This window comes from Dicentrarchus labrax, unplaced genomic scaffold (genome assembly GCF_905237075.1).
Source record: "Dicentrarchus labrax unplaced genomic scaffold, dlabrax2021, whole genome shotgun sequence".
NCBI classification, from domain to species: domain Eukaryota; kingdom Metazoa; phylum Chordata; class Actinopteri; family Moronidae; genus Dicentrarchus; species Dicentrarchus labrax.
In genome coordinates this window covers 10,873,179-11,015,775 of record NW_026136712.1, presented here as the reverse complement: position 1 = coordinate 11,015,775, position 142,597 = coordinate 10,873,179, and the positions used below count along the sequence as shown (strand labels likewise).

Sequence of the window (142,597 nt, the reverse complement as noted above, 5' to 3'; positions counted from 1 at the left end):
AGAAGCACCTTTCTGTATTTTTGGCACATGTGTGACAGTCGTCTGCACTACACCTCCCTGGAGTAGCGTGCTCTCCGCCTGTGAATTGCCACTCCTATGCTGAACAACAGCGCCACTGCCAGGAGACCCACAGCCACTGCAAGAGCTGTTACGACACCTGTGGGAGACGAGCAATCCTGTTTAGGTACATACGAATGTGGAACAATTGGAAGATTTCCACAAGCCTTGATATTTTTAAATCAGACCGTCTGTGGTGATAATCCCCACACTGGTCCCCAAAGTGAATACAGGAACAAACATATTGCAGTGAAACCTCAACGATGCCAAAATATGTGTCGAAATAGTAGCAAATAGAAATCAATACATATATATATTATATATAAAACATCTGATTCTTCACCTGTGCTTGACCATTTTGTCCTGAACCCGCACTCTGCCTCCCAGTCCTCTGCCACCACATCCCGCACAAGCTCAGTGAACACGGGCAAAGGGCACGGGTTCAACCCATTGCATCCTGGCACAGGGTTGGGGTAAAGGTCGCGCCAGGAGTCATTGTGGTAATACAACTCCAGAGAATATGAACTGGGGATTTATTAGGATTAACACAATGAGATGACACACAGTTGTGGTAAATGAATTTGTATCATGTGCTAATTTGGCCATTGCAGTCCTGGATGGCTGCCAGATTTCCATCGAATTGAAGAGGAAAACAGGAATGTACTTGAATGGTTGAATGCAGTTACTAAAAATGCGCTCGCGTTTTGGCCATCTGACCTAGATAGTGTAATTAAACATGCAAAGAGTATAGTGCGTGAAGTGACGTTGAGAGGACGTCATTACCCATCATACTCCTGGTAGAACTCAAAGAGCTGACAGGCGGAGTAAGGAGGAAGAAGGCCGTTGTACACGTTCAGAGCCGCCTGGAGGGTGATGAGTGTGGAGTCATGCTGGAATGAGGAACAAACATCACAGCAAATCATATACAAGGAGGTGAGGAGATGTGAAACAGCAGTTTTGCACAATAGATTACAAATGTGTGTATGTGCCCAAATGTTGAACTTACAGCTGAGTACATAATGAATTTGAGAGTGCTCCCTTGCTCCACAGCCCTGGAGAAATTCCTCAGGATGGCATTCAGTAGGACCCCTGTTAAATTAACACATCAGTGTCAACAGTGCAAATGAAATTTTCCCAGACACCAACACAATCCGTTTGACCTTATTGAGTATCTTGTCTCAGCGCTGTAATCATCTTTGTCCCATTAGCTCATATGTGCTAATATGCTTTTGGGAAACCCGACCCAGCACTTTACACTGAGGCATAAACAAAGCCTCTGCCAGCAGTCACAACATTAGATACACTGAGCTTTTTCACTCTAATAACATTTTTCTCTGAACAGTGCTTTAAATGAATTGCCTCTAATGTGAATCCTCACCTCCCGAGAGCCTGGCCTTCTCTTTTCGCTTGTGACTGAGGATGCTGTACATGACCTCAAATGAAGCTACTTTCCTCAGGGTGTCCAGAACATCTTGGGTGGCCCAGCGTGGGAGAGTCAAGTTATGGATCCTCTGCACAAGAAAATAACATTCATTACCCCGCATCACACCAATAATCACATTATACAACACATGAATTGCAACAAAAGAGGTTTAAATGGCTGTATTTCATCGTTTCTATTATCCCGGATATTTTTAGCTCCGGTCTGAGATAACAGATGCTCATTTTGCAAGTGTGAATGAGCGTATTCAACCTGGCCTAGAATCCACCCTTCTCATAATGGTTTAATTATCATTTCAATATGTTTTCCTATTCATGTCTTACTGTATGTATAAAAATAATTTCCCCACGCTCCAGCCCCCCTCACCATGTCTCTGCAGATGTCCTGAAGAAAACAGATCTCTTCTCATCTCCCTCACTGCACTGCAGCTAGTGTTTTTAATTGAGGCATTTGTAAACTGGACAATACAGGTAGTGTACAGGCTACATTGTGTTTATGTGTATGTCCATGTGGTTGCTTGGAAATATCAAAAATACCTGACAGGTTAGAGTGTCGTAGACCCTCCATATTTTTTTCCCAACCAGTTTGGAGACGGGGTAGCCAGTGTGGTTGGAAAGACCCTCCACAAAGTACTGCAAGAAAAGAGTTAGAGCATTACATTCAACCAGTGGTGGGAGAAATATTCGGGTCCTTTACTCATGTACAAGTATCAGCACAATAAATCAAAAAATAATCATACTGTACAGAATGAGCTAAATGAACGTAAATGAAAAAATGCACTTTACTAATACTAATGCATCAATGCACAAATACTGTAGCATTTTAGTGTTGAAGATGGTCCAAGGTGGAGCTAGCTTTAACTACTTTTTAAACAGTTTGGTAGTTTAGTCCAGTGGTTCCCAACCTGGGGGTTGTACCCTTGCAAAGGATACAAACATAAATACAGCATAAATCTGTGGGGTCATATGAGGTTTAATGGGGTAATGAAGAGGAAAAATTCTGCAACAAAAATTTGTATTCATATTTTGGACTTTAATTTATGCTTTTTTTTTTTAAATACTGTATACTTTTACCCATGTGAGATGTTTAGAGGAAAAATCTCTCTTAAAGGTCCAGTGTATAACATTAAGGAGAATCTATTAGCAGAAATCAATTATAATGTAGGTACATTTTAGTCTACAGCACTCTTTTTTGTAAGGGATCATAAACCAAGAAGGTTAAAAACCACTAGTTTCATATTTAATTAAGCATAAGCGTATGATCTTTTATGTAAATGTATAGTTTCATGGCTGTCATATAAATATAGAGGACTAAAATGTACTTGGGTATAGGTGTACCAGAACATGGAAAATATCTAAAAATGTTACTTCTAATTGTTCATTAGTTACTTATTAATTACTTCAACAAATCATTCTCAGTGTTACTATTCAATGAAAATTAACACTTAATTGAATTTTTGGTTTTGTTTTTACATATCCACCAATAAAATAACTCCTCATTGGTTTCAGTTTTCAGAACTCAAAATTTCAGACATTATTTGGTAAGTTTATGGATTAGAATTGATACTGATTCAGGGATTGTTGTGAATTCAATCTTTGGTCAGACAACAGTGAAAAATGGCACCATTTTGGTTCTTGTGTCCAACTTGCAGGTACTGTGTATCCAGCAGAGGGTGTTAAAATTCAGTGCAAGAGGCCCTGTCCTCATCTCAAACACCACCTTAATAGGCAGCACATGGGACTCAGTTTAATTAAAACATTTTCATTGTAATTCTTAATCTAATTCAATCCAACCGTTAATTAGTGTCTCTGAGAATGTGAGAGAAATTGCACTGTGCAGCTTTTTCTAGGCACTGGAGTCACCGTGCCTGAGAAAATCACTGAGAGGACATGATGTCTACAGCATAACTAACACGTCCACTGGAGGTGCTAATAACGTTGGCACCAGCAACTGTGAAGTATATATTTCACTCTGCGCTGAAATGTGCATTTCACAGTATTTGTTAATTTACAAATCAAGGCATAGATAAGTAGAAAAGAAACAACAGAGGTGAGGAAGAGTATTATTCACAGCTATTTTGATTATATAATTCTAATGATAAAAAATAACATAGTTACAAACAAGTTTTTAGTGGTTAACAGCCACATGACTCATGGCATGGAAAAGTGATGTTTAACACAAATTGAGTTGTGAGTAGAACGTTCACGTCATTGAGCTGATGCTGAGGATGAGTTATACAGAGTATTTAGAAGACTGTCTTCCTCTGTAGTTTTTCTTACCTGGTGAGCCCTGAGGAACCTCTGGTAGGGCTGACTCTCAAAGGTCTCCATCATCAGCGCTCTGAACCTTGGACAGTCTTTGCCTGGAGACTTCAACAGCTTGAGAAATCGAAAACAACAGCACAACATCAGTGGAAATAATGTGCATTTACTGCAGGTACTGCAAGTCTTCTGGGCACAATTATATGTTCATTTCACACTTTAAAACAGTAGGGAATTTCAGCACACCGGGTTCACAGCTGAGGTGAAAACAGACAGCAACATTGGACTACAGAGAGAGACTCAAATTAACTTGTACAAGTTTCTATTCAGCTGTTTATGGCTGCTGTGTGAAAGAAAATATTTATGTGGCTCAGCAGCCCACCTTGTCTTGGGCCCTGGGGATGGTGTGCACTGGAATAGGCCGCCACAGTAACTGGGGCATGATGGGAGCTGGGCGTCTGTTTGGAGGGAACATCCCAGCTAGGCAGGCCTGGGCACTCATCAGAGTGCGGTCGTAGTCAGTGCTCTGCACGTATAACTGTAGGGGACATGATAATAAAATGCATGCATATGTTGGTAAGGCCTGTCACTGATACCACTGTGTACTTCTTCCAAATGGGATGCTCAGAATTAGTTTGCTTTTTATAGAAAGTGGAAATGCACTTGGAAAGTATGTTCATTTGCATTTGCAAATGGAAATGCACATACTAGAATGTTTCTATTTTTATTTAATAAAGATGCAAAATAAATGCACTCGAGAAAGCAGCAGTGTATCATGAGTGAGTTGCGTTTATCCCAAGCCAATTGAGGTATTCCCTTAACATGAAGAGGAGGGGAGTCAGAAGAGATCCAAACAGATGAGAGGGGGGGGAGATCCTTCTCACTGTGATCTCTTCTGACATCAGCCTTCGCTCGTCTATATCTCTGTCACCCTGTGTCAGGTTTTTGCACACAGTAAATCACTCTGATAAGGTTGGATGTTCCTGTGATGCAGAGAATCTTCCCCCCCTTTTTTTTTTTTTTTGTCAAATTAAAACAGACATGGCAGCACAGGGAAAGGTACGGTGCAAGTTGACTGAGACTTGGGCGAGAAATCACCAATGACAGGTACTGAGGAGAGTTGCTATTTTTGTGGTAATTGTGTGTTATTTAAGAGAGGACTGAAGGCAAGGGTGGAGAGGCAGCGGGGAGGGGGTAAGAGAGAGAGAAAGAGAGAAAAAAGGAAGAGTGAGTGTAAAGAAAAACAGAGGCAGGATAAGGAAATAATGACAGTATGCTGAGCATGCAGCCCAGGGGCTCACCGAACCAACATGCATGCTGGGAAATGTACTGTACATGGAGCCCGGGGCCAAGACCCACATGTTACAGCTTATTATAAGGCCATGGCAGTGATATCACCAATATGAGTCAGGCTCATTAACTTAGTGTATGTTGTTACAACCATTACATATGGTGGCTGGCCACACATGAGCTTGATTGCATGTTGGAGCGAGGACACGAGTTACAGCAGCATTAGGTAACACTGCACACAGGCTCAAGTGGGGACATCAGCTAACTCAGACCAGGGGACAAAAGGGGACACATACTTATATGCATATACAAATACACAGACCTCTTTGTTGTCGTAGTCTTCACTGAGAAAGTTTCCATAACGCCTCCTTAGAAACCTGCCCAGCTCAAACTGTTGTTTCATGCCCAGCTGAAAGGAAAATTGCCAGCACAATTAATTTTTTGTCAAATCTTTTGTCAAATCTGACCTTAATCTGACGATTTAACCTTAAATTCAACATATTTACATAAAATAACAAATTCACCCCTTTTACAAGGCCATGAATAATAAGTTAATTCACTGTAAACTGGCTAATTGCCTGAGAACAGAACAATGCCACAGTGGGAAGGAATTTCATTAAAAGTCTACAACAAGCTTTTCTGCCATCTCAAGACTTAAGTCATTTAGAAACTGATTTTATGCAAATTGTACGTGAAATAAACTGTAATTTATAAGCTACTACATTCAGACCTGTATAGAGATACATAAGGATGTCTTCATTGTACTTTTGTTATTTTATATGATGACATTTTTTAGACTGAATGAGTTTAGGGTGTCACCCCAATTCATGCTGGGATAGGCTCAAGTACGGTGGCCCTGAGGTGCACAAAAAAAACACAACAACAAAATAAAAAGTACTGTGTTTTCGCCTTTGTTGTTGTGTTTTCTGTATAATGTTGTGTTTGTGTGTATTGTTGTGTGACATATTTTATATACTATATATACCCACACACCCACCCACACCTCACACACAGTACCTCAGTCAGCTGTCCGAAGCCCTGGGCCCACACTTCCTCCCCATGAGGATCTCTGGGATACGACTCAATTGGCGATCGATCACCATGTCGGAACACCTTAAAAGTCATAACAGATTATGTCACATGGATTCAGATGCCATGCTGCTGTGCCAGCCATGACATTGTGTACTTAAGGGACAAATCCACCCTGAGACATAAGTCAGAAATAGAAACCTGTGATCTTGGACAGTTCAGTATGCATTTGAAACACAGAGGAGTTATTTTGATGATGCCATCCAGACACAAATGCTGGAGCTGCTCCGTCAGTATTATTACTAGAGGACTCACTTTTTGAGCAGTGACATGACACACAGGTTGATTAAATTGGACTATGGACGCATGTGATTCACTCCTGTAAAACCTCAAGAAAAAGCAAACCGAAGTCAAGTCAACAAAGTCATGGTTTGCTTTATATATGTAATACGCATTGTCTTTTGTCATGCAATACACCAATGATTGAACTAAACTTGACTTAAAATTGAGTTACGTATAAACAACAAACTATGGACAGATAACTATGCTATATCTACTTAAAGACTGAATTAAATTAAATTAACATAGATAAGAAAAACACAGCTGAGGCAGTAACCAATAAAAATTGAATTGGTAGAGGCTAGTAAACTCTTACTTTAACAAGAGTAAAAATGTAAACAGACAACAGACATATTATTACAGATTGTAAATAATTTGTAAGAGAGAAAAAAAGAAAAGAAAAGTTGTAATATAAGAGGTCACAGTTTAAATACCTACAAGATAAACAAAAAATAATTAAAAATAATATTGTAGTAAAAAAAAAAATGCTGCAATTGCAGTTTTTATTGTATTATTGAACTATGGTGTGAAAGAAAGATATGCAAAGAGGTTTATGAACAAAGCAGCAGTGTCTGGGAGAGATACGCTTCACACTGTTGGAGTTTAGGCTCAAAGTAATCCTTTGTGACATAAATGTGTAAATATAATAATGCTCACTGAGCAGAAAAATGCAGAGTAATCAGCAACAATGCATAGTAATGTCACTCTTATGTGATCTCAAGTGGCTTCCAGATGATGTTAAAATTCTAGCACTCAACAAATAAATCTTGTCAATGACGTTGTACATAGATTACACTGTTGCAGCTTAACATGAAATCGCAAAACTATGCTTAAATGTCATTATGTACACAGAGTGGGTAGACTTACAGCTACGACAAACTTCAGCACCCGACACTTAGTCAAGCAGATGCAGCAGAGAAGGAATAAGCAGCCAACACTTTTCTGAAACTTCCACATCTTTCTGACTTCCGCTCTGCCTTCTTCACAGAGTTCCCCTGCTTACATGAGGGGAAAAATAGCAAGACATTTGAATTGTTACAGGCTATTAGGAGCAGAATGGGATAAATATTTTTGCTACATTTTAGTCAAGCAAAGGTTATGTAAAATGTGTCTTTCAGATCAGTCATATAACAGAAAATGTATGTGTGTTTATGTTTTTTGTGGTCCAGTCAACTTGATTTAAACATGCATTAAGAATACATGGTATACAGTAAAGTACATGTACAACAAAATATATCTTGTCAAAAAGATTTAGTAGATCATGTCAACTGATAAAATGCACTTACCTCAGCATACTTGTTCACACATTTTGAAGTTAAATGACTTACAGACAGAAGTGGACTGTTGTGCATCCCAAATCTTCAGATTTACATTAAGTGCATGTTGCAGTAAAGGAAGGAGTGCTTTTATAGCCCTCTTACCTGACCTTGTCTCTCTCTCTCTCTCTCTCTCTCTCTCTCTCTCTCTCTCTCTCTCTCTCTCTCTCTCTCTCTCTCTCTCCCTCTCCCCAGGGATTTCTGGTCCCAATCTACTTCTTCGTCGACTGGAGTCCAAATCACTGTCTCTGCCAATTTCCCGCTGTGCAGTGACAAGACCCCCCACCCCCCCACCCTACAGACATATTTGAGTCAGCTTTTGAACTTAAGAATACATGTTTGGCCCCCCCTGTGTGGATAACTGCACTTTAAAGCCCCAGTCATACAGCATATTCTTAAGGACAGTCTGGCTTTAGAATAACAATATGACAAAGAAATGGGCTATGTTAAGACGCACCCACCTGGCTTCTCAAATTGTACTCCTACGTGCATAAACACACACATACACACTTACACACTGGCCCAGGGCCACAAACATTCATTATAACTTGCTATGTCATCCGCCGTGGGTTTGGCCCCAAAATTACATGGCCTGGAGTGTTTTCCCTGACTCGACACACATGTAAGTATCTGTTAGTATCAAAGCAGCTTTATGGGATACAATGGGATTAGTGAGTGTGAAGATTTAGAGCTATACAGCGCTGACATCATATTTGATAAGTGTAAGATAGGATCTATTGTACAAAGTAATACATAGCGCACTATTCACAGAGGTGGCTTGTCAGTGTAACATAAATGTTCTAATTATTACTGTATATTAAAACTTAACTGACACTGATCTGAAATAAAAGAACACACATATCGCCGAACACGTGTATGCACACATTTAACACAATTCAGACATGACAAACTTTGCAGATTATATTCATTATTTCTTTTTATTTAACTTAAAATACTCCCCAACAAATAAACTGTTTTCTTGAGTGATGTTTGGTAAAACTACAATGCCCAGCTGTTTTAGGAAATATTTGAGCCTTTAAAAAAAATATATTTGTGACCAGTTTTTAAAGATTTACATCAGAATGAAATGTGGACCTCAGTACTTGTGTAGATCAGTTTAGTTACTTCCCACCACTATGTAGATCTCCCCTCTCTGCCCATCTGTTTTATTATTTCTCTCTATCTCACAGCAGTGTTCAGTAATCCTCTCACTGTCTAACACACAAACACACACGCACACATACACACACACACACACGTGGTACTGTAGCTGGTACAGGTACGCTTTGAAAAAACATGCACTTGTATAAATGGGTCAGTGAGTCCACCTGTACTTATCTATAGAACAACATATACATACTCAAGGGTCTAAGAGCAGGAAATAAGGGAGATTCACCATATAAGGCCAAGAGGCATACACACACACACACACACACACACACACACACTGGTATATGCCCATGTGCTGCGGAAAACACTATAGTTGATACACACCAGTTCATTGAAGGGTCACTAAGCACACATGCACTGCCTCACAACCCTGCATCTCTCTCTCTCTCTCTCTCTCTCTCTCTCTCTCTCTCTCTCTCTCTCTCTCTCTCTCTCTCTCTTCTGTCACATAAAACACAAACACAAACACAAATACAAACACAAATACACGCACACACACGTACACGCCTTCTTTTCCTACTTCTCTCCCAAGTGGCTGTAGTGTTTTTGTCTTTGTTGAAATAATTGCAGTGATTTTCAAGACCGTTGGCATGGCAACGCAGAGGTTGATGCATGTTGACAGAATCTGTTGCAGGGCGACAGAGAGACTGAAAATGGGAGATAAGAGGTGGGAGGAGAAGTGATGCGTGTGTACGTGTGCGCGTCTGTGAACGCGATGATGGTGATGGTGGGGGGATGGTGGCCTCGTGGAGGGGGGTTCATGTGTTTCAATCCATATGATGAATGGAGATGAGCAGTATGGGACATCTCAGCCTGATAGAACAAGGCCCAAGATCAGCAAAGAACAGTTATGAGTGTATTGTGTGAGCGGAGGATAGAGAGAGAGAGAGAGACAGAGAGAGAGAGAGAGAGAGAGAGAGAGAGAGAGAAAGAGAGGGAGAGAGGGAGGAAAGCGGGGTGCTATTTTAGTCTGGGCGTTGTCATGGAAACTGCAGCCTCACTACAAATGGAGACATCCAGAACACATGGATCGTCAAACAAATGGCGTGCGTAGGGCCCAGCGTGAAGCTACGCCATGGCTGTGCGACACCGTGCCATCTCAGTCGAACCTACCCCCACCCACCCACACTGGCACCCACCCTAGATAACCGTGGCGTCTTCTTCATCACAGACACTGAATATCAATGGGGGAGTAGCTTTTAGGGAGTGGAGGGTGGAGGAGGGGGACAAGGGGCTAAGTGACAGGCAATGGTGTCCATTCAGGCAGTGAGTCAGAGCCACTAGCTCTCTGTCTTTTAATTAACAGTCTTTTCCACACCTCCTTCCCTCCTCTCCTTTCCTCTCCTCTTGTCTCTTCTTCTGTCTACCCCTTCACTCTCTGTCTGTCTCCCATCCTCTCCCTCTTCCTCTCTGCCTGCCTCTATCTCTTTCTCTCTCACCCCCTCTCTCCCGCGCTCTGAAGGACGGAGGTATTCCCACATTTCTCCGTTGCTATAGCAACACCGCAGCGAGAACAGGAAAGAGAGGATGCAGGCAAGGAGGAGGAGGAGAAGGAGGGGAGGATGGAGACGTGGGGGTAGAGAGGGAGGGGGAGGGGTGTGGAAGCGGCCTAAAGATGAGGGGATGTGTGAACAATGCTAATGCTAATGGTAGCAGCAGCGGCAGAGCAGCCAAGTGTTGGTGAATTCCCCTCTCGTCGCATCATGCTGGGCACAGACTCACATGTCACATCCACATTTGCATAATTGCCAGTGGGAATCTATTTGCTCTGTATGTTGCTATGGCCATTGATATCTTCCACAAAATGATACATGAGAACTGTCTCCGCTCAGCCATTTGACTCTTTTTTTTTTTTCTCCTTTTCTCTGTGACATTGACCAAACTCTGCAGAGCTTGCATCCAATTTCAGCTGTTTCTCGAGCATCATTTAAATATAAAGAAACTGACTCCTACCTGGTGTACACAGGTTGGGGGTGAACTGCTGTGTGCTTATTTTCCATTGATTCAATCAGTGCAAACCAATGCAGATCAAATGAGCCTCTACACAAGAAGATCTATCTATGTTGAATACACACAGAAGCCATGGGAAGACCAGAGCTATTTCATATCGATGTCATCATCCCATTCAATCAGAAGAGAACGCAATCTCATTATCTCTACATATATATCGCAAGACATTAGAACAAAGCAGTGTTGCATCAATTTTCCAACATGTAAAGATTTGTAAGCTCATGTGGCCTGCAGAGGAGACGAGCGCCAACATCCTCCTCTTTCCTCAAAACATGTGTTTGTCTGGTGTGGCATATTGTACAAAACTCAATAGATACATATCAGCGCAGACTGAAATGAATATTCCTTCATACATGCCACATAAGCCGACATGTATAAATGCTTAAGCTGTTTGGTGCTGGGAGTTTGCTGCATGTCAACTGTCTCGCTGTCCTCTCCTCTCAATCAATAACTCATCTCTTGACATCAATATTGTTATCCCCCATGGGACAAAAATGTCCTTCTTTAGGACAAAAGGAGAATACGCAAGATGGGAGGAAGGGGATGGGAGAAATAGAAAGAGGAGTTTGTTCTGCCTTCATATATCGTTGTGTTATCCATGCAAGGAATCTCCATGCCTTTCTTTTTTCTTGGTCAGTGTCCACTGTAATAACCCACGCGTTGATCTCTTCCTGGCTAGAGAGAGCCAAAACAATGTTTACAGACAGAGTGACAGGGCAGGTTTTTGAGACATTTTGTTATATACGACTGGTGTATTGTGAAGCCATATTTTCCCACCTATTGGCAAGGATTTTCTTCTGAATTCAGCCCTGAGCCATCATCTTATACATAATCAAACAGTAGGTCAGTAACACATAGAAAAACTTTTTAGCATAGCATTTACTGTAGCAGATGGTATCCAATAGCCACAGTGACTTAAAGTAGTAGTTTAATATTTTGGGAAATGATTTGCTTTCTTGCCGAGAGTTAGATGAGAAGATTGATACCTCTCTCATGCCTGCATTGTAAATATGAAGCTACATCCAGCAGCCGGTTAGCTTAGCTTAGCATTAAAACTGGAAATGGTGGGAAATAGCTATTCTCTGTCTGAAGTTACCAAAATACACCTAGAAATGTGTTTAATCCGTACAAAAATTGAAATACAACAGGTTGTGTTTATAAAGAGGGGTTATGTTCTGGACTATTTCACAGTTGGGACCAGTAACTTATTAGAGTCTCCCTGTGAGGTTTGGCTTTTACACTGCGAGACACTCTTTTTGGTAAAAATGTATGTAACGTGTTACTCAGTGAACTTTAGAGGTGCGGCAGGTGGATTTTGTAGCCTTTGGACAGAGCCAGGCTTTCCCCTGTTTGAGCTATGTATATATATATGAAGCTAACGGCTGCTGCCTATAGCTTCATATTTACTGTACAGGCATCAACTTTTGGCATCTCACTTTTGGCAAGGAAGCAAATTACTATACTTTCCCAAAATGATGAACTATTCCTTTAACAGAGTGAATATTACTGGAGCATCAACAGGGTAAGTAAAAGTTACTGCATAATTCAGAGTGCCATAAAAAAGCAAAAATGGTCCCAACATTAACCAAGCAAAGTAATAACATTATCCCTATCTGCAGTTATGGTAAATCAATACTCAAGTAAGTGTATCTAATAACAACATCAGCACAGTGCCTGAAAAGTGTGTTTGTGTGTGGGAGTGCATGCACTGGGGAACAATTTGTTACATACCTTCCTCCAGTAATTACATGGGAAGTGTCTGTTCATAATGTATGCTGAAAACAAAGTATTCATAGTAATTATTTTAAATTCCATCTTCCACCATAAGCCCACAGAATAATGAGCATTATTCTTAAAATATTTATAGACAAAGTCCTTTCTTTTATGTTATTTCTGGTGACATATAATATGATTAGGGAGCATTATAAAGTAGTCCATTCTGTGCTGTTTTTTGAGATTTTCATTTTCATTAATTTGACTAATTTGACCAAAATTTTTCACATTTTGATTCGTTTTTTCTTGTCATTTTAATACATACTTGAATATATAAAATTGTTAGCTCTTGTGCATTAGAAAAAAAATGTCACATACCATGTGAAAACCTGACATAATTCATCAACAATACAAGCCCATAGCATTTACAGCAGACACTCCACATGCATTTCAGCAGCATTTAGTGTAAGGATAAACAAACAGATCTTTTTTTTTACGGATGACGTGCCTTGTTGGTCAGGTTGAGTGTTTTATCCCCAGAAGAGGGGAAGAACTGTCTGGTCTTACAAGGGCTCCTGAGTGCTTGTGAAGTACACAAGATGCATGTCTACTAATATAACCTCTGTATAGTGTGTGTGTGTGTGTGTGTGTGTGTGTGTGTGTGTGTGTGTGTGTGTGTGTGTGTGTGTGTGTGTGTGTGTGTGTGTTTGTGTGTATCGTAATTATTAGATCTTTGGGTGAGGAAGGAAAGAATATTCCTAAGTCAAAGGATCTGCTGTATGGCTCTTTATGATAAAGGAAGACGAGAGGGAATCTAAATATAGACAAACAAAAGCAAAGTATGTTCAGTGCAGTATGAGAAAGCCCCTAATGAAAAGCAGTAGTGAGCACACAATTCACCAATGTAGTTTCATGTAATAACAGTCAAAAACTGAATCATTAAACAAAGGCCAGACTTTAAATCAAAAGGATTCTTGTTCCTTTTACAAATTAAGTCCAACTGGGTCACTGTCATCTTTTCCTTGAATTTCCGATAATACTTGGATTCTCAGTTCGAGCTAAGCCTGCTAACAGTTCGGTGTAGTCCGTTCTCATATATAGAATTCCTAAATAGGCCACAGAATCTGTACTCAGTTTTTTTGCTATAACTGCAGCCCACACAGCCATATCGAACACATCATGCTCGTGAACACATGTGTTGTTTCGCTGCAGCCTTTAAAGTGTGAAGAAAGAAAAAGCTTTCACATTTTCATGGCTCCTCGATCAGCGAAGATGCATCCCACAGACTCTGACACCTCTGCTTCACAATGGAGTTTATGTTGTGTCAGGTTCCCCACAGACTCTGCAGTCTATCTGTGGGCCAGGGGAGCTGGGGAATCCCTGGAGAAACACACAGCTGGGAGGTTATTGGATTTGAAGGGAAAAGACAGCATTGGGAAAAGGACAGGATAGTGTAGGCACACTGGAGAGAATGACTGCACCATAAGCGTGCAAAGGGAGACATTCATGTACAGTACAAGGAGAATATTATACTTTCCAAACAGAAAACAGGTTTTTGTCTTTTCTTTTTAATACTCTATACAGTTTTGAATTACATGGGGATTTCATGTTGATAAACATACCTACTATGGATATGGTTGCAGTACGCTACAAGAGCTCATACTGTCATTTTAAAATTCCACCTTTTCTAATTCAAAATGACCCTACTCCATCACATTATATTCATGCCAAGATCACAGAATACTCTAAATGTATTTGAATTTGAGCATTTCTCTTTCATCTTTAGTGCATATTAATGTACTCTTTTCTGCTGCGTACACACTCTTTGCTTCATATGAACATTACCCTTTTTAAACACAGCAAGGAAAAGACAATTTCATAGTTTCCTCTATGCATTCATTATATGTTTGCTCACTATCAACACAAGCTGAGAAACAGCAATAAGCTGCAAAACACAGATATTATTAATCTGCCTAAAAATTTGTCACCTCAAGGTGCTACAGAACATTTGGTTTGATATCTTTTCCATGCTTTGGGTTACAGTCTTCAGAAAATACTACAATGTAACCATAATATACTGTAGCTGTCTTTTCCGCTGCTATTTCAGTGTACAGGCCTTTAAACATTACGTCCAAGGAGTCTCATGGGGACTGAGATCTCTAGAGACCAGAGTAGAAGCCAAGTACAATTACATTCAAGAAAATTTCTTTGCATAGTGCCCCCTAAGACATTTCATATACAATCTCTCTGCCCAAACATTTTATCCAAAGATATAATTCAAATTCACTGTCATGGTTCATAGCTGATGCATTTGTTATTACATGAATCCCTTGAGGTTGTTGTTTCGTAATGTGGGTTGGACTTGTACTGCTCAGTGGACATCTGTGATAGTCTTTACAGTTTCACCTCACCTCGGGGTTCAAAGTAAGTTTAAAAATATCAAATATGGAGCGTGCAGATTAACTGAACCGAATACAACACAGTGAAGCAAAGGAATTAAGTCCAATTCTGTCAACCCTTTCAAGATAAGAACTACTGATAATGATGTATTGATGAAGCCATGTGCCTTGCACATTCTCAGCCAGTGTTAAAATAAGTTAATCCACTGCACCTGGAGATGTAAGCAATTCAACCCAAATGCACTGAGTTGCTTTTACACCTGTCTTGCATAGAAAATGTCTAACTATTCACTAAAAGGAACCAATTTGTTTGTTTTCCTTTTAACTATTTGTCAGATTTGCAAATTAACAACATGTGCTGATAATAAAAAATGGCAATGCGGGTTAATGTACAATTACGCTAATGTAACATGATGGACCATTTGATTTATTATGGCGGTCGCTATGCTGTAGTGATTACAGGGCATAATAGTGTTATGTTGAATTTGTTAGATTAATATGACTGTACTTCTACTGCCGTCCCTCTTAATCAATTTGTTATTAGGATTTCAATCAGCAAAGATTAATAGATCCGTAAAATTCATTCCTAAAAAAATCTTTAAGCCCACCTCTAGCATTATGATACAATTCTGTATTGTTCTTTAATAAAGTTAATCATTTTTTTACAGTTCAAGAAATCAGTTTTATGTCTTTACAATATCTGCTAAATATTCAACTGTCTGACAGTTCTCTTAGATTTTCAGGGACCTTTATATAACAAACTACCAGCTATTACAATGTAATTGCGCACATTCCAGGTGTAGGATGCCATTGTGTCCAACCATTACCTTAATTTGAAAGCATGTTTCCTGTCTTCTAAATAAAGTGTGAGGAAAAATGAAGTAACAAAATACAGTGTAAACACAATTATTGTTTAGAGTTTTTTTCATTTTGTTTTATAAAATTTCACGCAATAACTTATTTGAAACATCATCATGTTAAACTTGTTAACTCATTTCTCATTTAGTTAGTTGTGGTGCTCTGCAGGATGAAATTACAACAAAGAATGAAAGTGGTATATGTTTCTAAAAGCAGAATAACTTCTTACAGCAGGCGTAAAATTGAAGTCACAGAAGTAGCAAACAGTGAAATAATATACCTCTCAGTCATTGTATGACAGTCATTGAAGTGCAAGTACAGCACATGTTGATCTTGCTATAATTGAAGAAATACACTCTTCTGCCACACTGTGTACCTGGATGAACGCGTGAAAAGAATTACATTTAATGACGATACATGAAGACCCAAATTGATAATACCACATACTGAGATACAACCAACAACTGGAAAGGAAAAAAGGAAAAACAAAACAAACAAAACAAAACACAAAATGACATTTTTTTCAATTATTATTTTGTATTAAAGAGATCTACTTTTTTCTAGAGCTTAACACTGTTATCTCTCTCTTTAAAAAGCTTTCAAAACAGATTCCAGGATATTTTTATGTTGTTTTATCAAACAAAACTGCTTACCTTTAAAGGACCAAAAGGTCAGTCCATTTTCTTGTCTTGCAATTTGGTGTCTCAGATATAATAATCCATTTCATTAAGGAGTTTTGCTTCCAACAAACCAAGAAATGTCATCTGGGCTGAAGCATCCATTGTGACCAACGGATGGTGCAGAGGATATACATATGCCAGTACTCCATCTGTCACCCAACTGCATCAATCCACTCCCATATAATACAGTGAGGTACAATTGCCCAATATGCACATATTCAGATTCCAGTCTCAAGCTTGTGATCTTCATTAAAAAGGGTCATACAGTATGTTTGTTAACATTACTGCTGTAGAATGAGCCCCCTTTTAAATTGCATCAAGTTCTATATGTACAATGGCAGCCACTATACTAAGATGCAACAAAGCCCTTTTGCATTTCCTCCAAATGTTAATAATAATGATGATAACTCTGCATGTTACGGATGTTCAGAGGTATGAAAGGAACATTTCTGTGCTGATTAGGTGAGTCACCATCACGATAAAACACTGCTACAGTAGTGTTCAGGTAAGAAGATTTGTTCCATGGTTATCATGCAGGAATGTACCCTACACACAGCACACAAGGAGGTATCTAGTATGCTCTTTGAAATCTGACGGCAGAGCCACCAAATGTAGCACATCAAGGGAGCAGCCATATGTTGTGTCTTTAGCCTTCATTTATATTCTATTTGTGTCTCTCTGGGGCTACAGTTGAACCCTGCCCACAAGATCTGTCTGTGGGTACGCAACACATTTACATTTACTATGGTTTTGAATGAGATTCACGACCAAAGCCACTAACACCAAGTTGAGAAAATACATAGCTGCAATTTAGACAACCTGAGTTGTTAGATCAATCCGTTTACATGTGGCAATGTAGGTTTAACTAGACATATTTTAAAAGACGGCTTAGATGTTTAGCATTAAACAGGATAAACGTGGTGTGCATTGATGTAGAAGATGTTCCTTTCATGGATTAACCTCTGACAGTACAATCTGGGTGGGTTTTGTCTGATATAATCATTCATATTATCATCACCATTATTATTATTCCTGTTTTCCTTTTCTTCCAATAAGTGTGGCCTCGTTGCTGATAAGAAAAACCATCATCACTCACATAAAACAGCTCCTATATATATATATGCAACAAAAGAAAAAAAACATCAAAATCACATACAGAGCTGCATTACAGTCAAAATCCTTGTTGATATGATTTTGTTGATAATACTATCTCAGGTACATTTATCTGGAATAACTGGTTGCATGTCCAGTTTGTGCTCAATTGCAACAAACATTTTAGGTTCCTGCTTGATAAATATAGTCTGTTATCTAAAAAAGATAATTTATTCAGTATGTTCCTTTCCTCAAACCTTCTTCCCATTTCAAAGCCATTTCCAAGGTAGCATGAGAAAATCGCCATGGGAGAAGCATAGTCAGGGATAATTTCAGACAAAAGTGCCTTGGTAAAGAATAAGATGATCTCATTCTGTTAAAAACACTCATTTAGAAAAACCAGTAGCGTCTGTAGGAATCTCACAATCTCCTATAGATGGAGAGTGACTGAGACCTTGTCTGACATGTTAATAGAGCAGATGGCACCTATCATTAACAGAATGACTAATGGCTAAACCACAAACCATACATTCAATCCTGGTTTAGCACAGAGGCCTGCATAATGTCTCACTCTTTACTTATGTGGTTGCCATATTGACCAGCCACAACCCAATATATGATTGATTTATTTCACACGTAATGATACATGGCTAGACAACTGTACACATTATATCAAACTAACAAAAATAAAGAAATACATAGTCGAAACGCAAGAAGCGTAAATGGCATTTAACATATGAAAGTTACACTGTAAAAATGTGGATCTTACAATTGTCATACAACCAGACATTATTATTATTAATATACTGTACATTTCCATTCATTCCAATCATCCTAATATGGATGTTTAATCCCTTCTTGAATGCTGTTGCACTTAGATGTCTAATCATCTGTGTGACAGCATTTTATGGCATGATTATGGTAATCATGAGCAAGGAGGTCATATCAAATTCCTGTCTAAAAGCAAATATCTGGCTACTGATCTGATCAAATAACACATTGTCAACACTTTATTTTACCCATACAGGTCTTTGCATCGGATTACCTTTCCTTGTTTGTGGAACATCGTTTTACCATTATTTGATGCTGGCATTTAAGTATCAGAATTGTCAATTCAAATACCAAGTAGCTGGCTTTTACAAAATACATAATACACTCTCAGAACACAAAAGTTTGTAATGATTATTACTGAAGCAACAGAAAAAGTTTGTCAAACAGAGATCTGCATTTACTGTTCTACAACCTAAATGGACTTTATGTCACAAAGCCAATTCAAAGATTCACAATGAGTGTTGCAATTGAGCCCTTATGTTTCTGAGAAGTAGCCAAACTTAAAACATGTATCATAACCAACTTCCATTATCACCGCCCCTGATTATTCACAAAGAAACAAACTATACCAGCTTATACATCCACCCCAAAATATCTCTGCATCGGAGTCTGCAATGATACATATTTAAATGAAAATATATTTATATAATTTGTGGATTTTTCACAGTAGTTTGTACTGCACTGTACCTTTTTGTCCATCTATTTATGCCTACATAATTGTCACCTTGAGGGAGTCTATTGAGTCACTCGAAAGTGTGGCTTGTGTTTTGTGTGGAAGAAAAATGTCTCTTGGATTTTGTTCTGTAATGTCTCCGATCTTCAGTGTGGTGAGTGCTATGCATGTCTTTCATCTCTGCTGGCCAACAACGATTTGGGGACTGATTACTCTGAAAGGCTAGTTTTTCCCTATGAGAACACAGCTTGTAGAAACTGCAAAAAACATTTGCTTTGGCACAGATTTACATTGTAGCAATGTCCATTCCTTGATCTCCATGGCCATGATCGTTACTACAAACACAAGTGGCCCATTGTGGTAATCCTTGGCTCAGTACACTGTCACGGATAAGTCTATGTGTTTGTGTATTGCCGTGTCAGTCTATCCTCTCTCCTGGTGTAATGTCAATGCACTCTAGTGTCTAATCATTCCGCGCATAAACCCAACATCAATCCCCTCTCTGTCTCTGACTCTTGCTCACTCTCTCTCTTTACTCTCACTTTTGTTTTTAGATCTGAGTCTCTTGGACGTTTTCCTTCGAGCTCCCCTTGAAAAGAAGAGGCTCCATTTGGGGATTGTGGTTTTGGCCCATGAAACCCTTGATCGATCCATGTAAGCCCATGGTAGGCATGGGGAGAGACATCGGCAACGGTGGGGACATAGAACTGGGGTTGTTGTTGGTGCCATTGCCTGATGAGGAGAGCAAATTAGATGTAGAGATTGGGACCGTGGTACAGGAGATGGGGATATCCTGAATTTGCTGGTTCTTGTTATTGAGGATCCCTCCTGGCCCCATCCCTTCGCTGCCAATACTAAGACCCATCACGTTGTTGTTGAAATGATGTGTCTTGTAGTAATGGTTGAGAGTATCCGTACGGCCAATATTGGGAAGGTTGACTATTTCTGGATGATGTATCCTTAGGGTTCCTTCTCCACCACTGCCAGAATTCATTGTTGAACCACCTGAGATGCCACTCCCGGCCCCGGCTCCGATCTCATCTTCTACATTGACAATTTCAATGGCTCTGGCAGGGCCGTGGTGCTTGTGTAGCTGGTGCTGCTTCCGGAGCTTATAGAAGACCACCAGCATTACAGCTGCCATAAAGGTAATGGCCACAAAGCAACCAATGATGATCTTAGTTGTTTTCATTACATCATCCAGGCCTGGAATGTTAGTTACATCCATTATGGACACAGTCACTGAGTTTTCAGTAGCTCTATTGGCTCGTGGAGACAGTGAGGAAAGAGAGGAGAGAGAAGGCGGTATAGTGATGCCAGGTCGGCCCTCTAACACCCCTCTTTGAACAGTAGGATTAGGAAAATCTATGAAGGTCTCGTTAACATACTGTCTTGCTGAGTTCTCCTCATCTCCTCTTACTGTCTCTACTGTTTCAACAGTGACAGTGGTGAAATAGCTGTAGCTGTTGCTGGGGTCTGAAGCAGACACATTGAGCACGGCGGTTGCAGTGGTGTTTCCAGCGGAGTTGGTTACCATGCAAGTGTACTGCCCAGTGTCTTGCACGGTCACATTTGTGAAGTTCAGCGTTCCGTCATGAAGCACTGAGATCCTAACTCGGTATGATCCGTGGGTCATCAGAGTGCCATTTGGAGTGAACCAATTCACAGAGGTCATCGAGGTTCCAGTACGACATTTCAGCTCAGCAGCCATGCCTTCGGTGACATTGAGGTCAGTGGGTGGCTCAACAATAACTGGGGCATAGCAGGTGAAGTGACTCTGGTCTAGTTCCCCAATGTACTTTCCCTTTAGACCTGGGGGCGCATGGCAGCGAGCACAACATGTGGTGTTGCTGGGAACTGTTTCTTTCAGCCACCAGCTGAGCCACAGAACATCACAGTTGCACACCCAAGGGTTGTGGTTGAGGTGTACCCTCTCCAGCTGGTGCAGAGGTGTGAAGAGGTCATGGGGCAGAGAATGCAGGGAATTGTGGGAGAGGTTGAGCTCCTCCAAGTTTTTGAGGTCATCAAAAGCATTGCGTTCAATAACTGATACCCTGGAGTGCATTAGCCACAGCTTGCGAAGTGACACTAAGCCCTGGAAAGATCCAGGCCTGACTATTCCAAGCTGGTTTCCTGACAGCTCCAACTCCTCTAGTCGTACCAGTGGGGTGAGGTTAGGGATGTCCTTCAAGCCGCACATGCCAAGATTCAAGAAGCGTAAGTTGACTAGACCTTCAAAGGCAGCCTCTGAGATGAAATCCAGCTTCCTGAGTTCCCCTAGATCGAGACGGCGCAAAGAGGGAACACGGTGAAAGGCAAATGCCGGCAGTGTCTCGATGGGGTTGTTTCGTAGCCATAGTTCCCTTAGCTTGCTGAGGTACTCAAAGGCTTGTGACGGCACCACTGTGAGACGGTTGTCAAAAAGCTCCAGTGTGTTGAGGTTAGGAAGGCCATTGAAAGCTCCCACCTCAATTTGCCGGATGTGGTTCTTGGAGAGCTGGAGGATTTCCAAATGCCGCAGGTGCTTAAATGTGTCAGACTTGATCACCTGGTGTGGAAACAAAAACATGGAGGCATGTTGTAACAACATCAGAATTACTGCTGTCAAAATATATCAATTCAGTCTGAATGTATGGTCTCGTTGTAGATGAAGCCATATTTACCTGAATTGTGTTCTCTTGTAGATTGAGGTATCTTGTGTTCTCTGAAATACTGTCTGGGACTTGATCTAAACTCTTCCTTGTACAGATGACACGGCTCGCCTGATTGGAGCAGGTACAGAGGGTGGGACAGGGGGATGCTGCCTCTGTCAGCTGAGGTCCATGGTTGTGAAACCACAACAAAAGCTGGACCAACCAGAGGAGGGGGGAAGGGGTACAGGGGCTGGTCACCATGACAACACGCATGGCAACTGAGTCATGACCCACCCCTATTGCTATGATATTGATAAGTCACCTCCAAACAAGGTAATTTAAGTGCTTATCTTGATATTCATACTGTTTGCTCTTATTCTGTTTTTTTCTCCTTCAAGCAGTCACAGTAAAATTTGAAAGGATAAAGTGTAATGTTATGTTAAACACTTTATCATTAATAAGTTCTTATTTTACTTTGCTCATGCTTCTTTGACTTGCAAACACCTTGTTCTTTTTAACATGTCATTTTAGGTAACCCTGTATTTTTTGTTCCCATGACAATTATTAGGAATGAAATTTGGGAGGAGATTAGCTCTTGAAAGTGTTGTCTCTGTAGAGGCTGTTGCTTCTCACTGTAGGGAGAAGAGAGAAAAGGAGAGAGAGGAAGGAGGTCAAGTAAGTGCACAGTGCAGTAGCTTTAAGATATTAGCCTACCACATACGACATGCATGTATATCCAGGTCTGAATTTACATCTCAAAATATTACAATGTCCTGTATGAAAAGCTGGGTCAAGCTTTCATTTCTAAAGAGGTGGCTCTCAAATTGTGGCCTGTAGTGTCACTGGTGAGTCAGCTGCCATTTTCTTCATAGGTTGAACTTAACATCTGGGTCATGGTCTGAAATGGCCACAAAATTCTTAAACCTCAAGCTGGGTCACAAGTGCTGCACCAGACCCAGTAAGATGACAGTCGCATCATCAACTTTATGGTACTGGTATGCTCTTCTAGTCAGATAAACATTGAAAGAAGTGCAATCTCACATTTAAAAAAATGCAATTACAAATGCCGGTGGGGCTCATCTAGACCTAAGGTTAATGCAGAGATTCATGCAATCCATCATGAGGCAACAACAGTAATTTAGCAATTAAGATATGAAGAAATGATTATTGACTCCTGAAATTTTACTGCAAATTTTTACTGCAATGTGTACAATAAGCAACGCACAACCATTAAAATTGATTGACTAAAAATGACAACAAGATTGAGAACAAAGGGGGAAAAAAGGATGGTGCAAAATAGTTTTATGGCTTTTGTAAAACATAAATATGTATTTGTGTTTTTGGTGAATTGAGTGTCACACACTTATTGAAACAGAAATGGCTGTAAGCATCAGCAGACTCACTAAATTTAGAAAAGGTCGGGCTGCTTACAATGATTTGACCAAATAGAAAGTGTTCATTGTTTTCTCAAACATGTTATGCACTATGACTAGCAGTCACAAGCCTGTGTTGTCTGTTGAAAACAAATAAGATCTTTGTTACTTGTCACTTTTCTGACCACTGTGTTACATTCAACATATCGATTTTTATATGAGATCATTCTTGGTTACAGCTTCCAAATATGTTTACTCTCTAATAAATGGGTTATTTTTGAAAAGGATCCATGGCGGTCCTTAGCATCGTCTCTCCTATGCAGCGACGATGCATGCGCTCCTAGAAACACGGTTGCCGTAGCAACCTGCTCACTCACCATCTTGTGTTTTTACTGTCCAGTGCCCTATTCCACACACGCTTGATGAACATTTGCTGTTCAGAGCTGATCAGCAGCAGCTTTGTGATGTAAATCAACTCACATTTGACTTAAAACTTAATGTTTATTCCTTCCACAGCCTTTTGTGTTAAACCAGACATAAAAACAACAGTCTTTTACTCAGAAGAAGGGTTTATCTAGAGGAACATGAACTGAATGTTGAAAATCTAGTTTTGTATATGAAAATAAATGTTCACATAAGTACAGGGAAACCTGAGAAAAGCACACAGTTGAACCTTGGCCTTCAATATCACAACAGAGGGAACACATTTGCCATTAATCTTAATACATCTACAAAGTCTGAGGATTAGGTCAACATCAGTCTTTATTAAAAACATAGCTCTGAGAACTCTTAAAGCAGCTATTAAGAAAGCTCATAAGGGAGTGTATGCTAAAAATAGACTTTTTCAGATGCTCTTCACATCCCACAGACTCTCTCTCTCTCACACAAACACACACACACACACACACACACACACACAAATATATATTCACACATCCATATCCACAACCATCCTAACTGCCACAGAGAAATAACACATTACCGTTCCCTAATAAGACAATGTAGAACACAAATGCTAAACCTAAATGTTACTGTACGCAGGCCCTTTGCAGCACTCCTCATTATGGTGTTCTTTACACCGCTGTCCTTCCTTGAAGAACCTCTTTCCCATCCCATCCAGCAGGTGATTATGCATTTCAATAATTTGACTGAGTTGAATCAAAAAGGTTTGAATGCCCCTCCCAGACGTCAGAATCTGATCCAGAATGATGGTCTGATAGTTACAACGATTAGCTCAACAGAAAATGATTCATGAAAGCATCAAAACACATCATTAATATTCAGCTAATCCTTGATAATACCACTGCTCTCAAAACAGAGTTGTTTTTTTATGCAGTGTTTCATACACTGGAACTTTATTATAAAGACTGTAGGGGTGGTGCTTTGCCTTTTTTCTTTTGGATGGGGCTATCTTGAAAATATTAGCAGGTGACTGTGATTTCAACACCATTCCCTAATTTGTCCTGTCACTGCTGCAAATCTTGAAATGTACAAATAAAGAGGTAATGGAGAGGTAAATGTAAGTGAAAGACATTATGATATTTTGAGATCTGATTTATTTCTAACTTGTGTGCCCTTCATTTCATCGAAAGATGCATTCCCCATCAGACAAAAGCCTTTTGCAACCGTCAGCCACAAGTTGTGTTATGTCTTGTTTTTTTTCTCAAAATAACACAGAAGAAGGAATTGAGCTGCATTTTGTCTTTGCACTAGGTGGCAAAAGTCACTTGGGAGAGACAGTAAAAACAATCTATAGCACACAGGGTAAAATTGTATTAAGGGAGAGACCTTGAATCTGCGAGTAGGACGCCTGTTGCCTTGACCTCCCATCTTCAAGTTCTCCACCACGTTAGAGCACAAGAACAGCAGCATACACCCATGATGGTCTTTTTTTTTTTTTTTTTAGAATAGTACACCTTGACTCATCTGAGAGATCCAATTCCTTTCGCCAGTGGCCTTAAATCCTCATCCTTGTGCAAAATTTGTTTTCTTTCGGTTTATGACATGGCGTGTTGTATTTTTTCAAACCAATTTCACTCACAGGTATTTCTCTGTCTTGGTCTTAGCCGTTTTTCCATGTCAAGAGCAGATTGCAACCATGTAGATATTGATTATTCGATCAGGCCCGAGAAAGCGCTCAGTCGTGAAAAGACAAATTAGCTGCAAGCTGCTGACCAATTGCTACAAACCAATCACATCATCGTAAGCGCCTGATTGTATCAATGCCCTGCTCTCCACAACAGAGTCATTAAGGTTTATGAAGAGGCAAAAATCGTGGTGTTTTCAATAAAACACGGAGGCTCTGGGCTGTGGGATGTTTCCTCTATGCCTACACAAGGCCCAATTAGACCTCATGTATTTACAGATGGTCTACATGAACACAAAGCGACACAGGTGCAGCAGGGCCAACATCATCTGCTGTAACTATGACAACACTATATTGATTCAGGACGTGGGAATCAGGGTAGGATGGGACGCATTTCACCAGTATAGTAACAACCATCGCCTTTAGAGTGAGAAAATTGCATGTTGATGCCAAATATTTTCTCAACTTTCATCTGATGACAATTATATTCCCCCATTTATCTGACACCAACTCGTGAAAAAAGCCCACAAAAAATGCATAACTTGATTGTTTCTCCTGCAGTCGCAACCTCTAATCTGCAATCTCTCCTCATCATATAGCCTCTAGCATAATATCTCCTACAATTCAACAGAATGGCCTTATTCATCTATGCAGCTGCGCTCACTACGGCGCACCTTCTCGGGAACGCAATTGAAATTCTGAATAGGCCTAATTCTGCACATGCTGCATTACAAAATGGCTTGCATCCATTCTCTCTTCAGGGTAATGACAACATGACTGCACCCAAAAATAATCCATATAGGCTCAGTAGTTTTTTTGGGGGGGGGGAATAATATGCGAGGACATGTGAAACACACAGGCTTACATAAGGAACCATGTTATTTTTATTTACAAGGACTACCACAGCTTTATTCAACTGACATCGACGTTGACTGTATCTTTTACTGATGTCAATTATTTACTTAAATTATTATGCATCTGTGCAACCTTTGCACGTTTCATGATTCAATCGTTGTCATCTGGTGAGTGATTTCAGCATCCATGCAGATTAGGTAACAAATGCAATAATTACGCCGGCCATTTCAGCCCCTTTCTACCTGTACAACCAATATACACGTACCTTAATGTTTCGGCGGCTGCGGCGTAAGGTCGATGTTTTCTCTCCCCTCGTTCCTTTCTCCCGATCGTCAGTTTTCCAACCTCTCTATCTATCTCTCCTTTTTCTCTTCCCTAAATTGATTCGCTTGTTTCCACGGCTGTGAGCTGGCTCTTGTTCTCGTAGGCTATTCCGCAGCGCCAACGCAACGCGGGGGGCTACAGTGATGGCAGGTTAAAGATGAACAGAATCCACACACACACACACACACACACACACACAAACACACACACACACACACGGTGCACGGAGGAAAAAAAAGGATCAGATTAAGGGTCGTTGGAGAAAATGATGTTAGTATTATCACATTTAGGAACGAGGTCTAGGACGAGTGCATCCATGCGCCTTATCATCCTTGGAGAGGAACGCAGGCAGCAAACGCGACGGCGCCCGGTGGGCAGAGCATTTTGCGTCCAGCATAAGCGGCTCTTTACGCACATTCCGTATGTTTCCGTCTGAATCCCACTAAGACAGCATTAGAAGAATAGATGAAGGACCAACTACTTATGGACGTACCTGATGATTAATGGTCTATGACTGAATGTTGCATTATGGTCTGTTTGGTTAGTTTTAGTCTGCAGGTTTGGTTTCACATCACTGGTGCAACATAAGCTAAATGCATGTAATGAGTATGTAGTCATATTTATTAATATGACTCAGCAGCACTGCTTGATGAGCAGGATAAATTGAGTCAATGTGTTTCTCCTCATACTGTGAAATTCTGGTCAGTTTTCAGTGTTTATCACCACAGACACCTGTTTACTGTCTGCAGTAAGAAACATTTCTGCTCCATTGAGTCTTAAAAGAGTTTTGTAGGCCTACTAATGTCCATACCCTTAATGAATGTGCAGTGCTAGCACATGCATTTCAGTAATGGCCAGCTAAGATTAAATCTAGCAGACAAATGAGGTTTGTTTTCTGCAGTCATCGCATATGAGTATTTATTTTTCCTAAAGCAGTTTTCAGTGGTGGCTTTAAAGCTGTACGTAAAAAAGCCACCACTTTTATTATTTGCTTGGAGGGCAAACACTCTGCAGCACCTGTGAGGTTTGTACATTATAAAGCCAAAACCATCAGATATACTTCTCAACCCTGAAAATATGCATATGAAGTATTTTGTGAGCAGGTTTCAGAGTTTAGTATGCTACCACTGGACAGCAGCACGTTTTAATTAGTAAATTGAAAAGAATGTCAGCAAGTTATTAGCCAATAAAGAAAGCTTTAGCAAGTAAAGAGAAGCCAGTCTTTCTCTCTAAGTGGCCTCCCCATATTGATCTTTGTCATGTGTATGTCCACATGTGTCAAGTGCTTTAGCTCCTATCATCATTACCCCCTTCACAAGGTTGGTGGCATTTATTTCAGTTCACAATTTGTGCCGAAGAGAAGCGCCCTTTGTAGCTTTGTATCCACAACCAAAGACTAGTTTGTTGGTAAAAATAAATCTCAGTGCATCTTTGCTCTGTCTCAGCTCACACTAAAGGTCAAAGGACAGAGAAGGCCAGTTATGCTTCAGAAAGACCCCCAAGATATATACACTCTCTCTCCCCCCCTTCTCCATCTCCCTGCCTCACTCCTTCCCTCCCTCTCTGTGAATGCCGTAGTGAGCATTGTTCACGACCACTAGCTTTTGCTGAAAGCTGCACAGCAATGAGGTCTCTGTGCCTTTTGCCTCTCTCTTCCTCTCCCCTCCCCCTCCTCTGCCTCTCTCTCTCTCTCTCCCACCATCTACCGCTCTCTCTCCTTCCCTCTCTTTCTCCCTCTATTTCGCTCCCTCTATTAAATTTCCAGTCACACAGTGGTGCAGAGGATATTCCTCCTTTCCCTCTTTCTCCCTCTTCCCTCATTCCCTATCACTCATGCTGAAATCTTAGCCCACATCCAGTCTCGCAGTCCGACCCTGGCTGCCTTTCAGTGCTTTTTCTGCCACTCTCATCGTCTCCTCTCTCTGTACATCTTTTTGCCTTCCAACCCCCGCGCCATTTAAAACGATTCCACGCCGGCTGCCCATGCCAAACCCACCCTGTGCCTCTGCTCTCCTTCCTTCCCCCTCTTTCCTCTCTATGTCCTCACTGTGTCATTGCACATTGAATCTGATATCCCCCTTATGCATCTATGGTACGCTTGTGTGTGTGTGTGTGTGTGTGTGTGTGTGTGTGTGTGTGTGTGTGTGTGTGGTGTGTGTGTGTGTGCAGGCACCCTTGAGCATGTGTGTGTGTGTGTGGGAGAGATGGAGTGGAGGGAGGGAGAGGGACATGCATTTGTGCACAGTAAATGAACAAACACTCATCGCTGTATTGCTTGTGTCATCAGTACAGGAAGGCTCTTGGAGTAGAAATACAGCGGAGAGAGCTAATCCTACTATCCAGAAGACGAGTGCATGGCATTTCCAATACAACCCAAACCCCATAAACTCTTAATGCTGTGTTAGGAGCCACAGGGGAGGAGAAGGGGAGGGGAGCAGGATTTGGCAGCAACATGCTAGTGCCAAGACATATGTGGCATGCTGATAGCACTAGAGAGGTGCAGCTCACACTGTGAAGAAGCTTTGGAGGGGTGCTGATACACATCCATCACTTCCATCGTTTCAGGATACTAGCTACAGGCCTCACCACTCTGGAAGTGGGCGGTTGAGTAATTGCACACAGTTCAAAGCAAAGATTAAGAATGTGGATAATTTATGTAGCAGTAGCACTGATGTTAGATTTGGGTGAGAAGCATTAGTGATCTGTTTAATGGCCCCAAGCATCCAATTGGGATTGTGAACAAAGTGATATTTTTTGGTGGTTATTTTTAGAAATGTAACTGAAAAAAGTTGGATTGGCGCTCATTGCCATCTGTGCAAGAGAATAAGAGAGATACAAGGGAGAGTTTGGAGTTATTCATGGTGACATCCCTGTGTGTGTGTGTGTGTGTGTGTGTGTGTGTGTGTGTGTGTGTGTGTGTGTGTGTGTGTGTGTGTGTGTTAGAGGGAGAGAAAATAGAGAGAAAAATCCTAGTGTCACAGTATCTTAGCAACTGCCTCCATCTCCTTGGAGACAAGAACTGACATCATTTCCTGTGTGAGAACTCACTTTTGGTTTGTACACAGTGTGTTTGTGCGTATGAGTGTGAGGGCATGTGTGTCTGTTTGTTTGCATGTTGGCGTGTGTCCACGTTCATATGCAGATGTGAGCCTGCAGTATGTTCACCGATGCAAACAGGATGTAGTCTAGTGTTTGAGTCCAGGACTTTTCAATAGTGTCACTCTATTTGGAGTCAACAAAAGACAAAACAAACTAATTCCCTGTAATAAGAATTATACTGGCATGGATTTCAACTTAAAGATACTTTTTATGTTTCTTCTTAGTATTGTTTAAGAAAACAGGATTTTAAATTGAGCTGTTAAATCGTCATATCAAGACCAGGACTGAATTTTCAGTTACAAATGATGTTGTTTTCGAAAGCCATTTTGTCATAGCCTAAAGTCCATAAACATAGTTTGTACCTTGTATTGGAATACGTTTTGCTCATGATGTCACTAATGTCGCAGTCAAGATTCTGAATTTGCAACATAAAGTTTGTCAGTAATGGAGTATTAAGAGTCTGCTGATCATGTAGGCCTGCAGCCTCCGTGCTTCAGTGCAGAGAAAATGTCATCTTCAACTGCCATCTTGTGAGCAGTGGAGTGAAATGCAGTCAGAAATAAACTCTCAGCTGTCACTGTAATTCCATGTTACATTCAACACACTTGTTAGCTTAAATAACCGTCAAACATTTCTTTGTATCGTATTCGACAAACTTAAAACTAGTCATCCCAAATTACAATAATGTCACTATGGCTCATTAATGAGTACATGAATAATATGCTTATCTCATATCTTGTACGTAATCTTGTAATCAGTAATGTATATTTTTCAAATTGGTTCATGAGAATTAAAAAAACAAATCTATAGCCAGTCAGCAGCTTTAACCGTCAGTCACTGTGTCAAACTGCGACCGACCCCTCCCCCAGCTTTTGGTTTTCAGCAGTCCCATCTGGCCACCACTATGAGAAATTTCTGAGGTTCCACTAGTTGAGTGGATGTACTTTGAGTTAACTTAAAGAAATGCTTTGACATTTTGGGAAATTTACTTATTTGCTTTCTCGCTGAGAGCTGGATGAGAAGGTCACAGGTCCCGGTTTGTCTGGGATTGTCCTGGTTTCAAGCTGGGTGTCTCAAGTCCCCACAAATATCTGTGAAACACTAAAATGTTTCACCACAATTAAAATAATTTTTATGATATTATAGTTGTTTTCAGCACTTACATTGATGTTAATCATCTTCTGTCCCACTCATTATTACCTAACCCACTATAAAAACATAAACAAGGCACCACGCATCTGAATTCATCACTGATTTGTCTGTGTCAATCAATCGTTGTCAAATTGGTAGCTAGCCTATGAGTCATAGGGAACGCTTGCGGCTCTTTCTGACAGAACTTGCCATTAGAGGCTTACTCTTTCATAAAGTACCGGACAACAGAAACACTGCTGCACTGTGCTAAACTAAACAAAGTGTCCTCCATCACCCTGATGAAAAGATGATGCATGCCAAAGTGCATACATGTGTGCGTGCATGAACATGCAGTATACTACTTAAGGGTCCCAGGTTTGGGGGATTTGAGAATATGGTCACCCTAGACTGCCAACACTCTCGCATCTGTACGCTAAATTAGAAGCTGTCACCAGTAGAATATTAGCTTAGCTTAGCAGAAAGACCAGTAATAGGGGAAAAAAGAAAACCTTCTATCACCATGAAGTTGCCAGGCAACTCAAGAAAGTCCCTTCACCTGGCCTAGAAATAGTCTGGAACATAGCAACCCATCACACCACAATGTGTTGGTATTTTTCTCCAGTTTTATTATGAATTAAACAAACAAGATCTAATGTGTAACTGTTGAGCTTTGGTTTAACAGAGCCAGGCTAGCTCTTTGCCCCAGTTTCACTTCTTCATTCTATGCTAAGCTAACCAGCTTCTGATTTAAGCCAGAGATATACTTGCTGTTTAACTACGTGTTTGTGTTGTTAAGCAAGTCAGGCATCATGCGCCTGCAAAAACTTAGTTAAAAGTAAGTATATGTCTGGCCTTTGAGTACAGGGGTAAGAGTGATATCAATCTTCTCATCTAACTGTACAAGGAAATTAATAAGTGTATTTCCCAAAATGTCAAACTAGTCCTTAAAGAAACAAGACACTCATGAACTCTTTTGACAGACCTTATCTTGAAACAATGTGACACATGGAGACATGTAAAGTTGCGTGTGTCCAATTATCAAGAGTGCTACTCCAACACAACAGCCCCATACACTGAGATGCTTCACTGACATTCAAAAACTGCTCTCACATAGAAACAGAGATAGCTTCAAATGCATTTGAAGGTAATGATTTTGTTTTGCAGATGCATTGAGCAGGAACTACCAAAAACCCAGAGAGATTGATGACACTATTAAGTGTGGTCAATCTTGTTTTTTACCAACTACAGAAACAGAACAGATTCTATAACCTCAACCTTACACCCTAAAGAAAAAAAGAAGGCAAACTAATTACCAAAGACCAGCTTTAAGAGCAACAATATAGGAAGAACAGCTCTGCTAGGATTACAGTGAATTTACAACAGAGACCACAAAGATAACTGATGACTCCATACAGCCAGAGGGTTACAGAAAGTATATTACAGTGACCACAGCATACACAATGCATCATAATCTCACAATGTATCTCAAGACACCTAAGTATCATGACTGTAAAATGCTAAAGATGCAAAACGACGATAAAATGGCCAAGAAAGGTTTTACAGTACAGACCTTGACAAAAAATCACGGTCAATACATGAAAGAATACAGAGCTTTAACCTAGGAGATTACTATTCCAGGCTCATACGAATCAACAAAGTCAGCAAGAGAAAGATACAGACCATCATACAGATCAGCATACGATTTACAAGATATCCCAGGGGACTCAGTGTCCAACATCGTGCCGAGCTGATGATTTAACAGAATTTGTACACTTCAGCAAAGCATTTTTATTCAAGCACACAACTGCATCATTAAAGTTCCCTCAATCAAATGGAAGAGCAGAGGGAAAGTTAAGGCAGCAAAGTCGCTGCTGCAAAATACAAAGGCAGACCACCACAACACACAATGTTCACATTGTTACTGTGGCATGCAGTTGTTAGTATTTGTGTCACTGTGCCTATGTGTCCAGCCTCACAGAGTTCTGTAGCGTTTAGCACATCTTTTTAAAGATTTTGAAGAGGAATATATTTAATAATTTCGAGTCAACTCACTGTTTTTGTCGCTTTATAGTCGAGCTGTTGTTGTTCCATAACGCAGCAGCCTCTGAACCTGACAAAGAATCCAAACCTTCACATCTTTCACTTTCACTTATTAACATCCGATTTGAAATGATGCCGTTCCCATAATCTGACCAGCAGAAGTATTGCAACATTATTGTAATTTTTTAAGGAGAGGTGTAGTTACTCCTATTAGGCCTATAGTGGTCCTATATATTTAACAGTATAAAATAAATTGGAACTAAAAGTAGCTTTTTAAAATATGCAATTCAGAAATGGTTTATAATATACCAGATTTTTGGATTGTCTTCTCAATAAAAACATATTGTGTTGCGGCACTCATCTCGGCCTCATTCCATTAACCTATACTGAAAAAGGAGGCAATCTAATGGATAACAAATAAGGTTTCTGACTGTAATGTGCTCAGCATTATTATACTGTATGTTTGAGGTTCATATACTACTTAAAGCAGCTCTTTACCTCTGAGATTGTTACATAAAGTCTTTATTTCAAACACAGATGCTAAATGTACTGGTTTTAAGTTTCCATCTATCTGTTCATACTGTCAGCATCCGGACTTCCAGACTGGACTGACTGGCAGCTCAATGATAACATGATCAATGTAACTGCAGGGCCTTGGGCATTGTGCAAAGGTAAGGTGCTACAGAATGACTTCCTGACAACTTCAGTGAGAAGATGTTACTGTAAAGCAAACCTCTAGAAGAAGAAATGAGTCCAGATCACAAAGTATGAGATTACTTTATTCTACAATTCAAAAGCCCACATTCTGATATGCTTATATATTAATTCGAAACTAAACAGTGAAATTACATCCAGGGGAGCAGGAAGCATGTCTCATCAGGACAAGTATATACTGTAACATCAGAGCAGCACATGGTTGTTCGACCATCAGGAAAATGAAAAGAGAGAAATTATGCAATCACATTTATGTACATGCATCAGTAACATAGTTTACATTGAGTTAAAGAGCCATTAGATGAGGATCGTGTGAATGTTAGTTAGTTAGGGTTAAGGTTAGGGTTAGAAAGAGAAATCCTTTTTCCTAAGGTATCCCTTGTGGGGATTTCCTGGGAAAAAGTGTGTAAATGGATGGTAAATGGACCTGTACTTGTATAGCGCCTTTCTAGTCTTCCGACCACTCAAAGCACTTTTACACTACATGGCACATTCACCCCTTCACACACATTCACTCAGTGATGGCAAAGCCCATCAAACAGAAACTAACTCATTCATACACATTCACACACCAATGCATGGCACTGGGATCAATTCAGGGTTCAGTATCTTGGTCAAGGATACTTTGACATGTCGACAGCCGGGGATCAAACCAACAACCTTCCGATTAGGGGACACCCCGCTCTGCCTCTGCGCCACAGCCGCCCAGGTGTATGCTGGCCATTTTGCTGTTGTTTTTATTCTGAGAAAAATACAGTTTGTGCCCTGGTGTGTTTTAATAATTCCCAATGTTTAGACCGTGGGGGAATCTGGTGGTCAGAGTCGTTCTGCTTTTTTGTCCAATTTATGTTGTGTTGTACTCCTGTTATTTCTAATGACCCTACTTATGACCATACTATGGTTAATAAAGTGTGCCACTAGATGTGTGTGTGTGTGTGTGTGTGTGTGTGTGTGTGTGTGTGTGTGTGTGTGTGTGTGTGTCTTTGTGATTTTTAATGTTATATATGTGTTGTGGCAGTCTGGTTTTAATTGTGTTGCCTGTTTCCCCTACGTATGAGATGTCGCAGTGTTTACACTTTATGACATATACGCAGTTGTGTGTGTTGGTCGTTAGGGTCTGTTTAATGGGGTATGTGGTGTTGTTTGTATGGTTTTTAATTGTTTTATTTTGACTAAAGTAATTTGGGTCTTGTTGATGAATTGTGTTTAGTTCTGGGAGTTTACTTTTGACTAGTTAGTCTTATAGGTTTTTGTTCCTCTTGTAGGCCGAGATTATTCTATAATCATGGAGCATGTTTTTGTTTTGTATTTTTTGCGTGAAATTGTTCTTAATGTGTTTGTTTGCTGCTATGCTATATGTCGAGTAGGTGGTGATTAATGGGATGATTTTTCTTCTGTCCTCTGGTTTTATGATGAGGAAGTCCTTCCTGATTTGTCTGAGGAAGGGGTAGGGTTAGTTTTATTTTTCCTCATCTTTAAACAACCTTGAGAAGAGGAAAGCTGCAAAAAAGAAAAGAAAATGTAAGTGTCAAACTGTATAATAACTCTATTGTACAAACAAACATATTGAATGAATATTGAGGTTGGGTATATCATTCTCAAGCAAGAAAGATGACCAGATGAAAATGTGTTTTTCAAATATCCAAAAAAAAGTATTTTAAAATAAAATCACTAAATGTATCATATTTTTTATGTTAAAGTGCTTCATCGCTCAAATAAACATTTACTCCAGCTGGTTTTTTTTTTCTTTTCTTGTTAAAGTGACCAAATGATCATTTGAAGATGGAAATAATCTTTTAACATCCCATTTGAACACACTCAAAGAATAGCATTAAATACTTAAACTTCTAAATATCAGTTACAGACCATTTTTTTATGTATTTTTTTCCTTTATTACCTATTTATTATTTTGTAATATTATTATTATCATTGTTATGTTAACTATTATTATTATTATTATTATTACTATAATTGTTTTTGTTTTTTGTTGTTTAGTTTTCTCTCCAGTCCAATACACACAATCATACACAACACAATGTACTATAATACACTAATTTAATTATCACTATCATTATGATAATTATTATGACCATTTCAGCCTTGTTTGTTTTGCATGTGTACCATAACATGTTCTGCACGTCACCCTGTTTGCCCTTGTGTATTTTATCCCTGTTTAAATCATTATGATGTTTAATTTATGACTAAACTTTATAAAAAATTATATTACACAAATATTTTATTAGTCACTATAATAGATTAAAAGAATTGTTTGGAGTAAATGAAGAAATCATTCTGTGAGCAAGATATTGAAACCTGGGACACTCCCCGGTTGTCCTCCTCGGCTGAAACTGTGCCTCCAAGTCTTACTCTCCCAAAAAAATCCTCTTTATTCTGACCTTAAAACTAAGGCCAGCATAAATAAACATGATCATGTTTCATGGATTAATATTATATGATACAAGAAGGATGTGATTACCTCTTTTCGGACCATCTTTACTGAGTTTTTATTGCGAGTGCAAGACAGAAATCCTTTTGTCTCATGAAATAGACAGTCCACAAGGAGTATGACTGCACGGTTGTTCATCTGTCGGTTGTTTGGTAGAGTGTACTCTTTGTCAAAGGTGTGATGCATCGCCACCACAATCACTCTCTTACATTCTGACGCTTTGATACAGACAGAAAACATAAATCAAAGTTTGCATCTAACAGACAAAACATGATGTAATATTTTTATGTGCTTTGGGGTTTCTGCAGGTTTACCTTCAGCGCTGGATAATGCTGAATTAATATCAGTCTCAAAGCGACTGACAATGGGACAAAAGACGATAGTAGTCACATTTCTTCCTGCCATGGGTGAATCGACTATCTTTACACCTTTTTTGGTGAGCTTTTTAATAAACTGCTTATGACACCCCAAAGTGTTTCCAGCTACAAGTATGTGAGCCTTCGGCATTTTTCCTGAAAAAAACAAAAACAAATAGTACAGTTTTACTAGAGCCCCTTTTAACAATAAGCTTGATACTTTTGATGACTTTTCCCTAATTTTAAGAGCGTATCTAACACAAGTAATATCATGTTTCATCTACAGAAAAGACCTCAGCTGTAACAAAATGACTGATTATTGTTATTCATACACATATAGCAATAGTGTCTGTGAGACCCTAATGGTTGAGGAGTTAAAGCCAATGTCTAAACAAAACTTTTATTGTCTATGTTATCATCACTTTTTTTTCCAATAATCCCCAGTGGCCTAAGGGACTGTTTGGTATTTATCAGAGGGGATGGCTGAGGTATGACTTTGTTTTTTGTTCTGACCCTCCCCAGAGCTACAAATATTTTTCCTTGAGCCTCCCCGAGTCACAGGGAAAAAACATGACCCTCTCTCCACCATAAATAACCACATTTTATTATATTCACACCAAATGATACTACATTCGAGTGGACTGAACTAACACATTGGGTTTTATAGTGCAATAATTTGCTCAAACCTCAGTGGGCAGGGAGCCAAGGATAGGGTAGTAAATGAATACACAGTCTGACATGTTGGACACAGCCTACACAATCAACCCACAGATGACAACAAACTACAAGTGTGCAAGCAGCAATGTGTGGCCTGTCCTTACTACAATAACTAATCACAAACAACAGTATTTCTGAAAAAGGTATAGCCAGCATCTAGAACAGCCTATGAAACAACTTACCAATGATGTTTTTCATCAAAATATATCCACTGTAACCTACATTAAATGTCCAAAAACTCCAACACGTTAATATTTTCACTTGCTTGGCTAGTTAATAGCAGCGAGACAATATCCAGACATGGAAGGTTAGTTATTGAGAGTGAGGAGAAGTTTGTGAGGGAACATGAGGCCACAAGAAACTTCCTCTGCTCTTTCATCTCAGTGCTCCTGCCATACACACACATACAGACAGAGAGAGAGAGAGACTGACATCGGTAATAAGGATGTCATGGAGTTTTCTTTTACACTTTTTGGTTTGTAAAAACAACTAGAATACAGCAGACAGTCGGCAAGCTTTTAAAACTCCTGGGGTTGCGTGCTCAGCGGCCAATACAGTGTGTGTGAGTGGCAGGGCCCCTATTGAGGGGGTAGTAAGGGGTGGAATCAACGACAATACAAACAGGCCACAGTGCTGTGGTGTTGTTGATGTAGGCTGCATACCGTTGAGAATTCCTTGGCGGTGGAGGGGACCAATCTCTGATCTGCAGAAGATACAGACAGGTGAGCAAAGGGAGAGTCTCTTTTCTGCATGGATGTATTAGAAAAAAGGACACCAAGTGTGAGTGAGGGCATCATACCACAAAAGGTGTTTAAACAAAATTTAAACTGAACACAAAATATAACATTTTAAAGTTGTATGTCCCTCCCCTGTTGCCAAAATAAAAAATGTCTCACTCCCCAGTGTTAAAAAATAATTTCATTCCCTTGTTTTGAGCAACCCTCTCCCCTCTCATAAATAACAACAGTCACTAAAAGATTTTAAAGGGGTTTCATATATGCAACAAAACCAATGGTGGAAAGTAACTAAATACACCTACTCAAATGTTATATTATAGCCTACTTAACACCATTTCAGAGGGAAGTATTGGACTGTTCTCTCTACTATTAGTCAACTGACAGATTCACATTTTAAGGGTCTAGGCCTTCTAGTTCTGCAGTAAAATGCCTCCTGTTACTGACATTAATATATCGGCTATGACATTATTAGATTGTGAATGTGTAAGTAAGTACTTATTTGAGTAGATTTTGCTGACAATATCCTGCTGTAAATAAGTTTTTGAATCCAGAAGTTTGAAGGAATTACTTTTTCCGCTTTAGAGTATGGGCCCGGAGATATTTTCAGGCATATAGCCTAGTTTGAAACCATTTGTCCAAGACATGGGATGGAGTTCTGTAGCGTTTAGCACATCTTCTTAAAGATTTTGAAGAGGAATGTATTTAATAAGTTCGCGTCAACTCACTGTTTTTGCAGCTTTATAGTCGAGCTGTTGTTGTTCCGTAACGCAGAAACCTGACAAAGAATCCAAACCTTCACATCTTTCACTTTCACTTATTAACATCCGATTTGAAATGACGCCCTGTTTGTGCATTCCCATAATCTGACCAGCAGGTGTCAGTATTGCAACATTATTGTACATTTTTAAGGAGAGGTGTAGTTACTCCTATTAGGCCTATAGTGGTCCTATGTATTTAACATATGAAGTATAAAATCAATTGGAACTAAAAGTAGCTTTTTAAAATATGCAATTCAGAAATGGAAGGTTTATAATATACCAGATTTTTGGATTGTCTTCTAAATAAAAACATATTGTGATATTGAGACACTCGTCTCTGCCTCATTTCATTAACCTATACTAAAAAGGAGGCAATCTGATGGATAACAAATACGGTGTCTGACTGTAATGTGCTCAGCATTATTATACTGTATGTTGGAGGGTTTGGAATTGACTCATTACAACCATATTCTACCTTTAGCAGCTCTTCACCTCTGAGATTGTTACATAAATTCTTCATTTCAAACACAGATGCTAAATGTACTGGTTTATAGTTTCCTCTATCTGTTCATACTGTCAGCATCTGGACTTCCAGACTGGACTGACTGGAATCTGAGTAGTCTTTTTCTAGCTACATTCATGTTATAACACTGTATTAATTGACATTCCGACACACAAACATGACTGTGATTGCATGAGTGTCACTAAATAAAACAACTCAGTGTGTGTACTGTTTCACAGAGGGGTGTAAACTGTATCCGTTGGAGTGATTCCTCATCCATCTGTAATGCAAGGTTGTCTGGATCATCTGTATCCGTACATGGCGTCTGATCAGAGTCAGGACGAGCTGACGTTTCCCCCTCAGGCTTTTCTTGCCTGTGACAAATGAGCAGTGCTGCTGATGGAGTGGTCAGTGGGCACGCAATGGCCTTTATTCACTGATCTCCAAAAGGGGAGCAACAGTATTAAGAAAAACACACAGCTTTCATAGACACATGGTTTGTTTTTCCATAAAACGTACATCTTGTCCTGTCACATCAGGAGTCCTTGGAGATTACAGGATTCTCAGAAGCACCCCTGGGTGTAAACTTATGCTAAAACCAACCTTCTTTCAACACGAAATAAATAAATCTCAACATGCAGGAAACAATCTATGTTCTCTTTATTTTCTCCACAGAGGACATGTGTCTTTTCCTATATGATTTTCCTGTTTAAAATGACATTGAAAAAATTTGTCCCACTCTGTCATAATATATCAGTCTAAACACTGTATTCCACAATGACCTAAAACAAGACATATGTTCTGTAAATTAAACTAAGGGTAAACCAATTTTAGGTATCAGCATCCTTGATAAAAAACAAGCGGCAGGAACAAGCACACTCAGCAGAGGTGATTATAACATTTAATCACTGGGCCCTATCGCCAAGCTTTGCAGGCTTCTTGCCCCAAGGTTTGATTTACCCGCCCTCTTCCGGAGGAAAAATCTCATTCACTAGACGGATTGCTGAGCAGGCCTCTCCGACCAGCCCCTATAAATCATTCTTTAATCAGAGGCCTCTGAGATTGGGTGCAGACACCCGCGGGAGCACCACTGTGACACCTCAACTCCTCCCAGTGCGTCTCTGCAGTCCTGGGAGTTTTTATCTTCTTCTGTTTCCTCCTCGGGCTTGTCTGCATTTGTATCAGTCATCAGGAAACTAAGAGGGATGACCCGCCCTGCGCTCTCCGCTCACACCAACACCCCGACACTTCTTGGAAGGGAGTGATGCCAAAGAAGACCAGGAACAAAGATTACTGGTTTGAGACTGCAAGAGAATGCAGGGTCAAGGCTGGATTACTAACTGGGCAACATCTCCAGGGCCCCGGAATAACTGGGAGCCCAACAGTGCCATAGTGGTTACAACTGGTTTGTGGTAGTTCAAGTAAAATGTGTTTGGAAATACACACTACTAAGCTCAGTATCAGTTGTCACGATAAGAAGGGTCCTGTGTTCTTCTATCAAGTCATGAGAGGGAATCCAGTGAAAATAATAGTTAGTTGTTGTAACAGTTGTTACGTAGAATACAGACACAACAATCTTTAATCAATTATCAAAATAGTTGCCAATTATTTCATTATTTAATAGTTCTTTAAACGATTTTTGTTTTAGCTGTAGTGAGTATTAACAATGACTCAATTTGTAGTTACTGGAGTATCATAATTGCTATTCTGACATTCAAAGCTTACTTTTGAACCCTTTGAAACATAATTAAGAAATCAATATCACCACAAGGTCTTTTAATATAGCTATTCTGGAGCTTTTGAGCTTTTCATCACATAATCTTCATCAGCAGAGTTGGCCTAGTTGTCACTGAATTATATATGATCAAATTTAAGAACTAAATAAATTAAATATTGTTCTTGAATTTATAATGTACAAATGTATTTTAAGGGCTGATTTTAAGCACTGAGTAATACAGAATCATCTGGCAGCTAGATGATATAGTTATATAAGTTAATACTGGAAATGGACAAACCATGAAATAAAAGATCATTTTAAGTTTTAAGTTTAACATCCATAAACTTGAATAAACAGATAAGAGACAGAAAAAACGCCCAAGAAAGTAAGACAAAAGCTCAAAACATTGGATAACTCAGCTTCCTCTGGATGGAGGATGGGGGTACTGAAAGTATTAAATCATGAATGTGTATGGGTGTGTTCCATCCTGAAGTTGGTGAAATAACCTTCAGATGAAACTGTGACTCTGTTTTGATCATTTGGTGTGGCTTCATCCCTGCCACCTACATCAGCCCCATGCAAACTCATTCAGATTCTATACTGAATCTCATCTTGCTGGGAAAATGTTCACATATGGGGACGCATTCATTATACTGAGCTTGAATGTTTACTATGCAGCAGTTGTGCCAACAGCAAAAAGAAAAAAAAGGTGAAACCAGCATGATGTGAAGTGAGTTAAGTCAGACGAGAGGTCTGAAGACTTTTTTTTATTTTGGGGGGGGGTGCTCTGACGTCACCGTGTAGAAATATTTCCTGTCGCTCAGCCGGTTTGGAGCTGTCAGAGAGCGCACTCCCTCTGCTTTACGCGATGACCATGGAGGCGTCCAGGAGTTTAACAGGAGGATGTTATTCAATTAACGACCTGAGGAGACGGGACGCCGATGGATTTTGTTAATATACTCCGCGGTGAAGTGATGGAAGTGTTCAGCAACTGACGAGGCGCAAAAGTTGTTGGTTTTTCTGCTTTTGGAGACAGTGGACAGTTCGGCCACTTAAGCGACCAGAAACAATCAGAAAGGACGGAACGAAAAAAATAAAAATTAGAAAATCATGCACTGTTCATATCAATGGAGAGATGGCATGCGTGCTCCTCTTCAGTCGACTTCTTCCCTTCTCACATCGGCTCACAAGAACATCCATCTGCTTATTATCCCTTTTCCTTTCATATTTGTGCTACTGTGCTCTGTTCCCTGCCGATACCATCATGCAACACTCAGGTGATCCGACGCCCAGCTGTCAGCGCGTCCTGGCTGATGGAGCCAAAAAGCGCATTCAGAAATCCCTGTCTTGCGTTTTGCCGTTGGATGCGCGACCGAGTAGTGTTGAGGCATCTCGGCTGAAAACCGACCAAAGACCTCCTTCGACTGTCCACAACGTCGGGAACGACACGCCCAGTCCCCCCATGGGCAACTTAAAGTTTGGGAATAAAAAGTTACCAAATGCCATCATAGTTGGGGTGAAAAAAGGAGGAACCAGAGCTGTTCTGGAGTTCATAAGAATTCATCCCGACGTACGAGCGGCTGGCACCGAGACACACTTCTTTGACAGGAACTATGATAGAGGACTGGAGTGGTACAGGTAAGAGCATGTCTCACCTGCACAGGTGAGCGTTGTATCTACCCCAATGGTTGTGTAATCTAACCTTCACATAGATAACCTCCAAATGACACCAGCCTGGTCGGGGTTTGTGCCAAGAAATCAGAGATTGCTGAAGTGATAAATTGTAAGTGTTTCTACATTGTGAAATCTGAATTACACAAGTGACTGTTTTGCAGTTATGTTAGAGGGATGAGTAATGAGCAGCCTTAATTAGTAGAAGAGTAGCCATTTGGCAGGGCTCCTCAAAGACTCCTGGGAGTCTCTGGACATTTAAGGCTGATGGTCAGCTGTGCTTGTATCATACTAAACTGCATCTGCTTGCTGTAGGCCTGTTCTCTCCAGCCTATAACTGTATGATGATGATATAATGTCACCTAAAATGTGCTATACAGTAAACCATATGACTATTTCACTTATATTATTTGGCCAATGGATGTCTAATTTAATCCCAAATTTCTAAAAAAGGAATTCAAAAAGAGTTCAGGCTACTTGTAGTTTTTCATAGTTGCTGTAGTATGTCCTTTTCTCTTCTTCTTCATCTTCTTCTTCTTTTAAATGTCTTCATAAGTATTTCTGTTCTTTGAGAGGGTGCTTCCTGACAAAACATCTATTTAAATTCTGTAGTGATGGAATTGTGTCTCTGAAAAATACAAACAAATAATAAATCTGAGACAAACGGTGGCCTTTGTCTCCTGCCAGCTCTATTAGTACAAGTGCCTCTGAAAAGTATTTTTAACGCTAAATCAGCTGCTTACCGTCAAAAATGTGATTTTGGTCTTGTCCCCTCTGTGTACAATATGTTTTGAGGTAGGTAAACATATCTGGATGTGTTTTCTGCAGTCTCTCCACTCATTTCACGTCTGTATTGCACAAAACGTTGGAGTCCTGACCTCTGTTTACATCGGCAGAACACTGGCCCTCTTTTTTTGATGTACTGTAAAGCAATTATCACATTTCTCATAAAATCCATCCTCTAGAGGCGAACAATGTAAACAGCAGTACGCAGGCCTGCTGTAGCAGGGAGGCCTGTGAGCTGTTGTCTTGTTTGTATATGGCAATTAAGCTAATATCTAAAATAAATGATGATTTATTGATTGTTAAAGTGCCACCTTTAACTAAGTGCAACATACTGAGGGAGTCGCTATATATATACAGTATATTTCAAGAAATATCAGCATCATTATTTAAACTACTTAATTACAGATTTAGACCATAAATATATTCTGGTTTATGAAATATTGTGCGCATATGTACACAAACTGACAACCAGTCACAGACAGATCGATGTCCAAATACATTTCGTGTTAATGATTGGCTGTCATGTAGCCTGCAGGAGGGATGTGTATCAGTGGTATTAAAAAATAATTATAGACTGAAAGTATCTCCACTAATTGGCAGTCTTCAGGCTGAAACCCTTTTATCTCAGAGATGTGTCTTAGAGATGTGATCTAGATGTGAACTCTCGCCTATTACCGTGGGTTTGATTGTCAGCTGTCAAAGCTTTGGAGAAAAGGTCAAATGCCTGACTGTCTGACTTTTGAGGATTGCTTTCAAAACAAACAGGTGCTTCTCAGAAACTCTCTTGTAAATACTCATCAATAAAGGCCAAACTATTGTTTTGAATAATCTCATACTCAACATGCAACGGAGTGTACTGTGCGCGTGTTTTTGATAATATTTAAACAAAAGAATAAATAAAAATGAGGACTGATAAAGACCCCTGAAGTTAACTCGCCAAGCATTGATGCATCAGATGGTGATTTGACGAATGAGAACAAATGAGAAGAAATGTAATAATGTATGAGTGGTGCTACAGGCTATGGCGCAGAGCCAGGTGGGCGTTGGAAAAACAAAATGAAAACAAGTTATTTCACGGGTTGTTTGGGTACAACAAACCTTTCAAGAATGTAAGCACAGAAAATTCATCTGTACCCTTTTAAATTGGCTCTGTCCAATTTTGATGCTCCAGTGTTTTTTGCAGCTGTTTCAATCAACATAATATCATAGCTCTTGTGCCAGCTAAATAACCAGCTAGTTTAGACAGGAAGCACCACTTACTTGTATTTGTTTGTCAAGTAGCTATTCATTGCATCATCCAAATTCTCAATTCTCTGCAATGATGCCTCGTAGCGCTGGTATGAATACAACCTGGGGGCACTAAGATAAATGGGTTGAAAACCACACTTGGACTGAACCAATCTACACCAGGTTTTTCTAGCCTACTTAATAGTCTTGCAGCCTTTTATTTTTACAAAGCTCTTGCCAACAACTAAAAGCCAGTCTGAGATTTCCTCTTCTTGCTCGGTCAGTCTCTTTTTTTCTCTTTCTAGCTTACTCCATCAGGTCTCTTTGTCCATGTCCACAGAGGCTTCTGAGCCATGTAACATTGCCCGCTCATCCAGCTCCGGTTCTGGTACGACACCGGCTCTGCTCCCCATCAGTGTTCCACCCCTGGCCTCACCCTGGGCCTGAAAACCTGTGTAAGGTGTAAATATACCAACACACCCCCGGTGCTTTGAGCTCCCAGCACTGGCATCACAGATTGAGATAACTAGCTTACCAGTAACTTTTTTTTAGCAACTAGTAAACTTTTCTATCCATCAGGAAACTCTGTAAATCACAGCGAGTTGAGGTGAAGCAGCCGGAGGACATGAGAGGGAAAAGCAGAAAACATTTTCTCCATAAATATGATGCAGTTTCACCAAAATCAAAGTTACATAGTGCAAGAACAGCTGTACGGGGCACAGTGGGAATGACAGTGGCACCATTCACCTTATTACAAGTCAGTGTAGCATCAAAATGATAGTCAAGCTGTTTTTCTATTTTAAGGTAGAAAAGTTACATAAAGTTGATTTAAAGCCACCGTGTGAAGGATCATAACATTTATGAAATGGTGACCTGTAGTGGTTGTATACAACCTGGGGACATTGAGATACATTTATTGAAACAATCTTCATCTCTTTTTCCTAAAAGTGAAAACATAAACCACTAGAATCATCTGACAGATGAAGGGAGTTTAATTTACAGGGAGAGCCGCAATGATTAGTCAATTATTTGACTAGTCGATCTACAGAAAATGAATCAACTAATTATTTTGCTTATCAGTTATTTTACAAAATCCAGCTCAATCCAAGTAGCTTTTTGTCCGACTCTTAACATTATAGTATTTTATAACAACCTTGGCACCTATGAAATAAGCATTTTCAACAGTTTTCTGATGTTAAATAGACAAAATGATAAATTGATTAATCAAGAAAATAATTGGCAGAATAATTGATAATTGCAGCCCTTTTTACAGGCTATTTTTAAACTCTGTCTTCAAACTTCAAATGTTTACTACATGAAGGCATAGAGTACCTGTTCAGTCATTTCTTCAAAGACTACAGTGGCCTAGTTTGAGGACCCAGAAGTAACCTAACAGAGTCACTCTGCTATATGTGTTCTGTTTGCATTCGTGGTGATTTATTACTCTTGAACCATGCTGGGTGGATGCACAGGAGAGCTGTCTGCGAGACAAGTTTCCTGTGACAACAGACTACTATGACTTTGCATCAGTGCTCCTATTATCATTTACATGGAGAAACTGGGTTCATGGCCAAACTGGAGCTTCTCAGTTAGTGTGGTTTGGTGTCTTTGAAACTCACTTGTGTAATCCTGCCCTAAATAGACATCTAATACACACTTTTTCCTTTTGACAGTGAGTGAATGCAAGGACATTATGTCCTCTGTGTCTGAATCTGAATCTGTCCTTTGTGATAATTTAGATATTTAAACCGACGAGGAAATAAATAAAAAAAACTCTTAACTAAAAGTAATGTGAATGTAAATGAGAAAGCATTAGCTTACTGGAACTCTTACTTTGTGTTTTCATCTTTCATTCAGAGGTTTAATGCCAAGGACTCTTGAAAGCCAAATCACGATGGAGAAGACACCAAGCTACTTTGTGACAAAGGAGACACCGCACCGGATCTCTGCCATGTCCCGAGATACCAAGCTCATTGTGGTTGTGCGTGACCCCGTCACTCGTGCAATATCAGACTACACTCAGACTTTATCCAAAACTCCTGACCTGCCGACCTTCCAGGAGCTGGCCTTCAGAAACCAGAGCCTGGGCATTGTGGACACGTCGTGGAACGCCATTCGGATCGGCCTATATGTTCTGCACCTTGAAAACTGGCTCCGCTACTTCCCTCTGGCTCAGATCCACTTTGTGAGCGGAGAGCGTCTTATCACAGACCCAGCAGGGGAGTTGGCTCGGGTGCAAGACTTCCTTGGGTTAAAGCGCATTGTGACAGACAAACACTTCTATTTTAACCGCACCAAGGGCTTCCCTTGCCTTAAGAAGCCAGAGAGCAGCGGCTCGCCCCGCTGCCTGGGCAAGTCCAAGGGCAGAACTCATGTGCAGATAGACAGAGATGCTATTGAGCAACTGCGAGACTTCTATAGACCTTACAATGTCAAGTTTTATGAAATGGTGGGTCATGATTTCAAGTGGGAGTAGAGGTTTAAGACATATTTTTAAATGGTACAAGAAAGATTTATGTATTCCACCAATGTTCTTTCACAAATGGTTTGCCTACAGTAATATGTCATCGCTAAGGCGAATAGCTAACTATCAGCAGTCTCCAGACAATTTTCAAGTGAAACAGCAGAAGCAGTATTATTCTTTGAAGTGACACTAATGAACAGAGCAGAATCTAAGATGACATTGCTTTTGCACTTGTAATGATCAGTTACCAGCGAGCATAAGCATCCTGTTTGTTGCTAGATATAGTCATCATTTCAGCTTCAGGATCACCTGATTTCTGTTCCTGTTACTGTGTACCGTATTATTGCTGACTGTATTTCCCATTTGCTGACTAGTTTATTAAAAAAGGGAACATTCCAGGGAAAGGGATTAGTTCCTCTTAAAAACCTGCTTCACTAATCAAGGCAGGGCTTGAAAGCAAGACCTTGGAAAATGTCAGTGAAATCTTCAGGGAGAGCAGAATTAAGCTGCAGCACTGTGGTGGTAAATCTGAAATGTAAAGCCATAACGCAAGTATGAACCACCTAATGTCACGTATTGTTGGTCTCATCAGTTTCTATACACGGTGAAAGGCTTTCTCTCTCATTCTTTCCAGCATGAATCGGATAAGTTAGTATTTGCTGTAACATGCAGCACTTCACTTTGTCTTCTGTGCATTATTTAAAAAATCCATGTTTATATTTTTGTTAAAAAATAATATTTATTCACTGCCTTACCCACAATGCTTGTCCATGAACTTCATTAAATGAAGCAGAAGCACAAATACATTTATGAAATTAATAATTCTGTTTCATCTGAAACCTTGACATTGATAAATTGCATTTTGCAAAAATGCATGTTGAATAACTTTTTTTAAACTCTTTCTTTGCCTTTGCTTGATTCTTATAAAACCACACCAAATGGTCTTTTAACCTGAAAATATGTGACAGAAAATTAGAAAATGGTGGACTCTGTACTATACCTCCCTTTTCATATATAGTTAGTAAAATTGTGGTTTCAACATATTAGACTACTTAGAGTTTTTACCGTTGTCACCCATGTTGCGAGTGAAAAATGAGGTATACTGCATCTGTAAGGTTTGTTGTGTGCCTCAGTGGTGGTAGGTGGATGAGTGGGTATAGGTGTAAGGAATTTCAATCACTTTTCAAAGACAAAGCAGAGAACACCTAGTCGTGGCAGGTTATCAAATAGATGCTGGGACTGCATGTCACATGATTGCAGTGAAAAGTTTGGATTTGCCTACATGGTATGAATACTAAAGCCAGACTGCCTGAGCTTGAGCCAGACACAATACTGTTAAAACAAAGGAAAAACTACTCTGTACTTCATGAGAGTATATATTATATATATTATTGAAGCAGTGTGTAAATGATTAGGCACTAAAATTCCATATCATACAACATCATATTACAGGTTACACTTACACTAAATCTACAAATAAAAGTGTAATTATTTAGTATTCAGGGTACCAAAACCAATACCAATAATAAAAGGGAAGAACGTGGCAGGTTTTAGAATCAGTGGGAATAACTGTGTTTAAGAGGGACTACACTATATGTACTTTATTTTTTAATTACTACAGTACATATTCAATGATTACGGGTTATAGTAATATTACTGGGTAACAAAGCAGAACAAAGTTAATATTTAATTTAAATATTATTATTATATTTTAATTCACATTAGGACATTCATGAAAAAACTTATATTGTTTTTACAAAGATTTTAAATATTAAGTACATGTTAATTATGTATATGTTTTTAACAATGATGAATTTCTGGGGAACAATAATGTAGCTTTGGGAGGAGCTGAATACAGACGTTTCGCTCGCATAAAAACTCTAGTGGGATTTACAGGACATAAAATATAAAGAATAGAGAGATATCCACCAATTTAAAAAAAGGCATGAATTTTGTCTTTGTGACTGTACACATCAGGAGAAAGCATTGACTATACAGTGTTAGTCTGGGGTTTGCAGGCTGTAAGATAAAGTGGTCCCCTTTCAGCACTTGCAATTACAGTGTAGTTACAGATATGGGCTGTAATGAGCTTTCTGTACCTTGTACTTACTCAAAATGTACTGGGTAATTAAAAATATTTACAGTGTAATTTAGTTGTAGGTCCCATCTTGATACAAATGTATTACTTGCTTATTCCCTGTACTTTTTCCCTTGTGCAGGTAGTATTTAATTACTTAGTATACAAAATATTTAAACTGTAATTTTGAGGCGTGTCACAGACTTTACAGTTCCAAAATGAAAACACTGAGCTCACCACACACAACAGTAAGCGATATTAATATACATGTAGATCCTACACAAGAGACAGTGGATATAGACTGTAAGGGTTCACTGAAGTAAAGAGGTATAGAACAGATCAGCAGAGACTTTATCTCTCATTATCACAAATAATGGATGTTGGAGCATTGAATTCTGAGAATCTGTTTAACTAATAATACTCATAAAAAATGATTTTGCTAGTGAAATATGGGACACATCTGTCCTTTCTGTTATCTACATACCTCAGAAGTCTAGTACTTTTATCTGTTTGAATACTACTTTTCACTGACGCTCTACTGAAATGCACATGTAACACAGTATCCTTTGAAGTTTTCTTGGTGTTTGACATAGAAATACAGAAAGTCAAGCTCAAGAAGCCTAAAACCTGTTCTTATTTTTAATCCGCTGTATGTTCAGACTATTTTTCCTCATTCTTTGCCTCTTTAGCAAATGGTCATTGTGCACTGCTAAGAGAAAAATCTTGAAAAGATGCTCCACTGTCTGTTATCCTCTCTCAGCCCAGACATCTGCTTCTCTCTCTCTCTCTCTCTCTCTCTCTCTCTCTCTCTCTCTCTCTCTCTCTCTCTCTCTCTCTCTCTGTCTCTCTCCCTGTCCTACCATTCATTAAACTCATACGACCTCCAGGTTGGGGGCGTAGGCAGTGTCGCTGCACCACCTCTGATGCCCTTCTTGTCATCATGTTCGGCAGCAGCTCATTTCTCTGGCTTACTGAGCACACACAGGTGAGCGTCTATCCAGTTGTCACAGTGAGCCGCAACTCTCTATATGGTACACATGGGTCCTAATTAGGCCTGAGGGCTAGAGAGGAGCAATCCCCTAGAACAAGCATCAGCCAGAGTCTGATTAGACTCTGCGAGTGAACGGCTCTCCAGAGATTGCTTGCAGGTCAAAACTCCCTCTCCCCTCGTCTCTCTCTCTCTCTCTCTCTCACACACACACACACACACACACACACACACACACACACACACACACACACGCTCAGCTTTCTTTTCAAATATGAATTCCCTCTGGAACCAGCCCATGCAAATCATGAAATCCTTTGCATTTTGGAGCACTATGATGTGACCTATTTGCACTCAAGCTAATGAGGTGCTTGTTAAGCTTAATGAGTATTTGTTAAAACTCATACTGAAACTCTTGTTGTTATAAGACATTATGACTAAATGAACCATTTCAAACAAATCACTATACAAGGTTATATTTAATGTGTTGTTGTAATGAAAAGATTGTTCTTATATAATACAGCTAACATCATTTCATCCTTATGGAGCAGCCTGGTAATTATTTAATGCCCAAAATACCTGAAGGAGCTGAAGGCATCAGTTAATGCTTTAGTGTTCTGTTCATGAGCTCCAGTTATTGCTGAGACTAACTAAGACTTCAAGGACAAGAGCAGACACATATTGTTCTTTTTTATCTTTTAATACTCCTTAGAGAGATTTAGAAAGAGGCTTAGACAGCTCTTGATAATAACTTTTGAACATTGTGATGTTATATTGATTAATGCTTAAAGTAGCGATATTGTGGTTGTTTTTTTTTTTACTGAAAGGGTGAAGATCAAAAGAGAAAAGCCCTACTTTTCACCCAAAAATAACTAAATAAAATCAAGCACAGTGGCTTAAACACAGACTGAAAGTGTTTAAATGTCACAGTGATGTTCTTCATGCACATAATGTAGAATCCCTGCTGGTTAATGTAGCTTCAAACATTCACTCTTTTGGATTTTTAATGAGCTTGAAAGTAAGATAGAAGCAGTGGCAAATGATTTTTTCAAAAGGAATCCTTCCCTGAAACGTTAATATTGCAGTCATTTTTACATATAATTGTTAACAATGCTATAACAATTTTGAATGCATGCCTGCAGGAAAATTCATTTTACATGCGTGCTCTATTAAAGCTGCACCAAATTGAAATAGTACACATTCACACAGCATTCCTCGTCCCTTGCTCACAATGTTCACATGAGATAGAATGAGGTTCCTTCGTATCCAAGTGAGACAGCAGCTGACACTGCAGAGGCAGAGATTCAGCAGTGTACCTCGTTCAGTCCTAGTGCTTCAGAATAGTTTAACTTCTGCAGCCGACAGGATGTCCCAGTGGTCGAAATCACCAGTGGCTTAGGAGCCAAATTAAAATGAAGTGCTGACAACTGTGGCACAGTCTGAAGTACGTAATGATACATGTTCTACAACTATTTGCAGACCAATGTTGGAACTGCAGTCTGTAGGGATGACACTTAATAAGCGTGTGCATGTGATGTGCTCTATTAAGCTTATGGAGGAAACCAGGGAAGTGAAGAAGTGAAATGTAATTCTAAATGTTGGCCATGCTACCTATAACAAAGCGGTGCCATTTTCTCGCCGATGGCCAGTCTAAAAGCACCAAAACATTTTTTTTTTTTTTCATTCAGATCTTTGCATCTATGTTACAAATCAACAGCCACTTTCCCACCCCTTTTTAACTCGTCCCCTGCTGAGAGTGAGCGGAAGATGGCAGAGATGTGAGATTTTGATGGGAGTTTGCCCTTTCAAGATTTAGATCTGTGAAATTCTGCAAAGTCCTCCAAATTAGAAACAGTTGTTCAGTGCCATCTCCTTGTTGTAGTATCCATTTGTCAGACGAGTGAGAGTCTGTTTTCTGTGGAGTAGCTAAAGTGAGGTAGAAAGCTGATTAGATTGGAGGAGCAGTCAGACCTCAGCATCTCTCTCACCAGGAGATGTGTTCTAATTAGAGTGCGTGCCTCATGTCTCACTGAGGAGAATAACAAGCCTCATCCCAAGGCTACCTCCAGATGAACCTCACATCCACAGCAAACCAAAACACATCTGATGTATCAGCAACCCCTGGACTCCAGACCACACCTGAGTCGACATGCAGTGCATTAGGATTTTGATGGGGGTTTTATATCACGTGGCAGCGCTCTCTAAGCAGGAAGCCTTGAAAAGCTGGAGCAACAATGAGGGAAACCTGGTAGAGTTGCTCTCCTGATTTTAGTGCCCAAATGATTCTTTCAGGTAGTGAAAACATCTTCAAACCCCAATCATTAGCAAAATGTAAATCAGCAGGGCATCCATTTTTAAGCTACATTTTTACCACTGAGAAGGGTGTCATATGCTCAACATATGGAGCAATCTAAAAGGAGGGACCAAATGAACCTGGATGATGTTCTGAGAGGTGTAATTACAAGATTCAAGCAGAAAAATGATCCTGCATAAGCCTGATTTAGCGTGTGCTATACTAAATTACACATCAGTCTTGGTTTGTTGTGCAAATGCCTTGAAACATCTAAGAGTATGCCGTATGGGAAAGTGTTCGAGGAGGCAGACAAATTTGATTTGAAGGGAAGTTCTGTTTGAAATGCTTCTTTAAAGGTGTCCCTTTTCCTCAAAACCATTTCTGATCATTTCACATTACCACATTAAGCTAATCACATGTAAGGCTTTTTTTCCTGGACACCAACATATAAATAATAACATATGAAAGTACCATTTAGGTGTAGATTCATGAATCTACTAAAATCTTGTTATAGTTTAACTTATTATCAAGGCAATATATGATTATCTTTAGTACTTTTCGAAATAGTCCTGCAGTGTTTTCCTTCCCTCAAATTTAAATTGTATTCCATCAGACAATAAATTCTTTGTTGTGTCCATAAACATCAATGCACACATGCATGCACAACACACATTCATACAGTGGAGGATGGTCCAACCTCCCCGGGCAGCTTGTCTCAGATTGGATGTCAGATGCTGGAGACAGCTGCACTCATCACAGCTTTTATGAATATATTACCTTTTATGTTCATCCAAACACTGATTTATCTTCCTCAGAAAATCAAAGAGAACAGACATTCACTCACCAGTTCTCTGGAAAATTGGAACTTTCAGAAATTGTGCTGTGTGTAAGACAAATATCTGCAGCCAAAATAACTGCAAATCTCTCAGTCGGCGGTAATTCAAACCTCATCTTTGACAGAGTGTGTGTGCAGATGTTTGTGCCTGCATTTTTTTTTTTTTTTTTTAGCAGAGATAGCTTATGAAATATCAAAGTGTGTTATTTGCCTCCATGAAACTCCACAACATCAAAGACTTTTTCCCTCTCCCACAAGAACCCAAGAATCCTCAAGTTTTTTTACCCATGCAGCCTACCCTGTCTTCCGTCTCAACATTGCTCAAAAGGCAAAAGCCTCTAATGATACAAGATACTAGATGGAGAGACTGCTGCCAACAAAATGGGGAGAAAAAAAACCATTTTAGGTGATGATTGACATCCCTGCATCTTTTTATTATTCCTGTGATGTTCGTCCAGACACACTGATGCCAGAAACTGTGGCCTCACACTTTGGCTGATGCAGCAATCTGGTGATATGCGTCTCTCTGCCTGCCAACCACCTGGCTGGAAGAAGCATAATCAACCTCTCAGTCAATCACTCCTCGCACAGCCAATGGTGTAGGATGAGTGTCAGAGGAAGCGAGGCAGACATGCGCTGGCTGTATGTCCAACTTTGACACTTCACACCTTGCTCTCTAGCATCCTGATGAGTCCTCAGTGTTGGCAAGGCCTTGGGATTCCAGCTACAGACTTCTGTGCATTATAGAGAAGAAATGAATGTGCAATGCGTGGGAGGAATGTAACTGCTAGCTGGGTCTCAGACATTTTACAGGTTAAGGTATATCCTCTGCCATCTTAAGCAGAAACAGCACTTAGTTCCCTAAAACGTCAGTGAATGTATTAATCAAAGCAGGAAAATTACACTTAAGCTAAAACCTTATACAATTAAAGCTGGGAGTTGGTACTAGGCTTAGTGGAGGATGCTTGAGATTATATCCTGTATGATGGTTCTGCTGCATAAAAAAAGCTTGTGTGATCCCAAATGACTCCTTAACGGTACTATGAGGATAAATCCTGACAATTCATGGGTCTTGCCTTTGCTACAAGCACAATCTCGTTGGGTGTTAAAGTTCTTTTCAAGGCACCACTCGCTGCTCGGGGGTTATGTAATTCAGCCGTGGTTGTCCCACGTGACACGTCATGTATATTGCATTGCCTAAAAAGCAGTTCTGTCTCCAAATGCACTCAAGGCTTGCTAGATTTTTCATCTCCAATTAAAAGGGAACTAAAGTACTGCATCGCTGGACTCAAGAGAAGAGAAATAATTGACATGCTCATTCCTGAAACAAGTGAATAATTGAATTTGTTTTTCATTCGGTGGAGAAAAAAAAAGGCTCACATTGAGAAAACATTAAGTTATGTGTAGGTTGTTATTTGGTGTGATTCTAAAATTCTCTATTGATGATTAATTGAATAAGGGTTTGTTGGAAATATTTAGAGTCACAGGAGTTTTCTCCAACTCTGAGAATGACAAGAAATAAATAAATGAATGATGATAATAATAATGATAAAACAAAGAGAACCCAAAGGAAGCTATTTATGATAGGTGCCATTTTTTTCCTGTTTCATTTCAGTTTCTCGATGCAAGGTGTTGGTTGCTATTTTAAGGCATATAAGTGGGCAGGGAGGCACATACCATACACTCTAAGGTAACTAGAAATAGCAGCCATCAACTGAACTAGCACTGCTGAGGAAGACAAACAAACCACAATACTGATTTCAGGATGCTTTAATGACTTGCTGCTTTCTGAAACATCAACTCAAGTTGTCTTTAAATGACTAAGATTCTTAGCAGTGTACAATCTATCAATAAAACTGATAAATAAATATTATGATGGAATATCACTGCATCCAATTGCAAATACATGTTTTTTCAGTGCTGAAACAGTATGAATTCACAGTAATTTAAAGCCTATCCATGTAGCTAACTGAGCAGCCACTTTGCCATACAAATAGCTATTATGGAATAATGTCAAATGTTAAAATGTAGCAAACAGCAGCACAAGAAAAGAAGGGTTACACAGTCTACAAACACACTCAATAATGTCTGTTATACATCTAAAGTTGCTAATATTAGTCACCACAGTCAATAGTCATGCAGACCAAGTAAGGCTGTAGCAGCAAAACTCCTGAGTGTGCTGAATAAAGCAAATTAGTGTTTTAATACTTACATATATACTTTCTGAATGTGCTATTTATTCTCTCGCCGTTTTTCTTTAAGATATCAAAAAAATATTGAATGAAACTAGATGAACGGCATCATCTCAACGTATTGTTAGATTCTTTTGCATTTGTTTTAAGAAAAGAAAATCACTATTAAATTACTTAAAAGGCATTTTTGCTGTTAAAGGCACTTGAGAATGCTCTCTTATCTATAAATACCAACATATCTGATATGAAGGGTATTCAACCCAGCTGCTGCCAGCTGCTTTTTAGTTTCCCACTTACCTGCTACCACCTTTTTTGTGAGTCTTCTGTCAAGCTTTTAAATGTCCCAGACTCCTTTGGGTTTTCTGTCTGTGGTGTTCATGGATGTCTTGAATGCGTGTTAAAAGTAAACAAACAATAAAATATCACTGTGTAAAAATACAGTTAATTGGCTGTGTTGCATATACTGCTACCAAAATTTATCATAGAGGTAGTCATTCAACTGCATGGTAATTTTTGGCTCCAGATCAGTGTGTTTATTGCACTAAAGTATATTTTATAAAGACTACTGCCATAGCAAGATTATTATATTATTATTATTATATATTACATAATACAGTATGTTGTGTATTTTAATATAAAATAATGTCATACATCACCACAAACATTGACCTAAAAAAATATACTACAGGGTTAAAGGAACAGTTTGTAGCATAATTATAAGGATTGCAATGTTGCATTTTTATTGAATTGGATTATATTGTACACGTGTTATATTATAGTGGTGTTTATGATATTGTATGGCAACTTTACCCCAGTAGTCAATGCACCAATCCATCCAAACAGCAAAGTGAAAGCTAACCACGAAGATCCTGCTCATCATCTCCTTCTATCCAGGGACAGAGTGGGACTCAAAATGGAGACTTAGCTGCAGTACCAAGGATTGAATTTGGCCACAGGAGATACCAAGATTGGATTGATCAATAAGATTAGATTAGATTGCCTTTCTACAATGCATCAAGCACATTAATGTAGCAAACGCAAAGCGTGTAAACTAATTCAGCATGCTGGATGCATTACGTTCAGGAGTCGAGAAGGGTAATGTCACGGTTTTGTGTGTTAAATCCAGATAAAAGTTGCTGAATTCTCCACTGAGGTCTTGCTAATGATGTTCTCTTGGAACTGATACAATTGGCAAATGATTATTGATTTCAGCGCTAGAGGAGGGTTGGCTCCTTTACAGAATGATCTTGTGCCGGGCTGCAGTCTGTGAGTTTTTTAATTACATTCATACATGCATATTAATTGAACAGCCTCACGTTTTTTCTTTAGAACACAAGACAAAATGTTCATTTCTGACAACTCAGTATTTCTGCTGCATGTGAAGAGAAGCATGTTGCAGCTCCGTCACACCACAGGCAATTTTTAAAATTTCATCACTTCTCAGACTGCACGAGAGGTGAGAAGTGAGCGGGAGAAAATGTAATTCCCCAAACTGATGACTGTTATACAAAATTACAAGAATAGAAAGACAAATAGGCAGCATTAACTCTTAATATGCCCAGCCTTGGGCCAAACTAATAAAACCACAATTGAATCAGCTCTAAATAAATGATGGTGCTGTAGTTTAATAACACATCATCTCCCTCACTGGCAGCATTGGATTTGACGGTACTATATATCTTAATAATCCCACAAGTTCAAACTGAAGGGCATTTCTCAGGGACAAATTCACCAGTGTTGCTTTATTTTTCTAACTCATTATTTTTGTGTCTGGTGAAACTTTTCAGTAAACACTGAGCTCCACCAAGTGGAGAAAACAAGAAATGTCCTGAAATGTATCTGTAGAAAAACTACATGAAAATGAAAATCACTCAAAGCAGCATGTCAACAACATGTCAACTTAATGACATAATTTTATTTTGTTTTTGTTTGTCTTGCATTGCTAAATCAATGCCAACACACACTGTAACCCCCCAAGAAAGATAAACACAGTACATGTCAAAAATTACATTTTATCACAGAATATAAATGGAAAAATAAAAATGTTTGATCATTCTCATGCATTTGTGAAAATAAATCACTCCACGCAGCATTTTGTTAGATGAATACATCCGTTTCATTTTGTCAACACTGAAAAGTTTCCCTTAATGTTGATGTGACATACGTTTTGTCAGTTTATATACTGCATGTGTTGGATGGAATAGCACAGTATCAACACACTGTAGCCACCAGGCACTAAAGATAATCATTTCTTCTTTTCTGCACCATATGAAGTAACTTGTGGTCCGGCTGCTTGGGTTACTGATGATCACTCATCCTTTACTGTGACACTGACATTCAATAAATCTCTAATTCTGATGTATATTATTACAACCATTATTACATTTGTAACTGGTGGGACTTCTGTTACAAAATGAGTTAATGATGCCTTCCAGTGCAATTTCACAGTGAAATCTGTCTTGTCAAGACACCAGTATTGTTGTAGTAGGTTCTTTGAGACAGATTTGATCATACAAGAATTGAACAAAAAACAATATCAAATCGCGCATCATTACTTTTTTGGGATCTTCAGACAAAAGCAGAAGACAGAGTGGTTATAAAGGATAAGTCAAACTGTATATATTTAGAACCAGACAACAAGCCATTAGTTCTTGTATAAAACACAACTGTCTTCCGACCAGTGTCATTTTAATTTTTCAGCTCTCAGGATCTGGTAGAACTATTACAGATGATAAATGAAAGTTATACCCCAACTTCTAAACCGCAGCCATGTTTTCTAGCCAAAGCCATATAAAAAAGTCTTCTGTTAAAGGTTGTAAAGGTTTGAAATTGTGAGAAAAACATGAGACAAATGAATACAATGCAGAAAACATTAATTTGCAAGTTAGTTGATTTACTTTGAGGGAGTGAATGAGCAATACTTATCATTCATACAAAATGTATATTACTTTGAAGAAATGTGCAAACAAAGCTTTAATAAAGGATGCCTTAACATGCTCTCTGATGCTGGCATTTGGAAAAATATACAGTTAGAAATATATACACATCCAAGAGTAGCACGTCTACATACTCAGTGTGGGCATTAGCAAGAATCTGCTTGCATAGTTAAGTGCATGCATAAGCAATTTTTCATGCAACAACTGTCATATACTTCATGAGTGGTGATCTCTTTTCTCAATCTATGTCGGTGTGTTCAGTGTTGATCTACTCTGTAATGCAAGCTAAAAATGTGCACAAGCTGTGATGTCACATGTGAAGGCAGAAGATGGGTTGACTCAAACGTACCATAATGCTCTATGTACATGTATGGTGTTTCAACGAAGGCATCCCAGCTGTCTGTTGAACATGTTGTCTGTGTGCGTAGTGGCTTTTTACATTAACCCTGTGTTCATCTGAGAGGAATGTTTGGAGATGTCTGGCAGTCTGAAGAGGCAGATCCCCATGAGGAACATGGGCACCCGCAGTTAAGTGTCGCCATCGGCAGCTGGAGGGCAAAGGTGGTGACGGGTGGGGGTGGGCGGAGTTGTCTGAGGGGTAACAGGTTATTACAGGTAAATAAAACACAAACATTTAAGAACCATCACAAACCAAAGTCTCCAGACATTTAACACCAACGACACATGCTTCATTCATTCCTGCACTTCTCCTCGGCCTCTCGATGACAGTCTTGATTCTGGCTGCACAAAAATACTTCTTAAAGGCTGTTGCACAATGACTACACCAAGGAGCATAATGTAAACAGCAGTTCAGGTTAAATAGGCTTGAATTGTGTTTTACTTGAAATGACATTTTCAGTGCTTAATAAATATTAAAATTGAATTATAAATTTACCAACACCTGGAATTATACAATTTAGATTAAATACTTTACTTTGATTATCTGAGGCACTGATGTTTGTTGTTGACATATGGCTCTCAATATTGAAGGAGAGCTGTACATAAAGATTTTTGGAAATAATCCAGTGTTTCACTGCATCAGCATGTTAAAAATTGCCAGTAAACTTCCTTTGGCGACTGAGTAGTCCATGTTTGATGTATCTCAAAAGTTCCTTTCCACCATTATATCTGCTTTCCATCTTGTGCAAAGTCACTTTTATTTTCACCTCCTACTGAGATGTACTTCTCTCAACTATGCTACAGACAGAACAAGGCAATAATTTCAATACATGTGCAGTCCATGCTTATTTACAATACATTATAATATTCCTCAAAATCAATGCAATCCATACAAAGTGCTTTGTTAAAATCCATTCCTAAATAACTATTTAACAACGTGGACAGTAATTGTCCAGTATGGCAGCTGGTATTCAGTAACCACTGAAAAGCTACAGGTGCTTTAAAGATGTTGTTAGACACTCAGTCTAGTTAGATGGATAAAACACCTCAGAGCTGCACTAGAGAGATTGTTATCAGGCCTTTAAAATAATGTTACTTGGCCCTCTGGCAAGTTTGTGTAGAGTTGATGGGGATCTTCCTCGACTGCATTGTCTTTTTAGCAGGCTCTTTCTTTGAAGGGTCTTTTGCATTGGCAGAGGACTGGGTGGTTGTTTCTGCTCCAGAAAGCTTGGATTTTGTGGAGGGCAGCAGTGAATGCTTAGCTGCAGCGGACGCCTTAGAGGACTCCTTGTCTTTGGCTGTGGTCACATTAGTCTGGGCCTCTGAGGCCACATTTTGGGCTTTCTTGCTCGCTCCGTGCGGGATTCCTTCTTTAGCTGCATCCCCGCCACCATCCTCTGGACTTCCTTTAGCTTCTCCCACCCCTGCTTTCCCACCATTAACTGACTTACGGGTCTCTTTTGGCTTCAGAGCAGTTTTGAAGAAAGATAAACCTTTCTCCTCTGTCTTACTGTTCCTTTGAGGTCCCCTTGGTGGTGTGGCTGCACTTGCAGAGGAAACACCTACACTCGAAGATCGGAGGCTAGTTATGGAGGAGCTACTGCTTGAGCTTCGGCCCGCAGCCTTGTTCTCTACAGGACGGCCCGGCCTGGCCTCCACTCTACTAGCAGCACTCGACCTGGAGGGAGGACCTCCAGGATTAACCTTCCTCTCTGGGACCACATTGGTCCGTGAGGATTCACGGCTAGTGCTCCTGTCTGCTGCTCTAGTCCTTCCTGAGGCTGAGCTTTTCTCGCCTCCCCCTCTGGGTGACGTCCTCCTCTGAGGGTGTGAGCTTTGTAATCCTGGAGAACCACTCTTTCTCTGCTGGGCAGAGTCAGGATGTAATACCTCTGGGGGTTGGGATGACCCTTTCTTGGAGGGGGTTGCTGTTCTTGAGGAACCGGCCTTGCTAGTTTTAGGTGGTCCTTCGCTTTTGTCCTTGGGGTTTGACGCTGACGCTGACGCTGCACTCTTGGTCTGTGTTCGAGACGGTAACTTGTCCATGGCTGGGGACGCAGGAGACAGAGAGCTGGATGACGTTGAGGAGGTGGCAGCACGCTTCTTGGGACTCCTTTCACTCTCTAACCCAGTCTTCGCTGAGGTCCTTTTAACACCAGCGCCATCTGCAGACCCATTTCTCTCCCGTTTCGGCTCCTTTGCGGCTGCCCCATGTCGAGGACTGACCGGCTCAGCACCAGTGACTACATTGTTGTTATCCCCAGCTTGGATGGAGCTTCTCTGCTCTGCCTGTGCCACGGCCTTCGAGTGAACCTGCTCTATCAGCCTCTTACTGCCTGGATTACTATCCGAAGCTGCAAGGGCCGACTTGACCCCTGACAATTTTTCTGGCTTAGGTGAACCAGGGAAACAGGAGGTTGACAGCTTGCTATCAACCACCTCTCCTATCCTCTCCAGTGTCGGGGAGGAGGAGTGGGATTCCAGGGAGAAGCGCGAGGGAGAGTTGGAACGGAGTTGAAGCTTAGCAGAGTGGGACCAGGATGGTTTAGTACCATTCTCACTGAGCACCAGCGGGCTGGCAATGGAAGATCTTGAGGAGAAAGTTTGTCTCTGCATGCCCCTTACTGCTGGCCGGCTCGATAAGCCTGCACGATAGAAAGATACACATCAATATAAGATTCTTTAAGAAAATATTTATATTTGTCACCTTTTGAAGCATTGAAAAAAAAAAGCCAAGAATGTGTGTCTTTGGATGAGTCTCTCACCATCATCCTCGCTCCGTTCACCAGCAAACTCAGCCGACTCAGAGAGGGAGGCCAATGAGGTACGTCTGGAGGAACCAGATGAGGCTTGGCTAGGTGGACGGCTACCCATCAGCCGACTAATCCAGTGCTCACACAAAGAGGAACTGGTGGATCCTAAAGTCCCAAACAGACAGTGGCTGAACATGCATAATATATTCTACACAGAACATTTAAACATGTACATGAGAGACTGTACGAGCTAATATCAACAAAGATTACCTCCCACAGAACTGTTGGCAGACCAGGATGGAATAGTGGCACGTCTTTGATAAAACAAGATGTAACCAGTCGGCTTGCAGACCTCATCTTCAGATATGGGATGAACATCGCTATCATCAAAGCAATACCACTGTCCATCAATGGAGTTCTTACAGTGAGCTACAAGACACAATGCAATGAAATATTATAAATATCTTAAAGAGCTTTTATGAAAGTAAAAATCTGTTAATACAACAACCCCATTGGTTATTGGCTGTTGGTGCCGGTCTATTACCTGTGTAATGTCCTCCCTGCATGGTCCCATGATGGTTACACACTGCGTACAGGTCATAAAGGTAGTCTTCTGGGTCACGGCCCATCCCATAAGGCCGTCTCCATGGTGACCAGTGGGAGGGGAGACTCCAGCTGCTCTGGCTCCTTTTCACCATATGAGGCGCCATGTCCATGCCTGTGAGCGGGAACTTCACCATGTTCTGCATCTTCATTCGTCGATCCCCATCCTGAGGTTGAAACACATTTAAATCTCTCTCTCTCTCTCTCTCTCTCTCTCTCTCTCTCTCTCTCTCTCTCTCTCTCTCTCTCTCTCTCTCTCTCTCTCTCTCTCTCTCTCTCTCTCTCTCTCTCTCTCTCTCTCTCTCACACACACATATTTTTTGTACTTTTAGGAATCTGAGCATTTCGGCAACTTCATTTCCAAGACTAGCAGTACCTGTCTGAAGCGTTTCAGGTGAAGTATGAGGATGTCCGGCAGGGTCCACAGACTGAGCTTGATGCTGCCCTGCTGAAGCTGCTTACAGTGTGGACATCGCCATGCATCATCAGGAGCGAGCTGATATTGATGTGGGGAAAAAATCAATTATTAAAGAGTAACTTAACTCCAGATCACCTTCTACTTTGTCTTTTACCTGTTAACATGTTTGTGTCATAAACAATATTACAATATTACAAACATGGAAATGTGTAATTGTACTACCATCTAGTGTTTGTAATTTTCACTTTGTCTGCCAACACCAACCCCACCCCATGTCTGGCATCTTGGCATCACTTCTAAGATCAAATGGATAGCAATTGAATCCAACAAATTCATCCCCCACAGTTAACCCTTGCTCACTCAAACCAGCATTTTTTTAACACTCTGTATAAGGCGAGGAGAGGCAACTGTTACTGAATAATGGCATGGAGCAAGAAATAAAAAACAATTAACAAAACCTTCTTTATTCCAAATGTGTATCCAGTATCAGTGATATTCTCCTCACTACTGCAGCCTACATGATACCATGTCTCAGCCTACCTGTTCCTCTTTGGTGTAGAGTTGAAAGCACTGTGCAAGTGAGCAGGTCTGAGGCTGCAGGTGCTGCTCCTTTACTTGACGCACACTTTCAGCATCTGGTATGTATTCATCCTCCGTTCTTTTGAACAGACTGCGGGCAGAACATGAGGAAGTCACAGAGGGATCACCCAGAACTTCAAAAGACCTTTACATCACATCATCACACATCTGCCCTGAGCTTTATAAAGTGTGTGCGATTGGAGCTTCAGCGCGTGCTAGATATCACTTACTAGTCTTTCGTCTCTTTGTCCCATTCAACAACAATTTTGACGTGAGGGGGCCCTCCAGGACCGCAAGACTTGAATGCCCTGTTGAAAGTTAGATAAAGACAATCCCACATTTTATTTTTTATATTAATTATTTAGCAGATAGTCATATGCAGAATTTTAAGAGGCTATAATAGAATAAGTTTCAATTTTCTTTCTGGCAAACCAAACTAAGCTAAGAGAAACTAATATTGAGAGTTTATTTTCTGTTGGTTTTTTCATACGGCAGTAAAGAAGCACATTTGTTCTCATTCTCCTCATTTTTTAAAAATCCATGCAACAACCACAGAGGTCAACACCTTCTTAGAAGAAAATCCATAAAACCAGACAAGCTATTATACATCTCAGGAGATATTTTTACATCAATACCACTGAAGAGTCAGCCTACATACTGTAGCTCTTCAATCAACTTCAAGTGGATTGAGCACACTGCAGGGTTTATATAATGACAATTCAAGTAAGTGAGGTAACACTCCTCCCTGGTGGTGATAAGTGGCATTACCTCTCCACAGAGGGATGGCAGAGCGGCTGTTCCTCCTGAGGCAAGAGATATGTGATCCCAACCACTCCTACCACACGCAAAGTGAAGGGCCCTACCTACACACCATCCAGGATAAGACAGTAAGAACGTGTAAACATCATTTGAAAATGATTAAAATCAAAGTGTTGATGTGTTAATGAGTTTGTACCTGCACAAAGACTCCAGGGCGCAAAAGATGCCGCATCTTCTCCAAGATCTCTTTCTGAAGCACATCCCATGTCACCGTACGCTCCAAATACAGGATGAATGGATTACCAAACCTGCAAGCATTACAAAAACAAAACAGTTAGACCTGCATCACTTTTAATGAATTATTTGGGATACTGAATTATACGTTTACAAGTGTTGTTTAATACCTGCGTCCTTGCTGTCCAGCGCAGGCTCTGTTACACACCAATAGGACAATCTTCTCAGCCTGCCCGCTGTTCTTATTGGGACTCTGAGGTGGAGTTGTAGGCTCTTGCATTTGTGTGGATATCCTACTATTGTCTGTGCCGTACTTTAGGTTGTTCTGGTTGAGATTTGCATGTGGGCTCCCTGTAAAAAACACACAAAAGTTACAAATGTGAAATCTTAAGTAAACGAAAACGACACACTCGGCTGCTTCAAAAATCATTCCAACATGCTGGGTAGTGTGCATACGTAGCATCTCCCTGAATAAAGCACTTCTCCAATATTAGTCCATTTCTAATCTAATCATGACTCCTACTGACATAATAAGACAAAGGGCTAAACTAATTTCTGGGGGAATAAACAGGATGTCGTACCGCCTCGCTTGGAGCGGATCTGCTCTGGTCTGAATAGCTCAGGTGTCTCGAAGGCAAAGATGGAGTCGCTCTCCTGGATGATCTCAAGGTCGTCATCGTCGTCGCAGAAGGAGCGATGAAAGCCGTCATAGTACATCTCAGTGAGGACGATCTGAACAAAAGCAGACAGCGGTTTGCATGCGTATTTATTCATTTGTTGAAAAGGAGTGAAACATAATGGAGGTTCCAAATATCAAAAGAGGTTTTATATTCTTAAACACAGTCTATACATATAGATATTTATAAAGCACGGATGATAAAATACTGTACAAATCAACAGAGATAATCCTTGTCTCCCACTATGAGAGCAAACAAAAACTTAACCACCAAATTCTCTCATGGCTCACTGAAATCCCTCCTTCTCCACTATCGTTAATCCTCTTACTTTGATACATTAATGGCCTTAAAAAGGGAAGTTTCTAATAAGACAGCACCTGTTGGGCAGGGATTTTGGTCTCTTGGGCCACAGCTTGTCTCAGCCTGGACACGGTGCCAGAAAGGGGCACCGCCACCCCGACTCTCATACAGTGGGAGCACTTTCCTTGGTACACCACTGTCACATACAAGGGCCTGCAACACAGAAAGACTGAAATTAATTGGCTGTTTCATAACCATGGCTGGACTGATGTTTCAAAGATAGACAGCATCTTCTAATTTTAGCTTTCTCCTGTCAGATCTTTCATGGTGTTTGTTTGGGTCGGGTTTGACACTCTTTTTTATGCCATGTTCAGACTGGATCTAGTCTCGTTGCATTTTTGGATACAGGGACTTCTTTTGCCTGACAGATATTGTCTTACTGATAAACTAGATGCAGAGTCACCTTACCGTGTGTGAGGTACCGGGATTGGCAGTGAGATGCAGAGGAAAGGATCAAAGGTGTTGCTCTGTTTCTGGCAGTGAGGGCAAGTCAGGGAGGACCTACACAGAGACATGATGAGAATAATAAACAAGTAGTTAAATTAGTATAAATCTAGCACAAATCCTGGAAACACCTAGTCTGGCTCTGTCCAAAGGTACTTAATCTTTCTACTATCAACTTGTATTAGGCGGAGTTAGGCTCACTGATTAACATTTTATATTTAATTTGTTTAATCAGTACAAAAACCAGTGTGTAACAAGTATAAAAATGACATATTGTAGTTACAGGAGTTATGTGCCATACTAATTCCAGCCAAGTCCAAGTCCAGCACACAACGTCGTGAAAACCACAGCATGTCATATTTAGACCTTGGTTTTTGTACAATTTAAACAATAAGAATTATAATACGTTAATGGACTTTAAAGGTCCTGGAAGGTGGATGTTAGTTTTGGACAAACCCAGGCTAGCTGTGTCACCTTGTTTCCAGTTTCCATTCAAGCTATGCTAATGAATTGCTTGCTGTAGCTATATATTTTACCAAACAGACACTGTACAGTCTCGATCTGCTCATCTAACTATCGGAAAGACAGCCAAAATGTCAAATTATTCCTTTAATTTTAATTTTAATTTTAATTAATTGGTGGAATACATAAATGGACAGGATTAGAGTTAGTAGGGTGGTCACAGTATTGATCAGTACAGTGCTGGGAGGATAATTCGATAGATGATTCGAAGATACTGTCACATTATTGTTGCATATTTTTAAACATCAGTGTTAGTATATAATGAAAAAAGTATAAGAGTTAGACAAAATAGCATACAGACTTAATGAAACTGAAGTTTAAACTTGTGATCCCTGTTTCCTTTTGTAATTGTAATCACTTGGTCACTTGTTGTTATCAAGTGATTGAAGTTCTGTTGTGCAAGTTCTGTTCTCTCTCACAGGATATGGTAAAAAGCTCTGGAAAAAGCTCACGAGTGAACTTTGAGTTGAGAGTATTTCATTGCAAAGTTGTGTGTTAGGTGTTTGGGCAGATTCTCCCTTGATACAGAAGGAAGCACTTACTGCAAGTTCCTAATTGATTTTAGATAGTTCATATTAACGTCAGCTGATAGTACATTAGTATTTACATTTGGTATAAACAGATTATACACCAGCAACTGAATATTTCACCTGTATTGTGCCTGAAACAACTCCTGTACAAAAGATCCAGGTGCTGGTAGTGGAGATCCTTCAGGGGCATTTTCCTCTTCTACTGGAGGCTGCAAAAACAAGATAGACACTGAACATTTATAATATATTGCATGTTAAATAACAGCAGTAGTCACCAGTATTACAGTTTTAGTGTCGTAAAAATTCAGTTTATCGCAATATTGGGCGACAGTTATCAGTCGGGCAACACAAAAGGGGCAACATTGAGTCAAAACATAAAAGCAATGTTCAGATATTCACATTATACTGGTCTATATCTGTATGTAAAGTAATCTAAACTGCAATTGTAACATCTAACTGTGTTCTAAGTTGCTGTTTACCTTCCTGGGGGGTCTGATGTCGGGGTGGACGATATGGTTGAGGTCTTCATGAACTCTATCCAGCAACCAGAGGAGGAATTCCTGGGCGTCGTGCTGGGAGTTACCCTTGAACTGGAGGGCGCTCTTCGACACTACATTCTGCAGCAGACGACAGCAGGACAAACAAATTATGGTTTAAGTGAACTGCTCTTAAAACAGAAATGAATTTAAAATGCAATGAATACCATTTCTTTTTTTCCCTTTTTTTTTTTTAACATCTTTGCCTCATCATAAATGATTCAGTACATCTGACCATGGTGATGCTCAGCACAATCCTAAAGGTCAGCAGCAGTGTGGGTGATGGTGAGATGCAGGCCAGGAGAAGCTTTTTAAAACCAGGACACAGGCTGAAAATCGACAGCTTAACCTCACCAACAATTAGCTATCGGAGATGACAACAGTGTGTACTCGACAGAGCCACCCAGGCTGGCAGCTATAAAGTCACCTCTACTGGCTATCAAATGTCACGCAAGGTCAAAGATATGAGGGGAGTGTGCACTGCATGCCATCCCTGCCTGTCCTATGGGACTGTATTCCTCATTTTGAAGGCATTACCAAGCCAGCGTCAGCATTTTGTACTTAGAGCTAGCCTTCCTTCTGCAGCCACAGAGGTTGTCTTTCAGTAAAGGTCTGTTGATGAATGCAGATCTCAAGCTAGCCTCAGTAGACTCCTCTGATTATGAGACAGTTTTAAGGAAAAAACAATTTAGAGATTTAGGCTGTGAGTGAAATGCAGATTAATGATGCGTTGTTTTGAATATCTGAATCTCTTATAAATAGCACACACAAGAATTGTTAGTTCTTCTCAAGGTTCTGGTGAATAAAGGGAAGTGTCCTGATGCTTTATGTAAAAGTAATCAGTGGAAGTGACAAAATATTGTGCCAGATAAATGCAACGGAACAGACATTTAGTGTCTATGAACTCAGTTGTAAGTAATCTAATGGAGAGTACGTACTGTACTGGAACAACAGGGTCATCTACGAAATCTTTCACATTTTAAACTACTGCAATTTCCCAGCTTGGAATCAATAAAGTATATCTATCTATCTATCGTCGCAAAATAAATGTTTATTCTTTCACAACAGCTTCCATGTTGTTAGATTTTTTCTGGGGATTGATTAGCAGTGTATTAAAATAAACACAATGTATTTAAGATTGTAAGCATCCATTAAAATTGAACTGTTTTAAAGTTAATACATTTTGGTGTTTAAAACATAAAACAAATGTGTTTTGGCTCAACAACCAGGTTAGTGGTACACTTTAACATAAAGGAAATACATCATTACCACAATGAAACCTCCTGACAGAGAAAAAATGGCATCTGTCTAGTGTGGATCTTTTGAGATATTAGAAAAAAATTATGAGGAAGTTGCTGATTTAACTTTATGACCTCCCAAATACATAAGGAATTATGCAGTACGCTTAAAAAGCACGGTTCCTATTCCTTTAAAATGATTCTCTTTAAATGTGTGATCACATATTTATTTTATAAAGTGGTATTGCGAGGCATTGACAATACAAAGCAGGCTAATTAATAAAAAAAAACTATTGCTTGAAGTTTATTATATAATATCCCTACAGAAGACCTTCATAATCTATAAAGTCTAACTCTAATAATTTTACAGAATACCGCCATTTGTTGGATTTGTTTTACCATCAGTCACATTGTCTCAAATTATGTATCGCTTTTCACAAATGGTGAATGTCTCTCGTCGCCATTTACATGTGTAGATCGTGCTCTTGGGCCGTTTGGTGTGCAACAACATAATCCTCAAACCAAATGCTTTTGAGAGTAAAATGGACTCTGAGACACAGTGGATAATTCCCCTGTGTTATTATTACGGATGTCTTCCTAATGATCTCTAAGTGCTCTCAGTTTAGGCTCAGATTGTGGTCTCAGGCAAGAGGCACAAAACCGTCACATGAGCACGCTGAGCTGTAATGCACACCAACAACAAAAATGACATGTTTTTTTAAAGTTCAATTAGCTGACTGTAAAGTTGGAGAGCAATCTAATTTTTGCTAACGCTTTCAAGATACAGCTCATCTAAAAAGTTTATTTTATTTGATTGTTTTTAGATATTAGAAGAGAAAGTCAGTAACATTACTTTATGTCCTCCTAAGAGAATGATGCATTAAAAAGCAATGGTTTGGGATTGTGCTTACCAAAATAATTTATATTAGCATTAGAAAAAGTGTTAAAAAAAGACAACGATTCCTTATCGAAGTGCCTGATAGTCTGAGTTTGCACTTCATTTTCCTACTGAGTTAAATATGTTCAAGGCCTCTCACACACAAGAGAATAATCTATATCCAATCAGACAGTTTGTACTCTGGCTGGCAACCAAAGTAGGAAAAAAAATGGACAGAAATAGTAACACTGTCAAGAATAAGCAATGGGTTGTATGGCCCCTGTTCAATTTAGTCCCTCCCTATTATGTATTTTGAGCTTTTGAAAGAAGAAAATAGATTATCAGACAGAAAAAAAGACACAAAATAAAGTATCCCTGTTGCGAAAGAAGCAACCTTTGAGATTGTGACAGGCAAACTTTTCAGTGCTCAGATGCAGGTTTGTCGGGTGAAACCATGAAAGAGCAGACGAGGTGTGGGACAGACAACAAAGCAAAACACAGGAGTTGTATTACAGCTCGGATCTACGACTCAGCTGTCCAGCTAAAACAACCTTTTGAAGGAAGGAGCGTTAGTCTATAAACACTGACGTTGACTGTTTCACTATAATTTATTTTTCTCTAAAAAGGCTGATTGTGAGCACAGATATTACATAAGCTGTGAGCCATGCTGAATCTGACTTGTGACCAAAGACAGCACGACTATACCTTGTTTTTTCCTATATAGAATATAAAATTCAATAATCATATTTGCATTAGGGAACAGACTAAACTCAAGCAGTTATTCAAGGCCAGTACATAATCACTACATCTGACCCTGTCTGATGAATGAAGGAATTTCATGATATTAAATATATTTTTAGACCGACCACTGGGACGAAAGCATCTGCATTTGGAGCGTTTATAGATGTCAGTGCTGAGAGAATACAGAAAAAAACAACTGTACAAAAGTTCACTTTGGTCCTAATGGTCCCACTTTTCATTATCCTTAATGGCAGTACACAAAAGGCATAAACTGGGGCTCGGGTGCTGCTGGTTATCCAATAAGGCCATCTGTAACAACCTCCCTGACTTTACTCTTCTTTTAAGAATTAGACTTAAGATGCTCACATGGATCATTTGAATATGGGGTTCCTAAAGGCAAACAGCAAAAATCAATATATTCACAGCTAATATTTCAGTTTGTTACAAGTCCATCTGAGAGTATTAAGTAGATCAGGGGCACTGAAGGTATCTGGAAACTTTATTCTAGTACATGGAACTAATTTAGGTCAGAGTGCACTGAAAAGCAAAACCGCCATCTTTCTTCTAGTTGTTGTAAGATGAATCACACTTTTAAACCAGTTTTATAAAAAAAAAAGATTTAGAGTTAGGACCCCTGCACGGTGCACAGCCTACCTTGAAGTCTCTGCTGTGCTGGGGCGTGTACTCGAAGGTCCACAGAGCTCGAACCAGACCGGACAGCTGCTCGGTCACCTCCCCCGCCTCCTGCTGCTGGCTCCCCTTCTTCTGCACCACCAGCACCCCGTTGGACTTGGCCTTGTCGTTGCCGCCGGTCGTCTCTCCCCCTTTGAACTGCTCCAAAGCAAGGTACTCAGCAAAGAGCTCGGTGTTGCTCAGGCACTGCAAGATAGCGTTCATGAAGCAGGTGTTCCCGTGGTTCTTGAGTCCGGCGACACCCGGCACCTTGTCCCCGAAAGGGAACCCCCCGCAGTCGCTGTCGTCGGAAGGGAGTGACCCCCCGGTGGTGGTCGGGATTAAAGTTGCATCGTCCTTCTCGTCCTCGGCGGCCTGCTCGTCGGTACCGAAATGAGAGAGAGTCGACAGAGTCCGGAGAACTCTGTTCATAAAGCTCCCAACGGAGCGGACCGAGCTTCTCCGGAAGAGTTTTTTACTGAAGGATTTCTTCTCCTTGTTACTGACAACTTTCGACATGGTCAGTCCGGTGTCTTCCTCACCCCTTCCCTCCCGCTCCCACTGCTTTTTTACGGCTTAATTCCAGAAAGGGCCCCCTTTCTTTTTCAGAGCCTCATCCCCATGCAGCGCGAGCTCCTCCGCTTGTTTCACACGAGGCCCGGGCATATTTCACAGAAACATAAAAGGCCTGGCAGTTCTGGGGATCATATGGAGACAGTAGCATCAAATCAGCCCACTTGCAACACTGCGTCGGATTGCATAAACAGCCTCCATGGAGAGCCTCTATCAGGGCGCTTTACATGGACGCTCGGGGTAGTCCCGCACCAGCCAGCAGCCATCATCTCTACAGCGGTCGGTCCGGTGACATAACATCACCTGTGTCATTGTTTAGACACACACAAAAAATAAATAAATAAATAAATAAACAAGGCGCTGTGGTTGAGTATCAGTGGACACAACGTCTGTCAGACATAAACATCAAATCAGCCTTTCACAATTAGGCTGAGAGTGACGAGCGGAATTCCTCATCATTTATTAAAGAAACCGCAGCTCCACCCTGTTAAAGGTATTTCTTCACCTCCGGTCCGATCAGATCCACGGGGATGGTGAAAACAAAAACCAGCGGGAGGTTGAGTTGATATTTTTACCCGGTGGATGTCTCGTGCCTTAAATCGCCTCCACAGTGGGCGCGCTCGCGGGAGCTCTGCCAAACTGATGAGGACCACCCCGACCGGAGCGGCTCAGCCCGCCGCTCCCTTCGCGTTCGGCCGCCGCGGAGCATCTCTTCTGGTGGCTGATGTGAAAGGTTTCGGTGTCCCCATCTGAAAGTTGTTGTGTTTTTTTTTTCTTCTCCCCCCCCGCCAACCCTTTAATACTTGCCTTACTCCTCGTGCTCCTTTAATTCCTCCTCCCCGGATGGGATTCACGGCGAGGCCGCTTCTCCCGTCTCCATCATCATCTGTGGGCACCGACACTGCAGGCAGGCAGGGCGGTGACGGCTGACGTCAGGGCCCAAACACTGGTCCATGTTGGAGGAGAGCAGGTACAGAGGAGTGTGATGCTGCTGGGTGATGCTCCATCCCCGTCTCTGGACAGGCGTGGGGCACTGATGGGCCCCAGTTGGGGTAGCAATTAATACAAAATGATCACCTCGTTTAGAGCAAATGATAGGACATTAAAATATTAATTCTGTTTAATTTACTCCAAAACCTTGGAGGAACAAAAGTTACTATTCGTCAGTTATAAGAGCCATTAGGGGTATCACAATGAGTTTAATTTTAGTTTTGTAACCTTTCTTGTTAATTATAAATTGCTGCTTGTCCCCAAAAAAATATGTAAAATATGATGAGGTGACTACAAATAAGGGCTGAGACTCATTCTTACGTTTATTCTTTTTAAATCTATTGATCATTTATACATTTAATCCATTTAGGAGTGCAATTTATGATGATTCTTAAGAATTAATGTGATTAATCTTATTGATTTATTAATCATTTGCTGTAAAGATGTCAGAAAATGGTGAAGAATGCCCATCACTGTTACCCAAGCCCAAGGTCTAAAATCCAATGATATTCAATCTAATAATACAATATCAATCTCACACCACACCACACTAAAGCCTTCTATTTCCGCGTGTATTCCCCAAGCAGTTAACTGAAACAGATTTTCATGACTTGAGGGTGCAAATACATTCAACATGAGCTAAGAACAAAAACCAGGCTAAAATGCAGCACTAAGACATCGGACACACAGACAGATCACCCAATGTGGGATTACGAAAGAAGGATTTAGCATAAAAGGCCGTACATTTATTAAACTAGATTGATTACATTACAATCTCATTCATCTAAAGAATTCAAATAGTTTAATGAAAAGTAACACAATAGGCTCCATAGTGTTGATGTCACTGCTTTATGTACAGATTTTCACAATACTGCATGGAAAAAGATGGGAAAATGCCACATGGGGACTATGCCTATTATCTGTCCAGCCCCTACTACACAACACCTTCACCTTTACAGGAACTGCCGAATGTGAAGCTCAGTTAACAGAAAACAATGCAGCTCGTATCAGAAATATTACCTTAATATAATTTAATATCCTAGATGAATAATATTAGTATGAGAAATAATTAACAAATATATCAGCAATATAGATTGCAAATGCTCTCACATATATCCCCTGATGTACATCTATGTTAAATTCTTGATGCTTAAAACTTAAAAATGCAGAAATTAAAGATGTATAGTCAAGACAATTTCACCCCTTGGCTTGACTTGAAGGCATTATCACCGGTGAGAAATCACTCCACATTAATCAGTATAAAAAAAGTCTGAACCACCCTGATTTAAATCTCTTAACATTCCCATAAATCCCATTTGGAATCCCAATGCTGCAGCCCCAAATTATTTGAGACTTAAGGGGATGTAACATGTAAACCAACTACTTTTGATATCACATTCTTTCTTCCATTTTCTCAACAACCTGGGAATGGGTCAAGCATGCCTATGTGTCCCCGGTGCCGCTCTGAGAGCCACTACAGAGTCTATCGCTGTTAGTAGTCGATGCACCGGAGGGCAGCAATGGTGGAGGCCAGGCGACGAGGCAGCAGTTTGGCGGTCTGTCTGTACTCTTCCGGTTTGGCCCTCAGCAGGGTGACGATGTGCTGCAGGCCACGGGAGGGCTGCAGGCCCAGAGCGTCCATCACATTAATCAGATAGTCTGTGGAGCAGGAACAGGACATTCGATACGCATTAACCAGGAGAATATGTCATTGTTTTGCTTAGCCATCAGAAGGAATTGGCTAGCTGAATGTGTCTATCCTGGCGCTCTGGTTACTGTACCGATATCTGTGGCCAGCTGTTTGGTGGAATGGGTGCTCAGTTGGGGGATGAGCAGGATGGCGTCACAGTAGGTCTGCATGGTCGCCCGAGCGATGGAGCCCAGCCAGTAGTCCGCTGTGTTGTCCAGCTCAGGAAGGTCATCACCTGAGACAGAGTGACGTTAGTGGTTTGAGGACAGTGATGTAGATACAGATGGGGATTAAATAAAAGGTGTCAGCTGGAGATGGAGGATAAAGGTCAAACTTGTGTTGAAAACTAAGGTCGTCATGGAAAAACAAAAAGAGCACAGTCCCACAACACATTTAGCTGGTGATAACAATTTGACCTCTCTCTTTGGGTTCATGATAGATCAGCTGTCTTAGAGAATACAGTAATGTGCTCTGTATCTCTGGGTGTATTCTTCTGCACCAATTTGCCCTACATATATACCAAAAGATTTATTTTTATATTAAACTTGCACTATCTTTTATTTCTGTTTCAATACTGCATATTTACATTACATACATTTTGGAAGTGTATAGAACATTTTAACAATAATAAATATGATCACAGTTTTTGGACTCACCAAGCCATGCCTGCTATGAAACTGCACCTCTACCAAACTAGTGTGGCTCAGTGGAATCATTTAGATATCAGATTATGCAAATTGTTCCATTTGCCATTGCCATGGTTGCAGTCCAAGAGGGTTGACTTCACCTCTGAACTTAAAAATAAAAAATAAGTTGGCACTTGGTACTGCTTTTAATTTGCTAATTTAAACTGACCACATATCACTGTGCCAACAATGTTGGCAGATGAAAAGGGATGAACAGAAAAAAAAGCTACATTCTCCTCTCAGAAATGATTTATAAATTGGAAGATTATGAAGTCAAATTTGAATACTACTGTATACAGTCATTTATATATTACACAACAATTAATTCCTTGTGTTAAGTGACTCTCACTTTGAGTATTGAGGTAGTCATTAAATAAACTGATAAAAAGAAATGAGAAACTGAACAAGATTATGAAGTCAAATTTGAATACTACTGTATACAGTCATTTATATATTACACAACAATTAATTCCTTGTGTTAAGTGACTCTCACTTTGAGTATTGAGGTAGTCATTAAATAAACTGATAAAAAGAAATGAGAAACTGAACAGTTAGTGGAAAGATAGCAAACAGAAATAGCATTAGATTGTAAAGAGAATCAGGGTTGATAGCCAGCAGAAACCTTGCTCTGGAGGGAAAGGCAGCTTCCCAGCATGTAGCGCCATCTCTAGTGCTGGGTCCTCCTGAGTCACAAATGGCTCCAAGTGGAGAGGCAGAGACATCAGGTACTGCCCAATCTGGAAGGAAAAGACAGACGTCTAGTTCGATATATCCGGTGTCTGGGAGCAATTGTGCTTGTATTAGCTGTGAATACAAAAAGTCAGCCAGTTTGACTTCCTCTTAGAGGAAGATCTGTACTGTACTGATCTGTACTGTACATGTATTCAAGTCAAACCGGACTAACATTTGTAATGTATTCTTGCGGTGACAGGCTGAAAGTAGGCAGGTCCTCTGTGTAGCGCTCTCCAAAACCAGGTGCCTCTTGTCTCTGAACACAATTCAAATCGTATGAGGTGAGATTAAAATAGACACACTATGTCGAACACTCTGACAATCCAAAAGCTCTCAGCAAATGCACTCAAATGATGTCAATCAGTATTTCAAATCAAATCATCCGGAAACTTGACACTTAATCACCTCCATCTTGGAGACGAGGCAGAGCTGGTGTTTGATCTGCAGGAAGACAGAGTCAAAGGCCAGCTGGTTGGCCTGCTGGTTGAGTCTGGTCAGAGCAGATCTGGGCTCTGCTAACAGGCTGGAGTTACCTGTTCCCTTCTCCTGCAGACAGAAAGAGAGGCTAAAAACAGTTGCAGATGGCCCTTGTTAAACCACCTGATAACATGCAACAGTATAACAAGAGTCAGTTATCTTCATTAAACATCAATGGAATCGATCCCCATTCCAACGCCGTGATCTGCTCCGTACCTTTAGTGAATAGAGGACTTCCATCAGGCTGTTGTACTCGGCCATGTTTCCCCTCTGAAGGTAGTTGTATTCCTGCCAGGGGTTCTTGGTGGTGCTCTTCCTCTCTGTGGAGCTGGCCTCCTGGATGCCTGCCAGGCTGCGTGGGCTGTACGACTCTGACAAGTACTTACCTGCCGTGCCCAGGATTCTATGGGAAAGATCGATTGTGTTCAGAGAATGTGTGGAGTTCCTTAAAATATGACAACATTATGAAATTTTAAAAATACTAATACTATATATAAATCTCTCACTTGTTTGACAGCTGCTGCTCAAAGGCACCACATTGTCTAAGTAATTCTCCACAAGTGGCAATAATCCTGCAAAATGCAACACAAAACAATTTCATATAAAAAAAATTTATTTTTTATTGAACTAATGAAATTGTACTAATGAAATGGCAATGAAACAGTCTCAAATAATAATAAAAAAACATTAACCTGACAGAGTTCTGGAAGGCTGTCCAGTCCTCTTGGAAAACAGATGAACTTGGAGTATCCTCCAGTTTACATTTCTTTCTGATGGACTGCAGGGTTGTGGAGAAGTCAGACACATACCTAGAACAAGCACAATATTAAAGCTGGCCACATAAATAGATTAAAGTAAGGTCCACACATACTCAAAATGAGGCTAATAATTTCTAGAAATAAAGTGGTTTATACATTATATGCCGCTTGTGACTGAATTAAGGATCTTTACTTGGTGAAGAGGGCTTTGATGGCTTTGAGGAGACCGCACACGGCCAGTCCGTCAGTCAGTTTGACACAGCGGTCCACAGCAGCGCTGGCCAGCCCAAAGAACTTGCCAACAGAGTGGCTCAACTCTTCCACACAATCAATTACCTCCCCGTGTTCCTGAAGAGAGGAGAGAATATGAAGAGTGTGAAACAAGGCGGCACAGAGAAAACAGCTGACAACTGTGACAAGGTTTTAATAAATCTATTTTCTTATGTGTGTGTGTGTGTGTGTGTGTGTGTGTGTGGGGGTGGTGTCTTACCAAAGGTACAGCACTGATCTGGATAAAAAGGTGAGCTTCCTCCAGATCTCCATACTGTAGTTGATAGGTTTTGTAGGGGTCGTACAGCGCACAGACCAGCTCATTCACCTTCAGCAGATTATTCTCACCTAGGGGAGAAAGACATAGACACAACATAAGGACCTTAATCCACCCACATCTGCAGCATCTGCACACTCCTGTCTCATCTATACACAAACCCAGGTGTGGCAGCATGGCGGCCTCCAGGCTGTGTGCGAAGGTGGATGTGGTGTGATGGAGTTCCAGCAGGGTGTCGAGACGCTGCTCTTGGGCTGCCCGCTCCACGGCCGTGCTCAAGCACACAGGGATGGATGGGACCATGGCTCCCAGTGTTTGGATCAGCAACACTGTCACCACCTCATACGGGTTCTTGAACACCTGTTAGGTGTTACAGTGTAGGTAATATGTAAACAATTAAAAGAGGATTCTGGCTGACAGTATTTATACACCGGAAGCAGTGAGTAAGCATGGTTGGAACTGTGTGTTGTGGTGCGGTAGTGCGTCTCACCTGGCTGCTCCACTGTAGTTGAGAGTGCCACGAGGAGAGCAAAGTGTCGTAGAATTCAGACAGCTGTTGATTCAGACTGAGCTCGCTCTGAGAGAGATCCTGCCACATGCTCACCAACTGGCCCTGGAGATGCCCAAACACACATTGGATCACAAATGGACATTAGATTGTCCCTACACCAGACAATACGATTTTGTGATAGCTAATTTAAGGTCAGGCACCTACCTTGTGACACTTGTAGTAGTAGGCAAGCAGCTGTGGCATTCTATCTATCTCTGTGAAGACTTTAACAAACAGCTTGGCTTGGTCTGCAGAGAATAAATATGTAAACATAAGTCAACTTAGTGTAAGCCGACAGTGAACAAAGAGATGGAGGTTGGAATACATTTGAGAAACCATAGCACTTCTCACAGGTTCCTTACCTATAGACATGGAATTAAAGGTTGCGACTATTTGTGGACTGGCCAGGGCCTCCAGTCTGTTTTTCAGAGCCTCTAGGTGGACACACTTTTCAGAATAGTCTGGTGTGTCCACCAACATGGCCAGGCTGTTCTGCATGCTGGTAAGCTTGGAGGAAATTACTGCAAGATCCTGGAAAAGGAAGAGAACATATTGAAGATCAAAAAGGTCCACAAAATAATATCGAGTTAGGCGATAAAACACAACAATTTGATTAAACTATTCCTCCTGGAATATATAGACTGGAGCCCTGTGCACGTGTGTAGTGAAAAGAATTCCTACATTTTTATTGTTTATTCTAGGGCATTTTCTACTATTTTAAGAAAAACTACAAGGAGTACAATCAAGTATTTGTTATCTATGAACGCATACGTTGAATATCAAAGATATGCAGACATATGCAGTCTCCCAAAGTACCAGATTTCAAGACTTTAGGCAAATCAGAATGAACGTCATGGCCTTTGTTTTTATCCTAAATATAGTCATTGGGCGCAAATGGGTTAAAATAAACTGAACATACAGAAAGTCATATTACAGTAAAACAATAAATTCTATTCCAATCGTTTCAATACAATCCATTTTCTTTTTAAAGACCATGTATGGAGATGTTGGCCACGCTGAGTAGCAAAGGTTCATGATCTTTAAGCAGCAAGCCAGACAAAAACTTAACAAGTGAAGTGGAAATGTCTTCCATTCATACCTGTGTTTTGAAGGTTTCCTCAATGTCTGCACTCAGCGTGCTCCATTTGTCCGCCTCCTGCAGAGCTTCAGCTGCCAGCTGCATGCGGCCCTTCACCTGATCGATCTCCACCAGGACCTGGTGAAAAGGAACCACGTAATATAAAAGTCATACCTAAGAAATATCCTTACAAGTGTCCTTTATGCCACAGTCAGGCTTTCACTATTAGAGTGCGTATTATCAAATGGATTATTTCAATAAAATCAGGTTATGAGTCAATGTAGACTTGTATCATTGTTTTACAAGCATTACTTCTGAACAGTGAATATTCATCGTGTATGTATTTATTATTTATATACTGCAGTAATGATTGACTTGCACACCTGCATAGACTGCACAGTGTCCTGCTCGAACTTCTTGATGTCCTCTTTGACCAGAACCATTTGCTCCTTGAGGAAGGAAGCCTCCTGTTTCAGCGCCTCCACATCCCGAAGTACTCTGGGCATATTTTGGAGGGCCTGATTACTGCTCTCTGCACACAGAAAGGCAGCAATCTTTCAGTTAATGATGGACATGACAAGAAAAGTAAAACTTTCATAACATTATAGACTATTTGGTGACACTCTACTGTCATCATATTTCAGGTAAGGACTACTCATTACTCACCATTTACTCAGTTGTCAGTTTATTATGTACAACCAGCTAACACTAATGTTGTCCAACACAAGAGTCCTGCGATAAACCCTACCTTCATGAAGGTCCTAGTGTTTATTTTGGTGTTGAAACTATTTTCAAGTTGTGTTCATTCAACTGAGGTGTTTCTTTTATTTTGTCCACCTCATTTATATCAGTGAGGTTAGGCTGAATATCAGGAACACATCTCTGTATTACGAGTACAGTTCAATAGCTGAATCATCACCTCTCCTAAGCGGCTAAAAACATAAACAAACATAAACAAACATTGAACACAACATTATTCATCTCCGTATATGACAAGATAATGATGACATATCTGGTATTGGTAATTAGAATATTACCGTGTAATGGCTATTTCTCAAAACCACACATTCTGACACTACAAGGACAGAAAACTACTCACTACATAACATTTCACAGCCTAGTATTCAGTGATGTATAATGACCTATTGTGAAGATTGCATGCAGCAAAACAAACCCGGGCGTGACTGCAAACCATAAAATGAGCAAATACAGTCTAATACCACATCCTTTCCATAAAGCCTGCGTCAAGAAGGTTTTAATGAAACTGAGAGCTGTGGCTTCAACTTGAAGGACATTTTGGAGGCTGTTAGTGTTGAATTGTACTGTATTATACATAGAGGTTGTAATATATAAGTCTAGCCTTACTGACCAACTCTCACTATAATGAACACAAAGCAGTCAATAGGTAGGAATAACAACAGAGCTGTTGTATTGTGCTGCGCAAGATTTACCCGGGTCTACCTCATGACTGAGGGACAGCAAGACCAAACACAGGTCCTGTGTGCAGAATGAACAGTCATTAGTTTACTTCAGCTGCTCACCCTCAATGGCATTGTTGACTTCCTGGATGAACAGCTGCAGTTTCATGACCAGTGTGGCTGCGTGTGTGTCCGCCTTCCCCGGCGCGTCCTTCTGCACCACCCTGAAGGCGCCATTCACCCACTCTTTCACATCAAAATCATCGTCCAGGAATTTGGAAAAATCCATTTGTCCTCTTCACTCCTTCACTAATGCAAGAAGCTGGGCGGTGTTCAGTGAAACCCTTCTGCTGCAGTGCAGTCTGTGTCATCGACCCATTGCTAGCGTTTGCTAGTTTTTCCCAAACAGCGGCTTCGACACGAATATAAAATAAATAGCCCAAGAAAATGAAATGATCATCACAACTAAATAGAGTTCCAACAAGGCGACGGCTTCCTCCAGAGTTGTTTTTTAAATGTTTACGGCTTTAAAGGAGAAATGTAGAGGCATTTCTGAGGGTTTGATGCTGTTGGTGCTACACTACACTTGACAACAACTTCCTCTTTGTGCTTTCTATTTACCTTCCCCCGGAAACAAGCGCCAGCACAACAAACTGACCTGCTGAATAAAATATATTTAAAATAATAATGATGATAAAAATAATCGAGCACATTTCTTTAATAAAATGGGACAGTTTGTGTGTTTTTAAATGAAAATATATCACATTTGGTCAAGAAAAAAAGGGAGAAACACATAAAGTGTTTAGTTTGACGCAGTGTCACAAATAAGTCTATCCGTGCGGAAACCTTTTTATTTTTCAAGCATTGTGATGGGACCATTGACAGTGGGACTTATTTGCTTTGAAAATATCATTCAGACTTCTTCATGCCCAAACAGTTCCTACCCATCAGATTTTTTTATGTTACTAAGGCTGAGTTTGAGTTTGAGTTTTGTGTTTACATCATCAAACATGTACACAGGTCCGCAGCACGAATGCATGCACTCTGCTTCCCTCTTGAGGCAAGCAATCAAACTGCAAGTGGAGCTAAAAATGAAGTTGAACATTTTATGTAGCATTATGACATTAACATATGATCAGTTTACCAATGCAGCAACAATAAAAAAAAGCATAGATCAGTAATTCTTAATGTGCCTCGAGATAGTTTGTCTCTCACCTTAAAACTATAAAAACTAAATTACAATAATGTCCATTGTAGATTATTCTAAATGTGATCTTTAGGAACTGAAGACTGATGAAGCTTTGCAGAGTGAGTCTGGACTCCCTAGGAAAAATAAGGAACATATGACAGGAAGGTTTGAGCTGTTAATGCTGCTCAGCATCAACAGGAAGGTATCTGTCAGCACTGTTAACCAACATAGAATATTACATATTTATGGATTCATAAAATGGCATTTGATAATAGGGAGCTATGGGCAAAAAGCATCCTAGCCGGGGTCTCATTCTGGTCTTACACATCACATCTAGGAGAACTGCTGATGCAGATGTCAGAGTGTAGACCAAGCAGAGTGTTGATAGACAGTGGAGGGATCTGACAACTATTGGAAATCTTCCTCTTTGTTTCACTGCTTTTCTGGTTGGGAGCAGAAAACCACTCTTCACCCTGGATTGGGTGTGATGCTGAAGTTTGATTTAAGAGTAATTATACTAATACAATTAAAAAAATAATAATGATTATGCCTTTCTGTAACAGTGTCCCTGTTAAAATAATGGCTTTACAAAGTCATGCTCTAAAAAAGTTCAGTTACTCCGTATGTGCTGCAGCAGACAGTTATCACTACACACCGTCTGTATCATTTATACCATGCAAACTAGATTGTGTGGTAAGTGGAGCTGAGAGGCAGTAAAGCAACGGGAAACACATCAAACACAGCTCAACTACTTTCTAGCAGCTAACTGGGAGGACATATAAAACAAAGGTGTTTAAACTGCTCTTCAGCTCATTTAAAGATGGGAATTATTGATGATATCAAGGACACGGTATCCAAGGCGGTGTTTACTCCTTCTTCGCTGTTATCTGGCCGAGGCGGACTGCACGCGGCTCAGATCCTTCTGTCTCTGGTCACCTTTGTCCTGGCTGCCTTCAGAGGGGGGAGCACCCATACCTACTGGAACTATGCAATGTTCACCTGGGCCTTCTGCCCCATCATGACCCTCATCATCACCATTATTGAGATGTTAAAGCTTGATGTCATACTCAATATGTTTTGCATGGACTGGGATGACTTCACCACTGGGATGGCCATGTCTTCTACACTCATGACTGTCTCTGTCGCCATTACCTATGCCAATTTCTATGCCTGCCTGAAATGCCTGTATGGTTGGATAGTGAGCATATTTGCTTTCTTGTGTGGCTTTGTCTACACAGTGGAAGTGGTGAAGGACAAAATCATGGACAAGAAGAAAGGGTCCTACCTGTCTGCTCTGCCTGGATTCTGGAAGGTTATGGAGGCCTTTGTGAGCTGCATCATTTTTATATCACTGACTGGTTACAGAGACAAGCCGGCTTTGATCTTGTGTATTATAGCATATGCCATTCCTTTCCCCATCCTCCCTCTAATAATAGCTACCAACATCTTAAAGAAACTGAAGATGTGTTTGCCCTTTAACCTGGACAGGTTTGTGTTTATATTTCTGGTGATCTCTGTTGTGCTGTATATATTTGCAGCTATTGTGTGGCCCATTTTTACATTCAGAAACAACCCTCGTCCCAGTGACTGTCCACCAAGCTTCTGTATCTGGGCCATACAGTTTATGGTTACATTTATGACCTATGTGAATCTCATTCTTTTCACACTGGACCTCATTTTTACCCTGCTTGGCATCTGTGGGTTTAAACGCACCTAAACTTTAACAGGACATTTAAACTTGTTCTTCAGGGTTAGGCTTAGTCTTAATATAAAAACATCTCTTCCCATTACATTAAAACAAAAAAGTGTGTTTTTTTTCTAGCAAAAAATATGTTTCTAGTTTAAATTATGCCTTTAAAGCCTGATGTAAATTGACATTTCTGATCAGAAGTCACGTGATCACATTTTCCACATTTGGGTCCATGAGTGTACGCAGTCTCTTTTGGAGCACAAGCAGCACTGCAGCTGTGCACCAATCATGGATTGGGGCTTTAAACATCCATTTCTGGTCACACTCAAATTGCCAGATTTAAAAGCTAATCGACATTTGTGGTGATGTGTAAAGAACACACAAGGCCAGGATTTTGTCACACTGGCTCAATATCAGACTGAACACAGAACAGAAAAGTGGCAACAACAAAAAAAAGCTACAATTCTAGCCATAGCGACAGTTCTGAGCAACTAGGTTTCTGGTAGTATTCTTTTATATATTCTGCGTATTATGTTTGCATGATGAACATTTGAACATATATCCTTTGTCCAGTTTATTAATGGTCCAATGTAAAGTATAATGTGTGATGCATAATTAAACCTAATATTACAATTCACCTCTGCATTTTTTTCATTGTCCATTTTCATAATGTGATATGAAATATGACCTGCATATGTCACTGCCAATGAATATTAATAGATGTCAAATGTGTTGCATTACGTCTGTTTGAAAATGAGATTACACATGAATGAACACACCTGTGTATCCTGGCATCTGTCAGCCGCAGACAGAAAGTGACTGATGTGCAACGGGAATAAAGTGACACTGCAGTTTAGACACATTGTGACCTCATAAAGTTCATATTCCATTGTCGATTTCCAATTGAATTTCAAGGTAAAATCTGGTTAAGGTAAAAGAAATCATTGTCAGTTCACATAATTTAATTACGACAAATGTGAACAGATAACATGAAAAGATAAGAAGAAAAAGATGGAGCGCATTAATTTGGTCACACTGATTTTAATCACAAAAGGGAGTAAATGTTATTTGCTGATGTTGGTTTCTGAAAACTGAATAAATTACTCAATAAAATAAAAAATAAATACAAACATTGAATTGCAGAAAAACTCCATAGATAAGCAGAATAAAAAACAGCATTGAGGGCAGCAACAGAACATATGGTATATTCCACTTCAGACATTCATTAATTACACACTGACACACACACATCTCTCCCTGCCAGAAATTTGAATAAAAGGAAGTGTGTAAAAGGTGCCTGTCTGTGGTATAAGACTTGGCTCTATCTCAGTATGAGAATCGAACAGCAGCAGAACAAGGAATGAGCTGTTCACAGAGACCTTTGCTTCCTATTTTTTCACGTCAAGATCTTGAGCTCCTAATTTGAGCATCATGTGTGGCCCATTCAAGGGCTGTCAGGGCATTTTGCGCCTCCTGGAAATAATCTTCAGTGCTTTGGCGCTCATCATTGTCATCTTCAGAGGCAGGATGGTGAGTCCATGGGGTGTCTGGTGTGAGTTTGTCTGGGTTTTCTGCATCACTGTGCCCCTGGTCCTGACCGTGGTGGAGGCCAAAATGTGGCACATCCTTCTGGCCGTCTTCCTCCCCAACTGGGCTGACCTGACCTGCGGGCTGACCACCCTGTGTGCTGTGACCATCACCTCAGCCACGGTCATCTTTGCAGCCGTTTTTATCTGCCTCTCCTGCATCGTCAACATGCTGTGTTTCCTCTTCTCCCTGATTGCCACCGTTATCTTCCTGATCGATGCCGTAATGCAAAAAAAGAAATTTCCAAGCGGCTACCTATCCAGCCTGAGAGGAGGTCTCCGCACAACAGAGGCCTTTATAGCCTGTATCATACTCACTGCGGCCACTGACCACTTTGTGAACGGTGAATGGGCCTTTCGGCCTTTTGGGATGATATGCAGCATCATTGTGTTTGCCGTTTGCCTCCTGGTCACTGTGGTCATCATCGTTCTCCATCTGCTCAAGCTACTGCAGTGTCTACTCTCGTTCAGGCTGAGTGTGATGGAGCTTGTGTTCAACATTGTGGCGGTGCTGTTGTACCCGCTCGCTGTCATTCTGTGGTCTGTCTTTGGTTACAAACGCAGCAAGTACAATCCTTATATCTGTGAAAAGTGTTCCTTCGTGGACATGAATACTGTTAACATTGGAGCCATTGTCAATCTGGTCTTTTACATTGTGGACTTGGTTTTATCCTTCAAATCTCTCTAGAAATGGAGACCTGACATGTATCTAGGGATTCAGATGAAAACCACAATTTAAGTTGCATGGTTTCATTTTCTCAGAGGTAAAATATTGGATGGGCCGTGGCTGTTTATAGTCTGTATGTTGCATAAAATCATGTGAAATATTAACATTATATAACATCCCTATATGGCTTTCAATAATAACTTTAAATCCTGGATTACAGCGAATAAATGGTGAAGTCAGCAGCAGACAACTTGTATACATAAAAGGTTGTTTTAGTCATATTGTTACTAACACATAAATGCCTTTTGGGGGGATGGCAGGGGGTATTTCTTGTCAAATTAAAATGACTACAGATGTATAATGTATGATTTGAAATTGTGTCTTTACAATAAAGAGAAGAAAAGTTTAGCTTAATCCAGAGTGGACAATGCAGTTTGCTATATATCTAATCATTTGAAAATGTTAGTTGTAGACTTCAGTAGATATCAGCAGACATTTGAATATTTCAAGTGTTATTGCCTCTCTACTAAAACAACAATAGTTCAGAGACTTGTGAGATTTGAATATACAAGTCTGGCAGTTAATGCAAATGCTATAGCAAACACTCAGAGCTGATACTAAAGTACTTTTTAAGAATAATACAAATTGATTTACACACTATTTTTAAACAGTTTTGTTAGACATCATTACATGATTTAATTAAAAGGCATATAAAAACAATGTATTACAGTCCAAGAGAATCAGAGTTCCTGTTGTGAAAGGGCATCAGTGTGTGCACACTGCTGCTCCCTCAGTCCTCCTCTGGTTCCTCAAACTCCACACTCTCCAGTAGACCCTGAAAACAGAAGTAGTGGGAGTTGCAGTAGACAGGAGGTTTGCTGGGACACGAGCCCACCACTTCTGGTTTCAGCGACGCAAAGGGGTTGGCTCCACTTCCCTTCAGGTCCATCTCCAGCTCCAACAGGATCTGCAGGGAGTACGTCATCTCTGTCTCACTGTGCATGGAGGACAGGAAGCAGCCATTACTCATGTCACAGACGAGTTCACATGAACAATAAGTGACTGGGTTTCAGACATTTGGTGTATTTGCATACTTCCACTCACTGGGGTAACATACAATACAGTAATGCAAATAATATGCACCAATGTCAGTGTGCTAATTTGTATATTATTCACAGTTAAAGTTACTGATTAGAATATGAAGATCAGAGGTTCAGTAAAGCATATTAAACCAATTCAAGTTACCAAATACTTTATTTGCAATATTCTGTAGGCAACAGACACAACACTCTTGTGTTAATCAGTGGTGTATTTATCTACAGTCTGATATTATTTAAAGAGGCATAAACTCCAAATCCACAGCTCCTCTCCCCCAAAGCATTTATAATCTGATTACTGTAGTGTAATGTGTCATCTGAACAAGTAGCATAAAATAGAAATATTCACGTAAAGTACCTCAAACTTGTAGTGAAGCACAGTACTTGGGTAAATGTACTTAGTATCAACCTCTGAAATTCTGTACCACTCACCTGAGAGTAGTGAAAAGTGAAGGAATCTCATAATCCCTGAGGAGCAGAAGTGTTGGAAGCCAACCCTGGTCGAGGCCCTGACTAGCATCAAATCCTTGACACAGAAATATGTGACGGAAAACAAATCAAAAAGAGCTCAGATTGAACAAGAACCTCCTCCTGCAACACAACAGTTCAGATTTTGTGGGATTGGTATTAGATTTTTATGTAATGGGAAAAATGTTCTCACCAGGATGAAATCCAACCACCAAATCTGGCTTGGCTGCTTCCTCTTTCTCCACCAGTTCCTCCCAGAATTCGTGGTAGAGGCCCTTGTAGGCGCTGATGTAGACCCTCTTCTTGGGGCCAAACGCCCTGAGAGGAGGCCTCATGATGGGGCCGTCCACCACCTCTGGTCCCACCATGACTATCTCGATACCCTGGTGTCCAGGGAACATGTTGTTCAGCTCATCGTAGTCAGTCAGTCTAGCTGCCATAGTCTCACTATTTCCTGCTCCCACCAGGTGAATGGTGAGAGGTTTAGAACAAGGCTTAAGACCAAACAGCCTCATCCCCCAGGCTATGCTCAGTGGTCTGGAGAAGAACTCACTGCAAACCCTCCACAGAGACTGCTTCAGTTCCTCATCATCAGGCTGAGGCCTGCCAGCGTTGGTCCACAATTCTTTCATGTTTGCTCCTTTTAAAATGGGATCGAGGCGAGCCGAGAGATCTCCCTGCATCGCAAGCCAGTCATCCCAGCCTTTAACCTCTGACTCAGGCTTTGACCATTTTTCTGTGGGGAATGGAAGGTCTTCTGATGATAGAAAAAAACAATGAAAAATAGTTTTATAGAAGCAGAGACAGTTCATGAGTTTTGGTAACTATCCTTTCTTACAAAAGAATAATTCACCTCTTTTACAGTTTGTGTAGATTCTTTTTAAATATACGTTTTACCTTTGAACAAAAGCCACTCCACAACTCTGTCAATGGCGGTGAGACGCAGCTGTGAGCACAACTTCTTGTGTTTGGGCCAGTCGTCCTTCTGACATTCTTTGCAGCAGTAGTAAACATGTAGACATCTGTGCAACGATAGGAGTGAGAGATCTGTGGTTGTAAGAAGTACTGACTCTGATGAGGGAATATCTTGTCCGCACCCGTCTGCTGGGTGAGACTTTTTAGTTTTTACCTGCCACAACGCTTCAGGCTCTGTGGGTTTGAAAGTTGATTGGGCTGCTTCTCGCAGTGTGAACAGATTTTAAAAGATTCCTCCATCTTGTCGAACATTTCTTTTTGAGACCGGAAGGCCATGGGTTTGCCCTTGGCCCCCAGACCAGCTCTGGAGAGACAAATAAAAGAGGAATTTAACATCCTTAGAAAATACAGAATACAATACAATTAATGTGCTGTAATATATCTGTATACCAGTTATAAAAACTTCAAACTAATGTAACAATTGCAGAATCCATGTTCACCTTGTCCTCAGGTCAACAACAGACCACTGAGGCCTTTCTACTTTTCTATTCTTAGACTAACATTTGCTACAGTAGGAGGAGGGGAGAAGAGGGAGGCGAGGGCAGATCCATAATGCGTTTACATTTAAAGAAAAATAAAGTAAGGAAAGGGACCTGAAGCCTAGTGGTGACAAAAGGGACAGAAAGTAACAGCAGGGAGCGAACGCTTTGAAACAGGCTGCGGTGGCAAGCTAACATCTCAAAATGCCATTCAAATGTCGAGCTGCCATTATTAACGAGCACCAGGTGGCTCCGCTCTTGCGCGCGCGGCTTCAGACGCCTATACGTTTTTTTAATTGCGTCATATAGGCGGACATTTACATTAAATGTTTTTAAAATTAAAGTTCGGGGTAGAATATATGTTAATAATGTCGTCAAACCTTACTTACCTATCAGTTTCCGTCATTTTGTAAATTGAGTCTCCCCCACTCGCTGGTTCTCCCTCCCCTGGTCCTGTGGTTTGTTATGTGAGCGGGCTGTTGGGGGCTACTGGTGCCAGATATAGCACCTGTGCTTTTCCTTCTAGAAAGTTCCAAAGTCCAGACGGTTCCTGACTTCACAAGACTTACAAACAGTGGCAGATACAGGTCGAAAATAAGAATAAGAAAATCAGAGCTGAGAAAGTGGTGGTGCATTTATGGTCAAACCCTTTTTAAAGGTCCAGTGTGTGACATTAAGGAGGACCTATTGGCAGAAATGGAATATAATATTTATGGATATGTTTTCATTTGTGTATAATCACCAGGAAATAAGGAGTTTTTTAGGGTTATATAAATATATATAGATATAGATATAGTGTGTGTGATTTCCTCCCTAACAGTATTTTCAAACTTTAAGGCCACAATTATTTTTCTTGTTTTGAGAGTTTTTTTTAAATTTTCTTAAATATAGAAATCTACATCCCCCAGCATCTTTAAGTGGTGTTCAGTGAGGCACCAGAGTTCTTCTGCCAGCTCCTTCTCACAAACAAACATTACAAAGGTTAACTAAGCAAACACTCTCCCACAGATGGTGTTCAAATGTGTGCTTCTATTATTAACGCCAGATATCATATAAAAAGTATAAAAAGTGAAAATACTCTCTGATTCTGAGAGAAATCATGTATCCAAAGAGCTGTTTCTCCTTGTTGGGATCCCCTGAGGGTCTTTTTAATCACTTGGGGTCTTCATTCTTACAATACAAATAATTGCATTTTCTCAGCACATCAGTATTATTGTATATACTAAAATATTTATAGTCATTTTACTCCTTGGAGATACCTTTTGTTATATCTGTCTGTTTTGATCCTGGACCCGTTTCTAATTTATTTTTTCATCCTGGGGCTGTCATCCATCTCCTCACTATTCATTAGACTGTTCCCTTATCTCTGTTCACATCCTTATTTCCCTCTCTCCACTAGAAGGGCACCCTAGAGGGCACTGTATTGCATTCTCTCCACTGGGAGGGCACCCTAAATGGCACTATAGTGGTAACCAAGAGGGCACTTTTGCTTTGTTTCTATCAAACACGGGGGCACCATGACCTAGAAACTCCATTATATCTGTACATTGTACACATCCATTACTGTAGAACAAGACTAAACCCAGAATTACTTCTTTTTTTAAAAAAGTAATTTAATTTAATTTGTTGGCTTTATTGATAAACAGCTGTAGAGAGACAGGAAAGGTGGGTTGAGAGAGAGGGGAAGACACGCAGCAAGCGGATTCGAACACAGTCCGGCAGCAACTCCGTATATGGGTCGCCAGCTCTACCGACTGAGCCAACCGGGTGCATCCCTGAATTACTTTTAATTTAAATGTAAGTTTGATTCACTTCAATCTTAACCTACCAGCCTGACCACTAAAAAGTCCAGAGCACTATTATAGTACTGCTTTCTGTGTCATATTACCACGTTCATCCACTAGAGGGCAGTGTCACACTGTAAAGGCTGCAGCACTGGGACTATTGAGACATTTCCTTGTTTTATGAAGCAAGGCACACAGACAGATATGTAATGGTATGTTTAACACACTGCTATCAGTGTCATGAGTGAGCATTATAATTTATTTTCACACATCAAACCAACAAACAGCAGATAAATTTAACCTTTTTCATTGGTACAGATAGCAGTTTTAGGCAGGATTGTCCTCACACCCATTTAGGTTAGTAAGATTGGATTTGGTGACCCACCGACATGAAATGTTCTTGTTATTCATTTAGAACTAAGTCACTGCACACAAGGAGGTTATAATAAAAATATGTATCTATTGTAATTAGGAGTCTTCCCTTATTGTTCTAATGTGTTTATAACTTGACTACTGCTAAATTATTGGAAAATCAAGCCATTCCTCTTTTTAAATGGAATTTATGGATGTAACACTACAATATGGTATACAAAATTTAAAGTTACCGATCATACTGACCACTTTCTTCACGAGTAATTCCTGATTAACTCTGAACCAGCCAGTGAACAGCACAAAACTAAAAAAAAACTATTAAAGACTCATTCATTACTAATTACTTAAACATTAGTTACTGTTTTTTGTGCACAGACGTAAACTTACATAATACATAATACTGAGTGGTTAGGCTACTACTTTACTAGTCATTGACTTATTGTTCACTAGCAGTTATTTTCTCATTCGTTCCTCATTTGTTCCCCGGTAACTACTCAAGATTTATCTGAAATGTTTGCAGAAGGTGGGTTTAATTTCGTAAACATGAAGTGGCATTTCATAAGCTGCCACAGAGGCAAAATCATGTAATTTTTGTCCATGCTTTGTAATATAATGCAATCCCTTACAATAGGCCGGCAATAGGTGAAGCATATATTGTTCAGTTTTGTTGAGACTGTATCAGACAGGCAATGCCTTATGGCAATTTTTAAGCCTGTGCCTCATGCTGTTTTTTGGATTACATTGTATTGTCTGGTGTGACTGTTATCAACCCAGAATACAACTGAAAACAGCTGTCAAAGAAATGCTGCCCGGCTTTTGGGCCATTTTATTGTCAAGAGATAGAGAAATGGCATGATTGCTTAGGGAGAGTCTCCACTCAGCACATAAGAACTATTATATTGTCTATTTAAGAAGACAAAGCCGTGGTGATCAGATGTCTAAAGCATGAACAGTTGAACAGAGCCACAATTTGTAGGCAGGTTTGGGTTCACCAACAGAACATCCATTGTCCACACGCACCACATACTACAGAACAACAACTCACCATTTTAAAGTCCTGCAACAGCTACAAATGAGAAACAGAATCACAAAAAATAAGAAAAAATAAACCAGGCTTTAGTTAAATTTGAGCGCTGTGGCACTGTATAGTTTATTTAAGTGTAATATTAGATCATGAGTTACATTAGCATGCATGTGATCTGATTGTGAGATTTGGGAATAGGTGTACCCACAGATCAATTTACATCAAATGATGAATTTTGGTCTCATTATGACCCTTAATATTCAACACTGATGCCACCTCAGGGCACCAACACAGTACAAATCATTGTGTCCCACTGACGCCCTCAGGTGCCATCATTCTAAATAATGAGCTTTGAGAGATTTCTGTAATCTGTCTCATTAATTGATAATTTCAGAATATAAAGGGCAGTGTTTAGTATATTACTGCAGCAATGAAGGTGCATTTTTCTCTATTAAAAGCCCTCTCTGCCCCAAATGAGAATGTTAGCTTCAGCGTTCATGTATACCAAGTGTCAGCACAGCTAAGCAATGTTCAAGACCACATGAACCTCAGGAAGTCACAAAATCCTGTTTTTAAAACCACATCTTTAACATAGAGGACCAAAACAGGCTTTTTTTCCCCTCACATTGGCCTCTTAACTGTCTGGCCCGGCTTCCTCTAAGTCTTCTTCAGGCAGTATTCCCTGGAAACAGATGTAGTGAGAGTTGCAGTAGACTGGGCTATTGTTGGGGCAGGACTGGACCTGCTCGGGTTTCTGTGAGGTGAATGGGTTGGGTCCACTGTCCCTGATGTGTATGTCCAACTCCAACAGAATCTGGAGTGAGCACTTGAGCTCGTTCTCACTGTGGAGACAAAGAGATAGCTAAGGAATCAATTAATCAGGTAAGATTAGTTTTATCATTATGAGAGACTGAGGAGAGATAAAACACCTCATAGACTAATGTTAATCCACCCACATGAAAAGAGTTTGAGAGAAATTATGGAGGAACAGCAACAATATGAAGTGAAAGAGAACAACATCAATAACTTTTCTATATCATCAAGTTAGAGTCTACAGGGGGAGTTTGTTGAGAGCGCCTGCAGCAGAGGAAATAAATCTTTTCTTCAACTTGGCTTTTGTACAAACGAGAAACTGGTATTTGTCACCAGAGGGAAGAAGCGTGAAGTGTGGAAGGAGTGGTGTGATCTGGGTCGCGGGCAACGATAACTGTGTTGAGACTGAGAACTGTGGTGATGAGGTCAGGTAGGAAGAGTCGGGAGACCAAACATGATATGTGGGTGAGCAACGATTGTGCCATAGAGGAGGGCAGAGTTTGATATAGAATAAAACAGAGGGAGGAGGAGGAGGTGCAGTAAGTCTCAATAGTCATCTGGAGTTGAGGTTTGAATAGCAGATGGTATACATTGTGAGTTAATGAGTCCTCCCGGCACAAAGAACTTAAAATATTAACTATTGCTGGAACAGCAAGAAATTAGTTATTCCCATAATAAATGTGAAACAGGTGTATGTATCATACAATAATGTGACTAACCTGTACATAGTGAAGAGTGAAGGGATGTTATAATCTCTGAGCAGCAGAAGGGTGGGCAGCCAGCCTTCTATCAGACCCTGGTTAGCATGGAACCCTGTGATAAAAAAGACATATAAACACATGTGTAAGAGATATGTAATAAAGCCTTCAAACAAAATCAGTGTGAATGTGTCTGAGAAGCTGTGCAACCAGTGTGTTAATATCATTATAAAATGACCACTATCAGGTTTGTTTAAAACACATGAAAACTTAAAATATCATAATAATCAATAATAATCCAAATATTTCTCTGTACACATTTTCCTGACTAAAACCCAAAGTACTGGACAAATGTAATTTTTTTTGACCTGCTGATGGCACCAGAAGAAAAGTCAGGAGTGTGAGGGGATCACCAAAGTCATTGGGATATACATTATTGTCTGGGTTCCATATCTATTTTGTCCAATACATCTAATCGTTCTTGAGTTTGGACAAAAGTGGAGGACCAACCAACCGCGTGACTGACACACAGTCCATCCGACCAACAGACAAACATTTTCACTCTAATGGCTAAGAGCCATCTTTAGCCATTATTCATTAAGAGTTTAATTTTGGAAATCTCAGCTAATCTGCTTCATCAGGACTGTGTGGGTGTGGCTTAAATGTTGTTAGATCCTGATTGGTGCACTGAAGTAGGTGACATCAAAGTTTATTCACCTGAGCACTGCCCACTTCAACCCAGTGGAAAGAGCACAAAGAAAACCAGAAATACTTAATGGGAAGTCTCCAAAATTGTTTTCACTTTGGCAAAAAAAATGTGGCTTAATGTAGGATCCAATCAATTACAGTAATGAACTGATTTTCAGGGCCTTTAACTCAAACTTCTTGCAACATACGTACATCCCTGAATAAGTCAGCTGAATGACACTGGTACTGGAAAGCTCTTATTGAGCTGTCTGTTTCTCGCCATACAAGTCTGTACAGAGTGACAGAGGAAAAAGACAGGTCTTTTCCCCTGTGAGGTGAAATCGAACAGATTACGCTTGATTAGTCTCAAGCCGCCCATGTCTTTCTCTTGTAAACTAGAATATATTTCTTTCTGGACGTGTCACTGACAGTGTTTTGCAGTCAACCTAATTATCAGTCAATAAAACAAAGTTAATCTTGCTCCACACAAGCTGACCTCATTTAGAAACTTCAGCCGGACTGGAAAAAGCTTGCTCTAACCTAACTTACACCGCGCCAGCTGAAAATTTGTGACATTACAGTGCAGAAGTCTGGCTATATCTACGAAGGGGTTGGGTGCATAATCCTGCAGCATGCTAACTGACAGATGTCACTTTCACCCCTGACTCTGGTTTATAGGAGTAGTCCCTTTTTCTGAGCAGCAGTGTGGAGTGATGAATAGCTCGACCTTCAACCAGATGACTGAGGTTCAAGCCACCATGGCAGCAAATACTGTAAATCCAACCAGCTTAAGTGTCCTTGAGTGAGCCAAAACCGGGGGAGCAGCAAACAGTGAATTCCCTGCTCAATCTCACATTATTAGTTTGTCCGAGAGAACGATGGAATCACAAATTCAATTTGAAAAACTATGCATGTGAGAAATATGAAAGTAAGCCAGGAATTTATTAAAGCTTCAGCTGTTTAGTATATACTGGTGTGTACACTGATTGTAAGGGTGTTGTGTGGTGGGCACAGAGGCACAGTATTGTAAAGGCTTGTGATATTGGCACACAGATGGTATTATGTTATATATCGCCTGCCACATCTTTCCAGGAAAACTCCAACTGCAGAAAGAGGATTTTAATTTGAATAATGCATGCCATGATACTGACATCCCCGAGGTTACACTTCTCATCATGATGAAACATTTAACAGGCAGTAAGCGTTTAGGCGTTTAGACCTTCAGGGGATAAGGTGACAAAGAGATGTTACAGTCGGACTGTTAATGACCTCAATAATTGCCTGGCTCCAATGAGAATTTTGGCCATATGGTGGATAAAGTTGCTGTTAATGGTAATAGACTTATTTTGTCTCCTGAAAAAAATATATGCTAAAATCCAGTTTATTTCATGGACAACAAAAAACTATCTGGATGTTCTGTTTGTGTTTATGAGGCCCCCTGTTTTCAGTGGTCTGTCTTTGTATGGAAGGCACTTCTTTAGCCCACATCCATTTCCTTTGTGAGAGTTGACAGCTGACATCACCCTCCGTCTCCTTCTCTAAGGTCAGTGTCAGTTTTCACTGCTTTCTCGCAGCATTTTCCTCTCTCGTTCCCTTTGTGACTTTCACACACACATACACCTTCCTTTTTATTCCTTTCGTCATGCTGCCTTGCTCCTCTATCACTTAAACAGTGTCATAATGCAGTGCTCTGCCAGCTTTGCAGTATGAAACGCAGCCAGGCACTCAGACAGTTTACTCGCAGGATGACTGATTCCTGTATATTTAGCTCCAGTGGAGCCTGCAGCGATAACTGAGCCATGGGTTATGGATGCGGTTGGGTCAGAGCTTTACTGCTACTTTGCAGGTTAAAGGGTCACAGAACTGATTCTGATTCAGTGGAAGAGCTTAGGAGGTGTGGGGTTATAGTGCCACTTTAATGAGGTGGTGTCTGTCTGAGTGGACAAAAGGGCAGACAGTAGATATCGACACTTTCAGTCTAGCATTCTATTTGTCACAAGGTGGAAAAATACTTTTTTATTAGGTGGAGACTAGGATGGTGAGATTGTTTTAAATCAATGATTTTGCACATGAACAGCAATGTTCATCAGAGTGAAACTGGGGAAACTGAGACTCCTCTTCTTTCAAAAGGGCAGCTTACTGACATTATGCTGAGTCCAGCAATCACAAGCCAAACTCTTTCCCAGCTGCTCCCGTTAATCACCCAAATCCCCAATAAAAGCTCAGCGCTAATGAATAGGCCAGATCTAGTGAGTTACACGTCTCCTGCTTGCTCTGTTCTGAGGTTATTGTCAAATGAGCATAAAGGGAGACGAGTCACTGGTTCTCTAAGACAGCTGACCACTTAAGCTGAGCAGTTTCTATGTATAGCCACAGTGATCATTATGTTCTTTACTGGTTGATTTAAAGGCATTTTGAGGTGAAAGTCTCCTTTCAGCCAGACTTATCTCGAGATTTTAGTGGTTGAGCAATCACATCTGTTACTTTTTGTTTTTTCGTGTTTGGCAGGATGATGAATGTACATACCAGGATGAAATCCAACCACCAAATCTGGCTTAGCTCCTTCCTCTTTCTCCACCACATCCTCCCAGAACTGGTGGTAGAGGCCCTTGTGGGCACTGATGTAGACCCTCTGCTTGGGGCCAAACGCCTTGAGAGGAGGCCTCATGATGGGGCCGTCCACCACCTCTGGACCCACCATGACTATCTCGATACCCTGGTGTTCAGGGAACATGTTGTTCAGCTCATCGTAGTCAGTCAATCTGGCCCCCATGGTCTCATTGTAGGATGTCCCCGCTAAGTGAATGGTGAGAGGCTTAGCGTACGGGTCAAGGCGAAAACGTTGCACGGCCTGCCCAACTGTGAGAACTCGAGAGAGGAACTCGCTCTGAATCCGCCATAAAGACTGTTTCAGTTCAGAGTCATCCGGCCTTGGCCTGCTGACATTCTTCCAAAGGGTTGCCATGTAGGCACCCGACAGTATGGCGTCCAGACGTGACGCGAGTTCCTCCTGCATGGGAAGCCAGTCTTCCCAGTGCTTCACCTCAGCAGCTGACTTGGACCACTTCTCAGTGGGGAATGGGAGGTCTCCTGTGGGGGTGGTAGAACATTTATGATGGATTTATGAACACAATACAAAACTGAGGAGACAGAGAAGTGTTGATTCTGCCTGGCAAGTTTACATGGTGTTTGAAAAGCAATCAGAGAGAATCGAAGACTGAGGAACTTTAATCAGAATTTCATAAGTGCACCAGTACTACACTGTGACTTTCTGTCAGTTTTTGTCTCTCAGGCATTTAATTTCTGCAGCTCAGCTCTAAAATATGCCATCTCATTAATGTGATTTCTCTGTTTTGTGAACTCAAACAGCTATTAAGGCATTTTAATTTCAGCTGCACCGCCTTTTCATTTCTCACCAGTGAACATCAGCCACTCCACTAGTCTGTCAATGGCCACCAGATGCAGCATCTTGCAGAACTTTTTATGCTGAGGCCAGTCTTTTTTCTGACATTCCTTGGTGCAGTAGTACACGTTCAAGCACCTGTGACGTAAAGGGGGGGAGGGGAGAGAGAAATTAAATGGAAAGAAACTATGCAAGGCATAGAAATTAAACAAGTTAAACAAAAAGGAGCATTTTAACTGACAAGGTTGTATACTCTCCACTTTATATCATCAAACTGTTTTGCACCACCATGCTCCAGACTTAACTATCCTGACAACTAGTGCAAGGGATTGTAGGGAAGAGTACTACATAGATTCGAGGTCCCCAGAGGATGATTTCTAATGACTTTGGTGATCCTCTAACCTTTTTAACTATCTATCATCAGATCAAATTTGTGTTTGCCCATTTTAATGACCAAATAACCAGAGAACTAATGACATTCCCATCAGGTTCAACTGTGCTTTGGGTTGAGTGCTAATCTACACATGTTAACATAACACACTAAACTAATATACTGAATATGGGAAACACTATACCTGCTAAAGATCAACATGTTGGCATCGTCAGCGTGAGAATGATGGCTGTAGATATCATACATCCATGCTGGGAATGTTTGCATGTTAATGTTAGCATTAGCTCAAAGCGATGCTATGCCTAAGTCATCAGTGATGGACTGTGATTAAATAATGCTTAACTCTTCAGGTGTTTGATGCAATCCAAAGCACTGCTATCAATTACTGAATCAGCTGTGGGCCATGAGAAAATCATTTATGGGTGCATCATTTGTAACATATATCAGGGTAGCATCTTTATTATTAGACGATCAGCTAGGGTGTCTTGTGCCAGGACATAAATAGCATCTTACATCCACATAGAAATTGTAATTCAGCGGCTAACTCATGACACTGACAATAAATTCTGTCCTGTTTTAGACAACAGCTAATAGCTGCATTAGGTAGACGCTGGAATTTATTAGCGAATATATAACCTTTTTGGGCTTTTATGTTGTGGCACACAGTTAAGGTGGTGACTGGTGAGGTAATGTGCTAGATTAGAGGTCTGAGAGCCTGTGCCAGTTGGTGTGCCTTGGGAGACTATATTATTTTACCTTGCAAACATTTGCAGCCTTAGAGGCACCCACATTTCCATAAAATCATTTATCAGCCAACATGTTCTGTAATAGAACACTTTGGGTGTACTAATCCTCCAAATGAGGCTTACAGGTGGACAAAGTGAGAAAAAACAGGTGCCCATTGAAAGGTAAAATATAAAACACTTCTGCAGAGACATCTCAGCCTTAAGAGCAATAAAAAAATAATATGAATCAGAATTAGAATGGGAAAGATGAATGGGAGTCCTAGGCAGGTTGGAGTATTTGTGGCGATTCTCAGATGACAAAGTTCTTTAGGGTTTTAAAGTTCTTTAGGGTTTTACTTGTCAGCAGTCCAAATGTCTGCTGATGGTACATTTTCTGAGAGTGGCAGTGGCAGCTGAGAATTTCAAAGGACCGCACATACAAGACAGTGTGTGTGTGTAAGTGTGTGTGTATCAGAAAGATAGAAAGAGAGCAACAGAGGAAGCAGGGAGCCGGAAGAAAAATGAAGCACAAAAACAATGAGGCACTTGTGAATATGCAGGATGCTGTATTCATTATTCTCAATAGGCTCCTTGAAATACACTCTGTGATGTTGGGACATTATAAAACTGCATTAAGCTGTTCTTAATAAGCTGCCAAGTTGCAGAGAAATGAATCACAGTCAGGGGACGTTGCTATATTTGCCACTGGCCATTGTCCACCTCTGTAGAGCTGTCCACACCTTGGTGGCCTATCATTCTGCCGCTGATACACCGACAACTGGAAATGCTTCACACATAACAGCTATTGGACAACAATATCAGCGCCCTGACCGGGTGATAATAGAGCCGACGGTGTGGGTTTCAGTAGCCTTAAAAATATTCAGATTGTCAACAGTGATTAATGTTAATCAGAGTTAATATTGCAATAATAATATTGCAAAATCATGCATCACGGATCACACATCAACACATCTCTGCAGTCATTCTCGAGCGTCACCATTCAGTTGTGGCTTTGCACTCACTTCACACAGCGCTTCAGGGTCTGTCCCTCGGTGAGATGCTCTGGGAGTTTGCTGCAGCCGGTGCAGAACTTGAAGGTCTCCTCCATCTTCTGGAACAACTCCTTATAGTTGCGGAATGAGATTCCTTTCGTCTTTCCCTCAACAGCAGCCCTTATAGACACATTTGGCAAGCACAACACGTGAGGAAGTTTCGAAAGCATGGGATATATGAAGCCATAAGGTGCAACTATATGAAAATGTAGCCAATCAACATATATTCCATATAAACTAATAAAAGTCTTGATGTTCAGAAGAGTAACATCCAACAGTTTTTACCTGTATTCACTGTAGTCCTTCATGTTGAGCTTGTTGAGAATCACCTTAGAGAGCCCAGGAACACTGGAGTCCAGAGCGTAAAAGCCTGCCTGGTCAGAAAAGACGCTGCCAGTCCCTGGAGCATAGGACTGTGGGAGCGCTGGGATCTGGGATGCCATGTTGTGGTCTTCAATTACCACTATAGGAGAGGAATAAACAATTATTTATTCAAGTTTCATTAGACTGTACTGAACATCTATCACTTACTGTTTGGTTCATTGAAAATGATGGACAACCAGTTAAAGAGTAAGGAGTCAGAGTTTTTGCTTACTCCTGTCTTTGAACCTCTCACCTTGCTGCAGTGATGAACAGCTGTACTCCAGGACACTGTTACCAGTGTAACAAAGCAAACTTCAGACAAACACCGTAGTGCATGTGCGCTTGTGACTGTGATTTTAACATGGCACTTTCTGAAGACTGACTAATTTCTGTAGTTAGCCTCAAAGGGCCGCTTGAGGAATTGCATTTTTTGTTACTTTCGTGTTGGCTTCATTTTATAGCCACCGAGGTGCCGCTTGGCCGCTTTCTTTGTAAATTACTTTGTAACCCAAGCACCATGTTTGTACAGTTTACCTCATGATCATCACAGTGAAAAATAAAAGTATTGTTGTTGTGTGTCACAGAGGTTTATAAAATGCTATGCAGTTTTTTCGTGTCTGATAAGCTGGGGTGTGCCCAGGGCAGTCCTTTGTGGCACCCCATTATCAGTCTAAATTGACCCAGTAAGAAGTAGGACATTAGTTTGATCATATGAATGTGCATTGTTTTCTATTGTATGTAAATAAATAAACATTTTGCTCACTACCGTTTCCAATGTCTACTTATTTAGTTAAGTTATTTTTTAGGGTAGAGAGAGGGGGGATGACACGCAGCAAAGGGCCACAGGTCAGATTTGAACCCTGGGCCGCCGTAGCAAGGACTCAGCCTTAGTACATGGGTCACCAGCTCTATCAACAAAGCTAACCGGGTGCCCATTTTTTCTACTTATTTAAGTAAGTCCTGCAGTGTGTGAGCAGTTTCCCTTTTCTGTATTTGCTTACTTTTGTCTTTCAGCACCTGCACTCTTCATGGATGTGCATGCATACTCCTATTACTTTTGTACATAGCCTATATTTGGAGCTACGATTTCTTTTTGAGAACTTAAATCATAAAGTATAGAAACCTTCCATTGTATTTGTATGGTGCCACTATGTTGTGATTGGTGGCATTATTTATCTTTCAAATAAAACTTTTAAACTCTGGAATGTAGGAAACAGTAAGACACTGTAATGTTAGCATTTAAGTAAATATGCAAAATGGCAAATTAATGCTATTCTGACGTGTGTGTGCATGTGTGTGTGTGTGCGCGCACACACGCACTTCATGCCACGCCTGCATAAGTCAGTGCCACACTTGTGCCACCCCAGTCAATAAAATGTGGACCCGCCCCTCCTGATAATCCTTTAAACTCTTGGATCCGTCACTTAAACTGCAATCTGGATCATATTTCATTGTCTCACTGGTACCTGAAACAATGCACCCCCCATCAATGTACCCCCCCTTTGACATTTTAAAACATCACATCCATTAGTTTATCTGGGTGTGCTGGGTGCTCTCTGACAGGTTCAAAGCAGAGTGTAAGGGACAGGGACCCCCTCCCACCACCACCACCATGTCAGACTGAAAAATGAGAAGAAGCAGGGCTAGAAATGCGGACTCTGGTGGAAGGACATACAGTCACAAGCCACACAGAAGTATTTGTAATAAACACCCTGACGGCCAAGTAACACCACAAAGATTTTCACTGCTGTTAGAAAACTCCAGACAGGGTGTATCACTGCTGCCCAGACCCACAAAAGCTATTTTGGAACCAATGATAACATTTTAAAGGTATACACAAATACACAAAGTAAGCTTCTCCAGATTTCAGATCTGACTTTGTCAAGGATATGAGATTTTCACCAAGCAACGGCGGCACCAGCTGTACAAAAACCAAACCGACAATCAGTCGGACTACAGACTACAGACAGTAGTTATTCTGAATTGTGTTAATCTCGAGGCAGACGTTGGTATCTTTTCTCAACATAGATACAATAGTGTGAAGTTGACACACTGTATAGGCCAAAGACCAGGATTTCCCTTGTGCTTTAAAATACCCCCTCTGTCATACACATACACTCTGGCTAAACACCATGTGGGGAGACATTTAGTTGATTTATTTAGTCGGCCTGACATGGGGGGGGGGCTAAGAAGGGAGAGAAATGTGATCATCTGGTGGTGGCAGTCACCAGGAGCTCACATGCCTCCTTCAGTCTTTCTTTACATTTAGCTGGAAACCGAAATCCAGAAATTAGTTCTTTTTAAAATCATGTATGTCTAAAAGTATGCTACATTTATCTACTTATGAGATAAAAAAAAGACTTTATTGATCCCACACTGTGGAAATTCACTTGTTACAGCAGCTCCAGATATAACACAGCAGATAAGAAAAAAAAAGAAATACACATTAAATAACAAAATAAAATACAAAAATACAAGATATCAAAAAAAAAAAAAAAAATAGAATATGTATGTTCAAACTATATACAGTATTTGTATACAGGGTGATATTAGTTAAAATATAATATTGCACAGGTCACAGAAGGAGGTAGCGGCATATTGTAGAAATAAATAATTGCACTGGAGAAAAAAATATATTATACAACAATGATTTAACAGGGCTATGAATATATTAACTATTTCCTGTTTTTTGTTTTCCTATTTATTGTGATAAACATAACTACCTGTCTCTGAAGTACAGCAGTACTTAACCTTCCCTTGAAATTTTCAGTGCAGCTTGCAGCAATGAAACTCTATTCTCAATTAAATGTCACAATAAATGCCTTTTATTTATCACACAGAGAATCTTTTGTACTCACAATGCTGTTCATTCCAGTTGGACATGAAAGAAACGTTTCCTCTACGTTGAGGAACTCTATCTTTTCAATTTCATACCAAGTGTTGCTGGGAAATGATTTAGCCTTATCATGTCTGCAGACAAAATTGAAAGGCCTATATCTAATTAGTTCCTTCATATCTACAGTGCACCAGGGAAGCATGGGGTTGGAAATGAACAGATTTCCCATGAGAGGACAGGTCTTTTGCTTTTCTCTCCTCACATATCTGACCGTGACAATGTTAAGTTTTTAGCATGCAAAGTCCTCCCACTGACTATCTGGCTACAGCATTATCACATTTTCACCTTGCCGTGCAATTGCACTCCGTACTAAGAAGAAGATGACTATGTCACAGCGCCAAGACATGGAAAGATATTTGAGCAGTCATACCTTTGGTTACAGATGAGCTGAGAGCCCTTTGTTCTTGGTTCCCGGTACAGAAGAAAAAGATTGACAGCTCCTTATGTTATCAACACGTTATGGAGCCTCTGCTGGGGTCAAAAAAAAAACAGCCACAGGGGTTAGGGTGGGGGGCTAATGGGTGGGAGAGGGAGTTGTTGGATGAGTTGGGGAGGCGGTTTGCCTTGGAGGAAGATGAGGGGCTGAAGAAGAGAGGACAGAAGTACATTTTTAGAAAAAGAAGGGTGCGGTAGAGTGGAGAGAGAGAGTGAAGAGAGAGATGGGGGGGTCTGGGAGAAGAGGTGGGGACTCAGATAGAGAGTGGACACATGCACACAAACACTACAGTATGATACAAGAGAGAAATATTCTGCAAAAACACACTCAGCCTGCTGGAGAGAGGGAGTTCAGAGATGATAAGAGGGACTTCACAGAGGAGGAAATGAAGAGCAAAGAAGAATCAATGATAACAAACACATCAGAAAGTGGATTTCTGGAATCAATAACAGAGCAGTAAACAAGTGTATGTGTAAGTGAAAAATAAGTTTGATGTATAAATGTGTTATCCTTTATTGTAGTTTTTCCACTTGCAACTTAAGTGTTGACTTTCACTTATTATTCATCAAGTATAAATAATTCTGAACTCATTTCTGCTCCGACGGTTCATTATTCTGTGTGCTTTGAAGGTTTTTTCCAATCCCAAACTGAGACAGCCCTCTTTGTTACTGTTTAAGAAATGGACATTCGTATGTGTTGTAATTATGACAAATATTCCATTTTAATTTAAAAAAATTTATTTGGTCCATCTGAACCTGAGATTGAAAATTAAACATACATGTTTGTACACATATACTCATATCCCACCCCCAAGAAAAGATCAATAAAATATATATCACATTCATCAGAGTTCCATTTTTTTCAGCACTAAGTTTCATTTTTTGTTTCTACTATCATACTTTCATTTTTTTTTTTACAAGTTTAAAAGGGTCAGTTCATTTTTTTGTTTTATATATATTTTCTGTGGCTTAAGTTCGCAGTCTGTACAATTTACAAGGAAAGGAACCAGACAAAGGAGAAGAGAGAAAAAGCGTTGTGTTGGTCTGTGAATGACCAGCTTTTCTCTGGCTGCAGCCTCTTCGACAGCAGGGGGCGCCCACGACGCACAGAAGAGTCACCACCACAACTTCACAGAAAAGGAGCAGGTTCATAGGACACCAGCAAAGAGCCAAAATGACAATTATGACAAAAAAAACCGAAAAAACATAGTAACAAAAACCAATCTTATGTAAATGTAAAGTGATCCAGCAGTGACACTGAATTTAGAGGTGCCTTGTCATTGCAGGTGTTTCAGTGCAGGTTCATTTCTCGTCAAGCTAATCACTCTGGGCTTAAACTAAAGTCGTAAATTATCACATTCCTTTATCCGTCATTCATCAGTTCAGTATTCAACAATATTCATTAGACAAAAGGCCTGCAAATCACTTATACAAATAAATTAGACACTAAGTTCACAGCTTCTTGGCTGCGACCACGCACACACTCACGCAGGGTCAGACAGACATCTGAAAGTGGTCATTATTTTTCTTTGGAAAACATATTTACAGTTACTTCAGCTCCAGGTTTCATCAAAGAAACATTACACTGCTGTAGTAGTTGTCTTACAAACTGTCCTGAAGATGTTGTGAAGTGCAGCCCACCAGCGCTGGTAGACGTGGTTGTGCAGAGTAAGTAAATGAGACCGCAAGCGTTCGGGACAAAGCTCATGAGAGGTTGCATGTTTCAGCACTCATTCAACTCAAGGTCGCTGAGCTGAAGCCCCGAACTGAATCGTCTCATGTTGGAACTTTAATGTTTAGACTCAATATGATCTTGACATAAAAATAAGCATTTACTCCATGGATTTTGCTTTCTTACTTTCAAGTTTTTCCCCATTTTACGATAATAGTTAGACATCAACTTTGACTTGGAAAAAAAAAAGTCTCCCACTCCATCCTGTTACTATAGTACCGCTTAAGTCGTTCCTCTCTCTGATAAAAAAACATGTTGCCATGGTGAGGACTAAAAGATCCTTAGTGAAACAGGAGTAATGGCTTTGACACGGAAGAAATTGGAAAGATCAAGCAGGCGGGGCCCTAACGTAGACAACCATCCTTTGAAACTAACTCAGCCCAAACTGTGAGGGAACTCGACTATTTTCTGTGTCACGACATGTCTCAGGGGTCCCCTTCGCTCCCTTGTTATGTGTGCACACAGTCTGACAAAATGGTAATTTGTTATTACACGAGGACACTGTGCTGTCGCTAATGTGCTGTCGGTGTATTCTTGCGGGAGGATGGCCCAGATGCTCGCGCTGCACCCAAGCAAACAAAAAATGGTCCCTGACCTCCCAAAGTAAACTCGGCAGCTCCTTTTAAGAGCTCCCCTATGGCAAACTGACTGTTCAAACAGCCACTAGCTCCTCTAGTACTCCCTCAGTACACCAAAGTGTAAATCAACACACTGGCAAACTGTTGAAGTGTGAGAAATAGACACATACTCACTGACCTTCAGTACCAAAATAAAAAATAAATAGATTAGTCACAAATATTGGAGTGTAACAAACCAAGCAGCATTAAATCACTCTATCTTACGTCCGGAGAGCGGAGTTGCTCCCCAAGTGTGGAATTTATGTGTAAAGATATAAACTGACTGCTGAACTGGATGAGAAAAGCCAACGTGCCTGAGGGGAAAACTACAAAGCTGGTCATGTAATGACTCGCCTCCAGCGTTTAGACCCCAAACTAAAGCTGAGTAAAAGAAAGGAGGTACAGCGGTTGTTTCTCTGTAGGGAAAAAGCGAAAACTCTATGTTAGTCTATTGAAGCACGAGGGTGGGAATTCTATTAGGTGTCAGCATTTCACAAGGTACATCCTGCCATTACAACACTGCTCTCTACACCACAGTTTGGCTGGTAAGTGTGTTGAGGGACAAACAACAGAAAGATGCAATTCCAGGGCACCGCACACCTGCCACACACATCAGCTTGAGGTTTTGCTTGACTCCAGCTTACTGTACAAATCATGGGTTTGGTCCTGAGCTAGAGAGAGCGCTAGACAGCACTGCGGCAATGATGGAGAGTGGGGGACAGACAGTACTGTATGAATGATGGCTTTTTCTACAACCTCAAAAACACAAATATGGACAAGACAGCAACAGGTCGCGTATAAAATGAGTAAGACTGACATGTGTATTCTCAAATAAAAAAAACAAACATGTATGACTATGAGTAAAACTAGAAGCTGGGTTTGGCTCATGAGGTACCGTACTGACCCCTTCCCCCCCGCCCCCTCTGAAGTCTCATGCGTTGTTATCTGTCCTCATGGATGACACAGGGGTTGTCTCGCTGTGGGTGATTGGCTCATAGGTTGTGGGACGACAAATGGCTCAGTAGTTACGACACTCCACCCTGTCTTCTGTGACGCTCGGCGAAAGCAGGGTGGGGGTGACGTCTGTTCCACGTTCAGCGTTTGTACCAAAAAAACGTCCATTATTTTTTAAGTAGTCTGGAACTGGAATCTTTTAGGTGCCTGGGTGAAAAAATTGTTTTGCGAGTAAGTCACGGTCACTCCATGTGGCCCGGTTCCCTCATTTCATCCTGACATGGCACATCCACTTGGCAAGGGGGAGAGCACTAGCTGAATAAAGACTTTAGTGTTAATGGAGCATTAGGAGAACAGCACATAAACGCTGGCCATTTATGCTTTACATTCAGGTGTGTGTTCATCCAAAAAAAAAAAAAAAAAAAAAAGAAACACACAAATACGCACCACCCGCCCCTCCCTTGCCTGGTTTTCCAGTGGACTGACAGTACATTGGATTATAATCGGTGTGTGTGTGTGTGTGTGAGATAGTGGGCGGTGGTCATAGTGGCCTGGGCCGGTGCAGGCCATCAATGTCCGGAGTGAGCTGGGGGCTGTGGGTGGCTTTTGTGGGGGTCCAGTCTCCCAGGGAGGCCTGGGCTGCTTTGCGGTGAGCCAGGCGGTGGGTGATGGAGAAGCCGGCGTTTCCTTCCAGCTGTGAAAGCACCACCAGTACCTGCCTGCAGGGGGAGACAGAGAGCATTGAAAAACACAGAGAGCAGCTGAGAGAGTATAAGTATTTTTGTGTTGTCTATTGTATATGGTGTAGTGAAGTTAAGGGAGTGTATGAAAATTATTGCGGTGAGATGGGGGACAGAATCTCTTTTTTCTAAAGAAGAAAGGTCCTCCTCAGCGTAATTAATATTTTCTCCCCTTATCTTCATTTACTTTGCTACCTTAATATCTAAAAATAATATATTATTATTATATTGCAAAACAACGAAATTGTGAAAATGCAGCCACTCAAAATTAGATTAAAGAGTTGCTAAATAAACGGTTATTAAAGTTATTTAAAGAGTGAACAGGTGACAGGTCTGTGGCAGCTGATGGACCTATGATTTTGCTACTCTGGATTTCAATTAATCAAAATAAATATGAATCAGTTTAGATCTTTTTTCTATTAAAATCAAACACAACTTGTTTAAATAAACACAAGGGAAACACAATGGAAGACTGAAATCAACTATAAATCCGGGATGAGAAAAAGGAAAAAGGTAAAAGACCCTTGCCTTAAAAAATATTTTTCTGTATTTTCATACAGTCCTTAAGTATGCCGCTGATCTTGGAAGTGTTGATCAGTTAGTCAGCAAAGTTAAAGCTAGAATTTGAGGAAGACAAGCTGATTAATCAGCACTCTAGGGTAGTTTGTTTTTCTGATTCAGCCTATTTTGAGAACAAGATGAGGAAATATTAATGAGTGAAATATTAGTGTAATTCACACTTCCATCTTCTAAAGGATATTTGAGTACACTCCAGTGAGAATTACATCTTGTCCTTAATATAATTACCTAGCTGCTAAAAGCTTTTTATCTACAAACTGATTGTATAACACCAAATGAGAAAGAACATCAGAAAATAACACTGTGATACTGCAGCAGTGAGTGTTCTGTCAAGGGACATAATGTTGTTGTTAGATGAGAAAAAATGACATTAAAAGACATGGCCCTCATGCATGGTGACTTTTTACAGTTTCCCATTATGCGGGTCACATAACTCTGAGGAGATGAGATTGTAAATTTACAGTAATGTGTGCTGTAATTTGTCTGTACAACTGAAACATTCATACAGTAGATATCCAAAGAGAACCTAGAACCTAAATTCAGAGAAACCTAATGATGTGTGAGAAGCCCCACTGTGCTGGCTTTCACAGGTGTGTCTCAGCCTACAGTATCTTTCAGGTCTTTAAAGCATTGGCTGTAATGGGCATGGAAGAATGTGGACCAACAGAACACAAAGGCAGCTATAATTGTGCTGAGACAAAAGTACATTATTAAGAAATATAGAGCACTAATCCTCTGGGATCACTGCGTTTATATAAGGGTACAGATATAATCGTCTAAATGGGCAGATGTTTGTTGCACCTGTACCAAATGTTCCCAACACATTTAATCTTGTCTCTTGTTATGTATTCAGGTTATTTCTTCCAAGGTAAAATATAGCTTGATAAAAAACGAAAAAAGCCTTCCAGAGCTGTGTGTGTGTGTGTGTGTGTGTGTGTGTGTGTGTGTGTGTGTGTGTGTGTGTGTGTGTGTGTGTGTGAGGAAGAGAGAGGGGAATATGAGGTGTATGTGTGTACCTGTGCAAAGGTGGTACGCTGTCAATGGTCTTGAGGCTGCCGCGTGTGGACACCACATTGAAGCTGTCAGTGCAGTCACAGGAGACGTGGAGGTAGTATTTGGGGTGGCGGTTCTCCACCACCACGATGAGCCCTGCCCAGCCGTGAGTCAGGTAGTAGCACGTCATGCCCTCGCGGCCCTGAGAACACACACACACAGACACAGACACAGACACAGACACACACAGACACACACAGACACAGACACAGACACACACACACACACAATCAAATACAGATATTTAAGCAGAAAAAGGTACATTTGAACACTCGTGTGAGTTTAAGTCCTACAGACAAATCCAAGACACTTTATTTTATAAAGCTGATTATGGCTAAAGAGTGAGTCATCTCGCTTCCTTCTCATCTTTGTTAAGAGTTGCTCATGCTCAGTAGCAATCTGGCACTCGTGAGAAAATGGTGGCGGGTAAACACAAAGTTTTAAGCTGAAGCACATGCAATCATTTCAGTTATGCTGTAAACGGAGTTGGCGGCCAGTTGAGCGCAAGCCGTCACACATTCCCTGAGCTTACAGACTCATTCAACAGAGCTTGAGAAACACCATTTTTGATGAAAATTCACACATTACAAATTGAATACAGGTGCGAGTGGAGTGGGCAAGGAGTCCCGTTACTGAAAACTGGTTGTGGTATAGAAGGATCCAGTGCTCAGTGATTTTGTACGCAGATTAAATTAGTGCTACATGTGTATATGGATCATACAGTGTTAGAAACATGACGTATGATTTTGCTGCTCTCCCTCCAATTTGTATTCTTTATATTCCAAACATCCCTTATATATCCAGTGCTGGACAGTGTAGAGAGTGATATTTCTTCTGAAAGCATAACAAGGGCTACAGAAGTTTTGTCCCTAATAAAACATAATGCACGGTATTCTGGTCTATTGAGGCTACTATCTTCAGAGAGACTGGTTTCTGGCAGTATGACCGGTATGAGAAGTCTTTGATGTCCCGCCTCCAAAAACTGACACTGGTGTTTCAGATGGCTTAAAGATATTCGGCTATCTAACTTGCAATGAAGCTACATTGAAAAGGCACATCACCACCAGCAGTGTTTTTTAAATTGTTGCTTTCAACATGGCAAAACTCCCTCTGAAGGTAAGATGACTTTCAGTTCTGATACAGTGGTTTCTGATCTCTCTTCTGGGGACTGGCATTGTAATAAAGTGAATACAAGTGCAGCTAAACTGCTTCAGCTGCTGTCATTTCACATCCAGTGGCCCAGTTAACAGCATCCAGTAATCCCACTGCACCCTCCTATTTTTTTTAACCACATTGTTAAGACACTAGCATTCGTGTGGTGGCAGTCATGCACTCCCAAGTGCCTGGCCCATCTACCTTGAGCGGTGAATTCCTACGTAGCTGAATATCTTTACGAAGATGATCTCAAGTGTTTAAAAAGCTCTGTCATCCTCTAAAATACCAGCCAGTGTGACAGCATTTTCAGGAAAGCACAGTTCAGGAGAGCCAGAATAATTTGTTTCCATCGGTGTGAGCGGCTGTGTCTGTGTGTGTATGGGAGATAATGTGCATGTACTTGCATGTGTAAAGGCAGAACGGGATTCAGGACTGCTGAGGAAATCTAAAGTGTTATCTCAAAGTGGCTTACAGAGTTGCAAATATTCTCCTGCTTCACAAGCATATAGATATATATTCTATTCAAAGATGCACAAACTGTGTGTGTTTGTGGGTACATGTGAGACAGGAAGACGGGAGGAAAGAGAAAGAAAGTGGAAGCTGTTCTCTCGTTCTGAAGTGTGTCTCTCACCTCGTGTCTTTCGCCTTTGTTTTCTGTGAGAAGGATGATGGCGTCGGCTAGTGTGGTGGCGGTTGCCTCCACCTGCTCCACCATCACCTGTCTGGAGCTGTAGATAGCGAGGATGTAGCCGGGGAAGTCCTGGCTGGGCCGTCGTGCTGCTCCGCTGGTGGGGCTTGAGACTGGGAAGAAGACGTGTATATTCTTCAGAATATGTTTATATTCTTCTACTTTACCTTTAAAGTCAACTTAATGTTCCTGTTAATGTCGAGTAAATACTCATAAGCAAAAACACAAAAGCGCTGCATGTGCCCATTGCGTCTGTACACCTACTGGGTGTGGGTGGACCTCCCGACCCACTGACATTCATCTGCCAGTGGTTAAAGGCGCAGCAGACGACGGCGTACTCCCCAGGCTCCAGCATCACATCACAGCCAACAAACTTCTTCACCGCTCGCTTGCTGTGGGCCAACAAGCGGCCCAGAGTCAGCTTGTTGCCGCTGCCGAAGGAGGCACGAAACACCATGATACACAGGTCCAGCAGGTGGCTGTCGGCTGTGTCTGAACGCCTGGAGAGGGAGAGGAGATGAATGGGGTTAGGCAAAAAAAAATGGGAGGGAGGAGGGGATGAAAAAAAAAAATGCTGAAGACTGTCCGATTTACCTGCTTCCCTCCTGGAAGAGAGCAAACTCTAATGCCGTCCTCTCGAGCACAGTGAGGGCCGTTACGGTGACCGGCCCGCTTGCTTTGCTGGGGAAGCAGCCCTGTAACCTCACTTCCTGCCAGTCTGAGTGGATCTTGCAGATGTCCACTGAGTCAAAGTACCTGTGGGAGGAGATGAATGAGAGGTCAAAGCCTTCTTTAGTATATATTCAATCATAGGGCATCATGTTTCCAGATGTGCACAAGGCAACATTCTTCAATTTGAAACCAACAGTTCGACCGCCTGGTCTCTCCCCTCCGTCATCAGCTAAGTCTATTTGCATGCATCACAAGCAACTCTTTAACATTAGCATAGCCTCTGAGAGTGCTGCTGTACAACACAGTTTACCTTGCTAACATATCAGACCTCCTCCTTCAAAGACGAAGGCCCCGAGAGACATTCTCTTCCTCACTTCCAGTCTGTTCTTCATTGTTTCATCACTTCCTAACCTCGCTTAGACAACTGTCTTACATCTTACTTTTGTCTTTTTGACAAAATCAGGATGAAGGGAGAGGAAGCTGGGTATGCTGAAATTTGACAGTAGGTTGAGACCACTAGAGATAAATATGTCCGCAGTCCTTGTTTTTAGTTCACTAATCTCTCTGAAATGTTATTAATAATCAACATCACTCTTATTTGTCCACTTGATGCAAGCAATCGAGTCAATATAAGGGCCTTGATAATTGTCTGACAAGCTGACCACTAACACAAGTTAAGGCAGACACAGGCTGCAGGTTTGTCATATAGTACAGAGCTGAGATTATTTGTCTGTCAGAGAAAACAATAAACAGTCAGAAGACAGATGGATTCTAGTCTAGGGCGAATACATTTTTCAGGTTTGAGTCGTTCAGGAGGACAGGCACATTGATCCTTCTGGACTTATTGCAACTCTTATTTTGTTAGACACGAGGGGCACGAATAACAGACCTGTACACAATCGCACTCCCAATTCATCTTTAAGTGAACCTACTAACCTGGTGGACTTTGTGACAACGTCCATTGATCACCTGGTTTGCTGACAGAATGAAAAGCGCTTTTCTAGGCAAGCGTGGTCCTGTCCATGACCTCACTATTTGTTTGTGTAAATTCAGATAATTTGCACAAAATAAAAACACTTAAACTTAGTGAAATGTTTTTGTTGAAAGGCACACAGATTAGATTTTGCTCCGAATTGATTTTAAGGCTGTAATTCAGTTTGGTTTTCATTCATTATGGTGCACTCAGGTAGGTTTTAGAAAACCACCGAGCAACAGTCCCCTATTATGTTTCAGATTCCGCTTAGTTTTGTTTTCAAACAAACTCTTACAGGCAACCATGTTTACTGCCCTCCACAAGGTCACAGATCAATGTTATTAAAAGGGGAAGGATGCGCAGGCATGCATAAAAACAAAAGAGGAACAGCTAGAAAAACAGTAGTCACTTGTTGTGTGTGACTGAATGACAAGATTAATCTAATATAGCAAAACACACTGAGAGCCATGAAAAGTCTAAGCCTCTGTCTGCAAAGTCTCCGGCAACCAAAGCAGTCACGATAAAACACAATTCAACAATACCACCGTGGTGTGGGAACCAGTATATTATGCATCTGTCAACAAACACAACCAATAACCGAAAATGCTGTCACTCAGTTTGGTGTCAGTACCAGATGGTCAGCAAACTCCACAAAGGCCAAAGATTACTAAGCTATCCAATACTTCTAGCACATTACATGCCTGTACCATGACACAATTAAAGAACTAGTTATTTCAGCTGTACTCAGCGAACAAAAGCAGTGTCAACTTTGGATGCTGCCATGCCTCTGGAAGGCCACTAGGGGGAAAGAAGGTGAAATGGGAATGAACAGTCTGAAAAAGTGAGTAAATTATAAGACTAATACAATAAGTATTCTGTAATGTCTTTGTGGTTGCATCTGTCTTGGTGAAAACAAGCACGTAGAGACAGATCAAACACACACAATAACCACAAAAAAGAAAAAAAATCATCTCTGTAATCGTGGTTCCTACTTTATAAAGTCTGTGTACTCCATCCAGAAGACGCCCTCACTGCTGCCGTGAGCCATCAGCTCGTGACGCAAGTGCTGTGGCCAGTCCGTCCACTCGTCTGACCAGCTGCCGTTCCACGAGAACCGTCCCCACGGGTTACGCAGCCGCAACAGCCTGAATCATAGCAAAGAGCGACAGGGAGGGAGGATGATGATTAACAGGAAAAGGAGAGCCAAATACAGGATCCAGTTTAAGTGTCAACAGTTTTCAGACAACGCTGAATCCCCATCTCTGCAAACTCATTTTGCTCCTCTTATTGATGATTGCCTGCTTTTTAACAACCCATTTCATTTTACTGCCTCCTCCCTACAGGGGAAGACTTAAGGGGTATAATGTAAAAACCATATTGGAGAGTCCCCACTTTTCAAAAAAAAAAAAGAGAAGAAAAAAAGGTGGGTAAATCAGTTTCCAAGCTGCTTTTCACCTCCTCTGGTTCCTAGCAGGAGGACTCCAACCCATTTTAGATCAAGCGCTGTGGCCCAATCTTCCACCCACGATTGCTTTACGGCAGTAAATTAAAGTGGCTGTGTGAGGCTCTTGAGCAAATTACATCTGGGATTTACGGCTACTACCAACTTCCTCTCGCAGGTAGGACAGAAGAAGCCTCCATTGTGTTGAGTTGCAATGCTATCGTGAAAGGTATACACCTGATCTCTATTGGCATCAAGCCTCTAACCCATCTACTTGTAAATCATTCAGGAAATGCCTTCACAAAGTATGCATCTGTTCAATCAATTCTAAACATGGGATCCGTTTTCATCAATATATATGATGTATAAAATGTAGCCTTGAATCTGAGGCAAGACTTGTTTATGAATATGCTTTTTTAATGAGTAAACAAACCTTTAAGACGTGGTTTCTTTCCAACCCCGTGCCAGTGAAACCTGCTGTATGAGTCATTGGTTTCTACTATGAAATCTACAACAGTCATGAATGAGAAATGTGGCTGAAGGAAAATGAGGAATAAAAGCAAACAATTTCAGCCATGAGACAACTTAGAAGAGGAAGAGTTGCGAAGCAGGGGGAGCAGCTGGTTCTGGAAGTGTTTGAATGATACCACATTTAGAAACAATAGGAGTTGGTTAGTTGAGGCAGATAAGTTAGAATCTGCCTGACTACAGGTATACGTGATTAAATAAATAATATATAAAAGGCAATAATACAATATAATAATACAGAGAAGCCATGATTAAAAATGGAAAAACACCTAAGACAACTAAACAGTTAGGAGAAAGATAAATAAAAAAAAAACACGGATTAAAACGCAGTAAGAGGACGTTAGGAATAAGTTAAGAGCAGCCTTTAAATTTGAGGCCTGAGTGAGGGATTGTGAGGAGCTGATGTTACCGTCAATGTTACTTAACATAGTGACACAGGACTCCAAGATAATGTTACAATCCTATAGGTTTATTTTATGGCCACCAGTTTTAATAAGCCTCTAAATATTACAAAACCCATTAGCCTCGGCTGTTGTTGCTATAGAGAAGACGCCAGTCAAAGGCACAAATCAGAGCTAGAACAAATTCAAAAAGATCCCATAGTGGCTGGATTTATCTAAAACCATCTTTGAATTGAAAAGTGAATTGATTTAAGCTGCAGATTAGGTTTAGGTTTCTCTTAACAGACTATTGTACTTGCTGTTACAAAGATAAAATAAATATAAGGAGGGAGAGAAAGATGTACAAAGAGAAATATCAAGTGATCAGAATGGGAAGAAACAAAGAAAAAGGAGTCTAGAAGAACTCATAGAACAATGAAAAGACAGGCAGGTAATGACTCTAGCTGACATTTCTTCTGTTGTCTTTGCGTACCTGTAACCCTGCACATCCCGTACGTCCAGGACGGAATAGGCATGCCGAGGCCGCAGACCCAGAGACTCATAGACAACGTCATCTACCTTCATGTTGCCTCCTCCACAAGATGCACCCATCAGAAATCTAACAAGGACAAAACACAGTGTAAGACATAGGATTCACTAAAATATCATTAGGAAACATAAAGTTACAATCACAAATAATGTCCTCAGATTTTCTGTAAAGAAAGATAACTAGAGGTCCGAACAAGCTATTTTAAAGTTTGGTGCTTCCTTTCTGATTTGCATAGCTAATTAAGTTAATTGTTTCTTTATTTATTTAATTCTTATTTAACCAGAAAAATTTAAATCTAAATAAAAGCAAACAACAAACATCAGTTATTTGTGTATACGTCTAATATGTTCCATGTGTTACTGCTCCTTTGCTGTCTATTGTTTGGTTTAGTAAGGGAATATGGTCATGATTTTTCAGGCCTTTCCCCTTAGATATAATGAATAATACCACAGGATTTCAGACAGATGGACTTGCATCTTGGCCACAGATAATTTTGGCCCTTTTGGAGAGCGGCTAGTTGTCTCATGTTGCTTTGAAAGCGCACATATCAAAGGGCTTATTACCAGACCTCTTTTATTACTGACATATGCTGCAAATTGGCATTCAGAACCTTTGCGGCTTTGTAACACCTTCGTGTTTGTAGTTGAGATTACAGAATGTTGATTCAGTGCTGTTATTTGCCAATGTTTACTATTCATTATTTTTCTATTCCCTGTACTGTACAAGAAAATACTAATGTAATGTATACGTATGCAAAAATTCTGTTATTTAACAGAACATAAATTAAGTGAAAAGCAAAACCAGCAAAGACAGTGTTCCCTCTGATGCAATTGCAACAAAATTCTCCTCCATTCCCTCTCTTACCCAGCCTCCTTGGAGCTGAGCATCTTGGCCCAGATGAGGTCTGTATCGATGGGTTCCTCCCGAGGGTTGGTGGAGCTGACTTGGAGCATCAGGGAGTCACACGGCGCCCCAGTCAGCGTGGCCAGGCCCTCAATGGCGCGCCCTGCCTGCAGGGCAAAGTAGGACCCATGGAGTTTGGCCAGGGCCTTCTCAATCAGCGCCACCCATAGCTGCTTCCTCTGGGCCTGGAATGATGGGAAACAGAAGTGGGAAATATTTAGTCATGTCTCAGTCACGAGTACAGCTCACTGACGGACGCACAGTTGTAGCAGGATGTTGTTTTGGACTGTGGGGCTTGTTTTAAGGCTGAACCTGTTGGCTGTGACTCAAAACTTTAAAGATTTCTGAACATGATAAAAAAGGTCAAATGTCTTATTTATTCTTTCTTATCTTATCACCACCATACACATCAATGTTCTTCCTTTTTTGTTTCCTACATGTTTATTTCACATGTGTCCCACTACTGTCCAAATTCTACTTTCAACTGCCTCAGACTTAAACAACCATTGCCCAAAATTGAAGTACATATTTTAATGCAACATAATACATTATAAGAGCTTTGTTTCACATCACTTCATTGACTCAATCTGGTCCAGCATGGAAGTTCTGCTAGCTGGTCCCTGCACTTCTATATGAATAAGAAATTGAAATCGCCCTAGGTGTTTGGCCATCAGTATGCATTATTCTTTCATTGGTTGAGTTACTGTTTCTTGTTTATTTCAAACGGTTTGATCAATAAATGCATCACTGCAAAACGCAGTGCAAATACAAAGCTGTTTCTGGTATATGGCGATGGAAATTTACATTCACACTTTGAACATCATTATCATTTAGCCAAATAATCACAATCTCACTGCAGGGACATTATACATTTAAAGTCAAAAAGTTGAAAAAAAGTCTACAAAAGAGAGGGAGAAGATAAAATGAACTATTTAAATATTTATAAGCTTACAAGCTCAGAGTAAACATTTACAAATAGGCTAAGCTATAGGAACCCCTAATCCAGAGATCCGAAGAGAAAGAGTGAGAGAAAAGGTCAAACGTTATTTCACACGCCACACATACTGTCTGTCAGCGCTTGGCGCAAGAGGAGGGATAGGAACCCTGCTGGCAGAAGAGCTGTGGACTGCGCTTATATCTCACCGCTGTGTATGGGAATTATTTGCAGTATAATATATCTGAATATATTTCTTGCCTTTCCCTGACGGTCTATATATACGTTGTTGCTAGTCAGTTGTTTAAGAGGGTCTGAAAAGTTGCAAAATCTAGTAAAAAAAATGAAAGTCAAGTTGGCAACACTGGCTTTCTATGATTGATTTTGTGTGTAATTTGTGTATTTTTATTGTACCCGGGACAATGGGACAGTCCGACATTCTGTCTTTTTTGAGAATATAAGGTTGGAGGTTAGATAAGGTTGATAGGGTATGACAGTACGTCCCTCCAGCATGAGTGAGTCTGGATTTGTTTGCCTGTGCTTTATTTGATGTATAATGCATTACTTAATTTGTCCTGTAATTGACTGTTGAATAATTTGACCTCGAGGTACAATCCTCCCCTGTGAGCTCCCTTGGGACATGCTTGTGGTAAAGAGCTAGATAATGAATGAACGTGAACTTATATTAAGAAGTTGATCTCACATTAATGTTAGGTTGCAACTCCATCAACGAGGTGAAGGTGACTACTCTGAACGAGCACAAACCAACTTATGGATGCCCTGCTTACTGACAAGTAGTATGTGAGTGAGTTCTTAGTAGTATGTAAATCTCCAATATACTGTATGTCCTTGCTTCTCCTTTCTGCTGCCTTTAAAGGAATACTCCCCCAATTTAGCATTGCCCTTCTTTAACCATGTCAGACTCATGATGGAAGAGAGATCAAAATCTCTATCTAGCTCTTCTCTAACCTTCTTTGACCTGGAAGAGGACAAACATTATATGAGCAGAATACAGTATTATTCCATCATAATTCTCTCGATTGGTTGTTTTGTCAGTACAACCTCTTTGACATTCAGTCACCTCTGTTTTCCCCCATTTTTTTTATTCATTAATTACTTGCTGCCCTAGATGCCTCCCTCCCTTCCCTCCCTCCCTTCCTGACCTGGGAGAACAGGAGGTAGCCATAGTCGTCGCAGGGCAGCATGTCGTCTACCAGTACCGTTGTCCACGTCCCGTCTTTACATAACCGAACCTGGTAGGCCCCCTCGGGGCAGATGGTCCTGGTGATCATCACCCTCTCCACCAGCTCCGGACGCTCCGCCAGCACCGCCAGCGCGCTCAGGAACCTGTGGAGGAATAAAACTCAATGAATTGGAAAATGAAGCCTCTGATCAGGATGGACAGATGGCTGAACGAGAGGATGTGACTGAAACAAGGCGTAAAGACAATCTGAATTACACCGTAAAACAAATGGAGATACAGAGACATAAATGATCAGCTGATTGTGACGGACAGGTGGATGGCTGAATGGATTCCCACTTTAGTCAGAAAGACAGACAGGAAACATAAATGTCAACTGCTAAACACAATCAGAGAAAAAGATCAGACTGAAACAAACTGACAAGCAGCCATGAGCTTTGAGTGTGGAATTAAAACATCCTTTTTCCGCAGGGTACTCTGAGCAGTTATGAAACATTTTTTATCTGTACATAATTTGCCCTCATTGAAAATCAATCACATTTGATGAGTCAAGCATCTATGCCTTCTAGTTACCTCCCCATTACTGTTAATTCACCCTGCAGCAAAGACAAACTGGCTCGCCTCCCCTAATTAGTTTGCAAGAGGAATTAGTTAATCAAAAATCTGGATACATCAGAAAATGCTAATTCCTCACACAAGAGAAATGTGGCTGGGGACACAGGGGATCCAACTTAAAAGGAATATATTTTAAAGTGCACAGTAGTTCATCTGAAAATATAGAAAGAGCTCACACAATACTGATGAAACAGCTACAAACTGTAGAAGTTTTGGGACAACAAGCTAAAAATACATGTCTTTGTATGCCGTTGACTCACCGCTGTACGGTACACTGACCCCCTTATTAATGTCAACTAAAACTAACCGAACTGACTAGATACTTTTGCCTCTAGCATTACTGTCACTGTACGTACAGATAAAAGCGATATCAGTTCACCCACCAATATTTGTTGGTGCAGCAATCGTTTAAAGACTGAAACTTGTTTGCGCTGGGTTGGAAATGTGTATTATTAAAGCTATATTCCATCTGTTCAAGTGGCAGCTGAGCGAGGCCGATCAGCCCATTCAGCCACTGATGAAAAACCAATCGGCTACAAAAAATCAGATGAAAATCCAATTAGCCATGTCATAATGTGACTCTGATGTCAGCTTGTATTGCAGCCGTACTCAAGGACAAGGGTGCCTGGCACTACTTTCTTCTGCCGTCATTGGCTGGCTGAAGGGAGTGGGATTGTTTGCTGGTTTATTAGGACAAGTAAGTGTATGTTTGTGTGTGTCTGTGTATCAGAGCGAGAGAGTGAGAGAGTGAGAGAGATGAATTAGGGTTACATCCTGTTGCGAGTGAGAGGATTCGGCTCTGGGGAGGGTTATTTTTGATAAGCTGTGTGTGCTGGTGATGAAGTGAAAAGTTGTATTGGGACAACTTTGTGAGTGACTGTTCTTTGTTGCGTGTGTGTGTGTGTGTGTGTGTGTGTGTGTGTGTAGGAAGATGGTGGATGGCAACACACATATATATATATATATATACACACACCCCAAAGGACACACGGAACAAGGGCAGAGAGATAAAGCATGTGTCCAGACTCACATTCCCGTGAATAATCTCCCTGTCAGGTGTATCTGTGCATCCGTCCAACTACACCCTGCTCCCTCTTTCATTTAATGCTTGCCGTCTTTCTTTTTTTTTCTGCCTCCCAATTTTTCAGTTTCTCGCTCTTTACTTACTGTTTCACTGCCTCTCCGTCACTGTCTCCATCTCTACTCTCTGCTAGCTTTGGGCTGAAGTATTCATCTAAAGCAGACTCAAAAACTACACAGACATGAAATGTTATCTGTTGTCTGTTTTATATTACTCTGCACTTTCAGAGACCGAACGAAATGAAAAATGTACTTTTACTTTGGGGATCTTTAGCTATTCTTGTATGTCCTGGGTCAAAGCATTAATCAGGGCAACCTCTTCCCTGTCAAGCCTTTTTGTAAATGAATGGTCTGCCTCTAGATTGTTCCAAGTTATCTGGACTGATGAAAGCCCTGTGTGTCCTTGTCTCGGTTATGATAGCTCACCAGCAGTTCCCGAGCAAGCCTTGCAGGATGTCAGATGGTCGCGGCGTGCGGAAGACAGACCACTTGACGCCTCGGTCTTTGAAGTTGCTGCAGTTGATCTCGTGGGGGCGGAGCCACTTTTTGATCCGCTGCTGGACGCTGTCGCCCTCGGGGAAGCCCACGGAGCGAGGTCCCGGGGGGAAACTGTCATCCACAAAGTTCACAGCGTTCTGAACAGAGACAAGAGGGAGACAGCAGAGGGTGGAGAGGAAAAGTGATAGGGAGACAAAGGGGTGAGACTATTGAACCTGTTCAAATATGACTTCCATTTAAAATAGATTAAAAAACAGTAAGACACTATTAAATGATAGGAGAAAGCATCTAATCTAAAAACTTGAAAATCCATTTTAAATCAAGCCCAAAGGAGTTGGTGAGAGTACTTAAAAATGAAGCTTTTCAAACAGCTAATGGAAGCCTGAAGGACACTTGGAGCTTTGAGGACTAACAGTTAAATTCTACCCTGCATTTCTGATGACATATTTTGCAGATGGATGATGATTAATACAGGATACTACAGGCCACCACACAGGCCCTGGATTCTTGGAGTAACAAGGACAAACTGCTGCTATCCACATTTAGTCATGTGTCAGGAGGAATGACTTCCACGGATAGCGTGGCATCACACATGTGCACAGCAAGAGATAAAATATGGCACCATGGACCAGCACAAATACAAACACATATATCACTTTTCAAACATTTAAAAACTTTCCGAAATATTCCCCGCAAAGCACCGAGCATTTAAAATGACACACTGGATTTAAACACTCTGAAATGTAGCTGCCTCTGTACTGTACACAGGACCTGGAGTACATGGATACATTAACGGATCAAGACACCCAATCTGTCACACTATCTGCTCATCTAAAACTCTGCTGTACAAAACCCGAGAGGGCCAACAGACACACACGCAACCCTATCTGGTTTCCTATTTGTGGTGTCAGAAGTGGGCCCGGCCAGTCGTGTTGCGAGGCAGGCAGGGGATGTAATGTGGGCACCCTACTGGAGGCTCACAGTGAAGCGAATTGATTAGTCGCCATCCCCCACAATCCAATTCTGTAGCCTCGATGCAGCATTAGCTACCAGACAGAATCACTTCAATGCTGCCTCACCACCCCGACCATCCGAGCCCTCCGTGTAGCTTACCGATTCTGTACTTCACTGGCTTATGTATGACCTTTGTGCTGGCTTTTATTGTATGGGCTTACGGGCTGTTGTGGATTTAACACAGAGGTGGAGGGGAAAGCTTTGGCCCTAGACACATACAGAGACTGAACTTCAAGCTAATGCAACAGCCTGTAAATAAACAAGACTAGAGAGGGACAAAACTGTGAGCAGTGACCAAGGGTTAAAGAGTCAGCCTCATTAAGTCCAAATTGCACCTGGCAGAGCTCAGCTCCAGCTACTAGCTGCAGGTGTTTATACAGAAGATGTCAGCCTGTGTCTTAACAAGCACAGAAATAGTTATTCTGGAATCTAATCTAAAATATTACACTAACATAATCATTTGGGAAGCTAAGAAAAGCCTGTTAGTTTTAATGGATAGATACATGTTAGCTACAATAAGAAGTTAGTACGCCAAGACGCTTGCCACCAAGCCTCTGACATCCAAACTATTTTATTAATTATTTTATTGGCTTAATCTGGTCTGTCAATGATTTAAACAAGTCATGAATTGACTGTTTATTCCACTTATTGCTCTAAATTTAGCTGAGATGGCCATTTAAGTTCAATCATACCATTTATGCTATTTATTTACTTATTGTGCATCTGCAAACTTTCACATGCATGCAGTTAAAGAATGAATTCATTATTTGAGAATTATTTTACTGTTTGGCAGGTAAAAGCAAATTTTCACACTCAACCGTTGAAGGGAATATCAGTTGATGAATAAACCAAGAGGGCCTGATGATGTTAGCGTATAGTAAGTAAGTATATGCTGTGAAATTCTGCCATTTGCAGAACGGTCTGCTGCAGTCTGCGCATAAGAAAAGACGGTACTGCACATCCTGCAATCGGTCTATTCACATTTGGAGCGCACAGTACCCTAGTGGAAACTATCACGTATCTTGAATAGTGTAAGCAGTATGAATGACAAGCACACACAAAAACATTTTTCTGTTGTTCAGGTTTCAGTGTTGTTACGTCTGCCAGCATAAGTCTAGCTGACTGGCCTCATCTAGTGAACCTGCTGCTCCTGTCTCTGATTCTATCTCTGGGCACGTGCCAGCATGCAAACTAGACTGCGATCAGCCAATTCAGTGCTGAGCTGAGAAAACTTGCTGCCTTCCCGCCATCTCCCAGACTACACAGAACTGTCAGGCCTTTTTTTAAGGATAGAATGCTTGTAGTTAGATATCTACATGTTACAGACAACCTACTGATCTCCGAAAATGTGGTGACAAGGAACTATAGAGCTGGATTTCACAGTGCCACACTTATTAAACCCAAAACAAAAGTGTCTCAGAACAGCCTGGTACTGTCACGGGCTGTGAAAACCTGTCACTGCAGGCAGTCAGAATTTACAATCCAACATGCAAACCAAACCCCCCCGCCCCCTCCACACACAAAATCCCAAGTGTGGCAAATATTCAAGCAACAAGTAGCATAAAGAGCGGTGTAAGAACAAAAATAAAACAAATCAAAGTCAATCCGTTGCAATGTAGCATCTTTTTGTTGCTCCCCCAGAGGGTGACATGGAGAGAGAACAGAGGCACCAGTTCCAGCCATGCTGGGTTTTACAGTTCACAAGCAGCGCTGATGGCTGTTAGTAGCATTTACTCGTTTGGCTCAGTGAGTAAGCAGACACGCTCTCGGGCACTGGCATCAAACGTTCACACACATACCTCTCACTCTCCAAACCAATCAAGGAGAGAAGAAAAGCAAGGGGGCATAGGAAACACACTCCACTCAGGTGAGGAGAGATTATTTGTCAGACCATAGTTTTACTCTATATTGATTGCTATTATCAGGGCAAACTCTCCAGTAACTTATACAGTACACTGACCATCCCCTCTAATACAACAAGTCCAGAAAAAAAAAACATGCAGTCTGAAACGTTAACTGTATTTGTGTGGTCTGACTGCACACACGCCTTATCACAGGGCAAACCGAAACCTTTTATCATTATTAAATTCTCACCACTGGTGTTTTGGTGCTTGCCAAGTGTTAATGCCGTGACAGAGATGGATTAGAAAGAGTAGCACCTCTTGCTTACCAATCCTACTCCGCTTCATCTCTCTGACCCCTAAAACCGAGCTGCAGCAGTTGATGCTGTTAGTGATTACATTCACTATAGGGAAGCAGATCATTTCTGCTCCTCTTCTCTCCAGCTCTGCTACTAAAAATAGGCCAGCCCCATGTTCACCTTAACACACACACACACACACACACACACACACACACACACACACAGCCTGCCACACATTGACTGCTGCTACACTGGAGGATTGAGTGCAGTCGTGTGGAGAGGGTGGGATGGGGGGTGGAGGGGGTGGGGGAGGGTGGCAAGGGGAAAGCATATTTTCAGATATTAGAGGAGAGGAGGAAAAAAAAAAAACAGGATGAGCGTGTGGGGATAGATGTGATGGAGGGAGACGGGATAAAAAGGAGTTGAAGACAGGAAAGTGCTTTGAAGAGCGCAGAGGGGCAGAGCTAGAGAGAGGGAGGCCTAAAATATTTGTAGGGAGAAAAGGAAAGATGATAAAAGAAAGACGAGCTTAAATGACGATATTAAATTGGGTAAAGAAGAAGGGAAGGTGGGGATGTGGAATCTCCAATATCTTCCTTCCTACCGAGCCAACTTGCCTCCCACGCTCGCAGCAGTGAGCCCTGTGACTTTCAAAGAAGCCATTAATAATGCATCCTAAAGCTCGCTTCATGCCATTGTAAACATGGCATGATAGGTGCCATGCCGCTGTAGTAAGTGGGAGCACACCAGATACCCAAAAAATTCGGAGAATATAAGCCGACCCAAATAATAACCTGAATCTGATCAGTTCTGGATTCTGCACTGCCCATATTTATCTGAGGTCTAATTAGTCCAATCAGGCTTGTCTCATTAGCATAGATGTTAGAAATGTTAAATGGTCTCAAATGAACCCTCCTGAGTAGCATATCCATGACAACTTAATATAGGCTCATCAGAAGGTTCAGTATTGCAGAGGAAGTGAACATAAAGTGGTGTGATACAAAGAAGCAACATAAAGGTTGTCACATCTTAGCTATAGTTGCTAGGGAATACATCTCTGTGTCTCCAAACAGCTGTGACACTGTGAATCAGACCAATCGAGGCCCATGAATGACACAATTGATCTCCAAGTCTTCTTGATCTTTGATCATTAAATTCAGAGGCGCTGAAGCAGGTAAAATACATCATTATTTTAGGTTGTTATGACAACAGACTAGCAGAATTACAAAAGCATAATTAGTTTTTTGTCCCTTCAAAAGGAATAAACACTTCCTGATTAACATTTATTCATCTAATGAAAATGTTCTGTTTCCCGCTGTCTATAGATAAAAAATTTGCTGTCTGTTTAACAAGAAACAGTTATGATACTTTAATAACTGGTCAAAGTTGATGCAGGAAAGTTAACGTTAAAGGGAAATTGCATTCAGAATGATGAAAATTGTTTTTATCTCCCATGGACAGTTCTGCTATTATACAGTCACATGTATTTCATAAGTACTAATATCTCCCTAAAGAAGAACTCTAAGTTGTGTTTGGTGTCAACTAAGGACAGAAAAAAGACAGTCAAGACTCAAACTAGGCTGTCAGCAAGAACAGAACATCACAGCGGTCTAATCAGAACAAACAGTAAAACTGGACTCATTACACCCTCCCAATACAAGAGTTACAGTCCTGACAAAATACTTTTAAAATTCTGAAATCAGAATTTTGTGAAGTGACTTCTCTGCGACTGAGAGCAGGTTGTATTCTGGATATAAAACGGACACACACTGTATCTGCAGCTCATTTAGGTGGCGAACGTTCACCCGCTGGTCGTTTAAAACTCTGCTAACGAAGCAAGTGCAAACAGAGGCAATGACAAAGCCTATTAGCATTTCTCTGAAATTAGAGAGACTGAGGGAGTGGGAACAATGCCAGAGCCATAACAAAAAGAGGAATTACAATGAGGGAACTGCACACTGGAAGGCAATGTGCACCCCTGCAACGCATTACACACTGAAATAAGCAGATTTTGACTCCTCAGAGAAGCCAAAGAAAACTCAATAAAATGTAAAGGTAAAGGAAAAATTGGCTACACATGATTAACTTATTGATAATCTTACAAATGTCTGTAGACGGAAACTTGCTACTTTTCTAGACGATGCAAATTAAATACGAGAGAAAAATCACTTATGACGTGATAAAAATCTGAGAGACATAAAAGATTTCACCATTGAAAGCCCCAGGCCCCTTATAATTTACTACTGACACACAGTGACTGTGCCTCATTAAAGTGTTTTCTTGCATTTCCCAGCTACAACTAAATCTTCCCTTACCTCTCTGCAGAAGCTGACTATGTTCTCCCAAAGCTCCTTGGCCTCGCCCTCATCATTTCGTCGACGGGCCTCTACATGCATGCTCTCCCTCCTCTTCAGAGGCTTAACCACCTTGCGAAGGGTGAGGTACTGCTGGGGTGTGTGGCATGCTGCACAGTTCTTGGCCTTGGTGTCATTGAGCAGCGTACATGCTGGGCAGCTCCACTGTCCTACCTTCTCCTGAAGGCTAGATGAGGTGGAGGAGGAAGAGGAACTCGAAGCAATGGCAGAAGAGGATGACGGGAAGCCCCGGGCCTGTTTCCGTGTTTTATGACCCGAGGAGGATGAAGAAGAAGGTGTACAGGAGCATGATGCAGTGCCAGGCCCTGACGGGAGGCCACAGTGTGTACAGCAGCGGGGCAGTGGCGCCTGCTGCTCCTGAAAGCCATGCAGCTTGGAAGAACCACAGGCCGAGCACTTGGGTGCACCAGTAGGGTTGCGCAGCGTACACTTGGAGCAGGCCCAGGTGCTAAAATCTGGGCTCGAGGGGCTTGCCGGGGTAAATCGTACCGTCTCACAGCCTACTAGGTCAATGAGGTCAGCACCTGCCCGTGATGATCGGCAGGCTTCGCACTTAGATGAGTTACCTGGGTTGGGCAATGAGCAGCTAGGGCACTTCCAGGTGGGGGTGACTGAGGAAGCAACAGGGAGGTGGGGGGCTAGTGGATGGTGCTGAGAGTCTTCTTCCTCCAAGATACTGAGGCGCTTGCTGGGGTATGAAGGTTCTTGGGGCTGGGCATGTTTTGGCTTGGCTGGTCGCTGTGGGCCTGGCTGGGGTGGCACAATGGCTGCCGAAGGGGAAGTGGGGCTGGGAGTGTTGGTGCCTGGGTTTGGTGGGCGCCCTGGAGGGGGCACCTCTCTTCTGCTTCGGGGCACAGGGTTATTTTGGAGGGAGGAGGAGAAAGCAGTAAAAGGGGACGAAAGGGATTGCGAGGAGACATGGGGAGGTTCTTGAGGGTCACATGGAGGGGCTGGCGGAGAGTCATCCGTTAGGTCTATGAGTAGTGGGGCAGTTCCTGCTGTGTGAACTGGAAACCCCAGCACAGGTGTGCGCACCTCAGGCACCACCAGCGCCTCAGGGGGGATTTTAGGCAAAGACAGTTTCCTGGGCCCACCACATGCTGAGCATGACAGAGCCACGGGTGTGTTGTGAAGCGTGCAGCGAGGACAAGCCCAGCCGGAGTGCTGCCCCTCTAGGCTGACCACCTCTCCATTGCTCTCAGACCGTCGCAGCACTTCGTCCTTAGCTGGATGCTGTCCATGGGGCTCAAGTAGAACTGTGGGGGTGACGGTAGGTGTTGGAGGTTCAACTGGAGCGGGCGGGAGTCCGTTGGCAGTGGCAGCTATGGTGGTTGTAGGGGGTGTGTGAGTGGCAGGGGATGGTCCGAAGCCACAGACGGAGCAGGCTCCAGATCCCTGGGGGTTGTTGAGTGTACAGCGGGGACAGGCCCAGCGATGCTCCTCAGTGCTGCTTAGCCGCAGGATCTGGTTAAGGTCAGGTTTTTGGCGTGGTGCCTCACAGATGGAACAGCGAGGTGCTGCGCCGGCATTTAAGAAGGTGCAGCGTCCACATGACCACTCGCTGCCTCGCACTGCTGCTGCCATGGAGCCAGGAGAGTGAGAGTGGCTGGAAAAAAAAACAATGAGTCAAAACAATTTCAACAACCAAATGAGTCAGGAATACGTATAACTGTAAGTACTTAGCAAGTATTCTGAGAAATGAACGTAAGTGGAGGGAAGTAGGAGGAAAGGAAAAGACAGAAGCAAGACAGGGTCAGAAAGTCAGAAAGAAGAAATTATGAAAAAGCCAGAGAATGAATACATGCTTTCAGTCAACTAAGGGTGATTATCTAACAGGAAGAGAGGACAGTGAAAATATTTGAGACGGCAAGAAGAGGACAGGAGGACAGAATTAGAAAAAAAAAATGGAGAGTGAGAGGGAAAGATTAGCTAGTGCAGGGGAAAAATCAAATCTCCCTCTCGGGGGCTTGAGGGCAGTAAATCCATACACAATGGCCACATGATTAGAGCCAGAAAGACAGCACATAGAGAGGAGGAGCCAGAGGAGAGGAGAAGAGAGGAAGAGGAGGCTGCTATTGCCTCAGAATACTAAGGAAAACATCCAGCTGACTGACACTTATTAGAATGGAAAAAACACATGGGATCTCTACCACTTCATATTAGCACTTCCCTCCCCCTTTACTCTGTGGATGCTAATTATGCAGGGCAGACAGGGGCAACTTAAGGTCATGTCAAGTCCATACCCAAATGAATTTTCCAAATGTATTCCGGCAGCACTTGTGACTTTGGCATATTTTGGAGAAAAATCATTCATACTCCTGGATTTAAAGCAACAACTACTATCAACATCTTTAACAGGACTTCAACTATGTAAACAGCGCAGAGGGAAATGTGAGGAGAGGAGAACCAATCAATTTTAGTTTTGATTCTGAAGCATAGGGAGTAATTCATCTATCTATCCAGCTACTCAGTAGATTTCCACCGCCTACTCATAATAACCTAAAGCAGTCTGTTACTGTGGATTGGCTTATATGTATAATTCATTCTGTGTGCCTGCTGTTCAGTCAATCTGACTTATTGATAGTGGGTATAGTAGGGTCTTTTGGTCGGGGGGTGGGCAGCACTGTTGGATACCTCCAGAGAGCAAGGGAGGTTTGGAGAGGGACGGCCCCGAGGGACGGACGTGGTGGCTGTCTGGACAAGCCCATAAATGTCACTGTCACTCAAGTTGCTCATGTGTGAACACCAGCACAGAGAGGGTAATGTGGGAATTGCACGACAGTGGAGGGTAACGTGCTAAGAGCTAGAATACTGCGATGCTCTTCACAACGATCCCAGTGGCAAACACGTTGCCCACAAAATGACCGCAGACATGTGGATCCGGTCACATTTATCCCTCCTGATTATATTTTGATCTGAGAATTACGCTGAAAGCTGAGGCTGCTTTGACAAAGCCTTGGTTCGTGGCTGTTTGTAAAACGTCTATACTCCCTGTAGAAACAGTCCATTTCTCTATGAAAGACATATTCGGATGCTCCTTTGTTGTTTCAGGGTGGCTGCTGGTTGGCCGGCCTAGGTCCTGCTCTTCACCACCGCAGCGCCATGTGTCTTGGCCAGCTAATTGCCCTTAGTTCAACTCCATTAAACCCTTTCAAACCGGGCGAATCCTCAGAACCCAGGGGAACCTCTTACAGACAACCTCTCGCTCCCAGCGCACTGTCCTCTCCTCTCGTCAACTCTCCTCCCTAAGGTAGGGAGGAGAATGACAGCAGGGAGGGATACTAATGTGTCTCTTTGGATGTCTTTGTGTGTGTGTGGGTCCTTGCCGCTGGGTGTGTGCTTGTGTGTATGCCGGCATGTAGCTATATTTATCTGTAGACATAGCATAGTTGCTTGTTCTGTTGTCCAACTACATTTGTGCCTTAGATTGTGCATGCCCTCAGCCCCAGGGCCGCAACAGTATGGAGGTAGTCCCAGTGCTTTATGTCAGGAGCCATTAGCACTGTGTTAATTCTCCTGGGCTGAAGTCAGCACTCCAACATCCACTGAGTGAGGAGGAAACTCAGCCTTCCAGGGATAATAATGCACACAACTATGAAAACACAACCTTTGTGAATACACACAAACACTGAGAAATCAGTACTTAGCTCTTTGTTTTGTTTAGACTTTCATCCCACAGCACTATCTGCCAAGTCCTCCTAGTAGCTATGCAATATTAAGTCTTCTTGACTGTAAACATTAACACAGAAGGAATGTCAATCAGTCATGGTGTAAGACATTTGGTTGCCTTAGATGATTCTTTCGTTTGCTCTGAAAATATTCCATCCATCCACAGCACAACCAGTGCTATGTCCTCAGACTACAACACATCCCCCATCCCCTCTGCAGTACAGTTTAATGTAGTTGAATTAAGTGGCAGCCCCATGCTAACACTGATGGCACACGTTCACGCCGCGCTATGCTCTCCAAAGTCCTGCCTTTCTGATGACAACAACAACAACAACAAGTGTCAACACCTCATGTTTGATGACAGGTTCTTCCCTGTGGCCATTTTCATAACTGTCAGGCCTCTTTCATCTCCAGAGAGAGAGCAAAGTCATGGTGTCAGCCATATGGAGACTTTGTCAAAGCAATTGATTTGGTTCTTGACAGAGCACAGGGATCGCAAATTCATTTTGTTTCTGTCCGCAGCAGCTCAGAGGTAGGAGCATTTCATCAAAGTGATAAGGCTCTCGTGGAATTTTTTACAATCTAGCATAATTATCTCATTATTATCTGTTGTAAGGATCCTACCTTTCAAATGTAAGTCACACATGATAAACAACTACAACCATAATTCTCGCCATTAATTAAAAGCATGTATATTATGTGGACGCCTTTGTATGTACAGTACATGCCTGCAGCAGATGATGAACCACTAAAACCTGTGATCCTTGGACCCTACTTAAAAAGGATGCTTTCCATGTACATGCTCCACTCAGTCACAAGAGTGTACATGCACACACCTTTTGTCCTTGGCCCTGTGTTCAGTGGAGCTGCTCTAAAAGTGCCCACTTCAGCTCCTCAGTTCCTCAGTGTCGCAGACCTGGGCTAGTAGCCAACAGCTTACAGTGGAGAGGATGAGAGAGAGAGAGAGAGAGAGAGAGAGAGAGAGAGAGAGAGAGAGAGAGAGAGAGAGAGAACCCATCTTTTTGCAATGAGGTCCTCAATGCAGCCTGCTGCCCATAAAGTACCTGCTCCTAGTCTAAATTCACTCAAGTAAGAGCATCAATGACCCCTGGCCAATTTCTCAATGCTTCACTGGGTGTAAGACAATCATAGGGCACTTCAGCAGACTATTACAGGGAGTGAGAGCTCTACAACTCTCAGTGAAAATGAGCAAACCGGTAACATCATGGTAGAGGGGGGGCTTACATTAACTTCCACGACTGACATGTCAGCAAGGAGGTCTTTAAGCTTTAGAGAAAAAAGGTACCCATGAGAAACAAGAGTAGAAAGATACAGAATGTATAAAATCCCGGATGTAAGATGGGTCAGTAAGGTTTAAAGGAAGGCTAAGGCTAGAGAAAGTCTACAAAAGCACTGTTGATCGTGTGCAGGCCACCTATGGCTGGCTACTTGGATTCATTCCCCATGCTGAACTCTGTTGCGAGATCAAGTGAGCCGAGTCTCGCCAGCTTCTCCCTGCCTCACTGTGAGACATTTGGCCTTTGTGCGACAGTCATTAGCACTGCCTTTCCAAGGTTGGCCCTGAGCCCAGGGCCTGAGGGGAAAGCGTGGTACCTTCCTTGGCCATTGGAGGCAGAGCGTATCTGCTTTATACATTCAACACAAAAATATGCCATCACCATGAAACTGTTTGATAGCAGTAACCATGGCTGTTAATGATGACAATCCTTTTCCTTGAGGATTAAACATGGCAATTTTGCTGTATTATCCTCAGATTACACTGTGTGTAGACTTTCTCAATTCTAATCAAAAAACTAAAGACATAATTAATAAAGAACACCGAAAGTACTTAAGATAAAAATGTCATACTATTAATTCTTCATCAACAATTCAAACTCTTTGTTGTCTAATGAATGAATCCTGACATCAGCTAAGCTAAAACACAAAAGGACTCATTCAGCTCTTGACAGATACTATGTAGCACATAGCCAGTCATTCAGTGTACAGCGAGAGTCATACAGGGTTTCCATGACTGGCTTCCTCCTCCTTCTATTAAGCATTGTCCTGGGTTATTTGAACTTCTTGATAACCAGCTTTGCAACAGCAGTTATCGGTGATTACTAAATAAGCTGCATGGGGGCTGAATAACTCTGGTTAGCCTGACTGTGTGTAACTCCCTTTGCGAGACAGGCTCCAGATGTAGCCTCACACTCGAATAAAATGAGTCACTCCCTTAATAAATATTTACAGGCATAGCTTCACGCGAACACAGGAAGAGGACTGGAGACGTGCATGCTGTAGCTTATAAAATGTTTATGTTAGAAAAGTGTCTTTTGCACTTGATGATGAACCTGTTTAATAGCTGTAACCCAAGCAGTGACAGGGATGCAGGGAGTGTTTTTTTCATAACTACCAGCTGCAAGGACGCTACCCATGGTTTTTCGGAGCACTGCCATTGCTGCTTGTGCTTTTCTTTTTTCACTTCATCCACACAAACATCGCTGGCAGACAGAACAATGATTCCAGCTGAGTGGTGGTCTTGTTTAACAGTGCAGAGCTTGTTATGAAGAAATGAGACTTATCAAAGGCAAATGTGCCCTTGGATCAGACAACCTGTTAAAAAAAAAAAAAAAAAAAAGGATAATGAATGTTGAAACATTCTGCTGCATCTGAACACACCCAGAAAACGTCAGCAACAGGGATCAGATCAGCACTTTCACAAATTCCGTACCAAATTATGAGAATTTATTTTACCCCTTTATTAATGAATTCAGTCTGTTTGCAGCAGTTTTACTAGTAAAAAGGTTTGTTTATCACTGCGTTGTGGGATTTTTTCTTGCAAGATCAGAAAAAACTTTTTCACTTAAAAGTAATTTCCCCCTGCAAGCATTTCTCCCTGTCTTTCAGAGGAGCTGATGAGTCAGGGTCAAAGACTCGAGGATTAACTGTAAGAGCCTCCTTTCTACCTGTCAGGTAATATGTTGTGGAATGAATATGACTCATCATTCTACCCAGACACTTCTCCAGAATTCATTTGTTATGACAAACACGGAGCTGCCTGCTACTTATCTTACGCGAGTATCTAGAGCCCAGACTTTAGCCGCAGATAAAGCGTTTCTACTGTGACATGCTTAGACTCGGTGATTCGATACAAGGGATTGGTGACAGTGAAGCTTTAGTCAAATGGGACAACACAACAAGATAATTGGGCAAGTCTTAATGAAGTGACATTAAGACACATTTTAATGAGAATAGAAACTTTTTTCTGCTGAATATGAAGACAAAATAGGTTTATAAAATGGTATGGTGTTGGCTGCAGCACAAAGATTCCTAACAGACAAAGGGTCCTAAGAAGAAGTGCCCTTAAGCCAGAACATTCCTCTAATAAGCACCTGCGAGGAAATACACTCGGAGCAATTTAAAAAACTGAATAAATACTCCTCTCTTGTCTCTAACAAGAAGGGTGTGATACTGCAGAAACAAGGGTGTCAATGTTATGTGTCAGGATAATGCCACACTTGAGAATATCTGAGTCTGGTTATCCTATTTATGATGGAAAGTTGAATAGTTCATTGCTGTTGTTGTTATTCCGTAAGCCTGATCCGGATGATCACACACCACATGATCAAGACCTCCCAACCGAGAGCTATCAGCAAAATAAGATGTGAACTAACAATCTATTCTCCTGAATAAGTAACCGAAGTTAAGAATGCAAATATTGGTCAGGAAAGGGGAAAAGAAACAGAGAGAATAACAGTAGCTTCTGACCTCTATCTGTGCCCTCAGTGAATATTTCACGACCAGTGCTCATTTTTGACGAGTGAATCTGTCAACAGTGGAGACAGCTTTAGACATTTGAATCTTTAAACAGAGGAAACTGTCTGACTGGGTTTCAGTAGACATCAGTAGCCCAGAGCAAAGCAAGAGCAAGCAGGAAGCCAGCAGGAAGCTCCAGAATCGGGATAAAGGAGGGGAACAAATGGCAGAGGCAAAGCCGTTGTGCTAAACTGGAGTTCCTGCAGGCAACCGAACCTGGAGGGCAGGAGTACTGCTGACACAGCGCTGCCTTCAGCCAGAGGGGGGGAACTTCTCAGACAGGTAGCACAAAGTAGAGTTTTACTTCCTGTTACCAAGGCAGACCAGCAAAAAAAACACTTGCCATGAGGTTTCTCTAGCTCACAGGCATCACTAAACACTGACATAAATAATCAGCAGGTTATATGGTATTCCTCCCGAGGTTTAATTTGCCAGCACAGGTTTCTTTCTCTGTGTGAGATTGCCAGGTTACCATGTGTGGTCTTATCTAGGGCCCAATGAATTAGGTTACTGAGCATATGCTACAGATTTCCATGGCAACAAGAGCGAGGGAATCTAGAATCATGTCACTTGCAGTGCCAATAGGCTAGTTTTTTTTGTTTTTTTTTTCTTGCCGCATCAATGCTCTGGTTTCCAAAGAAAGCCACACTGTGAGACAAAGCCTGAGTGCCAAATCTATTCTGGAGGCTTGGGGAGTGTCCTGACGTGGCTCTGTCTTCATCAGACAGGCAATAAGCAAGGGAGGAGGCGCTGAAATAATTCAGACATAAACACAGCCAGTGACCATGCTGGTCGAATCCAAGTGGACCCGTTTTAATCCAATTAAAGGGAGGAGAGCCAGTGGAACGAAGCTGCGATAAACACCATCATCCATCATGCTGGGGCAGTAGAGACACTGGGATTGACTCAGGAGAGAACAGGCACTCACTTTAAGGGCTCAGGACTCCAAAGGCCATGTAAAACGCACCACACTAGCACCATAAAGATAAGATAAAATTAAGTGCAGCCACATTGTTAACTTACAATAATAATATTGTGACACAACTGCATTATGCTGCTATTAAAATGGAGAAAAGATTGAGATTGCAAAGTTAAGGAAAAATTGAGGCATATATAACTACAGCTGCACGTCTCATGTCTGCTAAGTGGGTTGTTGTCTCGAGTGAACCTTCACAGTTGAGATACTGATTCAGTGCACACAAACACTTCCCAAAGTCAATGGGACACTGCTGGATGGAGACAAATTGAAATTACCCAAGGACAAGACTGTTTGTGCAGCTTCCAGGCTAGGAAAAACAAGAAAAGAATATGTTTTATAGGACAATAAATTAGACAACAAACTGTATGAGAACGGCTGAGGTTAAGCTGGGCTCATAGTGTTCTGTTGTTTCTTTATTTCATGCTCTGTCACAGCTCAGCAAAGCTTGCCTAAATTTGTTAGGCTCACACAGCAGTGTGTATATGTGCATAAGACTGTAAGTGAGTTTGTGTGAGAGAGAAAGGGAGTGGGGGTAGATAAGAGGGCATGTTCCAAGTGCTATTGCACAGTGTTTCTAAAACATCTATTGTCAGAGAAAGTGTGTGTGTGTGTGTGTGTCCCTCACTGCCTTCCAGCAGTCGACTGAAATGGTGTGTACTATATATCTGTGCATTTCTACATGTGCCCCGCTGAGTGAGGGTGTAGTCTGACTGGTGATGGAGGGAGAGGGTTGTTGCTACAGAGATGCACGGATGCAATAGAAGAGTCTGTTGAATAAAAAAGCAAGTTTGCTGTATGATGCAAAACTACACTGACAGCATGACCTATAGTTCCAGCTTCATTCATGCATGGAGCTACAGCTGATGGAACACTGTTTAAGCATGGGCTGAAAGCAGCTCCGTCTATTTTAGAACTCTTAGAAGAGTAAGCAGTGGAAGCCATGACAGCCTTAACTGTTAAATGTAGAGCAACTGCAAGGAAAGCATTGACAGCGGCGGGCAGGAATCAAGAAAGATGAAAGCCCAACTGGAGTCTGATGCTGAATAAATAATGACATCCATTGTGGGGAAATGTGATCGGGCTCTCTGAAAATCAATAACTAACAACCGGACCATGATGCCCTGAGTGACTCAGCAACAACTTCAATACACTACAGGCGGTCGATATCAACTGCCTGTTCTTGTTCCGGGAGACATGACCCAAAAAGCTGAAGGAAAACTGGAAACACTTCTAAACAAGTTTCTGTGAGGGCGGTTGAGAAGATCATCTTTTGGAGGAAAGTCAGTCATAACTGCTGGATGAGCTGTGCATTCAAACAGAGCCTCTTACACACTGCTGGTAGGCCCTTCACTGTTGACAAAAGGCGAGGACTGGAACAGTGGATTGCTGCACAGTAGTATTGTAAGTACAATATCGTCAATATGGACAAAACAGTCTATATGAATAGCACGTCTCTTCTGCAAATAGTTTATTTTGCTAGACGTAGCACTCGCTCAATTACACATCTGCTGCAAGCTCAATAATACGTTTGTTCTTAAAGAAACTTCTAATAGGTGTGTTCACAGTAACTTTTTACTGTGCGTGGACAATAGATGAAAAATACCAGGGTACTAGCCACAGTAAGCTAGATACACTTTACTCTGTTAGTAATTTCAGAAATTAACAAAGCTGAATCAAAGCTCGTCTGAAAGCCTGATAAAAGCATGACAGCAAAACTCGTCTTCCAGTTACCCGTGGGCTGGTTTTTCATTGGGCTCATAGAGGTCAGGTCAATCCAACTGCCCAGGCAATCCACTCAGCACTCCATAAAGTGTAGCACATACTGCACAGCTGTGCTAGGACGAACCAATAGGGTGGGATTTTGGTTTACAAATCCGGCTTAGTCAGATTTTGGGTGCATCATAGGAAAACATCAAAATGCAGGCTTTGATTAGATAAGCTTTGATGAAACAGGGGATTTGATCCATCACTGTGAGGTTATTGAATCCTCAGTAAGCATTTCTAAAAGCATGTGAAAGAGAAAATAGTAAGTTTCTTAAATTAACAACACTAAAAGAATAGTGTCGGTTTACGATGCAAAGTGCACATCACTCAAGTACTGAAGCCAAAGATAACATCAGCACAAGAGCCTCGATAATGCCACTTTGTTCGCTTACACTCAGCTTTAAATGACAGCATTCCCGTGTAATACAACCCCACGTCTCATCCCTGATCCCTCCTGTGACTTCCCCAACAAGTGTCTGAGCCAGGCCAACTGCTGCCGCTCTGTGTCCCAAGTGCACTCAACTGAGAAATGTGTTGGCACCCGGCTGGGTAGACAGTTTTGGCTCTTACCTGCGCTCTCGGTGAGGCAGTGGGTGCTGCTGCTGACGTGTGATGAAGGTGGTGCCCCACACCGGGCTGCTGTGGCTGTTCCTGAGCCAACCCACAGGAGGTGACGACGGGTACGGGGTGCTGCGGAAGCCATGGTCTGACTCTGTCTCTGCAGTGAGAGACGAGGCTGAGCTCCCCATCACCACAGCGATAGGAAATGAGTCCTTGAATGCACTCTGATGGGGGGTGGGGGGCAGGGCTCTGTTTGTTTTGTTTTTCCCCCCAAGAGCACAAAAGTTGACAGTATTCAGTGAGACACACAAAGATATACTGATTTGGAAGAGACTGAAGGGGTTGTTTGGACCACAACAGCAACCCTTATCATGCGTTTGTATTTGCTGTAAACGTCCTGTTGACAACTTTCTGCTTCAAATAGGAAGAAATTTCTCTGAGGGAGCTAGACTGAAAACAAATAAAAGCCACAGCAACAGGGGATCGAAGATAAGCGCACTCAAAAAATGAGCGGAACTCGCAGGTGGCAGAGTATGACGAACAGGGTGGATATCCCACAGTGCACGGGGGAGAAGTTCTCAATTCAAATAGTAATTTGATTCATGGAGCACTGATTCCAATTCAGCAGTTAGTCTCAGAGAGGAGAAAATACAATTTTCTCACAGCAAAGGCTCGTAATTCTCTCTCTTGTAGACTTTAAGCTCGTAGCACTCTGCACCAGGTCTTCCATAGTGCCACTCATAATTCCTCCTGCGTTCCTTGCGACACATCTCCCCAGTCTGTGCAGTCTCATGCCTGGTTCCTCTTTACATTGCACACGCTCAGAAAATCAAACCACAGTGTACAAAAGTAAATGTGTTCACTGTTTTTCAGCATCTTAGCAGCCAAACAGCACACCTCTGGAAAATGTAAGGTTCAAGAAGTGGGAAAAAAAGGAAAAAAAAAACATAAAGACATCCAGAACACCTCACTAACATCATAGTCCGTAACGACAGCTGATAGTGATCAGCAATGACATGGATCTCGCGGGGGATAAAAGCCATACAAAATATGTCCACGGAGTTATTTACAATGCCGGCACTGGAGCAAATCAATGCATTGCATTTTCCAGGGAAGGGTGTTGGCAAAACTGCAAGTATGCTAATATCCAAGTCTCATCTTTCAGACATCCAGTCTGACTAACAGCTGCTGTGGAAGTTTACCAGTAAAACACCCCACTGGATTAAACGTCATGTTTGAAAACCCTTGGGGGGGGGGGGGATTCTCACAAATTAGACCACTTCTGGTATTTGCAGACTTTTTCTGGGTTTCCAACATGAGAAAAAAAGACTCACATGATCTTCAGCATTTTAACCTGTCCTTCGTACAGAGTTAACAACAGTTGCCATAGAGTGAAAATGTTTACAGCTCGGCGGCAAGTTGTGTGTGATATCCGACAATATACCCGAGAGGAATGTTCCGTTTCGGGCTGCGGTGCTCTGCCAACGCAAGGACGGGAGATGATCCTAGTTTCCGCTGTCTGAGAGAGGCAGCTTAATATCTGTCTGATCCCACCGCCGAGGCCGGTCAGTCTAGTTCATCAACTTGCGCTGGGATTTATCCTGGACTGTCAGAGCAAGTCTCTACAGGCGAAGCAGCTGAAGGGAACAAGTATCGTTCCAGGGAAAGCTGTCAAGGAAGGGAAAGCACATTTGCATGCATTTGGACCAGTATCGATAGCTTGTCAAACCCCGGAGGCAAACAACGCAGAGATCACGTGGGTTTAAATCTATAGTTTAGGTTTGGAGATTCAGTGAACGTTGCGTGGTAATGAATCACTGATAAAAGCAGCGCATGTGGGCTTTCGATTCAACCTATCTTAACAGCGCTACAAAGCCTTACTTTTAATTAAAAAAAAAAAAAAAAAAGATGGTCTGTGTCCGTCTCCACACAGCGGCACAGAGGCCAGGGGAGAGTATCGTGCAGGAGGCGACATGCAGGCGTTAAAATAGCCGAGGAGGTCTCGTCCAGGAAGGAGCACTCAATCGCAAATTTCACCATCTTCTGCCGGGTCCATCCCAGCCTGCGTTCATCTCTGATTCCCAGCGTTTGGGGGCTGTAGATGCTGAGCCTTGTTGTCTCATGTTAGGAAACATCCTCGCTCCAGTCCCGCTGTCGCCCTCTCATAGTGTAAAACTGCTCCTTCCCAGAATGCCTGTATTTAATGTTTCCATTCGGGGCACCTCATGGTCCCATTTGTATGTTCTTATTCTCCCGTTATGAAAATGTGTCCACGGGCTTTAATTCTCCCTCGCTGGTAGCATGAGCGCAGTGGACGAGGATGCAATCTCCTCCTAACAGCGGATTACTGGAGTGTCAGCAGAGCGCAGGCGCACTGGCCAGGCGAGCAGAGGAAAAACTGGAAGGCTGCGTTCAAGAGGTTTAAATAAACCTCAATAGTGTCAGAGGCGTAGAGATCATTAATGGGAACTTAAGGATCCCACAGTAATGACTAGTGATGGGTGTCAGATCCAGCCTGGGCAGGAGGAGACACGTTCATTCTGGGGAAAAAAACACTTGGCAATAAAAACAATTTACACATCACATGTCACACTTACACAACTGTCTAAGAGACTGAATGTCTCTCCTCTTGTCTCCTTGAGAAAGACCTTAGCTGTAATGGTCAATGCCAGAGGAGGCAGTGAAGGGTTAAATAGAAGATGATGGTGACTGCAACACTCATCATTGCTCAACTGTCCCTGCACATTACTGAGATAAGCCTTCAAACTTTCCCTCTCCTCTCTCTTCCACTTCATATCACTTTGCTGACCTCTTTTTCTGATCCTTCAGTCTCTGTCTCTCTGTTTCTCAGTGTGTTTCACCAGAAAACCGGTGCATAAAGCCCAGGTCTGGACACACCGCAAAGACACTCACGCCGCATTGTTCCCTATACATTCTTTGTTGCATTGAAAGCAGTGGGTTAAACATTAGCCACGAACTGCCAATACACACCAAGCAGGCTGGCTGTGAGGTTAGTCATTTGTCTGGTTCTCTGTTCAACCAGGTTCACAGTATCTGCAAGGGTGTGTTCTTCAGTCATTCATTCCTGTTACTGTTGTTAAATGTACTGAGACTGAAACTGGTTTGTGTGGTAAACATGACTGAATTCCAGAGAACAGTACAGCCTGAAATACATAACACAGTTGCTGATGTATATGTTAGTCCAACCCCAGAACCAGAGTGCATTCCTGGAGCTGTGAAGAATGCCTGCGTCATACAGAAAGTTAGGCACAAACAGCTTACTTGTGTTAAAACTCTATTCGATGACCAAAAGCGAGGGCAGGTTGTGTGCTGTCGCCTTTGGGTGTTTGTATGTATCAGCACTCATAATTACAGCGCAGGACATAGAAATAACTGCATTACTAAAGCAGCTTGCACAGATTGTAGGCACGGGACAACAAAAACTAAAACCAAGACACTAGGAAAAATAAAACTGTACATCAACCAGACAAGAAGTCAGAGGACTGCAGCCCCTTTGTTAAGGGTGCACCTGTCCAAGGACCACCTGTCCCCTCTGCAAGTCAGCACCCAGAGATACAGCAGCTGACACAGTCAGTGCCAGAGAGAGAGGGGGGGGGGAGAGATTGGATTTCCTTTCTATTCTCCAGAGACATGGAGGGGGGAGAAGGGAAAGGGAGGATGTGAGCTGATTTCACGCTACATTGTAAGTTGTCATTTCTACACCACCCAAAATGTCCTGACTGTCACAAACCTTTTTTTTCTCCCTCAGTGGACACGCTCAAAGCAGAAAGATTAGACCACACTTCACAAGTTCACTCTCAACCAAATAATGTAAAGACTTATAGTCTGCGTTGTATTTTCATTTTGATTCCACAGCCAAACCTTCACCTGGGTAAGCTAAGCTCAGGCCTCAGGTCATATATCATCCACCCTGCTGAAGTGTCCATGAGCAAGTCAGTGTGTCTCTAGTATCTCTCGACACAAGTTCATCTACCTGACCTTGCCCTCTGACATGCCCAGCTCCCCTAAACAGACAGGGAGAGGGGAAAATGTCCATGTTGTTATTATATCATCCTGTCCTGTGCAGTGAGGCGACGGGAATAAAAACCAACCTCCACAGTCGTTATGTGAAACCACGGTTGAATACGAGGCACTGTCACATAATCAATCTATTTGTGGACAAACTGTAAGCCCGTGAGCCCTGTCACTAACACTAACATTAGCTATACAGTGCTGCCAGATGAAAACTCTCAACAATCCCATTGAGACAGCGGGAGCCGAGGACGCCGGGGACCTTGTAAACAAAGACACTCTTATTCAGTCATTTGGTCGACGGTATCGACGCTGCCAGACAGCGGTGTACTTCGCGAAGTCCACTCACGAATCGGTTATTCTTACCTCAGGTCGGTTGAAGGGGAATTATTCCTGTTTTTCAGTCGTCTGTGCGTTAACTTTTCACAGCCATCGAGACGATAAGTTCTTCCCGGGGTTGTACTTCAGCCTCCGTAACCTTTCCAAGCTTTAGCTTCGCGCGCTCCGCTGCCGCTGCATGTTTCAGACATTTGTGACAAAGACGTTTATGTGAGGCTTATTTTCGCTCCGTCAGGTACTAATGAGACTGATGAGACCGCGTCGGTTTACCTCAAACAGCCCAGGAAGGTAGGGGAATCTCCAAGGAGCAAATAGAGAGCGCACGTACGTCAAATGCGTAGCGGGGGGTAAGCTGCTGCTTACGTGCGCACGTAAACGTACGTAAAAGCCGTTCAAGAATGCGAAGGTCGAAAACTCAATCTCCCATGTTCAACACGGATATTTTCAACTAGGATATCCGGGTACGGATGCCGTCACCTTTGACCAACATAAATAACCAAATATACTATGCCAAACCGAAATAGATTTATATTGGAATCTAAATTTTGTCTTTTCCTTTGCTCTTGTTGGTTTATATTGTAAAAATGTCCTTGTTATGGATGCGTTTAAATCTTCAGTTTCGATTCCTCAGTGTCAGATAGTGGGACTCTGGTGTCATCTAGTGGCACTAAATGTATCATGCCAAGTTGAAACGGTATCAGTGTGAATAGTTAATTCTGTGAAGTACTTCCAGAAAAATCCATTTGTTTGTCACTATAACAATACCAAAAGCCTATGGAAGGACTTGAGAAGAATTTATTATTGATAATATTGAGTCTGACACTTTTATTCCCTGAATAATGTGTGGGTTGGTTTCAATAAATGTACTGCCAACAAAACAATCAAAGAGTATTATATTCATTATTATTAATGTCCTCTTTGTAAATGTGCATTTTCCCCTGGCATTTTGTTTTCTTTATCTTGGTCACTTTACTGTGATTGATTAAGCATTTACCAATGGTAATGCGAGTGGGTGTTCTTTAACAAACACCCTCTAGTTTTTAAAGACTGCCAATAGAGGCAGAATCCTTATTGACCTACTGTAGGATCACTTTGTTCACAGGGATCATATGTAAAGAGAATTATGTAAATAGGAACACTGACCAACACAAAGTAACATTTGGGCTCAGTAAATAAGTCCCTCTGACTACCTATAAGATAGATAGATAGATAGATAGATAGATAGATAGATAGATAGATAGATAGATAGATAGATAGATAGATAGATAGACTTTATTAATCCCTGAAGGGAAATTGGGTCGTCATAGCAGCCAGGTACATTAAAATACAATAAAAATACAATAGAATTAAAAAAAAATGCTTCTATTGCTGCTAGTATAATATAAATATTGGTAGTTATGTATGGAAGAATTATGTATGCTGTAATAATGTGCAATTTGGATCTCTGTAATAATGTTTTGTTCATGTTCATTTGTTCAAATGGAGCAGCTTTGACGCATGTGACATTTCATCATACTGTTGTTGAATTTGACGTATCATATCATGTCATACCGCCAACAGTTCAGTTACTCAAGTGATTGTTGTTGTTGCTGCTGCACTATTACTAAGCCCTCCTTGGGTACACTTTACTTTGATTTATTTTCTTATGCGTGATTGCTTTGAAGCACTTGAACTGCAGCCTAAAATGCACTGTCCCTAAAGTTTGACATATTGTAGTACTATATGGCCACTAATCATAGGGTACTATCCCTGCCACTATTACTAGTACGACTACTTACTTCTGCTGGCCTACAGTTTTATAACTGCTCTCAGTAGCCACTACAGTCCTCTGATTACTCATTGTCTGTCTGTCTGTCTGTCT

General features: G+C 41.2%; 10 protein-coding genes and 1 long non-coding RNA gene across 16 annotated transcripts in view; 3 read left to right on the top strand and 8 right to left on the bottom strand.

Moving 5' to 3' along the window:
- LOC127373518 (testicular acid phosphatase homolog) overlaps positions 1-7,878 on the bottom strand; it is a 10,999-nt gene extending 3,121 nt beyond the window's left edge. Inside the window, exons 1-12 of one of the 4 annotated variants that reach the window (XM_051418083.1) lie at positions 7,704-7,878; positions 7,285-7,415; positions 6,067-6,162; positions 5,372-5,458; positions 4,142-4,297; positions 3,778-3,876; positions 2,035-2,130; positions 1,436-1,568; positions 1,064-1,146; positions 841-947; positions 401-582; positions 9-157 (exon numbers count right to left, since the gene is read on the bottom strand). In XM_051418083.1, coding sequence (XP_051274043.1) covers positions 48-157; positions 401-582; positions 841-947; positions 1,064-1,146; positions 1,436-1,568; positions 2,035-2,130; positions 3,778-3,876; positions 4,142-4,297; positions 5,372-5,458; positions 6,067-6,162; positions 7,285-7,374 — 1,239 coding nt within the window. In that variant the 5' untranslated portion in view covers positions 7,375-7,415; positions 7,704-7,878 and the 3' untranslated portion in view covers positions 9-47. Of the gene's footprint in view, positions 158-400; positions 583-840; positions 948-1,063; positions 1,147-1,435; positions 1,569-2,034; positions 2,131-3,777; positions 3,877-4,141; positions 4,298-5,371; positions 5,459-6,066; positions 6,163-7,284; positions 7,416-7,703 lie in introns of all 4 variants that reach the window. The other 3 variants (XM_051418084.1, XM_051418082.1, XM_051418086.1) reach the window with 3 other exon arrangements.
- Positions 7,879-15,931: 8,053 nt separating this feature from the next.
- Positions 15,932-26,867, bottom strand: lrrc4bb (leucine rich repeat containing 4Bb). The gene is made up of 3 exons (XM_051417659.1): positions 26,372-26,867; positions 21,823-22,424; positions 15,932-21,707 (listed from the first exon to the last, which is right to left on the bottom strand). Exons 2-3 carry the CDS (start codon positions 22,063-22,065, stop codon positions 19,710-19,712), a joined length of 2,241 nt encoding a protein of 746 aa, XP_051273619.1. The 5' UTR covers positions 22,066-22,424; positions 26,372-26,867; the 3' UTR covers positions 15,932-19,709.
- A 9,932-nt stretch (positions 26,868-36,799) lies between these two features.
- Positions 36,800-38,528, bottom strand: LOC127373304 (uncharacterized). Its single transcript, XR_007886896.1, has 2 exons — positions 38,396-38,528; positions 36,800-37,636 (listed from the first exon to the last, which is right to left on the bottom strand). It is a non-coding gene; the product is annotated as an uncharacterized LOC127373304 (long non-coding RNA).
- Positions 38,529-41,486: 2,958 nt separating this feature from the next.
- LOC127373303 (heparan sulfate glucosamine 3-O-sulfotransferase 2-like) lies at positions 41,487-47,680 on the top strand. Its single transcript, XM_051417660.1, has 2 exons — positions 41,487-42,285; positions 46,189-47,680. The coding sequence occupies exons 1-2, from the start codon at positions 41,783-41,785 to the stop codon at positions 46,805-46,807; spliced, it is 1,122 nt and encodes a 373-aa protein (XP_051273620.1). The 5' UTR covers positions 41,487-41,782; the 3' UTR covers positions 46,808-47,680.
- Positions 47,681-57,064: 9,384 nt separating this feature from the next.
- LOC127373376 (ubiquitin carboxyl-terminal hydrolase 31-like) lies at positions 57,065-72,594 on the bottom strand. Its single transcript, XM_051417795.1, has 16 exons — positions 70,441-72,594; positions 66,874-67,011; positions 66,515-66,603; positions 65,307-65,399; positions 64,916-65,051; positions 64,443-64,593; positions 64,032-64,212; positions 63,824-63,935; positions 63,637-63,731; positions 63,099-63,176; positions 62,830-62,959; positions 62,248-62,367; positions 61,813-62,038; positions 61,539-61,697; positions 61,281-61,433; positions 57,065-61,160 (listed from the first exon to the last, which is right to left on the bottom strand). Exons 1-16 carry the CDS (start codon positions 70,975-70,977, stop codon positions 59,608-59,610), a joined length of 3,951 nt encoding a protein of 1,316 aa, XP_051273755.1. The 5' UTR covers positions 70,978-72,594; the 3' UTR covers positions 57,065-59,607.
- Positions 72,595-72,740: 146 nt separating this feature from the next.
- cog7 (component of oligomeric golgi complex 7) lies at positions 72,741-80,573 on the bottom strand. The gene is made up of 17 exons (XM_051417796.1): positions 80,081-80,573; positions 78,923-79,071; positions 78,561-78,677; positions 77,824-77,992; positions 77,627-77,709; positions 77,402-77,524; positions 77,073-77,271; positions 76,855-76,982; positions 76,558-76,712; positions 76,299-76,415; positions 76,113-76,178; positions 75,823-76,009; positions 75,535-75,675; positions 75,302-75,385; positions 75,020-75,134; positions 73,803-73,946; positions 72,741-73,680 (listed from the first exon to the last, which is right to left on the bottom strand). The coding sequence occupies exons 1-17, from the start codon at positions 80,244-80,246 to the stop codon at positions 73,514-73,516; spliced, it is 2,310 nt and encodes a 769-aa protein (XP_051273756.1). The 5' UTR covers positions 80,247-80,573; the 3' UTR covers positions 72,741-73,513.
- A 1,311-nt stretch (positions 80,574-81,884) lies between these two features.
- Positions 81,885-83,473, top strand: LOC127373429 (myeloid-associated differentiation marker-like protein 2). The gene has a single exon (XM_051417886.1). The coding sequence runs from the start codon at positions 81,967-81,969 to the stop codon at positions 82,861-82,863; it is 897 nt and encodes a 298-aa protein (XP_051273846.1). The 5' UTR covers positions 81,885-81,966; the 3' UTR covers positions 82,864-83,473.
- Positions 83,474-84,196: 723 nt separating this feature from the next.
- On the top strand, positions 84,197-85,324 carry LOC127373270 (myeloid-associated differentiation marker-like protein 2). The gene has a single exon (XM_051417600.1). The coding sequence runs from the start codon at positions 84,268-84,270 to the stop codon at positions 85,108-85,110; it is 843 nt and encodes a 280-aa protein (XP_051273560.1). The 5' UTR covers positions 84,197-84,267; the 3' UTR covers positions 85,111-85,324.
- A 436-nt stretch (positions 85,325-85,760) lies between these two features.
- On the bottom strand, positions 85,761-88,650 carry LOC127373269 (putative protein MSS51 homolog, mitochondrial). The gene is made up of 6 exons (XM_051417599.1): positions 88,498-88,650; positions 87,784-87,933; positions 87,552-87,676; positions 86,848-87,411; positions 86,619-86,712; positions 85,761-86,084 (listed from the first exon to the last, which is right to left on the bottom strand). Exons 1-6 carry the CDS (start codon positions 88,512-88,514, stop codon positions 85,880-85,882), a joined length of 1,155 nt encoding a protein of 384 aa, XP_051273559.1. The 5' UTR covers positions 88,515-88,650; the 3' UTR covers positions 85,761-85,879.
- Positions 88,651-91,379: 2,729 nt separating this feature from the next.
- On the bottom strand, positions 91,380-102,917 carry LOC127373268 (putative protein MSS51 homolog, mitochondrial). Of its 2 annotated transcripts, none has more exons than XM_051417598.1 (7): positions 102,687-102,917; positions 99,343-99,520; positions 99,028-99,177; positions 96,903-97,027; positions 96,013-96,576; positions 92,821-92,914; positions 91,380-92,130 (listed from the first exon to the last, which is right to left on the bottom strand). In XM_051417598.1, exons 2-7 carry the CDS (start codon positions 99,498-99,500, stop codon positions 91,923-91,925), a joined length of 1,299 nt encoding a protein of 432 aa, XP_051273558.1. In that variant the 5' UTR covers positions 99,501-99,520; positions 102,687-102,917; the 3' UTR covers positions 91,380-91,922. The 2 variants fall into 2 exon arrangements, with proteins under 2 accessions (XP_051273558.1, XP_051273557.1); XM_051417597.1 differs by lacking the exon at positions 102,687-102,917 and adding an exon at positions 102,279-102,626.
- A 554-nt stretch (positions 102,918-103,471) lies between these two features.
- capn15 (calpain 15) lies at positions 103,472-141,050 on the bottom strand. Of its 2 annotated transcripts, none has more exons than XM_051417596.1 (12): positions 140,764-141,050; positions 125,517-127,182; positions 119,973-120,181; positions 117,814-117,997; positions 115,678-115,901; positions 114,757-114,882; positions 112,907-113,059; positions 110,864-111,025; positions 110,534-110,769; positions 110,213-110,382; positions 108,390-108,568; positions 103,472-106,773 (listed from the first exon to the last, which is right to left on the bottom strand). In XM_051417596.1, the coding sequence occupies exons 2-12, from the start codon at positions 127,158-127,160 to the stop codon at positions 106,596-106,598; spliced, it is 3,465 nt and encodes a 1,154-aa protein (XP_051273556.1). In that variant the 5' UTR covers positions 127,161-127,182; positions 140,764-141,050; the 3' UTR covers positions 103,472-106,595. The 2 variants fall into 2 exon arrangements, with proteins under 2 accessions (XP_051273556.1, XP_051273555.1); XM_051417595.1 differs by lacking the exon at positions 140,764-141,050 and adding an exon at positions 136,375-138,870.
- Positions 141,051-142,597: the final 1,547 nt, after the last annotated feature.

Bases quoted from the DNA above. Each gene is read 5' to 3' on its own strand.
- LOC127373303 (XM_051417660.1), top strand. From the start codon at position 41,783: ATGGCATGCGTGCTCCTCTTCAGTCGACTTCTTCCCTTCTCACATCGG. The intron at 42,286-46,188 runs GTAAGAGCATGT...TCTTTCATTCAG, and splicing joins AGAGGACTGGAGTGGTACAG to AGGTTTAATGCCAAGGACTC.
- LOC127373429 (XM_051417886.1), top strand. From the start codon at position 81,967: ATGGGAATTATTGATGATATCAAGGACACGGTATCCAAGGCGGTGTTT.
- LOC127373270 (XM_051417600.1), top strand. From the start codon at position 84,268: ATGTGTGGCCCATTCAAGGGCTGTCAGGGCATTTTGCGCCTCCTGGAA.
- LOC127373268 (XM_051417597.1), bottom strand. From the start codon at position 102,303: ATGTCCAACTGGAATGAACAGCATT. The intron at 97,028-99,027 runs GTGAGTGCAAAG...TTTACGTCACAG, and splicing joins ACCCTGAAGCGCTGTGTGAA to GTGCTTGAACGTGTACTACT. The intron at 92,131-92,820 runs GTTAGTCACATT...TTGTCTCCACAG, and splicing joins TCACTCTTCACTATGTACAG to TGAGAACGAGCTCAAGTGCT.
- lrrc4bb (XM_051417659.1), bottom strand. From the start codon at position 22,065: ATGCGTGTTGTCATGGTGACCAGCCCCTGTACCCCTTCCCCCCTCCTC. The intron at 21,708-21,822 runs GTAAATATGGCT...TTTCCACACCAG, and splicing joins TACAAGAGAACACAATTCAG to GTGATCAAGTCTGACACATT.
- capn15 (XM_051417595.1), bottom strand. From the start codon at position 136,553: ATGGGGAGCTCAGCCTCGTCTCTCACTGCAGAGACAGAGTCAGACCAT. The intron at 115,902-117,813 runs GTCAGGAAGGGA...CCATCATTCCAG, and splicing joins GCTACCTCCTGTTCTCCCAG to GCCCAGAGGAAGCAGCTATG. The intron at 114,883-115,677 runs GTAAGAGAGGGA...TGTCCTTGTTAG, and splicing joins CTCAGCTCCAAGGAGGCTGG to ATTTCTGATGGGTGCATCTT.
- LOC127373269 (XM_051417599.1), bottom strand. The intron at 87,677-87,783 runs GTAAAAACTAAA...ATCGTTGCACAG, and splicing joins AGCCTGAAGCGTTGTGGCAG to ATGTCTACATGTTTACTACT. The intron at 86,085-86,618 runs GTGAGTGGTACA...CTCCATGCACAG, and splicing joins TCACTTTTCACTACTCTCAG to TGAGACAGAGATGACGTACT.
- cog7 (XM_051417796.1), bottom strand. From the start codon at position 80,246: ATGGATTTTTCCAAATTCCTGGACGATGATTTTGATGTGAAAGAGTGG. The intron at 76,983-77,072 runs GTTTGTGTATAG...TTTCTCCCCTAG, and splicing joins CGCCATGCTGCCACACCTGG to GTGAGAATAATCTGCTGAAG. The intron at 76,010-76,112 runs GTGAGAGATTTA...TCTTTCCCATAG, and splicing joins GAGCAGCAGCTGTCAAACAA to AATCCTGGGCACGGCAGGTA.
- LOC127373376 (XM_051417795.1), bottom strand. From the start codon at position 70,977: ATGTCGAAAGTTGTCAGTAACAAGGAGAAGAAATCCTTCAGTAAAAAA. The intron at 66,604-66,873 runs GTAAACAGCAAC...TTGTTTTTGCAG, and splicing joins ACATCAGACCCCCCAGGAAG to CCTCCAGTAGAAGAGGAAAA. The intron at 64,213-64,442 runs GTACGACATCCT...TGTTTTTTACAG, and splicing joins GATCCGCTCCAAGCGAGGCG to GGAGCCCACATGCAAATCTC.